The following is a 144179-nucleotide window of genomic DNA, read 5'->3' as shown; positions in this document are numbered from 1 at the left end:
TCACACTGCTTTGTGATACAATCTTGTGTAATGTGTGTAAATAACATGTAGGTGCTGTTATATGTGGTACATATTGTAAAAAGAAGTGCAAATCCATCGGGATGTCCATGTACAATTCTGACATTAAAGAAAATACAAGCGTTTATCTAAGTCGTCTTTGAGCTTTCTCACAGTTGTGTTTGATTTTTACGGACTCTTTTGCTTCGCCTGCTTGACGTGGTCTTCTTTCAGCGCCGGGTAATCTCGACTCTCAAACGTAATATTTCTATGAATTGCCTCGGGCGAGTTTCAAGAAAGGAAGGATAAAGGGTGCGATGAAGTGGAAAAACCTAAGACTTTCAGCTATATTATCAATTTCAGAGCTGGCTCAGTTAACATGCTATTAATCATCTGAAGCATGAAAGAGCTAGACGTTCAGTTACTCTGCCATCAATCACCACGGCTCAAACCATAAAGGAAAGACTGTAGTTGCTGTATTTCTAAGTTTGTTATTCTCCTGTGTAGCAGAGTTCAGTGAGAGAAGGATGTCAACAAACTTTGACACATTTTGAGACCAGTTCAGTTTGTCAACACATGGGGGCGACACAGACTACTTTGTTCTGCCTTCTCAGAAGAGAGCCTGTGATGCTAAACACATGTAGGCGACCTGCACTGGCACGTTAATTAATGGATGAAAAATATTGAGCATTCAAAACAGATTTCGATCTTTCCAACAGTGAGCTGTAAACTTTTCCTCGCTAGAGTTACACTTCCAAAGAGATCATTCAAAGAATTACTTCCTCATGAGGAGGTTCGTTTAAGTGCAGAGTTAGGAAACAAACATCAGAGGGGTTAAAGAGAACCACTTACAAAAAGTAAGGAATACTAAGACACACCAGCCATTATGACAAAATTATTCAAATTGTAGCATTTTAGATGCCATTTGAGATGACTCATTGCATTAGTGAGCAGTTGTTGTCACACTGATGAGTAATTAGAGGTGGTTATGTACTTCACCTAGGCAGTGACACCTTTTAAAGCTAAAAATCAATTCATATAATAAGGACAGACCTGCCGTGGCAAGGATATCAGACGGTTTTAAGGGCTCGTGACCTCTGCCAGGAAGGTTGCGTTTAAGTTGAAAGGATATGTCAACAACAATCAGACTTCAATATAATTTGCTGGAAATCAAGATCATGAGCCCAGGAGGGGATTTTTTGCATAAGTGTAGCACCAAAACCATCGAACCACAAGACCTTGAAGCAAAATTATTTTGCTTTTTCCACACCTCTCTGTCCAAATAGGCCACAACCATTTCCACCTACACAGATATTCTCACACTTCTTTTTACTAACTCCTACGAATTTCATCCAATCTTTACCAAATTTGGTCCAGAAAGCCTACAGGATCGCTCTGTAGAAGGTGATTAATTTTGTTTTTGACATCCCATACAGTTCTCTCTCAGATCTTGGTTTCTCTGTCGGATGTGTCCAAATTTAGATGATGTAGGCACATCCCACCTTTGATGACACTCCTCGTTAATGGTGCACAACAGCAACGTGATCATTTTCACTCTCCTTTATTTAGCAGTCATGAGTCTGACTTGACACAAACTTTGCAAAATTCATCCTTTGAGTTGAGGAAGTGCACAAAAAAATCGAGCAGCTTGTCTGTCTGATCCCAATCTGTTTTCTTTTCTTCGTAAAATAACAAATTCATAACACTGTGCAGTCTGTGTAAATGTATGAGACATCTTGGTGCTTTCTGGTTTTATGGTCTTTGATGAAAAGCAAATGTATGATTTATTAAGGGACTGTATCAAAATGACTTGGATGGGGAGGGAGGGCTTAACGAGACTCTCCTCGGTATCTCAAAGTAATGTGACAACTATATATTACAAAAAGAGGCAAAATACAAAGAATTTAAAATGTTACACCAAACTTTAGACCTCACTGACTTAATGGAGCAATAATTCAGCCACCGTTGTGTACAGCAGACGTGAAAACTGAGAAGTGGGCTGAAAAATGAACTGAGCGGTGGTGCATAGAAATGAAATATAAATCCTGGATGAGAAAAAAATTAAGACCCTATCCTGCTCTTTGCAAAAAAAAAAAAATTATGACAACCTTCCCTTCAGCTAAAAGAAAAATGATAACACCCGTTCCCTTTTCTGACCCCTCCTCGGCCCCAATTAACTTTCATCAGGTCCCTGAAATAAGCGGAAAAACGGTGTTTCCCCTTGTACGGCAGAAGTCTTTGGCTCCACGTCTCTCTCTAATCTGACAGCCAGTTTGACCTCGGTGCCAGCACACACACGCACACACACCAGCTCCTGGAAGCTAAGCACTGCTGTCTACCTCCACTAAATCACCGCAGAAGATCCACCGCACATAAAGACGGTCCTGCGGTGCAGGAAGGTGCCGCCGCAGCCTTTGATGTGCTCGTGGAAAGCTTCCGGGTCAACAGTACTTTTGGCTGAACTTTTTTCACCACAGAGGAAGATAAAGAACTGTACTGTCACATCCAGCGAGAATATCTGGGTTTTTTTTTTCTTCCTTCCCTCAGCTAACACTGCACGGTTGTTTTTGTTTCATCATGTATCTGAAGGCTCTAAAGGCTGCGATTTGATGGAGCCATAGAAGAGGAGCAGAGCTGACCGCAAGCTGTTTCACACTTCAAAAGAAGCACTGTGCGTGTGTGCATGTGTGTGTGTGTGTGTGTGTGAGAGAGAGAGACATGACGAGAAGCAACAAGTGTCTGAATGTTCCAGAAAACCCCTCGAAGATGGCCATCTGGGCTGCGCTGGTATCAGCTCGACGCACACACACTCATAAACACACACATAAAGGTGTCTCCTCGGATGCCGTCTGGTCTGAAAGAGAGAGTTGGTGGTGTGTTTTGTGAACCATTACAGACACACACACACACACACACGCCAAACGTCCGCTCCGTCATAGCAATTGTGTGCCTGTGTGGGCTTGACCATTAGGGAGACTTCAATGGCAGACAGCTGGCGATCAATGATGCACTAGTTGTCCCTCGTGTGCACGTGCGGACGCGCGCCGACATACACGGCGTAAACAACAATGGGTAGTGTTAATTGCCGCGCCAGGTTGCGTTAATTGATAGAGGACAGCATGCTCATGCGCTCACGTACGCACGAGCACATTAACACATTAGCACATGCACATAAACAGAAGCCAATCAGGCAGACTGAGAACGTGTCCCCAGAGAGATAGAGCAGCCGGAGAGCAGGGAGATGGAGAGGTGGTGGTGGTGGTGGAGGAGACAGGGAAGGAGGAGAGGAGGGGGAAGAGAGGTTAAACACTCCTCAGGGACGGCTGCTAGTCAGGGCTCTTAGTTTTGTGCACATAGGCTACGGTAGGTGAGCGGCGCGTGGCGTGCATGAAAACACCAGGTCTGAGAGATTGTCTCCTATTTTTGGGTCTGCTGTGTTTTTGTGAATGTTCCTCTTCTTCAAAAGGAGCCCCCCCATCCCCTCAATCCCCTCATCCCCTCCTCTCCTCCTCCCTTCTTTCCTCACAAACATAAACATGCTTACACACACACACACACACACACACACACACACATAAACACACACACACACACACACACCAGATCTTCAGAGCTCCCTGTGCACCAGCATGTCCCTGTCTTCCACAAATGCCATGAAAAAAACCCACGAGCTGATCACCATAGCAACACGTTATATATCTTCCAGCAATATTTATCCAACCCAGAGAGGAGGGGTTGTGGTGGTGGTGGTGGTGGTGGAGGGTGGATGGAGAGGGGAGGTAGAGGTGGTGGTGGTGGTGGTGGTGATGGTGATGGTGTGCATGTGAGGGGGGGTCGTGATGCAACTCCTCCAGAAATCAAACGGTCATTATAGGAGAGGGGGTTGCGGTTCAGGCGTGCGGCCACAGGGCGGCAGCAGCGTCCAGCGCAGCAGGGCAGCATCACCAAGGCATCGTCACTTCAAGACCAGTGGCTTTCAGTCATGTGCCTCGCACAGCTTACAGTCGTCAGGTTTTCATCCCAACCAAATACTACACCAGCTTATTTCACTTTTTATTAGAGGGGGTGCCGATGAGTGAAATTGGCTTTCGTGGTTCGAGCGTCGGTCTGCGAGCATCCTCGTAGGCACCATGAGTGACAACCACTCGACTAGGCAAGAAAAGGTCCACAAAGATGAAGCGGTCCCATCCTCACGAGCAACACCTACCAGTTGGATGCGGGGCACGCGTTAAAGGATGGAGAAAATGATTGAGGAAGAGAAAAGAAAATGAATGGTGGGGGACAGAAAGAGAGCAGGAATGATCGCAAGGTCCCCCTCCTCCCCAAGCATAAGGATTAGATGTTGTGCTGCTGGCTGCAGATGGGTTTGGGCTTGATTCTGTATGCGTGTGCACAGTGTGTAATGTGTCAGTGTGTGTGTGTGTGTGTGTGTGTTTGCTTGCTTGTGTGGGTTTATTTTTTGGGCTCAGGAAGCAGGTTAAGCAAGGAGGGGGGAGAGAGAGAGAAGAGAGAAGAAAAGGAGGGAGAGGGGAGTGAGGAGGAGGAGGAGGAGGATGAGAGGAGGGAACAGGATGAAAGGATGTAGGTGAGTCTAGGAGGAGAGGAGGCCTAAATCCTCAGTGAGCTCCTGGGAGAGAGCAAGGAGAGACATGGAGAGACTAATGATGTGAGAAAAGGGGAAATGTAGAAAGACAGAAGAAAACAGGAAGAGACTGACAGAGAGTGTGTGTGTGAGCGAGAGACATATAGACAGGAAGGGGAGGTTAACAAAAAAAGTGTAAGTGCAGCACAAGTCTCCTTGCTCACCGGTTTATATAGGAAAAACCCAACAGGACCTGACAAGAGTCTGATAGGATCAGCTCCTCTACGTGTTCACTCACTCATACACACCTACGCTCTTGCCCTCACGCACACACTCACAGTCCCACTTGCCCTCTCTTCAGCACAGCTCCATTTTTACAATATTCTGTGCTTGAAGTGATATTTCGTTTTGGTACATTTTAAATTTTTCAGCAGGCTTTACCTGGTGTGACTTTGTGAGCCATTAGCCTTCGACAGCGCCCGACCTGTACAGTACCTCTGTGGGTCGATCGCTCGAATCCAGGCCCTCACCGGACTCGCTTCACTATTAACTTGGAAAAAAGTGAGCCTGCAAAACAGAAAATGTTGTTTTCAGCCCAGTAGTTTTAACCGTCACCTTGTTGTGCTTTTTTCCCTGGAAGTCAAGGACATGGAGATGTGCAGATGATTGGTGAGTGCTCATGGAAAATGGACAATATTTGGCTAATGGATTAATCATGGAAGTAACATAACACAAACACTTTTTTGTACAAACTTCTTTATGGGCTTTTAGCTGCACGGTAAGCCTGGTGTCTTTTGTTTGCTTTGTTGTGACTTTGTAAAGTCTTCTGTGGTTTTAAATCAGAATAAAACTTGCTTAATTTTTGGCTTGTCATGTGTGAGGACTTGCTACTCCTCTTAGTTTTATATCATTGTCTTCTTTAACCATTGTTGGCATGTTTCGCCCATGCTGGATAGCCAACAGTCGACGGATGACAGGAAATGTGGGAGGAGAGAGATGGGAAACTGAAGGCGTTGTGCCTAATGGTCAGCGCCTGAGCCCCGAGACCGCCAGGACCTGTCGTTTTATATCACTGTAGATTTATTATCTTTGGGGGTTTTGACTGTTGGTCAAACAAGACATGCCATTTCAAGACGTTCCTTTGAGCCATGGTAACCAGTAATGGACAGTTTTCTGTTTTACATCTTATTGATAAAATGATTTAAAAACAGTCAGGTAATCGATAAACGTAAAGCTGCTACATGCAATGTGAGAGGTGTTGCTTGTAGCAGTGACACTAAGAAAACATTACCACCCAACCCCTAAGCTCTACAGCCTACAGCCTTTTAGACTCTTTCAGCTTATTGTTTTGTTTTTATTCGCTCTCACTAACTCTCATCAACCTCATTTCCTGCAGCTATAAAAGCCCATTTCACACCACTTCACACAGCAAACAAACAAAATCGGGGACTAATTGGTGAAGACACAGGGGCGTTTGGCTGGTGAAGACTCAAAAATTGTTCTCAGGAGTTGGTGGACACCAAATCAGAGCTAGAGAGAAATACTGGATGTAATATTTGATTTAATTTTTGCTTTAAGTAATCATTCTGAAGTAAATACTGGTTGCACAGTGTAATGGCTGAAGAAAATTACACTATTCGCGTGTAGATTGTTTTCTTATAGGCATGTCACTGGGCTGGAGTTTCCCCCAAAAAATGAAGGTCGAATAACGACACAAAAGAAGCACGTCTGCCATTGCACAACCAAAACAGGAAGAGGCGTTGTTTTCCCCAGGTAACGGTGAAACAACTGTAATAACTGTGGAAACAAGAGTGAACGTAGGGCATTCACTTGATGGAGAGCGCTGGTGTTGCGTCAAAGTCTGTTCCCCCAGCTGATATGTGTTTCCCCTTACCACTGGGACTTGAGACACTTCAAAACCAAAAGCATTTCTTTCTACTAGATCAGTAAATAACAAAACTGCCTACTTAGGCCTTTTCATAGCACTTAGATCAAGGTGGCCATGTTGCAAAGGCTGTCAACAGAAAGTTTAAAAGTTGTCTATTTCTGCTTTAACATTCATCAGGTCACCAGAAACATGACTCGAAGCTAAAGATGTCAGAATGCATTAAAGTAATATAGCACTTAAATGTAAAATGTAGGAAATTCCTGCTTTCATGGAGAAGGGAGAGACACAGCAGCCGTTTACATGCGGGCATAAGCCCAAACATTTTTGGACAATCTTTCCTCAGACATATTTACACAAACTCGCCCAATCACTGTGTGAAGTTGGTTAGATTGTCCAACGAGCTCTTCGGCTGAACCACACTGACAGTTTTCTGTTCCCTCTTTTGCAACAACTTTATACCTTGTTGATATTTCAGTGTTGTGTTTTTGCAGGTGATCCTCATATAGGATGACTGTGAAAGAAGCTTATTATGACCCATATGTACTTTTGTGATTAGGCGGCAACCTCTAGTGGTTGCAGTAATTATTACGACAGCAAAGGAGGAAGTGAAGGGAAGTAGTATAAAGAACTACAAGGAGGTCTGGGTGGATGGAAGTACGGGACTTTCATACTGTTCGAAGTGTGAAACCAAGAGTCAACGGTGAGTTCTTTCAAGTTAAACCTAACCAGTGCAAGCGTACAACCACGGATATATGTTGTTTTGGGAGTCACTGCCAATCGACCTATCCAGTTGTTTAGGTATACGGATGTGTTTTTGGCTTTTTCTGCTGTCATTAAGTGGCCGGGAAAAAAATCACACATGTTGAGTGAGGCTGTCCAGCTGAGAAAGGAAGACCCTAAGCCTATTTGAGATGAAGAGACTTCAACAGAAAGGTTCGAGCTAAAAAAAAAGGTCCAGTGCAGGAGGAGCTTATACCGCAGAGAAGTACAAAAAAAAATCCCAGAAATCCTTTTGGTGACTCGGGATGAGGAGGCAGATCAGCGACCTGCCGGTGCCCAGCAGGTAGAGGGACCCAGCGCGAGATTACTGTCGGAGGGTGGGAGGATAATTTTCAGGAAGTACTAAACCTGCTAGACATATAATTTGGGAGGTAGAACTTGAATATTCAAGAGAGTCTGAGTCCATTTCCTTAGTGGAGGTCAGTAAGAAAGCTTGTTAGTGGAAAGGGCATAATTTTCATTTCAGCTTCGGAGGAGATTTCTACTGGGAAATGCTCAAGCCACTACAATTATATTCTTCAGCGATGAGAGCACTGTGCTCTTAATGGGATACTATTCATGTGCGTAATATACTGCTTATACTCTGTGTCTGGCACTTAACATGACATACTGACCTGAATGGTGAACTCGGACTGAGGGGGAATGTTAATTGAAATCCTGACTAACACGGCAACAGTGGACATGTGGGAATACGTGCCACACTGAACGAAGAAAAATAAATCTTCTTAATTAATCAGGAGATAAGACAAAAGCATTTGTTCTCTGATGACCCAGGGAATAGTTAAAACGATTGCGACCATTTTTCCGTTGCGTATGGGTTTAAAACAGCAAGATACAGTACAGAACATTGTGCTTTGGACAGAACCAGGCTGACTGTTTAAAGCTTGGCTAACCTTGTCATCACTCCAGCTCCATGCTTACATTGATCTTTTCATCCAACCCTTGTAAAGAGAGCAAACGTATACATCCTGCACTGTTTAAGTATTCCTTAAGAAAACCGCTTTCCGTCACTTGTAGAGAAGAATTGTTAAAGCAGCTATAATCAATACTTTTTCTAATAACAGTGCATCACCGTCAGCGCAAAAAGGGTTTCTCGTATTGATAAGCCTTTTCAGCTCGTTGCTAATCTGTCGACTTTACTGTGTCAGTTCGCTCTGAGTGTTGTTTTTTCCTGCAGCAGAAGGCTAAAAAGCCACAGTACACTACCTGTACCAGCAACAAAGAGAAACTGTTAGCGACTAGCTGGTAAACATACCCGAGCATTTAGCAGCTACGGAGCCAGATATTTTTCTCAGGAAAATAGAGTTAAAAGAGGCCAAGTGAAGAAAAATACAAAAAAATAAATAAATGACGATGTTGCTGCTGGATTAATTTGACCGGATTTCGGGAATGAAAACCAGTGACATTAGCTGTCAGTATATAACTGATATTTCTTGCCTCATGTTTGTATTTTATAAAACATGGCTTGGGATAATGAATTCACAGGCTCTGTAATCACATCGTTACCTTTCCTCCTCTGTCTCCTTCATCCTCGACCTCTCCAGTCTCCCTCCTCCCTTTCCTTTACAGTCTTTTGACAAGACATTCGTGCAGATGCTGTGGATTCACTCCCTTGCTAGCTAATGGCCGAGTTTTCGCCAGCAAATTCTCTCAAACTAGCTCAAGTCAGTAGTAAGAAGTCACCAGCAGCTCCGTCTGCACAACAGGTTTGACATGATGATAGGCTCTGCTGGTTGCTCTTGAGTAGCCGAGTAAAATGTTTTACGTTTTACAGATGTAATATGTAAGAATTCTGCATTGTGATGTCTAAAAACAACTAGACCTTTGTTTTATATGTTGTTGACGCGTGTACTTATATTATCCCAAATGTTTCCAACAAGTTTACTCAAGGTTACGGTGCGTTCCATTGAGTTAGCATTCTCTACATCCGAGATAGGGAAGTCGGAGCCAAGGAGACTAAACCTAATATGAATAAAACTTTAACACGTTAAGTCGTCCGTCAACATGTATACCTGAGTCATGTCAAATAGATTTTCATCAGCAATGGTGGCTGTTAAATGTGTTCTTCATCACCAGCAAGTCGCTCCAATGAAATTGGGAAAAGTCCAGAAGAGCTGCAAGATTAAAGATGTATTTCCATTCAAGTTAGCCAGATGCTAAACCGGAAGCTGGCTGTGTGGGTGAGGATCTCAATCTGATCACTTTATAACAGCATCCATATGACTATAAACAGTCAGTGGATACATGTTTAGATTAACAGGTGGAAACCAGGCGAAACATGTTCGGAATCCACACAGATGTCAACGTTATGATGTGTACTGCCATGCCTCTTTTGGTTCTGTAACGCCGGCATGCTGTATGAAATGACACATTAGAGCGGCTTTAAGCCGGCGCTGCTTGGTTCACTGTGAACGAACAAAGGGGGCGTAAAGGTGAGCCTTCTTTGCGGCGACAGTGCAGAGTCTCTGTTTGAAAAGGGCTATAGAAATGCACAGCAATCCACCTCCAGCGCTGTGTCCAAATTTTGATATAACGTCCTTGGTATCCACCGTTAACTATCAGCCGCTGCAGGAATCCAGTTTAATCTATCTGCAGTGATCACTGAATGGTAAAGTGAAACTCTCTGTAATGTACATACCTGTCTGCTGTGTGAACGACCATAATGTGTGAACCGGTGGCTGCAGACTCTCTGTCCGTCTGTCTGTTTCTCTCTCTCTCATACGTTTGAGGAGAGGTGAGATTGTCATGGACACTCTATAGAGTTAATTGAGTGGGATAAATGATTTATATGAAATATTAGGCATGACAAGTCTCCTTGCCTCCTTATAAAATTACACCTGTGGGAAGTGGAAGGTGCGGGGGAGGATGAGATTTATCTTGACATGCTGTTGTGCTTAAAGGATAAGTTATGAATTTTTCAAACCTATACCGACTCATATGCCTTTATGTAGAGATACTGGTCACTGTAATCATTCATCCTCTTCCTGGCTGTTAAGAGATTGTTAAGACAGCACAACTGGGAGCCTGTTCATATTCTGCATGAAAACAGTTAAAGCTGCTGTAAGTTGTATATTTTTGTTGACATAAGTGTTAAATAGAGAGGAGTGAGGGGATTGCTGACTACAAAATGGACAGGAAGTTCGCTAAAACTTTGACGCTTACAGCAGCTTTAAGGTCATAATTTAAGATAATTATTTAAATAACTTGGATTACTGGTGCGTTCAAATAATCTGAATTGAACGGAGCAAAACTTCAAGTTGGAGCTCCACCTTTAAGAGAGAGAACAACAGCCGTGCTTGCAAATCATGTTGCTGGAAAAAGGGGTCACGTGAAATGCAGAATCCATACGCTAACCAGACTACTTAGCATCACAAAAAGGTTCAATTATAGTACGTTATGACACTTTTGGTATAATAGATCGTACAGAGGGCGCAATTGTTGTACAAATTCAATAATTATAGGACAGCTGGCATCGCTCTTTTCAATGTTGAGCAGATTTCAGGAGTATATTCTTCGCTCAGACATGGATGGTGGTCCCCATTTTAATAAAGGAGCCTGAAGTCAAACTGTATTGAGGTTTTACACTGCTGAAGGCTGATACAGTAGTCATCCACCACATGAGAAAAGCTGCTCAGCTTCTTTTAGATCAGCAGGCTTTTCTTGCTGAATCTCTCTTCAGAGTTGATTGAAAAGGCAGTTATTCAGTTTCTCCACACTACAGATTTATATGTCTAATAGTGTGAACTGTGATTGAAGTGTGGAGAAATTAGTTTGTGAAGCACTTTGAGCGCTGCCTATTTTTATACCTGTGCACACCTGGATAATCACTGCAGAAAGCAGCCGTGGCTGTCAAGAATGCGGTGGTAGTTTTGGAAAGTTTAAAAATAAGGTGATGCGGGAAACCTCCTGTCCAAACACCTGAAGAGCTTTTCATGTCTTTCAAAAAGAAGACTACACTCAACTGTTGACTCAGGAGGCACCATGTTGAATCTGTTCTGACCACAGAGCCGTGGACCAACAGCTTTTCCTCACACAGATAACAGGGGAGTTCAGGGAATTTGATAATCCCGTGTAAATGTGTTTTGTGGATTTAATAACGGCTTATCCCTGTTTTCCCTGAGGTGTTCTGTCAGAGGTGCTGCAGGAGTGCGAGGTGCCAGGGTCACAGCTATGAGCCTTCAGTCCTTTAACCCTCGGGGAGAGAAAGCAGCACTCGCTCTCCTGGCATCAAGTCAATCCTAAACCCAGGAATCCCACAGGAGCTTCTGCAAGAGTTTTTCAGGGGAAGTTGCTCGGAGGAAGTCATGCAGGCAGCTCTGACCAGGATAAATGTCTAGAAAGTGGATGGGTGGATGCATGGAAAATTAACCTTACAGCTACATAATGAGGATGAACTAATGGCTGGACTTGAATACAAACTAAACTAACGAGGGGATGAGGTGCAGGTGGAGAGAGGCGGAGAAACACAGGTGAGGGGAATGAGTTAGGGGAAACAAGAGAGCAGGGAAGGAGCTGATAAACTGGGAAAACCACAGGGAACAGGGCTGATGAGGCTGATGTGAGACAGGTGTGGATGGAAGATCAGGTGGAGGAGGAACAGGAGAACAGGAAGTGGAAAGGAAAACACGACAAGTGAGGGTGAATCTACAAAATAAAACAGGAAATGAATCAAAACAAAACCCCAAACCATGACACACCTGATATGCACAGATATTAAAAATTTTCTAGAGATTATAATGCAGAAACAAACTGCTTGAGATCATTTATAATAATTAATGTCCTATTAAGTTTATTCCACGATGATTATTTTAGACAATGAAGTTTATTGTTAAACTTCAAAACATCCTTCCTCTGTAGTGATATATTGTCACAAGAGTTTGTTAAACACATTTTAAGGGATCATTGCAAAAAAAATCAGCCGATTTATCAATATCAGAATTTTTTGCTTCATATTTCAAGTTAAATTCAAGTTTAAATTTTGGAAATTTGTGTACTACTACAAAATGCTGTTCCTTCCAGCCCCTGGCAGGGCGACACCAGAAGGCACCAAAAAAAAACAAAAAAAAACATGAAACTTAAAAACAGAGCAAATAGCAGCATAATATGTTTAAGTGCATAAAAAACTAAATAGTAATATTGGTATTTGTAAAATACTTGCATGGGTACAGTAATTTCTAGGCTGAAAGCTTTCAGATTAGCTCTAAAACAATGCCTGAACCCGTGCTCCATGTGGTGTTGGTGGGAGCCCACCTTTAATTACTCAGCGGGGTTCATCTCTAATGGTTAAACAAAGGCTTTTGTGCTGCGCCGCAGCCTGAATTATGAATTCAGAATACATAAGTGAGTCTCACAATGCGGCATTATAGTGATGATCTCCTTATTTATAGCTAATGTTTCTGACCTCAAAGCCCGTCAACCTTTCAAAGACAGACTTCAGTGAAGAAGGACAGCTGCTCTGTGATTTTCACGCTCTAATGAAAGTGTGCCATAAAGTGATGTTCCACTTTAATATAAGTGTACGTGACTTATCTGTAATTCATGCATTATTAGGTGCAAGACTCAGCATGAATTAATGTATGAATAAATGCATGACATATGAACTCATGAGAGGTCCATGCTAATTAAAGGGTGAAATCGTATTTGGCACAAATCTCTAACTTAGGATTATTAACTAAAACATGTGTAACTGATGCATCAATTAACCTGTTGGGTCAAACGAGCCCTCGGCATTACTCCACGGTGACTTGTGAGGTCATAAGTCACATATTTGGTTGAATTTTAAGTCCTCATATTTGTTATTCAAGTCTGACTTAACCATGCAGTGATTGATTCGGACATGTACATCAATTACAGCAGCCTGAATCTCCTCTGAGACCACAGCACTTCTTTTCAGTCATCTCACACACACTCCTGCACGACTCCTCCTCCGTCTTCATCTGTCAAACTACTCTCTGGATTTCTAGTTACTTTATAAAAACTGTGAGAGGATCAAAATGTATTCAGAAACTGTGTCTTCAAAAGATCCGCCAGGACATCCGCAAGGTTGTGATGTCACAACTACGCAGTAACCGCCCTCAGCCCCGCCTCCAGCACGGTCGTGGCTGCATAATCATCGGCAAAGCTGGTTTGGTTACATGGTGGCTGGTGCCTTTTCAGGCCTGTGAGAGCTGAACCTGAAAATGAGCCTTTGATTTAAAAAAAACATACTATTAAAAACACATCGGTGATAAACATCAATGCGTGGGTGACTGGGTTCCTTCATTACGATGAACACGGACATGGTCGTTCAATACATTCACCATACATACATACATCAAGGGGTTAAATTTGGCCGGGGCTGTCTGTGGATCTGCCCCGGCACATAGGCCTACGCTCTTCTCTGTCATCAGGGGACGCTTAACTTCGCAAAAATAGTAGAGGGGGATGAAATATTCAGCAGTTCAGCAGTCTCAACGTCTTACCCTCTTTCCTTGCCAGCGCGGTGTCCGTTTAGACCAAGTTCCCTCATCCTCCTCCTCCAGCCGAATCGCAGCTACCAATACTGTACAGACATACGTTGATCCCCTCCAAAATGTCATATATGGTTTATCGCAGTAAATAAATGTATTATTCTCTCCTTTAGTGGTAACAGCACCATTCTATATTTGATACAAATAAGCAGATGAGTTTATTATCGTCAGCTGTAGTTTTGGGCATTGCCGCCGTTTTACTGTCAGAGCAGTTGGTTGTCTCACTATATTTTATTTACGGTTTGTCAAATGATATCAATCAGATTTTGTAGTCTGTGGGCACACGTGCACTCATGGCAACCTTGAAACCACACAGCCCCTCCCCCCACATAACACATCCCATATTTACCACTGCATACGTCATCCTGCTGTTGCATAGACCACACCACAAATGTGTCTTAATCCACAGAAGAAAATTGATCCTGACAAATGTACAGATTACTCCTGTTTGAGTAACTTTTGCTGGAAACTACAGTGCCAATCTGTTTTCGGAAATAACTGAGCTTTTTCTTATAATGAGCTGTTTTTAAACATTTACAACTTCAGTAGGAACCAATTTGCTGTGGGGTGGGGGCTGAAAGCCACAGAGAGGGCAAGAAGTCAGAAAGTATAGAGAAATAGACTTAAACATCAAAAGATTTTTTGTGAATTAAAAAAAGGGAAAGAGCCTTTTCATTTAAAGAGTATTAACATGCAACCAGGAAACCAAGAGATGAGACAGTGTGAAGTGAACCTCTCTAATGAAGGAAGTGGCTGAACATCATTCTGAAAATCCAGAACACTAAATCTGATTAAAGAAAATGAAAAAGTGGATTTTTACAAATCCCATCACAATGACACTACTCACATAACTATATCAAGAATTACAAGATAAAGAAACCTTAAGTTGTATATAAGGATGCTCCGATCGATCAGCCACCGATCATTATTGGCCAGTATTTGTTTTAAATAGTTTGATTGGTGGTCTCTTTAAAGAGGAGCCAATGTGCTTGGGGCGAACACACTATTGCTTAGCAAATAACAAACTGAACTGACTACACTGACTGTAACGCAGCTCGTCTTCTCATGCTGTTACTGTAGTTATTTCTCTCTCAGCACTGGTATGCAAGGCTGAGAAAAATGTTAAGCTTCTGAAATATTCCCACTGAACCGTTCATCTATCCCCTCAGTCACAAACAAACTGTCAGGAACTTGCAGATATTTAGCAATGATTAAACCAAGGGCACTGAAAATCTGTATTTGATATCAGCATGAGGAGAGCCAGTGAACTTAGCTTAGCAGCTGGTGAGTCCTGTGGTGTGTTTGGAGCAAAGCTAGAAGAGCTAAACACAAAGCAGGACTGAGAGTCTTACCACAAAGTTTACAGCAAATACATTTACTGAAGTACTTCATCTGAGCACAGTTCAGAGGTCAGAGTACTTTCAAGCAAAGGGGTTGAAGAATCTTGGGATCTATATTTGTACCCGTACCTTTGGTCACAAGCTTCAGGTTGTGACCGATTGGGCTGGATCTTACACACAAATGGACGCATGCACGGACAGCTGCAGACATGCAGTAGTTCTGTTTTTACTACTTTCTGGAGTTCACTTGGAGGAAAGTGTTCCACATGTGCGTCGACAACTGTTGTTGCAACAGTTGCCGCAGTCACAACAAATTGGGGGTTCACGTTTGTCCACACAGAGCCTACGCCTACACACTGTGAAAAAATTTACATCACATAGGCCCTAGAAGACTCTTGTATGCTCATGGAGAGTATAATTTTGGCTTTAGAGATAACGTGAGGAGCTTAGGCGTCCGGAGGGAGCTCAGAGTAGGGCCGCTGCTTCTTCTCATTAAAAGGAGCCAGCCTAGATGGTTCAGGCATCTGATCAGGATGCCTCGTGGGTGCCTTCCTTTTGAGGTTTTCCGGGCACGTCCAACTGGAATGAGACCCCGGGGGTAGATCCAGAGCTCACCAGAGGAATTACATATCTCTTCCGGCCTGGGAACGCCTCCGGATCCCCCAGGAGGAAACGTAGGGTAGAGGGAGGTCAGGAATACCCTGCTCAGCCTCCTGTCACTGAGATCCGACCCCAGATAAGCAGAAGAAAATGGATGGAAGGATGATAATAATGATCACTGCAGCCACATTTGGTGAGTTTTGAGGGTGAGAAAAGGGTTCATGAATTTTAAAAGATCTGGTCAGCGAACACTTTGTGTGTCGAAGCAAAAATGATTCACAGTTTAGGCCACATAGACTGTTGTGGTGCTTAACTGTGTGAAGAGTGAACAAAAAAGCTGTAATTCATGCTGAGTCATGAATTTATTAATTCATTAATTACTGATGATAAGTTATGTACACTTTTAATAAGTGCTACCAAAAAAAAGTTACACCTGCGCTACAGTGTTTCATCTTCATATTTTCTCTCCTTCCTCATCTTCCAAAAATCTGCTTTCGTGACAAAATGCTAAAAATGTGTGTGTGTGTGTGTGTTTTCACAGTGATATCACCTGATGTTACTTTTAGAGTGTGACAAGTGCGCGGTCCAACTGTCAGCTTAAGTTAAAGCCTGAACCTCAGGCCAGTCTGCACGATGTGAGCGCGTGTGTGTGTGTGAAGGCTAGGATGCTGACGCTGAGTCCACTGGGGTACACACTATTAGGCTTTTTATAAGAGCTGTCATATGCACGCAAACAACACGCACACACACACACACTCTGCAGGTACCGAACACTCTAAAACAGTGTCGCCCTCTCTGTGTCCCTGCTGTGGATCGCTAAAATGGCGGTCATCACTGTCACTGACGTCAGCGGAGTGCCAGTCGGCTGATGACAGTGTTTCTGCTGGCGTTACAGGTATGTGACAAACTTCTCTGTGATGAAATACAACCTGACAGATTCGGGAAAAGGAGTCGGACAGCTGGAGGGCAGAGGGGGCACTAATATCTTGTAGAAGTCAAGTCTTTGTCCGTGCCATCACCCCTCTTACAATTCTAATTTGACGGCTGCCACCGTTCACTATCCCTCTGATTTCCTACCTTGTCTTCATTCCCTCTCTTGTTCAGCAGCTTCTCTGTCTCTTTCTTCTGCACTCTATATCTTTCTTTCTCTCTCCTCCTCCTACGCGCGCCCCCTCACCTCTTTTCTCTCACCGTTTGATCAGCGGAGCAGCATCGCAGCAGGAGTATTTAAGGAAAGAGAAGGCTCCCCTGCTTTATTCGCTCTTTCTTACCCCTTCTGTCTTGCATCTCTCTGTGCTCTCATTTGCTCGTCTTCCCTATTTTCTTCTCACTTTAATATTCCTTCTTCACTTCTCTTTCACACACACTTTTGCTTCCAAAAAAGTCATCACAATGTCGGATTTAAAACAGTAACCACGATGCATGTAAGCGTGTCCCTGTGTGTGTGTGTGTGTGTTTTCTGTGTGTGTGTCTTTTAAGTGTGTGAACTAAGAGGGTAGGCTACAGTAGCAGTGTTCAATTACACAGCAGGAGAGTTGCCTCTGAGTCACTCAAACTAATGTGGCCTGAAGGTGCAGCTCCAGAGACCTGCAGTGTGTGTGTGTGTGTGTGTGTGTGTGTGTGTGTGTGTGTGTGTGTGTGACTTGTGCAGTGTGTCTATTTTTGTAGACCTCAAATATATGTAATTAAATATGCATTAGATTATTGTTATTATTACTATTATTATCTTATTATTTAATATGGTGTTCAATGAATCAAATGAAACAGGAAGTGATGCTTGCACAATTGGAACAGCAGCGTATTATCTAAAGGATGAGGCTGGCATATTCCTCCTATTATTGTCAACAAATCCCCATAAAAAGACCCCAACCAACAAAGACTTTTTGTTCACCTCACATGTACTGCCTGTGTAGCAAAATCCTGCTTAAAGCCTGTTTCTTCTACAGCACAACGTCGTCCAAAATGAGCCAAAACGTTGCTCTGGATGACACATGATATTTGCTTGATCACCATGAACATCAGCTCTGTCGCTTCTTTTAAATCCAAGAGCGACAATTGTGTATTCACTCGCCAGTGAAATTAGTATCAAACAAACACAATGTTTACTCCTGCTTGGGTAACTTTAGCTAAAAGCTACAGAGCCCAGATGTGTTAGGAAGTTGGAGTAGAAGGGTAAGTAGGGTAATTGGGTAGGTTTTGACCGATCATATGTCCCGCCTGCCTCAGTTACTGTCGGACAACCTTGACCACAACAAACATGGCGACGCCGGCCCCATGTGATGTGTCCATAAAGACTGCGGCATCAATATAATGTGACTTTACATTGTTACATAGTAATGTTACCTTTGAAAAAACATAAGCGTCTTTGGTGATGGAGCTGACGTTCGGTTGATGGTGAGGTCTACCACACAGCCTTATCCACGTTCACACTCACTGAACAGCGTAACAGGCAGCTTTGCCGGGGTGTGAGAATAAACTGTGCTTTAACCTTTTTCCAGCTGAGGAACGTGTTGATACAGAGTCTTAGTACAGTCAGCCCATCCTCATCAGTAAAACGACCAGTAGCCGATAGAAGCTTATCATGATCTATATTGATGGTTCTTGTTAGACGGTGACCTCTGGTCGTCGCAGTAATTGTTACAGCAGTAAAAGAGGAAGGCAGGCGAAGTAATATAAAGACCAAGAAAGTCAACCTGGGAGGAGGTGTGGGAAGGATGGTCGGGTCTAACAAGCACAGGACTTACAGCCAGGTGTCCCGTGTGAAACCAAAAGTCGACTGAGTTATTTTAACTTACTGACATAGTAACTTCCATACCATACTACTACATACTACTTACTAACATAGGTGGTAAGTTAACATCTGAGAAACTCAATAAACATCATATCCTGGTTCACTTTAAATCTACCAACACGCTGAGGCAGAAACTTGTCCCTTAGGACAAAACACCCAGGAATAAACAGAGTAATGTAGTTTGTGCTGTTCAATGCAGACAGGACTGCACAGGAGGGCCAACTCCTCAGGTCAAGACTCTGCTGTCCACCTACATCTGAAGGAGAAAAATCATTTCTTTGAGGACAACAATGTAAACATCTTGGCCAGATGGTTTGAAAGAGGAGTAAAGGAATCCATCTATGTCAAACTGGAACGACCGTCTTTGAACAGAGGCAGTGGTCTACAACATTACTTATCACCCACCTACAATGCAGTACTGAGTTCCCTCCCCAGAGAGCTTAACAACCATTCACACCTGGTCTCACCTAGGCCTAGCAACCCACATGAAGGCCGCTTAAGTCAACGACCCACAAGTGGCCCTACCGACTCTGAAACTCAGAGCTCACGTGTGTCCTTAACGACTCTATAAGTGCACTCTCACACAGAGTTTAAAAGCCTGCAACTCCCCCCAGTTAGTGAGAACTGAAGAAGCCTCTTGAAGAAGAAACTCAAACAAGTCCAGTTGCCGACGATACAGCACTTAGAATTACCAGGACCTGGATGACTGAGAACCTTCATCAACGACCAACGTAGTGAAGTTACGTCACGCACACGATGTAACCGAAGCTGTGTACGTAACGCCAGAACATTTGTAACTGAAAATGCAGTGATATCGTGGTTTGGGTAAAATATTTATGTTTTCCTAAACCTAACCACGTGTGATGAAGGTCGCATACCTGTCGCTGGTATGCTGCAAAGATCATGTTGTTTTGGGAACGATGACGTGCTGTATGTAATTTTGGGAGTGACTCATTGACTCAGTCAGTTGTTTCAGTACATTATGATCCTGTCAGACAGAGGGGGGGGGGGGGGGGGGTAAGTAACATTAAAGCTATATGAGAAGAAACAGTGTCAAGGGGTTACGTTGTATTCTATGTGTTCATGTTTTAAACAGTATGGAGCATTTCGCGCTGCGGTGGGCTGTAATGTGTGTGTGTACAGTACGGTATAGAAGCAGGTTGTTGGGACTTTGTTGCTCAGAGCTGAATTCTGGCATTGAGGCTCAGGAGATGTTACACAAGACAAAATTGTTCATTGGATGCGACAACTACTCTCACCGAGCTGCAGAGCGGCGCCTGACAGCCTCATACACCTCATCAAGTATTTAATGCAAACTATGTTTCATGCATGGCTGTCTGCGTGTGCTGTACGTCGCTCTTTGTGAGTGTGTGTGTGTGTGTGTGTGTGTGTGTGTAAGAGAGGGAGAGTGCAGTTGAACAACTCTTGATAAGAGCCATACACCAGCAGAAGACGGCAGTGGATCCTCTCAGTCTCCCTGACGCACACGAACACACACACACACACACACACACACACACACACACACACACACACACACAGATGATGCCTCCAGAGTTCAGCTGGCTCTGCCCATTGCCGTGGGCACTGAGCCTTTGTGGAGCACTGCATTGTGGGTATTGTTACGCACCAAGGCCGTGAAGAGCGTTACAGAGAGTGAGAAGATAAGAGGCAAGGATTTGCGTGAGAGTGACAAAGAGCACAGATGTGAAGAGAAGAAAATGTGCATATTGTCAACAAAGTGTGGCATGACATCTTTTACTGTTTGTTTTATTCAGGGACGAGATGATGTTTAAAAACTGTGCTTTGAATTATTTCCTACCAAAGGTGTTTCTGATTGGCTGTCAGGTGTCCGTTAGGCCCGTTAGGCACGGTCTGGACATCTCACATTACGCAGCAAGTTTATGTCCTGATCTTGGCCGGAGTGACAGTTCTGCTTGGTTTATCGCTCGCACTGAAGGAACGGAGAGTGCAAGAGCGGCAAGGTGACAAAGCGCCGTAATGACCTGCTGATCAGTGACTCCTGAATCATCCAGCGGGCGCAGGTCCTTAAAACCATGTTTCAGGATGGTTGAAAAAGAAGTCATTGTTAGAGAATACATTGACTTGGCCTTGTACCTTATTACTGAGCACAGAAATATGTCAAGTCAAGGACTAAAGGGACTCCTAATGTGGGAAACTGGATTAGGGACATAAGAAGAGTTACAGCCCAGACATGCATGATACCTGTTAAATGAAGCCTACTGAATTTGGTGACTCTTGAGACTTTGGCTCCAATAAAAAAGAGCAAATTCCATTTAATTTTAACAAAGTGGGATGGGGCCCACAGAGGGATCACTTGAAATGTCTTTGTTAAATCTGTATTTCTTTCCCAGTGATAATAACACCAGTTTAAGGCATCTCTAAAACATGTAAAGCAGTTTTAAAACATTGTTTTCCAGCCGCCTCTTGAAAATGATAATGACAAAGACCCTGTTTATGTAAAGGCCTCCACTGGCTGCGGTCAATGGAAGTAAATGCCAAGCATTTAAATGACAGGTCAGATGTAGGATGTCAATAGCACTTTCACATTTGATGAAGTGGAAGAGTGGTCAGACATTTCGCAGCCTCTCTCGACTGCTCAAAGGTCCCTGATTTGCATCGGCCTCTCTGCTGCCCGGGGTTCCTCGTTTTCCTCACAGCTACAGGTGTCCCACTGAGCCAGGTGTCAACCCAAATGGCAAACATAATCAACTCCTCCATGTGGTCTTATAACTCACATGTCACCTGCTACTTTATGCTTTTAGCCAACCCCTGGGAATATGTATTCAACGATCGAAGAAATGTCTCTGTACTCTCGACCGCCGCGGTGCAGTTATTCAGATCGCTCCTTTGTTCCTTTTTGTTGGTGCAGCATGAAGTCCCATGGCACTCCTGCAAGCAATCATTGCATTTGTGTTCCTAGACAGCAGATGAGCAAACAAAACACTGCATTTCTTGGAAAGTATTTGAATCGCTGGGCCCTGAATGCTCGGTCACGTTGTATCTGACCCATGAAAGTCGGGCAGCAATCTGCGCTTTCTTTGAATCTCATGTGGTCTCTAACTCTTGAGTCAACTTACTTGTGAGTGAGGCATTAGTGGCTGGAAAGGAGAGGAGACTGAGTAGGAGACTCGATGACTTTTCTTTTAGTGCAACTATGAGGTAGCTACTGATGTTTTTTTTTAGTGAAATATCTCCACAACTATTGGATGGATTTCCAGGAAATTTGGTACACACAGTTATGGTGCCCACAGGATGAATCATGGATCATCCAGGGCAAAGTTGTATATTTCCAATACTTGGGCTTATGACCAAATACCTACAAAACTAGTGACATTCCCATCAGCCGGAGTGGAACATAACACAGCCTCTGAGATGACGGAGGCCAGTTTGGTGACAGGAAATACAGCACCAAGGTTGTTTTCTTGACAGGTTTGGCTCCTGGCATCGCAGGGCTGAGTCAGCGAATAGGACCTTACCTTACCTTACCGAGCTAACCAGGTAACGGCAGCTAATCTTACATTTAGCAGCAGTAAGTGCTTACTTCAGCAACAAAGCTACCGGTGTCTGTCAACAAGGAAACTCCATAAATCACCTCTGTACTCCAACTGGCCTCCGTCGTCGTTCCCGGTCTGGGGGTGTTGCTGGTTGTCAGTATGTTTGTTAGCAGTTACTTTAGCAGCAAGTAATGCTATCTGTCCAGAGCTGCCCAAGGCTGAATCGCCCAAGGGCAGCAGAGGGGAAACCCAGTAAATATTTTCCCCATGAAACATGACCCAGTTTCACCAAAAGTCCTGAGCACGTTTGGCTTTGGCGGCTTTCCTCTTTTAATACATCCATGGCAGCGTCATAAAATAAAGAAACAAGGTTCGTGTGGTCCTTGAGGGAGGAATGAAAAACAATTTACGCACCAGTGTCCTTAACTTCAACAGGCATTAAAGCATCGCGCCAGGGAGGGTGCAGAAATTAGGGTTGCCACTAAGTTTTCATGTTTTCATCACTGCCGTTTGGAGCTGGAGACGATAAACACCTGTGACTACTGCAGAGAGTTTTTGAATCTTGAATCTTGAGAGTCATTTGACCAGGGAATGGTGGGTTTTTGTCCAGTAGTCACAGGTATTTATCTGCTCCAGCTCCGATTGGCAGAGATGAAAACACAACACCCGAGTGGAAGCTACTTTTAGTGTAAAAAAACAACAACGTGTGTGCTCATTCTGTTGTATCTTGTTTCCTCCACCCATACATTGAGAGCAACTTGAATTTCAGTCTCAGTCAAAGTGTCTTTGACATGTGGACAGGAGGATCTTTGGGATTTAATCACCAACCCTCTGATTAACGGCCAAAACCTGCTCCATCGCCTGATGAACAGCCTCCCTGGCAAGGACCGAAGGACGGAGAGAGGATTGATAGGGGTCAGAAAGTTTTACAAACCTATTCATTCGTTGGCAAGAAGATAATCAACTAAGCCAGGCCGGCGCAAAACTTATACTAAAACGATGCTATGACAAAAGGAAGATGTCACAGGAACAGCACAGATCAGCGCACACGTAACAGGATCATGTTTCATCTACCGTCTAAGTCTCAGCAAGGAATAAAGCTCCCACAGTTTGTGTATCCCAGCAGACAGACACAAATAATGTCTCAGTGATGAAGTAAGAACCATCTGACACAGGCTGAGTACTTCCCACCGGCAGCAGACATTACAGTCAGCATGAAGCTCTTCAAACACCTTGGACAGCTCCCGCGCTGCTGACACGTCCACAATCAGCACCTCGGACAGAGACACATTACAACCTCTGTGCCGTCCCCTACACAGAGAAATGACCTCTAAAACATTAAACTGACTCTTGTATTTTTTATATGTGTATAACAAAGACTGGGTGAATATCAAAGGATGTATATTGTTTTCACAGTTGGACGAATTGAAGCGTAAACTCATATCCAGTGTATGGAGCCAGTAGGGAACATGCATCAGGCCCAGTGGTAAGCTTCCTTTTAAGAAATAAGAAATACTTTATGCTCTGTGCCTCCTGTTGAGTCTCCAGTTTGGCTTTTACTCCTGATGTGAACATAATTCAGTACAAGCGTGTACAAGGATTCTTCTTATAATGTGGACTTATGGGCTTTTTCTTGTTCATGTCATGCTCTGAAAAAGTAAGTCAAAGCAGCAGTGTTCACCTCAACTGCATAGTTGACTCAATTTTTAAACATCTGTGTGGTTACAACTGGATGATTTATGGCCTCAGGCAACGGTGCTAAGGGGTCGGTTTACTCAACCGAAAAACATGTTTGACACTGACGAGTACTTTAACAAATTGCTAACTCAATTTCATTATTTTAACTTCAAGGAAACACACAGCGCGGTGCAGTGTGGGTTTCACTACACGTCCATCGAAATTAGACAAGACGCACAACTTTTAGATACACTGCTCAATACTGAAAAGGTTTCTGATTTCTGTGTCCTGCCAACCCAATCGCCAGAATAAATGTCCTGATAGAATGAACATGTTGAAACTTTTTTATGATGGTTTTTATGATTTAGGCAGGAGTTAGGACAACATCATGTTTTGGCTTAAAATACCTGTTTTGTTGCCATATCCACCGCTGGAAACTGCTGAGAAATACCCAGCGGTGTCACGCTTATAAGTGTTGAAACACAATCTCAAACTGCTGTCACTGGCTCGGCAGCCGTCTCGCCTGTAACTCCACCACCAGATTTCTGTTTGTGACATTTACACAAATTAGATAATGCCTCGTTTGACTCAAAACGTGAGGACCCAACCGCAAGAAGCACAAAGGCAGGCAGGTTGAACACAAAAAGAGAGCTTAAATAATGAAGCCGCTGTCCAAAATCCAAAGTCCAAATTTTAAGCAACAAAACAGACAAAAACAGAAAAACAGACCGGGGTAGATCCCACAAGAACCAAAAAAAGAAATACAAAAAAACAAAAGAAGTACAAACCAGAGGCTCAGGAAACACAGGCAGGAGTCCAAAAACATGAGGAGCAACACAGAGACACCAGGAACAAAACAAACCAACTGACAAAGAGAAGGAGGAAAGGTGCAAACTTAAATACACAGGAGGCTGATGAGGGACAGGTGAAACTAATCAGGTCAGTCACAAGGGAGGGAAATCAAGAGAAAGACAGGAAGTAACACAACATGACATGAGGAGAAAGGTGATACAAGAAAGGTGATACAAGAATACATTATTTACTTTTAATGGATAAGTAAACACAAGTATCCAGGGTCAAAATAGTCACGGGAGACTTTGAAGCATAAGCTCATCATCTAAGCTATACTGTGTATTTTCTTTATTTTTGATTAGTTGGTAGTATGACGTCACTGGGTCATCAGGACTCCTGCATCTTCATCTTTACGTCGAGGGACGGCAAAGAAAATATATCTTGCGCTTGACTGACATTTTTGTTCTCGTCGGTAATTTAATGTCAAATAAACTGAACTAAATCTTCTCACCCTCGTCTTCTCTCATCGAGCAAACTTAGATGAGAAGTGACAGAGAGATTTACCTTCTCTGGGCTGCAAATTATTCTCACATCTTCTGATTTTACTCTGCCAGCAGATGACAAGAACACGAAACATTATTGTTGACGGTCACGCCGATCACTCACTGGGTCGGTAATGCTGAAAAACAGGAGTCTTTGAAGAGATTCAGGTGCCGGTAAATTAGAGGCAGAGCTCTGACAAATGACTGTTTCCAGGATGTAATGAGTAAAGCAACAAGATTTAAAATTAATGCCATCGTGTACACTGAGTAATGACTAATATATTACCTTTTAATGGGTGCCAAACTCTGTACTTTGAATAAAAAAGCCACACCAACAACAAAGACAGCAATGAAGCCTCTGGATCCTGCAACATGCTGTCACATATATCATTTATTTTAGCCACACATGTTCGCAGGCTGTCCTCGTTTATCCGTCATGGGGCGGTGCGGTTGTGGGGGAGGTGGGTGATGCAGAGGGGACAATGCCCAACGGCGAGCTCTTTTCCCCCGGGGAGGGCTGAGTGCCTTTCTCTCTCTCTCCCGCGCCTGGAGCTTCATCATTTATAGACGAGACAAAATAAAACAAACACAACAAAACGGCGTGAAGTCTGAGGGCTGCAGCTCTCACATTTACACACTTTCATACATGGAGCGGGAAGCTGGAGATGCACGCGGAGCAGAGTTTGTCCAAGTCCTTGTTCCTGCCTCCCAGCATCCCTCAGCAAGCAGCAGTCAGGTGGAAACCCTCTGTTAGAATAACAGCAACGCTACACACTGTGTATGTGTGCATCAGCCTGGATGTAACATTAATGGTGTGATTAGCCAGGTTATTAAAGCTAAATTTACTCTAAATGTTCGCCGTCTATTTCTGCACCTGGAAGTACCCTGATTAGCATACTGCTATTAGCATAAACATAGCCTGGCACAACTATTTATGTGTGTGTGTGTGTGTGTGAGGGAGAAAGAGAGAGAGACAGGAGGTGAGGATGGGACTCGTTGTCATCAGTCATGCATGACATCTCTCCACTGTGTACTTATTTGAGATTTATAGCTTTCTACCAGGGAAGCCATGTTGGCTTTGTTGCTCAAACTGAGCTGACTGACAGAGGCTGCGGTGTCAATCAAACGTCATCCGTCGATGTTTACTGAAGCCAGCAGAAAGTCCACCATCAGAGCCGTGCTAGGAGCCGTTTAGCCAGGATAAAAGGGTGACTCCAGTGAATTATGAGTTGAGCCCTCGCAAGGCAAAGATTAACAACGGGATGTTTAAATTTGAGAGAGAGGCAGAGACTGAGATAGTCTGACTTCAAGTACTTACTGTGAGAAGAGCGATGGTCCAGACTTGCTGTTTCCATCTACATCGTTCAAGCTCTGCACCCTGATTGTGTTTATTCAGCAGTCAAAATGACGGTACGTAAACACCCGACAATGGAGGTCACCTCTGCGGATCACTGCTGCAGTCAGGTTGATAAACAGGAGTGAAGATAAATCCACTTTTTAATCACTAAAGTTCAAAAGTGATCTGAGTTCTCCTCCTGTCAGTAAACAGCATCCAGTCAGAGCTGAATCCGATGCGACTGCGGATGTTTAGTCCTCCAGGGAAGGTCTGGCTCTGCACCTCCTCCAGAGCTGGTTTAACACAGGATTCGATGGTGGTGGAGCGACAGCTAGGTGAAAACTTCTGTTCGAGATCAACATTTGGAAGCACGAAACCACTGGATGTTATTATCAAGACTTTGGGATAGTTTCCCTTCAGTGTTAGTGGCAACAACATCGGGCATTTTTAACGAGAATGCTGGACAATTTGTATTTTTGACGAGATGTAGGGATTATTTCCAAACCCTTAACCTTTTGTTTTTGTGCCTAAACCTAACAATATAACAGCACTGTCACAACATTATGTCAAAATATAAATAGGATTTATTTCTGAGCTCTTTTACAAAGGTTGAGATTATTAAGAAGTCAAACACAAGAATAAAAAACAGCTTCTGACCATGTTTAAGGCCAGTAAACACCAATGTAAAGGCTTGTTTTAATCTGAGGAGAGTAGAATAAAGTGACTAATAAGTAACATTAGTCATTATGCAGTTTGTGTGGATGTGATTTTTTGGACAAAGCAAAAATGTGTATTAGTATCATCAGGTTCCTGAGCTTTATTATGCTAACTAATCTCTGACCTGCAGCTAAATCTGTGTAGGTGTTCATGCTGGTATGTATCTCTTAACCGGATTAAACAGGTGGCACCTTTAATAATCATAATCCTGAATTTGCAGACTGTGAGAGGAGGGTGGTAGAAAAAAATAATATGAAATAAATGATAATTAATTGGGGAGAGGGCGAGAGAGTCCAGCTCTAGTGATATGAAACAGACCAGGCAATCAGAGCAGCCGTAATCTTTCGTGGCTTTAGGGGAGAATTGAACTTTCGGTTTTACGAAAATACTAACTGATGCTTTATGTGGCTATATCAGGACAGAGTTAGTGGACCAGAGGAACTGAGAAATTGCTGTTTATGCGACTGTCTCATTGCAACTTTAGGGCAGAAAAAGGAGTTACCTGAATCTGACATCATCTGTGGAAGGGATACTTTGTTTTGAAGAGAGGAAAACAACTCGACGCTGGAAGGCAAAGCAGGACAGACCAGACGTACTTGGTAGAAAATAAGAAAATGCAGGCCGAACACCCGCCCCAGCCAACGTTTGGTTACGACTCCCTTTAGCTTTCATTATCCAATATTTATTTCAGCCAGAACAACTAAATTATCCCGCTTTTTCCATTTGTTAAACGAGCACAAGAAACACAAAGTAACTTATGGCACAATTAATATTTAACCGTCATTGTTTGCTAACATCTGCGTGCTTAGCTAGCTTACATTAGTTAGCGTCTTACCTTGGAGCAAATGGATTTGTTGGCTCTGTTGGTTTGGAGTTAGAAAGAAGTGATCTTACCAGACATTTAGCCTGCTAGCAGCTAAAGGCTACATTAACTGCTACAAGCATAACAAACACGAATCTGCAGCTGGTGCAGGTTGCATTGTGGGTAATGTAGGCACCAGAATATGACAAGAAATGAATGTTGAGCGGCAGGGATGACGTACTTTTGTGGGCTAACCCGAAAGTTAGCATCGCCCTAGTTTGCTCGTCATGAGGCCTGTGGGATTATTGGATTTTGGATTATTGAAGAAAATAAGATATTTATTTAGATAATCGTAACAAATAAACACCACTTTGATCATGTTTGAAACAAAATAGCAGTTGCTGGAAGTAAAAAGCTACAAACGAACTGCGTGATACTGCACACAATTCACACTGTACACTGTAAACTGATAAATCTACACATTGTAAAGTTAGATAGACAGACAGACAGACAGACAGACTGTGTATGAGGCTCTGCTGTCAATCAAACATCATCTGTCAGCATTTAATACAAAACCTGCACAAAGTCCACCAACGGAGCTGTGAAAGGAGCCACTTCGCCTCGATTCAGGCGCCCAGAACAAAACGTCTTCTTTGGCTTTATATCAGTCCTGAAAGCAAAATCAAAATCAAGCTGCACGTCCCTCCCACCCTTATTCCCCTGCTGGATGGATGACTTTGACGGTAAAACGCTGTCAATCCCCATCAAATCAGTACAACCAAGGATTTCACACGCACACACACACACACACACACTCACTCACTCACACATGCACGTAGAGGCTTGAATGTCAACATGTTGAGAAAAAATTGAAACAGTTTCTTCTGATTCCTCAAGCTCACAATATTCAGGGAAAATGGGAAAACATTTTCACGCTGTAACACACACGCACACACACACACACACACACACATTCTCACTCTCTTACACAAAGTGAGTGCTGACCGCTGGAGGCTGAGAATAGATGTTCCAAGTTGGATGCAGTTGATGTAACTATTATTTCTCTTCTCTCTCTCTCTGTGCTCCACTCTCTCCTGGTTCATGTTACACCTATCTCGTCTTCTCTCCCTCCTCCTCCTCTGCTGCTGCTGCTCTCTCATTTCTCTCTATTCATCTCCTCTCTCTTTCTCACTCTTCTTCCTCCCCTTTCCTCCCCTCTGACTAGGCTCAACTCACTCCAGTATTTTTAGTATTTGTGAGTAGGCGTCGCCAGGTCCTTATGAATTTTCATGGGTTTGTTTAGTGTGTAGGCTGACACGCTGCTCTCTCTCTCTCTCTCTCTCCCTCTCTCCTTCTATCTATCTAGCTCGCTCGCTCACACGTACAATCACAACAGTTTAAGAACACAAGTGTACATGCAAACACACACACGTGTTAAGTGTGTAGGCTGGCTGCTGGTTAATGAGGATGTTTGAAGTCTTGGGAAGAGCCGGCAGCCTACAGCAGGGCCTGTCAAAAGCAGCGCTATCACCCTCGTCGTCCTCCATCATCCTCCCCTTCTCCGACTTGTGTTTTCCCCCGGACTCCTCTCCAGCCGCGGGGTTGCTCAGATGGACACGCTCTTAATCCAGGAAATTAATTATCCTAATTTATCTGCTTAATCTCACACCCTTACAGTGTGCTTCTATGTGGGAGAACACCAAATGTTGATGAGCGTGTGTTGCAGCCTCGGGATCGTGTCTGTACGCACATGTATGTGTGAGTGTGTCGTATGTTACTTCAGGGGGTACAAGGAGCATGTTTTCTGCTCCTCCTGTGTGTTACAGTAATTGCGTTGTCTGACATGTGTGGCGGCTCAATTCTATTAATTAAATAAGAGGCAGAGGCTCGTGTCTGAGTGTGTGTTGTCGCTCCGTCCATTAGAAACGAGCATATGGATCACGTCAGGGAGAATTAGGACGGCGTGGTCCTCACACCCCGTCTCAGAGGAAGCGACACAGACGAGCACGCGAAGGCTACACATGCATATGATCACACACTCGTACAGGCCCGTGTAAACGCTCTCTCTGTGTGTTTTGTGATGTTTTCCACGCGAAGCCATTTCAAAGAAAGTCTGGACAGCTGCAGCGGGACTTCCTCGCCTCTTTGTTCTCCTCTCTCCTCCTTTTTCTCTCCTCCTCTAGCTGCAGCTGGTCTATGGCTTGTGACAGATCCTCCAGCCTCGGTGTGTACGCCGATTTGCGGCATGCATAAGTGTGTTTGTGTGTGTGTGTGTGTTCGTCTGTGTGCTCCTCTTTGCTCCCCTCTCCTGTCCCACTTCAGCCCAGATTAGAGCGTCCGTCTCCTGAGGGAGACAAAAATATAAAAATAAAGCTTTTTACCAGAACACTGATCTAAACACACACACACACACACGCACACATGTATATACACATATTGCACACACTCACACACTCATGCACAAGGGTGCATTATGAAAGCCTACAGAGAGTGGGGGAAAGAGAGAGAGAGGCCTTTTACAGCAGAGTCCCAAAAAGGCCTTTTTTCTGAGTAGTCTGCAAACAAGATAGATAGATAGATAGTTGTATTACATTTTAATATGCCCTAAAAGGCAGTTTGGGTTGCCAGGTTGTGAAAAATCCCTTTGGCTGTTGTTTATCCCCCTCCAGTATAACCTGCTTCATGTCTTTAGCTTGAGTAAAATCCCCCCCAACAGACAGTTGCACCACTTACCTTCTGAAAAAGTTGTTTAGCATATTAGCATGCTAATATTTCCAAATCAGCTCCACAGCTACAGAGGCTGCTGTGTTTCATTTGTCATTAGTTTTACATGTCTGTGTAAAGTTTCATGCTAATCTATAATTTATAGCACTTGTTGAGATGTTTCAGTCTGCGTCGAAGCGGTGGACGGACTGATAAACATCCCTCGAGCCGGGCCGCTAGCTTCGCTAAGAAGAACTACAGAGCATCTAGACCCAGACCTCATTCATTAACAAGTTATTAACTCACACAACTGCAGACGCGACGCCTTATCAGAGTGTGAGAAACACCACTTACAGACTTTCTAATGAGCCATTAAGTTTGCAGTTATGTAACTGGGTGATTAATTAAGGCAACCGGGAACGTATAACTGAAATTTCTGTCTTGACCTTGGAAATAGTCGTCTGACCAAATAATCTTGAGGCAGGGTCTGCAGACATGCTTTCATGGATGGACTGAGATGAGGTTGAAAGCTCTGAGCTCTGTAAGCAGACCTTGAGTCAAGACGATTTTGTTGTTATTCTGATTAATGGCTGATAAGCAGATGATCTTTTCTCTGCTGCCGCACACTTTTAAAGGCGCTCATACATTGTGATTAATGGCTGCATTACCGGTTTATAAAGAATTTATAAATACGTTAAAAATGAACAGTTTAGTGGAAACTTTGGTTTGCCAGATTGTGAGGCTCACTTCATTTCATTTTTACCAGTGAATCATCTTTAATTAATCAGTGAGAGTCTTGAAAGGTTAAAGGATGAGTTCACCCAAAAAATGAACATTCAGTCATGATGCACTCACCCTCATGCCGATGGAAAGTCGGGTGACGTTTCGTAGTCCAGTAAACATTTCTGGCGCTTCACAGCAAAACAGAGTTGCAGTGTTCTCCTAAAAAATACTTCCTCTTTTTCTTTCTTCCTTTTCCTGAACACTTTGAACTGGTTTTCAATGAGAAACGATGGGGTGGTTAAACTGTATTGATAAGACCTCATTGTGCGGTCTCTCAAACTGTGAGGTGTTTCTGAAACCCCACAAAACGATGTAACGAGGCTCACCTGTGAGAAAGAAGGCGGCTGAGGGAGTCAACGGAGACAGCTGAGTTAACACGTGCAGATGCCAGTTTGTGTTTAGAGTGCTACCGGACCCCACCAGCGACTCATGGACTTTTGTGGAAAACCGCTTTTGTTAATTTTTCGGGGATCTGACCACCAACAACCTAAACTGAACTACGAGACGACGACGGGGCACGCCGCTCACGGGCATAAAGACCAGTGCTGATGAGGCTTTTGATGATGTTAACATGCTAGCTGTCCGGCTAACGGCCTCGCAGGTACCAAATTGATTTGAAAAGACAATATTTACACCTTCAATGTACAGTTGAGCTCGTAAACCGATCTCAAACGGGGTGCGAGCTAACGATTTTAGCTTAGCAGCTACGGTGATTATTTAGACTTTAAAAAGGGTGTAAATAACGTCTTTTCAAATCAGCTCGGCATCTCAGGAATATGTTTGTTTGTTTTCCAGTTGTTTATTTTCCACTTTAAAACAAGTCCCCATCTACTTCAGGTGTTTCGAAGAATGCTGCAGCGCTGTTTTGCGGTGAAGCTCCAGAAATGTTTTGTGGACGACAAAACTTCACCAGACTCTGCAGCGGCATGAGGATGAGAAGATAATGACTGAATTAAAATTTTGGGGTGGACTTATCCTTTAACCACTTTTTAAATTTTTTGTCTAAAGATATCAAAATTAGCCTACCAGCACCTTTAAAGGTCACAAATGACCACGTTGCATCTCGTTTGTTTCATCAGTGAAGTGTAAAAACAACAATGTGTGGTTTGTATGCTTAGCTAAATTAAGCTAAACTCGCCTGGCAGACAGTAGCATGTATGCTATCGGTCTTCTTACGTAACTCTGAAAAAAAAGTTAAAGTGTTTTTAAAATAACAAACTATTCCTTTAAACAAGGTAGATAGATAGATAGATAGATAGTATTAATGAACAATACACAGACAAGTAGAAAAATGTAACCTTTACTTATTTACAGATTGTACAGAGGTACTGAGTGACAAGGTAGTATTTACAACACAACTAGTAGCTTAGAAACCCCTGAACTTATACACAAGTGAGATACACAGCAGGGAGACCCAGAGGACTACACACCAACGCACTCCTTCCACCCAGGACTGTATATAACAAGTGTACACCTGGGCCAAACTAAACTGTGCTGAGCCTCAGAACATTTTTCCTCATGTTCCTCGATGGCGGGCTGGCGTTGTGCAGGAGCCAGCTGGGCGCCATATCGGTGACATCACAGGGAGCGTTTAAGTATCCAGGGCTCGAGTCAGACGTGGCGCACTAACTTAACCACGGTGGAGGGGAACGTTGGTGCGCGTAGCCCAGTAGGTCAACTCAGGGAGAACTCAGGTGTTGCTGCAGCAAAAATAGTACCACCAGAAACACAAGCACGTCATGCAAGTTAAAAAATCATAAAATCAAACAAAAGGTTGGTGTAAAAATCTCTGTGATGGTGGACGTACAAAACTCATTCGACCATGCTCTCTTTACCACGACAGTACAGACGCAACATGTGTGTGTGTTCGCGTGTTTGTGTGTTTGTAGCTGTATTTGTGTTATATGAGTAAGAGCCAGGTCAAATGTTATGTGTGGGACGAAGGGAAGAGAGTACAGAAAAGTATACACACACACACACGCACACGCACCACAAACAACCTCTCGATACACATATCATCCTCTGTCTTACATAAATGCCTGCACGGTGTAAAACACACACACACACACACTCGCTCGCTCGCTCACACTCAGAGGTGAAACAGCACAGACTCGTAGTGGAAGAGAACTATGTGGGTGGGAGGGGGTTCGTATTAACCACACAGGCTGGACTATCATTATTCATTGAGTGTGATTCAGATGAGAGACCCAGCTACGTGTTGCTAGTTAACTGGTTTATCTGACCGACTGAGGGGTAGTTAACTGGTCCGTTTACCCAGCAGTGAGGACTGTACAGTGAGGTCCCAACCAACAACACACCAGAGGAGAAAAAAAAAAAAAAAAAAAATCACACAAGAATCTAAAAACATGCCAGTCTTTTTTTTTTTTTAAAGAAGCAGAATTAAAAGCCACGTTGTTATTGAAATGAATTCAACACTTAATACCATTCAAATCAAACAAATGAAATCAGTTTCTAACATTTAAAACAAAGATTTCTCTGTACAGAAGTATAATATTGCAACCTGATATTGTGCATATAACTCACACACCAAACCAAAAGAGGGGCAGTGCTCACCGTTCAAAGGTGCGTCTTTTTTCGTCAAACTGTCTTGCATTCTTTGCAGCCAATATATATAGATGTGTGTGTGTGTGTGTGTGTGTGTATGAGAGAGAAAGAATAAAGAATAGAGAGGAAGAGAATAGAGACAGACGCTCAGCTAATGGGATATCAAGTCCTTTTTCCATCAAAATCCTTGTGCTCAAAAAAAATCAATGCCCTTACTCAGTAGATTATGGATTTCTAGAACACTCATACACACATTGTCAGCTCGTTGAGTGTGTGTGTGTGTGTGTGTGTGTGTGTGTGTGTGTGTGTGTGAGTGTTGCCTCTGTAACGAGTCACTTTGCAAACTCTCTGCCGCGCCACGTGACTCGGTGCTGAAAAACACAGCGCCGTGTTTCTCGCCAACAGGAGAGCCACACAAGCACCAGCTCGTCCAGGAGTATTAATTTGATGAGTAAATCTGTGATGCACTCAGCCTCTAAATTCACTACGGAAACATTAAAAAACGGGCCTCGAGTTCTTTTATTCAACACAAAGTTATTAGAAAAAACGTACTGTATCCTAAGAGAGCCGGTGTTGAATCTGATGAGCTCTTACGACTACTGATATTAAGTGATTTCCAAGAATATGTTGAGATTTAAACACAACGACTGAACTTTATTCTGCTGATACTCAATCTACTCAATAGAAGGAAGCAGGGAAGGAGCAAAAAGACGGAAAGGATTTAATCAGGAGAGTAAACAGAAGCTGATGAAGAAAGAAGGAAAGGCTAGAAGGAGAGAAAGATTAAGAGTTGTTGTTTGTATACTGTATGATGCTGTACCCATTATCTAACACTGTAAAAACTTCTGACCTCACAATGGAAACTAACAGAACTGTGCCCTTAACGGTGCCCTAAAACCCAATGTCAAAGAGAAATAAGAGAAAAAGAAAACATCTATCCAGCGAATGATTCAGAATATTCATATTTTTCAGTATAAAAGTGTTTTTTGGTCAAACGTCTGTGTTGGGTGGCAGGGTATAAAATCTACAAAGTGCACAAAGAGAAGCTATCACATAGCTTCGACACACACACCCACCCTAAACTACTATCCTAGACTACTGCGTATGTGCGTGTGTGTGTGTTCGTATGTGCATATACGTGTGTGCGCGTGTGTGCATATATGACCCTGTATAGGAGTTTAACTGTAACACAGGGCAGTAGGAAGCATGCAGTATGACCTGAAGGCTAGCTAAGAGAGGAAGCAAGGATGCTATACTGTTATGTCTCTAGATCTAGAAACACTGGAACACACACGCTCTTCCTGATAGGCTTTGACTGGCGGCCATGTTTGGTCCACTTTTTGGAATGTTCAATTATCTGACATCAACGATTACAAACAGTCGGTAGTTTTTACTTCCTCCTTACAAAACAGACACAGTGCGTGCGTGCGTGCGTGTGTGTGTTCGAGTGTTTGTACATCTGCGGGCAGGCGCTGATACACTTTGTCCCGACCGGCCGCCCGCCGTCCCAGTCTAGTCTATTACAAATATAGTAATTTCCATTCAAGTCAAGGATTACTCTAGTGTAGTTTACTACTCTTTAAGCCATGCTGGCAGTGCAGTTTGGAGGCTCAGACAACATACGGGTTGACTGTAGAAATCATAGTGCAACAGGAGAGTCCTGGAGAGGGGCGGGTGTGTCTCGGTGAAATACGTGTGTGTGTGTGAGTGTGTGTGTAATCTCAGAGAGAAAGGGGTTTTTTTCCGCGTCCCCTTCGTCTCCAAGAGGCTGGTGAGAGGGCGGGACAAGTCGGCTCGTCTTCCAAACACACCGCTGTATCTTCCGATGCGATCCCACTGTCGGTGTCAGACTCCGTGTACAGTGTCCCTCTGTGTCCACCAGGAATTCGATCTGCCTTGTCAGACGTATTGTCAGTTTGTGCCTCGTTGCCCACAGCTTGAGGCTAGTACACACACTGACACTCACACACACTCTTCATCTTGTACTGTGCCTCCAGGTGTCCCTGTGGCCCCTACCCTGCCCTATAGAGGGTGTGATAAAGAAACAATGATTTATTTACTCGGCATCACCACTAACCTTTTAGTCCAGAGCAGAGCTTCCCATCTTTTGCCTGTGTGTGTGTCTGTGTGTGTGTTTCTGTGTATGTGCTTAGAATCAGAGCTGCCTGGTCCGGTCACACACACCTCTGTCTTGCATGCGTGTGTGTTAGTGTGTTTTCAGTGAGAGTAAGTGTGTCGCGTGTGACCCTCAGACGTCAGACTCGATGCTGGGCATGCGGCGGTAGAGCCGGGGCCTGTTGCCGCCGGCGCTAGAGGCTCGCGGCGCTGTCACATAGCTCATTGGCTGAGAGGCAGCAGGTGGGACCATGTAGGCCACCACGGGGGGCTCCTGCTGAGGGTAGAACACCTGTTGGTCGATATGGCCGCCATGCTGGTTGTTGTGATGGCTGCCGTGGTTACCGAGGGTAAGCGACAGCGGCATTCGCTGCTTATAGAGCTCGTGGGCGGAACTTCTCTGCGGCATGCGTGTGGCAGCCTGGGGGGCGGGATCTCGTTGTGTCGTGCCAGGAGCTGACTGGAGGAAAGGGTTGTGAGAGGGCCGATCGGGAAAGAGACTCTTTGAGCGCCGGGGGAGGGGCATAGGGGTGTCCAGACTATGGTGGTGGGAGGGCGACGGAGAGGGGGGGCTGCGGCTGCTGAACGGACGATCAGAGCGCATTGTGAGGACATTAGCATAGGCCCCCTCGTCCAGGGTCAGCTCCCTATCTCTGTCAGGCAGGCTCAGCCCCCTCAGGTGGGTGTGCTGCTGCGGCTGCCTCTCCGGAATGCCGTCCGGAAGCACGTTCTCGTAGGAGTGCTGACGACTCAGCTGAAGGTGCTGTGCCGACGAAGAGGTGGGGATTGGAGATGGTGAGGAAGGGGAGGGCTCGAAGGGGCTGACTAGCCCGTCCCCTTCGCCCACCAGGCCCAGCTCGCTCTGTGGAAGGTAGTGTGTAAACATGTCCCCGCTGTGTGGGTGAGTGTGCGTGTGGGCGTAGTGTGAGTGCAGGTGGTCCTCGCTGATGTCGTACAGGTTTCCAAGGTGGGCGCAGGCATCACAGCGGGCCTGCGGCGAGCGAACGGTGTAAAGGCCGGAGTAACCGCTCAGCTTGGTCAGGCAGGAGCGACAGTGGCCAGGCCTGACCCCTTGTGTCCCCTGTCCTGCACCTGGAGCATCGAATGACCCTCCAGTTTTGTCCTTCCCACTGGAGGGAGAGAGAACAACAATGATCATACACAATAACAACTATAACAGCGCTTGGAACATGGTCATTTCCTGCTGAACAAGGTACCTGCTGTGAGTGTAGGTGCCGTATTTCTTGTCCTTCAGGGAGTGCAGGTCGGCCTCAGCGCTGTGACTGTGGTGCAGCAGGCTGGCACTCAGCTGCAAAATGGGTGCATCTGCCTGGTGGGAGAGTGTGTGTGGGTATGTGCTGTCAGGTGGAAACAGGTCAGGAGGGTAACTGTGGTCATCGCCTCCCCCCTGACTGTCTCGCTGGTAGGGAGGAGCAGACTGGAGACTGGCCTGGTCAGAGTCAATTGAGTAGATCTTTGATCCTCCGCCTCCTCCTCCTCCTCCCCCACCCCTCTTCCTCAGCTGATTGATAGGTTTGAATCCGCCCCTCGCCCCCATGGAATCCGAATCTTTGTGTGATGGCGGTCTGCTGGAGCACTCTGAGATGTCAGAGTGCGGCGGCGGCTCCTCAGGCAGGTAGCGCTGGCTCTTCATTGTTGGAGGTCCGGGTCCAGATGCTGAGGTGGGGCTCTGCCCGGGGCCTGGAGACGTGACAGTGGGCTGGGTCTTCAATGTCTCCACACTTTTCTTCCACAAGGCTCGAGGTTTCGATGCAGAGATTGCCGGCCCGGGGAGGCGGGTCTTGCCGTTGTCGTTGGTGATTGACAGCTGGGGCTTGTTGGGGCTTGTCTGAAGGGTGGGGGCTTTTTGCTGCACGGGGAATGGTGCAGCGTTGTTGAGGAGGTTTTTGTGTCGCCCGGACAATGACAGGAAACCCTGCGGACCAGCGGCGTTGCTATAGAGACCAGGACCCTTTGGGGGCAGACTATGGAGTGAGTTACCTAGGAGACAAGGAGAGATGCACCTCAGACAGCAGATACAATAGATGGATGTTTGGATGGATGCTCAGCCAGTAAGCTGGTACATTATCTCCTGCCCTGGCACGCTGTGTGTGCTATCTAATGTGTTTCTAATCATGAGGCGAGCTTATATATATATATATATATATATAAATATATATATATACAGTCAATTTGATTACAATCCACAACAAGGTGAAGGGAGTCACCTTTAGATCTGCACACTGTATAGAAAAGGCAGGGTAACCTCTGTATGTGTGCACAATCCTCTCACAGGTGCCATGTTTGCCTGCTCTGTGGGAGTTTTATAAAATACACCACACAGAGTTATAGTACCTTTACCCGTCATCACGTCGAGGATGCTCGGCTGCAGGAGGACAGTGTTGCGTTTGGGAGAAGACAGAGCCATGGACTTGGCAGACTTGAGCAGATGCAGCATGTTTGCTTGAGGACTGAAGTCGAGCTCGGGATTCTTTTTCTTCATATCGATATGAACGCCATGGATGCAGCTCCATATACCCTGAGAGGAGAGAAAAGGGAGGAGAGAGATAATGGAAGTTAATTCCAAACGCAGTAACTTCACAAAAAAGAAAGGTCAAACACTCACAACACTAATTTCCTTTCACGGTAAATTAAGAGAGACCTCTGCATCCTTTCCTCTGGTGCGTTTCCTGCAGACCTTAACCTCATTTTGTTTTGTAATGTGGCTAGAAGAGATAATCTCCACTTTTTTAGATGAACTGCTTGCAGAGGCGCCTGGAAAATTAAATTTAGGGGATGATGTCACTGGAGGGGGGCCTCTGAGTGCAAGGAGATGTTCTTCCTGGAGCCACTTAACCTCCAGTATCGCTGCTTTAAAGGCATCCACACACAGGGAGACAGAGACAGACACACACAAACGCACACACTCACATACACACTCTTTTTTGTAAAACACTTAATGTGTGAAATGCTGCTCGTCTGGAATAAAAGCTCTGCCTTACACAGAGACATGACATATGAATAATGAAAGAATGGCCTGTCTGGGTGTGCCCATTTCTGTTTTGTGTGTGTCTATTTAGGTTTGCGTGTGTGTGTGTGCGCGCGCCTGTCTATCTCTCTTCCCCCTGTGTGTGTGTGGTCAAGTCCGTCCCTCACCTCACTGCACCTGCATATGAGTTGCCATTTTTAACTTCACCAGACCAGACTTGTGTATGTGTGTGTGTGGGTGAGAGAGAGATGGAGAGAGAGCCTTGTGTGAATGTAACGAGTGTGTTTCCACATCATCCTCTTAGCTGTTAGATTCCTCTATCTTGCCGTCTATATGCGCAGCGGTGAACTCATCTCTACCTCAGCTGGGCCCTGAAATCCGATATCCCCCTCTTTCCTCTTTTATCACACACATACAATCCCAGATTCTTTCTGTATCATGACAGCAACTCTTGCTAGCAACAGATTTGTATTATATTTGTATTATGTTAATAACTGTAACAATCATGAGTGCTTCAGGCCTCTTTTATATGACACCAGTTTTGCTGAAAAAGTTTTTGGTTTGCGTTTTAAAAAAGCTCAAAACGTTTTAAAACAGTAGCTACTCTTTTGGGGGTCTCCGTTACTTTTAATAACAGTACTTCATTAATAAAATTACATGAATACATTCATACTCACAGTAAGACTCAGGTCATTACACAAACCAATAAGACACACGACAACCAAAGCAAACTTAAAGCCTGTCTAATACATATGATTACTCTATATGATTATTTCATCTCTTAAATAAAAGATTAAAGAAAGCACTCAGAAACTCATTCACTAGATCACAAATAAAAGTGGGATGGAAAGCTCGCAACATCAATATAATATCGTAAGGACAGGAAAAACATTATAAAGGTTTTTCATACAAAAAATGTGTCGGGAAAACGATCCTCGTGCACACAGATCCGCAAAAACAATTGAAAACGCTGTAGTGTGAACGCATGCCAGGCCAGTAGGGGACGGTGGAACTTTGCAATTAAACACTACAGAATAAAAACATGTTTGTATTGAGAAAATCTAGGAGAGGCTCACCATTATATCATTTTATTCCCATTCAAGTTAGCTGGGGCGCTAAACAGGAAGTTAGCCGGCCCGGTTGGCAGAAGTCGCTAGTATGCTTTTTCATTGGAATTGGAACTGTATCCAGATTTTAATTGTTGGATGACTGGTGCACGGCTATTAGGCTGAAAACGTAATACACATGCGCAAAGCAGAGCTGTGTCGCCACAGTTTTCACAGGAAATTCTGTATTGCCAGTTTACATAACAACCGTAAAGGTGGCATTTTCAAAAGATTACACTCTGGAACCCTGTTTCAAAAATGTGCTTTTTCAGGCCCCCAAAACCCCATGAGAACGAACAGCAACCAAAGCTTACCGTTTTATGCAAAAGCCATTGTCACATTTCAGGCATTCAAACAACTAAAAGTCCCTTTTTGCACATCTGAAGAACCATGAAGATTAGGCAAATTAGAGGGATAAAGAACTAAAAATTGACTCTTGTGTTTGAGATGCAATACAAGACAGAAAGGAGTATTCGTTTTTGTATTTCACTGTGTTATGGTTGAACTGATGTTGAACACTTGACGGCTGTCTTCAAAGTCACAATAATGTGCAGAGTTGTTTTCTGCTTCAGTCTGTAACCCCACTGAAACAGTTTTCAAACACAGTTAAGTTTTGTTTCTCTTGCTGATTCTCTGTGTGTTTAGCCCACTCAGGCTCCATCTCCTTCAGCTTTACTGTCTAAACGTCAATAACATTACAAGAAATTCCCATCCCGGGTCCTGATATTGATATTGCACCAACCAGTGCATCCTGCCATTCTGAATCAATGAGTACATCAGTTATGGCACTCTAGAGGATCGCGTTTGATCAGTAAGAAGCGTTCAGCACTGCAGATATTAACAGCAGCAGCTGAAACAAGCAGAGAGGGCAAAAACTGCAACCCAGGAACCATAACTGGACAGTGCTCCTGCTGTCAAAATGCAGGTCAAATTCGTGGGGAAAGGTAACTGCAGTGGAGAAGGGCTATAAAATACATTTCCTTTTCCTCACCCTGCTGATAGTGAAGAGCAGACCTGGCCTCCCAGAGCAGACACCTGTGAAACAGTATCTCAGCCTCCAGTAGAAAAGGTGTTCAGAGATGAAGGTGAGGATGGAGAGGCCCATGGCTGTGGCCAGCATGTAGAAGACACCCGCCATGTTGTCCACGTCCAGCTGACTGGACATTACCTCGTTCTTCTCATTGTGGCAGATCCCAGTCAGCCACTGAGCCTCCAGCTCCTCCATCTCACCTGTAGGAAAGGTGGAGGATAAGGTTTAAGATGGCAGCATGTAGGTGTGAAGAAGGAAGGAAAAGAAATAGAAGGAGGGGAGGGGATAGGCGGTATAGGGAGTAAGAGATGTGTGCGGCGAAAAAGGGTGTATCATTACGAGGGAAGATGGAGAGGAAAAGGGAGGAGGGGAGAGAGGTGAAGTGGTAAATAGATCGTAATGGAAAGGAGACAGGAGGTGGAGTGAAAAAGGGGTTGTAGGAGGAGGGAGAAGAATTGATAGTGATGGAGTGATAAGGAAAGATGGGAGGAATTATTATCAGAGTGAGTGTGCTGGTGTGTCACATGGGCATGCGGGTGTTTGCCCTGAATAAAAAGGCCGGGTGTGAAGCGAAGCGCTTTAGTGGTTTCAGCAGTTTGATTTCTGTCTGGCTCGTTCTTTTTCTTCCATTCGCAACATCGCACAGCTTATTATACAGAACAATCTGGAGGAGTAAACATACCAGGACATGGTGGACACACACACACACACACACACACACACACACACACACACACACACACACACAGGGAGAGAGTAATGATGATGAAATGGTGTGTTAAGACTAGCCCCTGATAGCTTTCTGACAGAGGGAGGGAGGAGAGAGGGAGAATATTGGGGGAGGGGAAGCTGAGCAACGGCACAAGTGTAATAACACTAAAGGCCTGGAACAAGTTTCAACTTCAAGGCAGTGTGACGGAGATGCTGCAGAATGTGGATGCCTGCTTGCCGCTCACCGTCTCCTATGATTCCCAGTATGGCCAGATCAACCAGACGTTTCCAGTAGGATCCTTTCTGCAGGGCGATGCCGTAACCTGTTGTGGCGAAGATGTAACCGCTGCCGATGGTTACCAGCTTACAGCCGTCGTCTCTGCCCGCCATGTAGTTCAGCACCGCAGCGTCGTAAATGAAAGCATCCAGCTTCCTGTAAGAGAAACACAAGTCCTGGATTTATTACCTCGACCAGGGGTCACTCGCCTTTCCAACCTGTGGGGTGGGACGACTCTAGAGGTTACATGATAAATCTGGGTATATCTGATATCGGCATGTTGTTGTTGTTCCTAGAACATCGTAATTAATGTTGCTGCAGGATCAGAATCATTCTCATTACAAGAAAGCGACCAAAACACTTGTTAAGCAAGCAGATGTGGCATCATGGAGTGAGTACAGGGATCATACCAGCAGCTAAAGCCAGCAGACAGCTTAGTATGCAAACCACAATGTGTCTGTTTTACACTTTGGTTTTCAATAAAATGAAAACAAATTAAACATAACTGCTGGTTGAAGATTTAAGTGAAGTTGCTGCCGGCAGTAGTTTCTTATTTAGTATACAGAAATGAAAGTGGTATTAATCTTGTCATCTAGACAAGATAACGTTCTGCAAGAAAGTGAATAAGTAAATTTCCCGAATGTCAAAATATTCCTTTGAAGCAGTAGTTTCCAACCTGCTGGTCACAACGCCCTACGATAAATCCAAGGGGTCATAAGATGAAAGAAAAATAATAATTCTGTCAAACACAATATAATTCTATAGATTTTTTTGTTGCTTTTCAACTTGTTAAATACATTATACTTTCATTTTTATGTGAAATAATCTGAGGGGAAAGAAGAAAACAGCCTTAAACTTGAACAATTTATTTTTTGAACCAGGGGTCACAAGCAGACATTGCAGAGGTCAGCAGTTATTGAAAAGACATTTTTTTCCGTCTTACTTCTCTTTATGTCCTTTCTAAATGTAAATCTATTACAATTGAAAAAGCTGAACAAATCCATGTAATATTACCAACAGTAACAGTATTTGGGGTTTGTCTTGATTTCGTGGTAAAAGACTAGATAGGCTAAACTATGTAAAAATGTGATGCATCAGGCTACAGTATTAAAGTCCTCTTACTGAGCCTGACGTACATACAGTGTTGTGACAGTAACAAAGATCCATGAACAAACCAGCTGGTTTCCTCCAGACGCCCTGATTTCTTGGAGCTGTAACTCTCAGCTTGGACTCGGGCTGCGACTGAAAGTACTCTCCTGTGTCCCTGCTAGTACAGTAAATATTCACGCACTCTTTGTTCGCACCGAGCTATAATCTTTTACTCGCAGGTTTTGTCATTATTCTGACACGACAAGCTGAATTCAACATAAGGGGCCACAATTTGTATCTGACGCGACAATCCCCCTATGTGGGCCCAATACATCTGAGCTCAGCAGAAAAGAGAAGCGTGATGTATGAGTGTAAACCAAGCACAATGTAACAAGGAGCCAACATCACCAGCCTTATAGCAGTCGAACCCTGTTTTTAACTTCATTATGAGCAAAGATATGATCTTATATAACACAATGAAGACACCCGGGTGTTAATCAATTCCCCCCGGGGCCCCTCCATGTTAGATATGTATGCATTAATATGAAACACTTTGAATTAAACTGTTCACCAAAGGGCATATGTTAAATGCATTCATTGAGGGTCTGTTGTTTGAAAACTGCACAGTATTTCAGACTATTTATTCATTTAGGTGCACACATGGTGTTTAAAAACAATATACAGTAGATCTGCTGTAGACAACTCCTACTTTATTCTGCGTAAACAACCGGTTTTGTTGGAGAACTGAATTAAACACTGATGATTCTGCCGAACACATTAATTATACGGTTTTGATGTTGTATAAACAATGCCAAACGCATGAGATATGGGAGACAAACCTTTTCTATTTCATATTCAGTATCATTGAAGTAATTGCAGAGAGGAGAAAAGCAAAAAGTAAAATTATATTTGGTGAAAATACCCCTAAAGATCAAAGCACACAAAACTAATGAACAAATAAAAGCAGTGCAGCCATCCCTCCATTAGTGTGTGTTTAGGAGGGAGAATAAAGGTAGCAAACTCCAGAACAAATTACACTCTCCATGTTTTGGCAGCTCCCTCTTTCCAGCAGCGGCAAGACTCAATAATGAGCACTTGCAGTCAGCGTCTGCATTTTACCGTCAGTGACAGAAACACTGAGCACAGTTACTGCAGCATTTTAGCATGAGCCACTGCCGGGCCCCATGGGGCCGATTTTCCGTGTGAATCAATGTCTTTTTTTTGTGTTTGTTTTCACATGTTCTTAAGTATATGCCCTGTCTGCAAACAGAATTACCCTCTCAGGTATAATAAATCTCAAGCTGATGTGAGTTGGGTTGACAAGTTTACAGTACCCAGTCTTGAGGCTGACCAACGCATCCACAACACCAGTCTGATGGTATTTGGTCATGTACTGATGCATATCTGGATAGTTCTTCCTGATGTTGCGCTCGGTGCTGCCGTTAGGAACTGTCCCGAAGCGAAATGGAGGCGAATAGGAGTATGGACTCTGGAACTGCAGGGGGAGAAAGAAGGAGAGCAAAACAGAGACAGACTGTTTAAAGAGGGGACTGACAGGAGGCGACAGGAGCACCAAAAAGAAAAGAAATATAAAAACAAAGAGGCTAAAACACAAACGGCATGAATGAGAGGCCGCAGGAAGAGACAAGAGATAAAGGAGGGGAGGAAAGGGAGTCCAAGTATGAGAGGGAGCAAAAGTGTTGGAGTGAAGAAGAGACACACTCAGAGGAGGAGAGAGGAGGAAGAGTGACAAGAAGAGACAGAGGAGAGAGGAGGAGGAGGGAGAGACAGTGGAGTGGACTCATCAGTCATCATCATTGTGTGTCCAGTCTAGCGTAAGACTGGCTGGGGTTCTGCTGACACTGCCAGCCTCTGCAAACTACACACACACACACATACATCCAAACACAAACACACACACACGTCTTTGATCTGTGCAGCCTGTGTGTGTGTGAGTCTGTGTGCGCCCCTGGGTCTGCTGTGCTGGCAGTGTTAGTGTGGTGACAGCTACGGCCAGAGGGTTTGGGCTGTTGAAGCCCAAGGGCACTCCCTGGAGAGTCCTGTCTGGCCGCAGGGCTGGCATCCATTACAAGAGTAACCCTGACTGTGAATGCGTTTAGTTTTCTTCTGTGTGTGTGTGTGTGTGTGTGTGTGTGTGTGTGTGTGTGTGTGTGTGTGTGTGTGTGTCCATATGTGTGTAATCCCACCTTCTTGTCAGACAGTCCAGTGACTTGGTCCACAAACTCTTCCTGGATCATGAAGGCAGCCAGGTTGGCAGTGTAGGAGGCCAGGAAGATGACAGCGAAGAAGGCCCACACTGATACGATGAACTTACTGGTGGTGCCCTTTGGGTTCTGCACGGGCACAGAGTTGTTGAAAACCAGACCCCACAGCAGCCATATGGCCTTACCGATGGTGAAGGATGGACCATGTGGGTCTGAGAGAGAGAGGCAGGGGAGCAGAGGGAGGAGTCAAAAAGAGAAGGTGGGAAAAAAGAGGATGTGCTGAAGAACCAAGACAGGTAAACTACACATTTTCAGCGGACATTATCAGGCTGATTTTGGGGGCACAAAAACAGTCATAGCCATATAATAATGTAATAACATACCTAATGGCATAAATTATTGTTTACTTCTTTGAAAGTCTTCATAAATTCTTCCTGTCTAACTGTTGCCTACCAGCAGCTAAAAAAACAACCCAGTTTAAGGACATCATGCTTCCCTTAGAGAGGTGACATTGTAAATATAATGTGACAGTATTATTGACCTTAATTTGTTTTGATGCCTTCAGCTCAAGCATTTTGTTATTTGTTATCTTTGGGGACAACGGGCATGTGCTTGGGGTATGAGCATAATCAGCAAGTGAAGACCAAATCTTCTTTTAGCCAGCTAGATGAACCTTTACTTAACAAGTCAAAGCTATAAACTTATGTTGTAAATCACTACACTAGTATCTTCTTGAAAAAAGGAACAAAATTACATGATTAAACTATTTGTAGAAGTGTAATTGTTTGTGTTTAAGATAAAAACGGGTTGTTTAACTGGAAAAATCAAAGAAAAATCATAATTCACATGCAACACCTGGGTTGGCCTTTAGCTTTTTTTAAATGTTAAATTAATCTAAAATGTAGCTTTGTGTGCACACAACATTAATTCACAGACTCAGAGCCGGCAGGGCAGCTCGTGCTTCTGATTTTTGATGATGCCACAGATTACAGTGTTGGAGACCAGCCTTAGGAGAGAATCGTTAAAGAGGCTATATGATGATTTTGGGATTTTTCTTTTCGCTTTTGTTTGTTATAAAGCTTCTTGGTGCCTAAGACACCTTCTTTGTAGTCCAGCCTTTTCTTCTGTTACTTGACTGCATCAGTGTGTAACACAGCAACACATCCAGCTAGGTCCCGCCCTCCTCGCTGTCTGCTGAGGATGTCAAAACCCAATGGATTTATTTTATTTTTTGATGGAAATGACTGCTTTGTTAACAAGGGCCAATCTTAAAGATGGACTGATACCTGCTGTCCCTGAACAGACTTCAAACTTTTTATGTTTTCTGTTGTTTTACTGTTTATTTTGTAGCTCAGCATGTTCAGCTGTTAAATGTGGCTACTCCCACAGTCTGGGATGATGTTGGACTAATGTAATATTGAGGGACAGTCAAATAAAACATTGTGAATGTTGGCATGATGTGATATCACTGTGTTGCTCCAGGAACATCATTGCATCTGACCAATCACATAATAATATTATGTTCTATGCTAATACAAACCTAATCCACTCAGCCACATCAGCTCGCTCCAATTAAGGTTAACGTCATAATTTCATAAGTTGAAATGATGGTCCTGGAGCAATATCAATTATGATGTTCCACGAACAACACCAACACGACGCGGGAATTCATTTGCTTTGTAAGCTTTTGTAATTTTGTTTTGCAGCCAGCAGCTAGCTTGCTCATAACATGAAGCTCTAACATAAGTGGCCCGCTAGGCAGTGACGCCGCAGCTTATATGGATCAGATTCTTGCTAAAACGTGCGGTGGTGAAGTTTTGGGTTTAAAAAGTGTTTATTGTGGTGATTTTCACAGTAAAATTCCAGCTAGACTTAGTTATAGTAAATCCCTGGCTGTAAAAACACACATGGAGCAGTTGGCAATGCCTGCTCAGGCCTGTTGGAGCTGACCAATCAGAGAATAAGAGGGGGGCCTTAAAGAGACAGGTGCTAAAATGCAGTGTTTTTAGACAAAGGGTGAATACAGGTGCTGCAGAAATGTATAGTAAAGTAATGTAAAGCATGTAAACCTATTTTCCCCCACAATAAAAGTATGAAACTGAAGATGAGAATAATACGGCATCTTTAAAGCTCTGTAACATTACCTGAACAGCCTAATGTCAAAGTAATAATAGGTCACTTCTGTTGCTGCAGGGGAAGCTTGGATTTCTGTTTCTTGCTCTGGGGAAGAACGATTGGTGGATTCCCGATCGTGTCTGTGTAAGCCTACCTTTGCCTTGGGCCAAGTTGCGGTTGAAGCCCAGCGGACTAACAAACTCAAAGAGGAAGACAGCGATGGCTGTGACAATGAGCAGCATCACAAACATCATCACCCAAACTGATGCACTGAAGGGCTCTGAAGAGAAGGAGGGAGAGAGAGAGAGAGGGAGAGAGTTAAAGAGAAGAGAGACAGCGTGGAGGAGCACGAGGTGCATAAAAAGTGTGAGGGACGTAGAGAAAGAGGAGACAGACTCAATGAAAGAGAACAGGGACGGGGGGGAGATAAAGCGAGGAAACGATGACAGAGAAGACACAGAGAAGGGGAGAAAGGGAGACAGACGGAGTGAGAGAGGAGGGAGGGAGGGAGGGGGGGAGAGGGAGAGTTAGTCACAGAGAGTTTGACGGAGCACATTTCCATATTTCTCATTATTCCCTTGGATGAGAGCTGTGAGAGGGAGAGGCCCGGGGCGGGGGAGATGGTAGAGGAAGGGGGGAGAGAAAGGGAGAGGGAGAGGGAGAGGGAGAGAGAGACGGAGTGGGAGAGAGAAGAATCAAACTCCAAGTGATCTGATGTGCCCTGCTGTGGGCATGTGTGTGTGTGATCTACTTGTGTGTGATGTGTGTGTGTGTGAGAGAGAGTGTGAGTCTGCATGTGTTTGGTGTGTTGCAGGGCAGGAGTTCAGAGAGCGGGATGAGTGCCAGAGACGCTGAACCCAGACAAATTGTATGTACGTGTGTTTGAGCGTGTATGTGTGTGTGTATGTGCGTGTGTGTTACTATATGTGTAAGTATGTGACTGCCAGGGTTAGCCAACCCTGAGAGATTGTGCACTGAGGTGCCTCTAATATGAGTGCGAGAGATACTGAACCGTCACTGATACCCTGGCCCAGGCTCAACACACACTCTCTCGTGCACACACACATAAATACAATGCAGTTTCATATAAATACACACACAAAGCATTCACCCCTTAACATACATACGGCCAGAGCACATTCATTCTCCACACATCCTTGACTCAATACACAAACGTCCTAATATATTCCCGCTGTGTCACACACACTTTTTTTCCCCCCCCTCACACACACGCATACTGACACATGGCTTGATACACAGGGACCAACACACGCATGGTCCAATACATCCCCTCGCTCCCCGTCTCGCTCCAATGACAATACAAGACATTAGGCGAGCACGGAGGAGCGCTTCAGTTTCTAGTCATCTGAACAACTGGAGGAAGAGGAGGAGGAGGAGGAGAGGAAGAATCAAGAATGCTTTGTCTGAGCTGACTTTTCAAAAAACAGCTGGCACACTCCGCTTCCTCTGCTCTGCTAGAAATATTAATGTGCTTAGGGTGTTGAGGCCCAGATAAAGTCAGGGTACAAGTGGAATTTGGCCAGCATATACTGTCTGAATAAAATATTCCATTTTATGTGAGGGATTTTGCCAACATGTAAGCACCTCCCTTTTCTCTGCTTCCTCCATCACTTGGGGAGAGACGGAGAAAAGGAAGAAAAAGCAGGAAAATTTATGGCTGAGGAAGACAAAAAGAAAGATTTACCGAGGAAGGCAGAAGGAGAGACGGTCCCATTGCTGCGAGACACCATGACGCTGATGCCAGTCTCCACGAAGGGCACGGAGAAGTCAATGACCTCTGACCTCTCCTCATTGATGGTCAACGAACCAACTGCCATCACCGCCTTCTTATACACCACCTGGTAAACAGAGAGAACAATAGTTACAGCTACCGTGTGACTCACTACCTCCACAGACAGAAATGAACAGTAAGCTTTGTAAATATTTGGACAACATCAGACAATTCCTCTTTGATATGTGCCCTCTTTTTATTTTGGATGTGAAATATCACTGCGACCGAGGGTATGAGCGCAGAATGTCATCTGGAGTTGGAGGGCATTTTCAGCCATATCACATAAAAAGTAAGAATACAACTGTCTTTTTCATTGTGCCACCACTTCTGGTGTCCGGATGTATTGTGACAGTCGGAGATTCAGCTTATACAGATGTCATTTTAAGTATTTTGTAAAATGTATGTTTTTTTTCTTTTTTTCTTCAGATTTAATTGTCTAATGGCTTCTAGCGCTCTGCTCCCATAAACATTACCACTGTCTATGGATCATGTTGTCAGGTTTCATTATTAGACGTTTAGTGTCTCAACCTTTAAGGATTTTATAATGGCAGCTTTCATTTAATCTGACCTAATAAATTATTTCCTGAAAAGATAAACATTAGCGATCGAGGAAGCCTCGAGGCATCCTGCTCCTGTTGAAGAGGTTCATAATGTATCGTCTTAAATGGGGAATATTATTCACCATATAAGCTTCACGTATATAATTAAAGAATGTGACTTAATGATGACAAATTGGCTCAGCAATTTGAAAACAACAACCTGTTTTACCCCTGAAACAACATTAATAATGTAAACAAAGTCTTTACAGCAGCACGAAACATTAAATCTTGTAGTGTTGTTCTTCTAGTGTTCTCAAGTGTCACTTGGTATTAAAAGATCTATGAAACAATATATATATGAAAGTGATGGCAGCTTTCAGTCCTGTGTTATGAGCTTTTGTGGTGGAATGACACCTTTGTTTACAACTGGGTCACAGATTGCAGCTTTAAAGGATAAGTCTGGCTGAGGGCAGCGGTGTGGGCATGACCACTAAGATGAAAAATAAAAACAAACATTTTTTTTACGGTCTTCAACATTTGAGATTTGAGGCAATGAGGGTATCGTATGAGGTCAGAGTCGATGATTACAGTGTAAAAAATTGCATAATGATGCATCAAAATTCATTTCATCTCATTATGCCTTTTAAAAAGCTCAATTATGCTTTCAAAAGTGATGAGGACAAAACTGGTCATTTCAAAAAGGGGTGGGGACATGTCCCCAGCGTCCCCAGTGGAAACGACACCTGTGAGTCTGGCGATTTTTAAAACTATCAAATCCCCTGAAAAGACCGAAACCAAAAAGGAATTGATTCTAACACGTTTCTCCTTTTTCTCCTATTAAAAAAACATCAGTGAGATAAAAACGGCAGTGCCAGAGACAGGATTGGGGATTTTTTATGGTCTCTGTGGACAATAAAAAATATAAAATGATAACAGCCATTAATCATTCCATGTAATAATAACTCCATGAAGGGTGCAGCTGTAGGAAGGAACAGGCAAAAATAAAAACAGGTGGCATTATGCAAAAGAATGATTTATCTAATGTGCCTTTTTGAATTATTAATAATGTAAAGTAATAGTTTGACATTTTGACAGATATTGAATGCCTCAGGAGTGTAACGATTTGATGCATTCAAGTGCAAACTCCTAAACCTACATCGGTTTATATGGCAAAGGATTTGTGTGTAACTCAAAATTTGAATCGATCTGACCTTAGAATCGAAAGTCAAATTGAATCCTGGATTTGGAGAATCGTGACACCCCTAATCTGCTTATTGTCTTCCTAAACCCTATTCGCATGGGACTACTATTACTTGAAGACTTTTAGTAATTTGTAATAATTGCGAAGGTCGTCTGTGATCTTAATCCATGTCCGTAATTCCTCATATTACCATATTTTGCCAAACACAGAGGTCATGTGATAATATAACTCCTGTGCGAATTGGCATTAAGGTGATTTGGAGTTGCATTTTCCTTTTAAACATCTGTTTTCTGTTGTCTGACAACTGAACAAGTAAGAAATACGATCGCAGCTGATTATATGTGTAACAGCAGTCGACGGCTGTGCAGGGAGATCGGATACACTGACGTTTAATGTGATGACAGAGATGGTTAGGAGCAACAAAAAGGTGTCATGTTCAAGTACAGCCACAGAGCCGTTACTTGATCTAAATGAGCTACAAATGTGTTTTTATGCTGCTGAAGAACACATGCTTTGCTTCAGGAGGTTGATGTTAAATGGAGTCTTGACATCATATCAGGAGATAATGTCAGTGAATACGAGTAAAATATAGACTTCGCTTATCCCTTGCAAATGTGCTGGGGAGGAGGGGATAACTTCTAAATCACACGAGATCCCCTGGTGATACAAGTCCTGTGCGGATAGGGCTTTAGACTTGAGGTTAAAGGGGCGTTAGGCTTTAGATATGAGCATCAATACCACTCTCGCACATGTAACCATTAAATATGAAGCTACAGCAGGCACCTGGTTAATACAGAAAGCTACAGCTGGAAGACATAATATGTTATTCGTAAGCTTATGAGATGCTGGTGGTTGGATTTTTGTAGAGTCGTACAGAATCAGGCAAGCTGCCTCCCCCAGTCTCCAGTCTTTATGTTAAACTCAGCTAACTGGCTGCTGGCGGCAGTTTCATATTCATCCAAAACATGAGAGTGGTATCGATCTTTTCGTCTAACTTGGCGAGTAAGCAAATAAGTAAATTTCCCAATAATTACATAGCAAGTCAGAGGGACACACTCATATGGTTTTGTAGGAAAGTACCTCTCCGACCATGCCATTCCACACATTGTTGATCTTCTTGCCGTGTTTGCCGTTTGTGACCAGGTATAGGTCGTAAGTGAACTTGACGTTCCTCGCTATCTTCTTCAGAATGTCGATGCAGAAACCCTTGCAGCACTGCTTAATGTAGGCACCTCCTGATGTACTATTACTGCAACATACAGATGCACACACACAAGAGCAAAAACACAATTAGATCATATATTTTATATTAGAGGACATTTCTCAGTGATATACAGGCGAGTGTGTGAAGTGTGAGCTGTAACTGTATTCTTGCTGCCTGCTCGCTCCACATCTGGTGGTTCCATCAAACTGTAAAACTAGAATTATGACAGTGCAGAGTAACCATAAATACAGCTGAAGGGCAGAGAGAGCTTGTACGGTGCTGTACGGTGTGTGAGTGTATGTGTGTGTGCTTTTCCCTCAGTGCCTGAAAACACAGGAGTACTGAGCAGATGCTGCCGGGCTTTAAATAGAGCTGGGCTGTGCAGAACAACCAACCCACATGATTAAAATATCAGCTGTCCTTCCCCTCGTCTCTCTCCTCACTCCTTTACGTTGTCCTCTTCTCCCTCCCTCCCTCCTCTTTGTTTCTCTGACTCTGCCTGTGAGTAGGTACCTCTCCAAAACTCGCAGCGTACCTACACACATGCAGTACCGCAGCCGAACGGGCGGCGGGATGCACAGAATGGGAACGGATGTTTAAGTAAACTTTTCTGACAGCCGTCCCCTAAGACCTCGGAGCAGAGAACTAAACTGAATTGTCGGATCAAATGATTCTCATAATCTATTAAACCCTACCAGCATTTTCAAAAGTATTTCCATGAAAACTTTATTCCGTTCTCATGTCAGCCATCTCCGACGTAGCACATATGGATCGGAACAATAACTCTGTGACCTTTTCGCTGAGCATTTTGGCAATACTTACTCCAACACTAGGGAAAGTTCATAAAGAACTGAAGGGATTCATACACTGAGAACAAACCGTCAAAGAACTGAACCATCAAAGGATTAAAAGATCTTTCAGCGGCAGTCAACTGTATCTGCAGCACAGCGTCATGTGCGTGTGTGAAAGAGGGAGGGAGCGAGAGAGCATGGCATACATACATACGTGTGTGAGTCCATGTATGTACAGTATGTGCCCCAGGTGTTCTAATGCACACATCCTGTATACATTAGCTTTTCCCAGCTGAGCCCTCTCTGTGTCCTTATGTCACTATGTAAACACTAATAAACACACACACACACACACACACACACACACACACACACACACACACACATAAAGCGACAACAACAGACTCCCAGAGACACACACAAAGTACATCTGTTTGATTCATGTCATACTTTTATAACAACAAACACACACAAATAGAATAGAAGTGACTGAGTAAATGCAGCACTTATGGTTGGCTGGACGCATGTGCGCATGTATGTACACACGCATGGGTGGCTGGACACAGAAGCAGCAAATGTAACGTAAGCGAGAGGTTGAGAAGCGACACGTCATCACGGCATGTAACCGCTCAGACTTCCTCGCCGATCGCTTCGGACAAAGGTTGAGAAAATCAGGTCACGAGTTAAACTTTCCACACGCTGCGATTCAGTTGTCTAATTGTCCGTGCCCACAGTGCTGCGTTGTCATGACAACATGGATCAGAAACTCGACAGTTGTTGTGTTGCATCTTCTGTCTGTCTTCTCGAGTCCATCTGACACAAAAGCTTCTATTATGGTGGATTCTGTTTGTTAAAGGAAGTTAATAAATCATCAGAGAGAAATTACAGTTGAATTTTCCTATCCTATGTTTTCCTATTCTACCCTATTTTCTATTGTCTGACTGAATTTTGACATTCATTGAAATTATAACAATGATGCTGTCAGTCATGAACAGAATATAATGAATAAAGATAGATTTTAGTTGCGCATTTGGACTGTGATGTGTCCAAGTGATCAACCAGAAGCACAATACAGACAGAGTCCTGAGTCAGGGACAAATAAACCTGCAGCGATTGCGATTAATGTGTATGTACTGTGAAGTGGCTATAAACAGATGAGCTCAGACATGAGCTAAATCGTAGACATTAGCAGAGAGAAACAAAGCTGAGTTGTCTTGTCACGGTGCGGCTCTTATTGAGGTGTCCATATACAGCAGATAATTGGTGCAAAATCCAAGATGTCCAAGACTCCAAGGGACGTCTCTTTAGGAAAGTTTTACTTTTACTGGCTATTTGAGAAATTTCTCTGCATTGTTTACACACTCGAGAAGGCCTGCAACATATTTCCGCCACTATAACAAATGCCTTTTAAGTTATTTCAAAGGGAAAAGTCCATTGTACTGTCTGACGCGTGTCTGTTGAAAGAAGGCTCTAGAAAGCCTCTGCAGGGCTGATTTAAAAAGCGTACATCATATGTGCAGAAACACAACGAACTGGTCTGAAATACGATGTGGCAAAAAATGAAATTATAAATTAATTGCCTAATTTTATCTATAAATGTTTAATTTGTGGGGAAAAAATAAGGTTTTATAGATATGAACTTTAGTTTCATCGTGATATGAATTTAAATCAGTTCGAACCCATATGCTTAGTAAAAAAGGACGATTTAAGTCATTCAGCCCACTGCTATTGCTTCAGTGGAGAAAGTGATATATGCAGTGAGGTGGTGAGTGGGGAGGTGAAAAAAGAGTTTATATATACATGAGAAATAATCACATTTGAAGAAGTAGCACAACAAAGTCAGTTTGTGAAATATTTCCATTCCATTAGCTGATACTGTTATCGCAAGCGACCTGGTGCACTGATAACAGATAACAAAATGTTCCTGATAACCTAAAGTGATCATGTCAGATAAAGATGAGCTAAAAATAAGAATAGGAAACTCTAAGTAAACAAATACAAGGGGAAAAAAAGCAGGTGCAGAGAGGGGACAAGGGAAATGGGGATATTCAGGGGGAAGAGGCATTTTTCACAGTAGAAGATATGGGGTAATACTGCCGTCCCACCTGGAGGGGGAAGGACGTTTCACTATTGGGGGAGCAGTGAAAAAAAAAAAAGAGCCAAGGCCAGGCGAAGCGATTACGTAGCAGCCGGAGGGAGTGGAGAGCTAAGTGGCTGGTGGTAGCAGAGCACAGAGCACAGGCTGGTAGGCACGGATAGACCACAGCCTGAAGATATACCTGTGCGACTCCCTGAGGAGCCTTGAATGCCAGGACCAGAATTTAGAATTTAATGTGAGCAGCCACCAGCAGCCAGTGGGGAGGGAGGGGAGGCGACAAAGGGGAACTTGGGGAGGTTGAAGACAGGGCAGACTGCAGCGTTCTGGATGGTTTGTAGCTGCTGAGCAGAATACTTTACGAGCCCGGCGTGGTGGGAGTTGCAGTAGTCCAGATGGGAGATGACAAAAGGTTGGGCAGTGTCCCACATGAAACATCTTTTCATTTTCTGTCTCCAGGTACAGCTGAGACTGGGATTTATTTATTTGTTTATGGTTTTGTTTGGATTTATTTTACAAGGACATTTCACCGTTTATCATAGTTAACCAAAAGGCTGTTTTTTATCCCTCTTATGGAAGCCAAAAGTAAATATTTGAATCTTATAAGCAACTAGAGAACCAATTGTGAACTTTGATTACTACTGAATATTTAAGAAATAAAGTTATGGCACTGAAATATTTAACTTTGAGAACCATCTATCTAAATATATGTGGTTTCAATTCCCCTCTTTGAAATTTCCAATAGGTAATTTGGATTTGTGCAATTTGCAGCTGGAGAAAAAAATATTTTGATCATTGATTAAACTGCTAATTATTTTCTCAATTAACTGATCCATTGTTTGATCTACTGTGTAAAATAGAGCTCAACCGATACTCGATGTTTCGGGCTGCTGCCCATACCAATATTAGTCACAAAGATATGTGATGGAGACATCAGTGCACTGAAAAAGCAAACTTCAATGGGAATTTAATAATTATTAATTATCCCGAGCATCTTTTTCTGCATTATAATCTTTAAAAACAAAAAGGAGTTTTCATATCAGCACATGAGGTCTTTTTTTTTTACTTTACTACAATGAGCAGCATTACTAATAAGTAACTGTAATTTTGAAAACACTCAACACGATCTGTACGTCTAAAACAACACATGAATCACACTGAATAAATGGAACAATGAAACAAAGACCACAGTGGGAAACAGAAGCAATTACAGTGGTAGCAGAAACAAAAATCAAGTACATGGACAGATTGGCATTAGCGAGCTGACAGCAAGAGAGAGCAATTAATTATTAATGCTGACAGAACTGATTATCCATGAACCAGATGAGAAGTGCTTTGCGGTGTGTTAAACTCTCTGACAGAAGTTGGGTTAGAGTTTTACTTCTGTCAAACACTGACAAAGAACAGAAACTAGCAAGTAATGTGTGGGAAAACCACTGATGCACATCTTGGCTGTCTCAGCTGACAGTTATATATATATCTGAAATTAGCTTGGCTGAATTTGATTTTAATATAAACCTGTATAATAAAACAGAAAACAAATGAGCTGTTTGTCTTTAAAATGGACCACCAAGTTTGTCAGTTTAGTACTGACTTGTGTTTCAGTTCTGTTTTTCTGGGCAAAGTGTATATCACATTGTCAGCTACATACATTTGGATTTCAGTCTGGAGGACAAACAGATGATGAGTCATGATTATATAAAGTAAAAAACGAGTGGGCCAAGTGTAGATCCTTGTCGAACAAAAGTGGACATGCAAAGGGCAACTGATTGACAATTATGTTCTCAGACAAATGAAGGCTGTTATGAGAGGTGTGATTCTATTCATTGTCTCCTGAAACAAGTGACAGTTGATCTAATAGAGGGTGTCAAATGCCTTCCTAGAAACAAGAAACAACTTTGCTAACACCGCCATTTTTTTCCACTTGAGATTTAACTTAACCTCGGAACAAACGAGTGCCTGTGTCACCTCCTGTAACGCCTCCAGTTCAGAGATTGTCAGCGTCTTTCTCAGTGACTTTGAGCATGTAAATCTTTTAAATGGCTCTTAAGCAGCGTGTAAGTGTTTGTCTACTTACTCTTTGACATGCTTGCGGCAGGGCACAGAGTTCCTCATGCAGGTGCCGGTGAGGATGTCCACGTTGTCGACGATGACGAAAGGTTTCTCCTCCAGGGTGACGATGGAGAGGTGGTTTTCATCCGCATCCTCATCCCCGTAGGAGTTGTACCTCGGCCACACGGGGAACATCAACGACAGCGTCCCGTTCTCCCAACGCCCCATCTGTGTGTGCGCAGACACACACACACGCACAAACACAATCAGGGGTAGCTATCTTAATTAAAGTGTTTTGACTTTTTAATTTCCGTGCTCCGATGTAATACTGCTGTGTTCATTTGTTACCTTCTCCCACTTCCTTTCACTATTCAACACGATGACAACCAATTTGGGGTTGGCCTGGTAACCATCTGGCGTAAATGATAAGTCTCGCCCATCGTTCCATACGTGCATCATGTGTCTGAAAAACATGGGGGGGGGGAGTAAGAAGCTGTTATTTGTGTTTGTTTGTTTGTATCTGTTTGAGTGATTTTGAGTGTGTGTGCAAAGGAGCAGATACATTTGAAATAACAAGTTAAGCACTCTGTAATCACTGCAAGAGTATCCTCTTCAAATCAATGCTGTATTCACCCACTGTGTGTGCATGCATGCCTGAGTGTGTGTGTGTGTGTGTGTGTGTGTGTCTATTTGTGTGTAGGAGGGGGAAGAGTCAGAGGCCACATATCTCTCCCATCAACATTCTGCATTGATTTCTCTACAGATAAACGCCTGAAAGACAAGTCACTGGTGCAACAAGGCTGCCCTCACTCTCTTACTCACTACAGTTATATTGCATACGCAAACAGATCCTTTTAGCTGAAACATTTACACACTCGCTAAAGCGAAGCAGTAGAGGGGAGTAAATGAAGCAGTATCACACACAGTGATATGGGATTAAGAATACACTCACTCCAGTAAAACAATTTTCAGAAGGCGAGGATTTTCGGAGAGTTAAGACTGGGATAATAGCATGAATTCCCACCGGGGGGAAGGAGGGCTGTCTGAGGAAGTTTACTAAAAAGACCAAATCACAAGAGGGACAGCAGCTGCCCAAAACAGACAAACACTTTTTCTTCGATGCCTTGTGTTCTGTTTTATTAGAAAAATGGTGTGATTCATTTTGACACGGTGTCAAACAGAGTTGGCCGCGTGATGCTATACGACTGAAATATCATTTGACTAAAATAGAATATTACAAAAGCCAAAATTCCAGCTTTACATTTTTTAATTTGGCACAAGAGCCCACTTTCATACAGTCACAACAGAGAATTGTTATCTTGACAGGGAACTCTATAAATGCACATTCAATAAATGCCTTCAAAGATCCACAGCTTCATTTAGAGTTAAATTGGAGGCTAGAATGCACTTCTGTTTTTCTGTGTGAGCAGGACAGCGGACTGGGCTATGAAAGATTCATGCATAAACTCAAATATTGCGACAGGAAGTCAAGATGCATAAAGGGAATGGTTTGAGCGCTGCTTTGCATGCGCCCTGCAGGTGAAAACTATGATAATTACAATCTAATTCAAACAGGTGGGATTTTATGTTGTCTCATCTGCTGGAGACGTATTAGAGCCGACACACATAAAAGTTGTTGTTGGACAGTGGATTAGCCAGAGGTACATTAATCATCTGTTTTTACAAAGACTTGGAAACAGGCCTGTGCTCTTCCAAACGGGCTCCGCTCACACGGAGCGAAGGGTAAATAAAAGGTCCCCGTCTCCCTCGCATGCAGGCGCTGCAAAAATACCAAGCAGCACTGCTGTGGGTATAAACTCGCTCACGCTCAACGCTAATAATTACATATAAACCTATAAAGTTACACACAAGAGAGTCTTTTGTTCTATATGATCTAACCTTCCCGTGTCATTATAGATTACATTATAGATACGCTTTTGGCTATTAGTGACATGTCAAGACAAATATATATTTTACTGTTTGAAAAATCTTCATGGTGCAGCAGGTGATGCCCTTGTCACAGTGCATTGCCACAGCTGAATACATATAGCGGAAACACTGTTGCAGTCTATTCTGGGAAACTGCTGTCTCCTCCTATTTCAGGTTTGTTACCATTTTTGGTAAAGGATTTTGATCTAAACTGATGAGGCTGGTGTGTTTTTGAGGCATGCAAAACAGGCAGATTACACAACATATATTCAGATTTATATTCATATTCATACACACATGTATATTCATGTCATTTTTTGTTCCCCTCTGATGTTCACAAAACTAAATGTACAGCTGCATTAAAAAGGGCTTTAATGATTTCTTTATCACTGCATGCAAAATTATTTGCCTTTGCTTGATTTCTTCACTTCATTTTTCAGTGGTTGGTTTTAAAAGCAGCATCAGCTGCAGCACAGAAATAAAAAAAGTACCTACTATTGTAAGTGCATCTTTAAAATGTGGGTCCCCTCACTACCATGTGTGGATCACTTTTCTATTATTGAAGTACTCGACCATTGTGTGAGCACTTTCTTAAAGTAGGAATAAAGAAGGAAGGGAGGCTCTTTCCGAACTCTGTATTATGGCAGCGAGCATCTTTGCAGAAAAAAAAAGTGACAGCTTAGGGGTTTGCATGGTACGCTGCTTCTATCAAATAGAATAACCTTTTGAAATTTAGTACAAGGACAAGCCTCAATAAAAACTTGTACAATTGTGGAGACCAAATACGCCGAACCAGAGTATGAGACATTAATGCCTGTCAGGCAGGAATGACAGAGGATCCAAACGGGGTTGATAGGGTCTTTTAAGTGCCAGATTATGTTGTCCTATTCCTCTCCACCTCACGTTGTTTATATGCACACTGCGGCAAGATTGTATCTAGACTAATGTATGCAGAGTTCTGATCCCAGCCTCACCACTTCCAAATCAGGGTAGGGAAATCCAACCTGTCAGTTTATTATCACAAAAAAAACTGGCTGCAGTTGTTTTGACAAATATGCAAATTATATCTAATAACTTAGTGAAACAAATGAGGCACCTCTGACAGAAAGAAAAAAGACTGTTCCGCTAAAGGTTTGAGCTCGAATCGAGTTCTGAGTTATATTGGATCAACCTGTCAACAACGGCAGTATTGTATATGCTTTGATATATACTGTAATGATCTAATAAGGGAGAAAAATGGGATAATAAAGCCATAATGGTGAAAACCGCACTGTGGCTCTCATTCTAATGAGGCAAGTCATACGTCACCAGAGATGTGCATAGCCTAGCAACGTGGCCTTCATGTTTTCACTCGGTTTTGTATAGATTTCTGAATTAATAATCATATATAAGCCGCTGCATGTCTCATATTCAAGACGCAGTCAAAAAATCACACCAAAAAAACAAACAGGAAGCAAAAACAATTAACACATTCTGTTTCTGTGCTTTTTCAATGGAGGCTGCTCGGTATGAATGTGTCTGTGTGCCCATTTGTCCCCCGCTTCTTGTTTGAAAGGATTTAACTGTGTCCTCATCACAGAGACTTCAGAGAGGAGTACATAGACATGTACCGGTATGCATATGTGCATGCGCACACACACACACACACACACACCTACTGACACATACATGCCACCCACAGAGCCACGAAAAAGGGAGAACAAAGCTAGTAAAAGCTGCTTTAATCCTGACTTAATGACAGTGAATTCAGTCATGTGAGGCAAGGTGCACACATACACAGAAATACACACACACATACTAGGATCCAGTTAACACAGGGCAGCAGCAACAACATGGAGGTCTGTCTGAAGTTCAGCTCATTGTCTCTTGAATGAGGCAGCAGGATGAGCTCATGCACAGAGCAGCCATGTACACAAGAGCTAATAGTGTTAAATGTCATTAGACATCACAGTGTTTAACACTGCTGTCATCTCTGCTTCCTTTCTCGCTTCTACCCCTCTCATTAGTACATTAAAAAGAGTTATGTAAGACTGCTCAACCCTCAGCTACAAAGACAAACAGAGTTATGCAAGTCCCTAGACCTTGATCTCCTCACACTCTCACACAAGCACACACAGACACAGACATACACACCTGCGCAGAGCACTAGGTGGGAGCTTCCCCGGGCTCCTGTCTGACGGTGTGCTGTAGCAGCTGCTCTGGGCCTCTGGCAGCTCTCCTTTCTCCCGCAGCATGGCGGTCGCTGCAGAGGATATGATGCCCACCCCGTCCCGCACCCGCGTGTCCAGCGGGTACTCCCAGTCATCGTAGGACACGGAGATCATACCCAGGGGGAACATCTGAGAGGAAAGGAGAGGAGATCTGAGAAGTGGTACATCTGGTGTGAAAGATTCAATTTGACCTTTTTTTTTTTACCCCAATTTTAAACATCCATATGCATCTCTCAAAGCTGTCAAGTGGATGATTTATTGGTTCCTGAAATAATTCATATCTGGCTATTAAAGTAGTATGAGCAGACCATATGTCAACAAAATGAATTCATTCACTCATTCAGGTATCGCCTACGCCTTCAAAGTGTCAAAAAAAAAACGAATTTAGAAACTAAATAGCTCATGTTTATCTCTCTAAAGCAGACTGAACAAACAAAATGCCAGCACACTTGTCCGTCAGTCTCCACCACAATGCTTTGTTTTTACATTTTAATTTGGCAACTTCTAACTGTGGAATCATATCTTTGTCTAACAAAGAAAACAGAGGCGTAAAAACCAACACAAATAGGAAATTCGAGTCGTGGAGAATGATGGACACGGAAAGAAAATAAACATTTGGGAGGCTTTTGAAGAAAGGTAAGCAAACCCTGGATGTGTTTTCATTCTTAATGCGAGGGGAACAACTGAGCTGATTATACTTTGAATTATTTGTATACATATTTATATGCTATTTGAATAAAAGCTACCTTGCTGACCTACATTTTGAGAGTGAATGTGTATATAAGCTGTCAAACATCCTGTTTAGGGGATGAGCTAATATTTTTAGGAAGAGAGAGAAGAATATAGACAAAGCAGTAAGCTAAAAATAGTTCATAAAAATAAAAATATGAATTAAAGCAGGGGTTCCCAAACTGTTTCTTTTGTGTACCCCTACAGCCCAGTCAGATGAACTCATGTTCTAAATGTGTTCATTTAAATTGATTTTAAACTGGATCTTACAATTTATTCAGTAACTGTGAATGTTAAGGTCACTAAAGACAAATTCACATCGCACACGGTCGCATGGTGTGGCAGAAACAGGACATTTCAGCCATTTATCTATTACGTTTAACTACTTGAAGAATTAATCCACCACTTTTAGCTTTGTCACTATTTAATACTCTCAGCTTACTATTTTCAATTACTTATCTATTATGTTAGGCTAACAACTACAATCTTTTATCAGTTATTACTTTTAGCTAACTTCTTAACCATTTAAGCATTGCTACTAGAGGTTATACGGATAAATAGTAGAGATACAGTAAGCAGATTTTTAGCTTTTCATCTCAAGGCTAACTTTTTCAACCGTTTTCCTGTATCTTATTATATGTAGAGTTCTTTGCTTGCTTGCAGTCTGACTCAGTGGATTCATGTACACAAATTAGTTGGGTTTCTCTTCAGTCTTTGCAAGTATCTGTTGGTGACTGCAGAAGTACACCCTGGGGTACAAGTAGGCCTAACCCTGGTTAGGAGAGCCTAGAGGTAAACAAACCAGGAGACAAAATGGATAGAGGTCTTCAGGAATTACTTTCGATACGGCAAGTTGTAATTGTTCTTGTGTGTCAGCTAGCATCGACCATGTTGCATGCTGTCCGGAGACGATGAAGAAATGCAATGATTGTAATGCACGTGGACATGTTTTTGCAGACAGCGGAAACAGCTGATCAGTCATGTGAGTTGAACGCTCGCTACGTCAGAGTTTATTCGGCAAATCTGTTTCCATCAAACATTTTGCGCGTTAACTCTGATTCGCAGAAGACAAAGATCACCTCAAGCGAGCGTACAAACTTTTTTGCATATAAGAGGAAGTGGTTGTTTTTTCTCTCAAATTTTGCTGTTTCCATAAAATTTCTAATGTCATATTCTTCAAAATACACATAAAAATGCTTCATGGAAACACAGCTACTGTGATTTGTCTCTACAGCGACTAAGAATGACGAGATGAGATTGACACCAATCTCATGTAGCTTAGCTTAGCTGGCTCCATTTGTCTCCATTTGTTAACTGGCAACTGCGCTCCACCAAGAAACAGCTCTGCACACAACCCTCTGATTTTACACTGAAGAATTTACACACATTAAGATATGATGTGTTAATTAATGAGCTTTAAAGATGCCGGTAAGCAGATTTTGTTTGTTTTAGACAGGGTCAGGCTAGCTGCTTGCTTCTGTTTCTTTATGATAAGAAAACTGTAACTGACAGTGCCACTAAGTGCCAGTTGTAGCTTCACACTTGGACTGGTATGAGAGTGGTGTTAATCTTCATATCTAACTAATGCCAAAAGAAAGCTAATAAGCGTAAAGGAGACAGCAACAGCCTGGAATCAAAAACGCCGTCTTAAACCACTCAAAAGTGGCCACCTGTTACTACATGTGGGGCCTCACTACCTCAGGAGTGAAGTCTGGGTTGCCAGTGGTGAGACTGGACACAATCCAGATGTAACCGGCTCCTATCAGGCCCAAGGACCGAGCTTCTTCTAGTATATACCTGTCGAGGAGCAGAGTCACAAAGTTAATAAAGATTCACTGCAGAAATCTGGCAGTGTATGACAGAGAGACAGCGACACTCACACAGCCTCATCCTTGGAGCAGTACAGCAGTATAACAGGACTCTGGATCCTCTTGAGGGCAATATGTGATTTAGAGTTTGGGTCGCCATCTACAGCATCTAGAGTCACCACACTCTGCATGTCCCAGCGCACAAAGCTGTAACAAAGCACCATGAAATAATACAAGTACTGCCATAAAGACAGGTTAAGGATGAAAAGTGTGTGTGTTTGTACATGTAAGGGGAGTATGATCATTACCTGTGATCCACAGTTACCCTCAGTGTGCTGATGAAATCCTGGTACCCAGGGAACTTGGAAGTGACGATAGAAAAAACATGCCAGTCATACTCCTCCATGATGGCAAGCATGAGCAGAGCCTCCTGCTGCAGAGCCGCGCCGAACTGGAAGAACGTGGACTTCTCATCCTGCAACAACAGACACCAGAGACAGTCAGCAGATTTGTCTGAGGAACTGAATTAATTGCAGACGAGGAAAAAAGAAAAAAAAAAAAAAGAGAAGAGCTGGAGTGAATGAGTTCAAATCAGACTCAAAAACCCGATAGAATTAAAACCATTTTCAATTTTGCAATCAGTGAGTCAGAGCCGGAGAGTGCCGGAGATAAGAGAGTGTGTAAGTGTTAGAGGAACGAAGGAGGAGAGAGGGGAAATGGGAAAGAGAGGAAGAGGGAGAGATGCTGAGAGAGTGAGATTCAGTCGACAACACTGCAAGAGAGTGACTGCTGGCAACAGGGGGGCCTAATGGTCGGAGATAACTGCCTCATAACTCACAGGTTTGATTCACTTCAGCCCTCAGTAGCTAATATAACAACAGCAGTGTGTTGTCTCAAAAGCTAATTGAGCCAAACACTGACGCTCATTTTGTATGGTGCTGTATTACTGAACTGGCTCAAATGTAACTCAGGAAATCAGACTCATTAATGCCGAACATAATTTTTCTGTGGTACTCTGACTGCAAAAGATACGGTGTCATTTCACAGCAGTCTCATTTGAAGTCGGAGGACATCCTCTATAAACTGTGCCTCCGTATTTTACAGCATTAATTCAAAATGCCGTGTACAGTTAAATCATTTCGTCTCAGTATTGGAAGGAAACAGCGGGTCAGTGTGAGAGTGAGAGGCAGCAGGAAGCATTACCAAAACCAAAGCAGCTATTAAACAGAATGAAACCCAAAGTGAGTGTGAAATAAGTTGCTAATGATTGCAGAATGTATGTTTGCATAAAGTGTAAGCTGAGTTTCTCCCTGGGGACACAGCAAATAGACAGCAACACAAGCCTATGCATCAGAGAGGAGAGAGGGGAGAGGGAGGAGAGAGGGGAGAGGGAGGGAGGGAGGGAGGGAGGAGGAGTAGACGAGGAGAAAAAGAAAAGGCTGAAGGGGGTAGAAGAAGAAGAAGAAGAAGAAGAAGAAGAAGACGAAGGAGACAAATGCTCCCGTCGTGTGAGTCAGATTGAGATACCTGCTGCAGAAAGAGGGGAAAAGGAGTGAGAGTCTTGGGAGAAAAACTAAGAGCGACACAACCCTCAAACCTCCTCACAAGGTTCCTTTTTTTCCAGGCACACACACACACACACACACACACGCACAGGCCATGTGCACACACACACACATGCTCTGACACCCCTTCCACAGAGGGCATCAAAGAACGTGACACATTAAACATCAAAGCCCTCATAAACACACATGGAGAATCAGCTGTCAGCTCCTGCCTCTCAGCCCCCACCACCACCACCTTCATGTGTGCGAAGGTGTGTGTGTGTGTGTGTATAAATGGGTGTAAACCTATATTGTGGCTCTGGTTTTGTCACTCATTCTAACAAAAAGCTCCCAGCTTTGGCCATCACAAACATAACGCAGGACCCGCAGAGATTTAACTCCCCTCCCTCCTCTGCTACAAGAAAGGGAGAATAGTGGGAAGGAGCGAGGATGAAATTGTACTTCAAAAAGATCTATCTCACTGTTTCCATCTGTGTGTGTGTGTGTGTGGCCGTGGGTGTGTGTGCTTTATACCTTACTCAGGTTTAGAAAAGAAAAATCTCCCTCTGTGTGGCAACAGGCACATCCTCCGTTTTGCCCAGATAACACCGACACACAAGCACAAACACCCACTCACGCCCTCGCACGTACAGTACGAGTGTACAGCTGACAAACACACACAAATCAGTGCTGCAAACAAACGCTCGATTTACCAATTTGTCGGTCGTCAAACCAATCTGTTCATTGATTAAAGGATAATTCCATTTTATCACGATGATATGGGTAATTCTTAGTTTTTTTTGCAGTTTTGCCCATTAGTGGTAATCATCACAGTGTGCTCTTCAAAGTAACTGTTTGGATCTGGTACATCAGCACATTACAACAGAGTCCAACGAGATCATGAGCAGGTAGGGCTGCATCTTTAAGAGATTTTTACAATACGATGACCATCTCATCAATTATTAGGGTTTTACGCTACTACACAATTATTATTATTATTAATATTATTATTATTATTAATTGAATGACCCTTAAAGGTCTAATTCATACAAACAAACGGGACAGCATATCACCAGTGTAGCTGCTAACTGCTGCTATCTGTGGCTGCTAACTGTAGCTGCTGTAAGCTAGTTAGCTCAGTTAGCAGTGCAAGTAACACCAATATGGTACACTTTAATAGTGCATATAAGCAAATGTTCATTGTATGACAAATATCAATTTTCATACCCTTCATATAGCTTTTTCCACAGCAGCCATTTTGACATGAAATCGTAGGTAAACACAGGTGTTACTAATCAGGTAAATTAAGCCTCTGAACCTAAACAGAACAGAACCTTCATTAAGGTGATTAGAAACACCTGTTTACCCACTATTTCATGTCAAAGTGGCTGCTGTGAGAAAGGACTTCCTACGCACAAGTGTCATTCTGCCCACCATGCTCATATAATTAGGGATCCTACATGTTTAAAGAGCCTTTTCACCTCACAAGTAATAAAACAGCATAAATGTCAATTTACAGAGTGATTTAAAAAACAAACGAACATCTCGCAGGCCAAATTGAACCTGCGGGCCCCACTTTAGGAAGCCCTGATCTAAACAACAGCGAGTGAGTGAGTGAGTGAGTGAGTGAGTGGACACAGATACAGTAATGGTGGCTGGACAGCTGACCAGGCTGTGGCTGTTGCAGAGTGTCTGTTCTTTGCTGTTCTTGCTCAGGTGACAACAAAATGAATGAACTAAAAAATGTGCCACTTTGGCTTTAATGCAGCTGCCTCTCATCTCATCATCTGTAGTCACCTCTCTGCGGTCCTGCACACGAACCGCTCACAAAACTGTCTGATTGGTCACAAGTCACGAGTAATAGCCTTTCATCAGAGTAATCAGAATCTGCAAAGTAACTAGTAACTACAGTTAAAGTCAAATGAATACAGTTGAGTAAAAGTACCATATTGTGTGCAGTGAAATATACACTAGCAGAGAATAGAAATACACAAAAACCTCAAAATTGTAGGCTATTTAAACAGTACTTCAGTAGATTTAATTTAGTTACAAACATATCGGTTGATTGCTAATACGTTTAGTCAGGGCTGAAGAATGGTGTTGTCGGAGGGAAGTTAATTCACGACAGCACAGCCTGATACCCACTACAGGGCCTGGTGCCTAATTGCATAGTAAAAACTGTGCGCACATCTCGGGCAAAGCTGAACCGAGAAATTCAGAAGAAATCAGTTGGGCTAACCAGAGGGTCTGTTTAAAATCTATATGCTTATGCTGCTATAATATAATATAATGAGCCAGATTCATCCTCTGGGTTATTTATGAAGCACGATGCCAGACATTTGCAAATTCCGACAAATATGATGATTTGTTGCTCTGTGTTTGCTCCCGTAGCCGTGGGTTTGTTAGTTGGACATAACAAGTTTTTTGGGGAAATGTCACCATGAGCTCTGGGGGACTTATTGGGGGCATTATTTTCATATTTATGCATTAAATTAACACAAAAATTGATTCATCAATCAGTAATGAACATAATAATTAGTTACAGTTCTTACACAAACACACACATTGTGTTACCTTCGCCTAACAGTGTCCACTGAGTAGAGCAGCAAGGGGCGTTCAAAAGTCTGAATGCCAGAATTTAAATACATCATAAACAAGCTGCTCGATAAAAATACAAACAAATGCTTGCTGATGGTAAACCCTTCTCATCATTTCAAGTCTGAAAGGCATAATACTTAATTCAATAATTCATAAATAATTAATCACATGAGCACACACGTACACAGTGGCCCCTCATATGGTGACAGGACGAAGATACTATGGAGGTGATGCTTCATGTCATACATGTTCGTAACATGCTTTTAACATGTTTAATATTTACACCTGTCATCCTGGTCTAACCATCACACTTCCTTTTTCAATACCTTCACAATCCAGAGAGGGGGTGGAGAGTAAGTGGAAGATTCAGAATGAATGAGCTGAAAGTCTTTTTAGAAGACTGAGGGGTGAAAGGGGAGGATGATGATAGTCGCTGGTGGTTGCTGAATTATAAAGGATAAAAAGAGACGTTGACACAGACCTGCATCTTCTCATCAAATCACACAAGTCCACCAAGAAGCTTACATATGAATAATGCACACACACACACACACATGCCACGAATGAATTTCCACATTATAACCACATACCTAGAGATTTACTGATGACATCGTGCATCAATTATACAAATACAGTGAACTTCATGTGCAGCTTCACGTCCACCCACGTGCATGCACACAGCACATACACATGTGTACACGCACAAAGGCCCCTCAAAATATGGCTTTACTCATGAGCCAGCATAGCGATAAATAATACACCACCAAAACCAAGACAGAATCTTACTTTTCCCCTCCCCCCCCCCCTCACACACAAAGACACACAGACACATGCTACTCCGTGTCGAATTTCGTTTTTGTTTACAGCAATCAGATGAAGAAAATATGAAAGTGTGGAGGGAGCTGTACAGATCCAGGCTAATGAGGGACGAACTGACACATTTCTAGAAATCACCGAGAGAAGAAGGAGTCACGTGGGCTTCAGGAGGAGGAGCTGAGTCCTGCGAGCAGGGAAGGTGGATGAACAGATAAAACAAAAGCTAAGAGCAATAACTTGAAGCACATGACACGGGCTAGCACAAAAGAAGAGGGAGAAGGTAGTATGCAAAATAATGAGAAATAGATGGCAGTGAGGAGGATGACGATGATGATGAGGCCAGCAATGTGCTTTATTAATATTTAATCCAGTAGGTCAGTTAGGATGTCGCAGCTACATTAAGTTGGCCTGACAAAGTACGGCCCCAGATGCTGCTAAGTACCGGCCCACTTCTGTCTGCACACAAAAGTGCACACAAACTAGAAAGGCAAAATAAGTCCTGTGTCAACAAAGTGAAGCTTGCTGTGGATTCAAGGGTCACAAAATAAGTCAATCGCCAAAAAATTACAGTCACAGTGGCATTACTGCAGGAGAAGTTTTTCACAGCGATCTTAAGCCGAAAGTTGAGTTAAAGATTAAAGGATTAAAATACATCCCCGCATTATTCTGGCAAATTGAACATTTAGATTCACTGGCAGCACGGTGCAGAAAAACTGTTTTCAGAGTCCCTGAGGTTTCAGATACAGGTAACAGACAAAACACCAAAAACTAATTTGGAATACAAATTACATCAGAAAATATTGCCAGTGAATGAGAAACCTTTGAGAGCAAGGTTACCAGCACAGTAATTAACAGACACAGTGAGTCTCGTCCAGTTGAAACGGATGGTGAGCATAAAATAGTAAAAACCCTACTTGAACTTTAGCTCATGGCTGCAAGTCTCATTCATCATGCAGGAATCCAAATGAATACTTTCATGGGCCATTTTGGGATGATATTTCAGAAAGCCAAATAATTAGACAGAGAATTTAGAGCTCGCAGCTGTGAAGGCGGCTTGAAATGTTCTATTAGGATAGGAGGTTAAGAATCTATTTTATGTCTTAAAAACAGCCAGAGATTGATTTTATACTCCTAAATATGACAGGAGACTAAATGTGACTGAGAATGTAGAAGGAAAAATCGAGTTCAACAAAAACTCAATTCAAAAATATTTTACCCACATGTTTGTTGGTGAATATGTCATTAATGATTTCCCTTTATTTTTGTTCGTACGTGACATAGATGTATATTTAACAGGACTTGCACTTGTAATCAAAGCTGTCTTATTTTCGGATCAGTAGGCCTTTTAGATGGTAGACATTTTGACATTTCATCACAGGGAAACCACAGGTGTACCTGATAACACTGATAGCTTTCAGGTTATCCATCTTCAAGAGCCTTTACATTGTTGATTACACTTGTGAGAATGTGGAAAAAAGGCATGTGTGCTGCACAAAACATCCATACAATCAAAGCGAAGGCGGTCACCTCAGGCATTGCAGTAAATATACTTAGAAGATAAATTCTCCCTGGCAATCTCGGACCTTATCAGTGTAATTAGGATTTATTTAACACCGCTGGTTACTTTGTTAGAAGAAAAAAGGTTGGGACGCTTAACAAGAGCCGATAAAACATTAAGACTGCACTCAAAAGCCACACTGGTAGACAGGACACGTTATGTGTTGCAGTGTAATTCTGTGTAAATGCTCAGCAGATGTTCTACAAACCCTAGTGCTAACAAACATCGCTCTAAATCCATCGGCTAACAAAGAATTAGCTCAGGAAAAGCCACTTACAAACAAACACCTCGGGTAGACTAGGAGAGGAAGCTGTTGTCACTTGACTAGCGTCAGAAGTAACAGGATATCCATAGAATATCCATTCAGAGGGGGCTGTTTATGTTACAAGAGCTTTTGAGGTATCGACACGACATGAGTATAACGGCATTATCTTTTCAAACAGAAATGTACACATACATATTGATTCCCTTTGTGTTTGAAGTACAGAAACAGCGTTATGAGTGCGGTAATGTTACATCAAACACCATTCTATGAGCACTGCTGAAAGCTGTGAACAGGCCAGCACCCTCTGTGGCACAGACATAGCATTAAAAATTCTCTTGACACTAACAGAATGTAAAGGCAGGTCTCTCATAGCTAACAAGCAGCGGTCCCTTAAGCACTGAAAGCTCTTCAGTTTTTAGAACACAGAGACAACTCCCAAAGCCCACATCCACTAACCGAACATAGACTTTCTACACTCCCAGGATTGACGGAGAACTATAGCATTTAGCTGGCAGACACCAGCTCCCAATGCTAACAAAGACTACTTTAGTATTTAACAAGAGGTAAGTCCCAATGCTTGAGTCTACTGTAGTATTTAACAGCCTCACACTCCCCAGGCAAACACAGAATAGCATTTACCAGAGCGCAGAGCCCCCGAGCTAGCATAGCCTAGCTCAGGCGAGTGAAGCATTAGGTCTCACCACTAACTCAGACAAGCATGTAATGGACAGCAGAGCGACTGACAAAGCGGGCGCGCAGCATTACGGCAGAACCTCAGAATGCAATATGGGGCTGGAATACAGCATGTCTCCTGACACTTGAAAACACATTTTTCTCCTCCGGCATACCACTTAACTTTTTTTTTCCCCACACAAAAGTTAAAATAGTTGCATGTTAATTTCACCACTGAGTTTTCCAGCACTTTCAGTCAAAGTGGACCCACTGTAGAGGTCTGTATTTGTTTAAGTGTAACAGCAAAGGCCGTATTAATTTGAATTTTTATAAGCTGAGATAATTAAGGTAAACCTGCAGTGAAACAGACTGTATTCATTAAATGTGGCAACTACAGTTGGGGGGGTCAGAATTTTCAGGGCCACTTATGGAAATGAGAAAAAGGTTGAAGCCTACACTTCAATGTTTTGCTCATAAAAAGCTAATTCAGCACATCTCAGACACAAATTAAGTGTCTATATATAAATACCTGTCTATGGAAGCAAAAAAAAAGGCCTTAAGACGTGTGACTGACAGAGTATAACCTATAGGACAGATGTCTAAACAAACCCATGTCATTGCTTGTTCTTGGTAGCCCATACAAGTGGTCCTCAACTGAAAAATGGGCGTTAAGGTCATCTGTGCAAGCACCTCGTCATGACCTATAATTACTGTACATTTATTGTCCAGCAGTGGCCTCTAGTGGCTGTAGTAATTATGACGGGGGCAAAGGAGGAGGTCAGGTGACATAGTATAAATACATAGGGGGTGGATGGATGGATGAAAGTCAGCGTTGACTCGTTAAATCACCTAACATACTGAAGTTACATCAGCTACGTAACATAACTTAAGTTTATTATACTTATTTGAGCCCAAACATGATCTTTCCTAAACCTGACAAAACTGCGACTGTTTCACCATGTGGCGGTGAAAGTCCATTACGCCTGTAGCTGGTACTCTCGAACACTCGTTTAAGTAGTTTTGGGGTTCATTGGCAATCTACCAATTCAGTTGTTAAGGTATGAGGGGTTGGTTGAAAATAATTTAATCTGAGAACAAATAAATCTCAGCAACGTAAATATAGTTTTTAAATATTGGACACCTTTTTGTTTGAACTTGAAGACACAATTCTTAAAAATAAGAAGTCAAAAATATTGGGATTCAAACCACGTAAATCAGATATTAAGAAAAATATTTCAATGCTAGAAATTCATTGATTTAAAAATTTAATTTAGTATTCAATAGTCACTAAATTAGATGTGTTCTTTTTTTTTTTGACAGGCACTTAACTTGTCATCGAGACACTTAGTTTGTGTCTGGATGTGTCGCTTTGAGCATTTTTTTGCGTAAAACAGTCCAATAGCAGTCTAATTTTAGTTTCTCCCTATTGTCATTAAAGGCCTCAGACATTCTGACACCGCCAACCAGTCAGAAACTAATACACTCTGTTTTACTGCAGGTTTACCTTAATTATCTCAGGGAAGTCATAAACTCACATTTGTTTTTCAAAAACCCATTAAGAACAGCTCGCAGACATATTGCAGCCTTGAAGAATGTACAGCACCGTCATCCATCAAACCCATGCAATATATTCCTTTGCTGTCAACGTGTCAGTCGAGATCTTTTTTTTTTTTTTTTTTTACAGTTTTGTTGGGATTTTAAGTGTGGCAAAAAACAAATTATCTGTTATTAATACATGATGAGATTAGCAGGAGATTAGTGATTTATTAATCCACTGTCACACTCCTTGTGATGTGCCAGAGATGATGCTACAGTAAGAGATCTCTTACCGATACAACCATCAACAGTGGCTTTTATTTACCTTGTCTGTGAGTTTGTTACATGCAGTAAAGCATACAGTGTACTGTGGCTGGTAATATTTTCAGGTTTTCATCAATAACATATGTACAATCTGACACCTGCGACATTATGCTTTGGTAACGCTTTACATTAAGGTTATATGCCCTTATGAGATGCTTATTAATATGATCATGCCGTAGTGTCGTCTCTTCTTCTGTGCTATTTAATAATAAAAAACGCAAAATAATAATAAAGGTAAGTGTGTACTGATCTTACTAAAGCAACAACAAAAGCCTAATAAAGGTTTAACACTGGCACAATAATTAAGTTAGTTTAACTCAATAAATGTCATTAAATAAACCTGTGTGATTCTCACTAGTTAATCAAACTGGTCTCTTGTAGTTGAAACTGAATATAAAACAGATATTTGTTTATTTCGTGTGCAAAGTCTGTTTGAGGTGTTTGAGGAAAAGCGGAAAATGGTGAATAAACACTGCGGACTAAAAAGAGAGCTGTTGTCAGACACTGGCAAATAAGACGTAAAAATATGCAAGTGAAACCGCCTAATTTTCAGGCTGAGACTGTGAAGCACAAACAGACTCTTACAACACTTTGATTTAATTTGCAAAACTTTAATGCAGAGCTTCTAAGTAGGAGTATTGTTCCTAATTGGCAATGCAAAGCAAGCTGAGTAAGTTGTTTCCTTTATGCTGCAGATTAATCACAGCGTAAACCTGCTCAGGTTAATATGTCAGTTTGATATTTTAATTTGTTGATAAATACCCTGTAAACATGGAGATATGCTTTTTCGGGGAGGACTGGGGGCTCCACCCTCAGACTATATCACTGTAAAGACAGATTTTTAAATAATATAATAATATCCACTGAAAACACACAACACACTAAATATAGACACAAACTGATGTGTTTATTAGATGAAGATTTAGATTTAAGATTGGGTCCCCCCTTCATATGCCTCACAGTGGTTTGGTCCACTGCCTACCAACCTGCACCTCCACACATAGGTGGAGTGTGTTGGTGGTGGTGGCTGACATCTAGTAAGTAGCTACCTTTCAAAAGTGAACTTTAAACAAAAGACGTGTCTGACATTTTTATTTAATTCTACGACACTAATAGAGAGGTGAAGTCACAGCCCTAAAGTATGTATGGGAGTGAAAAATGTGTATGGTAGTGAATGGAAAGGGACGAATATGGCCAGATTTATTGTGATTTTAACCTTTTTTAATACCTTTTCTGTGCTGAGGTGCCGGCCGTGTTGGTGTTGTTGACTTGAGAGAGACGATGTAGTTCACTGAGCATTTTACAAAAAACTAGAACGGTATGGTTACTGGCATTTTACTATCTTTACAACAAACTGCGATTTTCTTGACTCTTAAAATTATCTTTTAAATTGACAAACAGCACATGTGTAATTCATGGCACAATTCAAACAGGATCAAACATTTATTTGTCTGCCCCCAACGACTACTGTACAATTTTTTTCAGAAATAAGGTCAGACGTGACTGGAAAGGGCAGGACTTTGCCTCTCTATAGAACAAAACACATTTATCGTCATCGCCAAGACCGCATTTTGTTCGGCCCATTACCTCACAGTTGAATCTTGTGCAGCAGCGTGTGGCCACAACATTATTTACATGGCAGCCGTGTCCTTTAACATGCTGTTACAACCCTTGTGTTATTTACCTTTAATTATCTAGTATAGTTTAATAATAGTCATCAGCATTTCTTCTATATACATAATTACTCTTTAGAATTTTTTCTTTTTATTGTTCCCCCAACAGTAAAATTAAATATCCACCTTTGGATCCAACAACTGTCCCTGACAAATCAAGAGCCTCACTGTGACTGTATCACATATGGTGCTGCATCAGCATGCAAGGCATCATCTAGACCATTGTAAAGAATTGACATAATTGTTTGGCAGAGGAAAGAAAAAATAAATTCAAGTAGAACTTCGACAAAGTGCATTGTACTGGATGGCAGAGGTGCGCTTGCCAAGCAGCGGCGGTTAAATCTGTCTCCTGAGTGGTAGCCGATGGTTGTGTGCATGGTTGGCCCTGCCTATCCAAGTGTCAGAATGCTGCTCACGGCAGAGGCTAATCACAACACCTGTTTAGGAGAGATTACAGCAGGATCCGCCAGAGTGCTGAAAGACCTCTGCTTTATTAAAACTGAAGTGTCTGTCCAGGCTGTGACATCCACGTACACAATCACACATACGCAAGCATCTGTGTGGCGGAGAGAGAATAGGATGTGAGTCTATATATGGTGTGTGTGTGTGTGTGTGTGTGCTGCTGCTGCAGTTGAGTAATAATAACTGTTTGACTCATAGAGCTTCAGAGAGAAAGAGATGTTAATGTTATTTCATCCCCCTACATGGAAAATTAATGACACAGCTCACCCTATTCCTCCCTCAGTTTCTCTCTTCCCCTATCGGTGAATGAATTTAAAACAGCTCAAGAACTGTGCAAGACCCTGCATCCTCCTCCCTCCTCTGGCAGCCTTCATTGGCAAATCAAAGAATTGCCAGTTTGATATTTATAGCTGAAGCGCCGTTGGGTGAAAAAAAATCCCACTCTCTCTCTTTCTCTGTTACTGTCTCTCTGTCTCTCTCAACCCACTGATGGTGACTCTGTTGGACTTTAGAAACCTTAGGCCTGGTGTAAAAATGGCAGCAAGCGGTGAGTCAGCCCATCCCGGGTGACTACCTCAGCGTTGATTGCTGGACCATGCTAAGCAGGCCAAGTGCCGCAGGTATCAGAACGGGACAGCCAGTCGGGGTTGGGGTCAGGGCGCTTGTCCAGCGCCGATGCAAAACAAAAGGATCTGGCTGGTGTGGGAATGCCACAAGCCAGAAGATTAATTAGTCAATTCACAGTGTGTTAGTCTTTCTGCTTTTAGAGAAGAGCTGCGGGCCCTGCTGAATAGTAAAACATTGGTTTATACCCGATTTGGTTAAAATTACACTAACCCAGAGTTCCTTAAGTGAGTTGTTGACAGCGGAGGCATTGTGTTTGCTGAATGCCACAGAATGAGTTTATACAATGACACAGGATTCCACGGGGCATGTCGCCGGGGCGGATTCTGGGAGCAAAGCTGGAAAGTGGCGAAGGGGTTTTTGCAGAGATTGTTTGCGGGGAAAGGAGGGGGTTAGACAAATCACTAATTCTGCAGAGGAAAGAAAAACGGTAGCTGAAGGGGGATTCATTCATTATATATAAGCCTTACTCAGGTCTGTGTAAGCCTTTTTATACCAAAAACACTCCCACAACACTATTGTGCACACGCTCTCGCTTTCTGGAATACACACATAAAATTCTTGTTGCAACATTTAGTTAAATCAGCAACAGGCTAACGTGCTTTAATCCCCTCTCTTTTCCAGCCTCTGCTGAGTTTGTCCCCATGTGAGTCCATTTCCTCCAGTTTCATTCCACCACTGGTCCTCCTCAATTCCCCGTCTCCCCCGTCTCCTCTCTCCTTCCCTCTCCAATCCAGCCACTTGCTCTCCTCGCTTTTGTTCACACGACAGTCACCATCCACTGTTACCATGGCAAATCAATGGTCAGTCTACAGATGGGAGCAGATTCATTTCTCCCGAGCACTCACACACACACACACACAAACACACACATACACACACGCCTGAACACACAATGTGTTCCCGCTCTGGCATTCCACCACACTGGTAATGGATAGGTGTCGATGGGCTACGTGGTTGAGCAGGCACATGTTTGTGTGCGTGTGTGTTCGAGTGGTGTGTGCGGCCAATGTGTCAAAGATCAGATAAGTAAATCTATTTCCTTTACTAATTAAAGGAAGGCAGTGCACCCCAAGGAAAAGAGAGCAGACCGAATGTCAGGGCAGCTAGAAGTGATAACCACACATACACGCGAACACACACACGGTACTTCTGCACGCTCCCACACGTGCACAGACACACTCACATATGCACAAATTACTTTTGGCTGTGTGTATATTATCTCTGCTGTGCATCTGTGGGGGTGGGTTGTACATGTGTATGTGTGTGTGTGTGCCTATCAGTGTATGCGCTAAGTTGCTAAGTGTCCATTGGGGGAGTTAGAGCAGCTACATGGCAGATGCTTAAAGCCAGTGGCTATTAGACAGCAGAGCAGAGATAATAGGCTACGTCTGCCATTACCTACTACGCCCTATTAGCCAGTACCCAACCTGGAGACAAACAGACAGACACACAAATGGGGCAAATTTGTACTTGCGCGCATGTATTTTTATGCATGTTATCTGTGGGTGTGCATGAGTGCGCTCTATTGGGCAGCGTACGCTCGGAGAGATAGATGAGAGAAGAAGGGAGGAGACAGGAGCGATAGAGAGGAAGGATAGAAGGGCTAATTTACCAGGCCTCCTATTAGTGAGACAGATCTTTTCCAGATGGGGAGGGGAGGGGAGGAGAGGTGAGGCAAGACTCGGAGAACGGGGAAGGAAGTAGAGGAAGTGCTAACACATTCAGAAAAACAAAAGTGCATTACAGTCCATGTAAGCAAGAAGATGAGCTGAGAGTTGACAGGGAGAGCGAGTGGAGGCGATGAGGGGAGGCAGGAGAGAGTGACTGAGAGGGAGAGAGAGAGAGAGAGAGAGAGAGAGATAGGCGAGAAAACCCCTCCGTGTGACATTCAGTATAAAAGAAACAAGAGAAAAAGCTCGGCTCCAATATCTGACTGACGTTTCCTTGTGTGCATGCATGTGCTGAGGAGAGTGCGAGTATGACACACATCACATGCCGGCTCAGTATATCCATCTGTCTATCCATCCAGCCCTCCTTCCATCCTTCTGTCACCAGCTGGTTTGATGCTGCAGCTCTCCATGCAGACTTTGCCAGCGTGGTTGCTCCTGCTCTGGTGCTGGTGACTACAGGGGGGTTGGGGGGGTTACTCTACAGGAGCAGCGTATTGGCAGTGAGGTGGGGGGGCTAGTGATGACGACGAGGATGATGATGAGATGATCATGATCGGGCACTGTTCTCTGTTCACTTGCACATCCTCCTCTTCCCTCCCTCTCTCCTCGTTCTGCCTCTCTCTTTCTCTCTTCCTGCTCAACACACTTTACAGAAGTTTGAGCCACTGGGAGATCATTAGCACAGGATCAAACCCCGACACTCACTGTCCACACACGCGCAGTAACACACACGGCCTGGCAAAAACACACAAGGCACACACACACACACACTTGGAGAAAGAGTACACAGACCACACACCCACACGCACTCGCCCACACACACAAAAACAAGAAATGGGGGCACACAGAAGAGCACTGCAGCTTAAAATCCAAAACGCAGAGTGAGGGAGACAGTGTGTTACTGCGCAAGTGAGTGTGTGTGCGTGAGTGTGAGTGTGTGTTTGGGGGAGGGACGTGGACGAGCAGTCTGGTGAGATTGGGGGAAGAAAGAGGATTGAATGAGCACTATTTCTTTTTTTTGAAGGGGAACACAAACTGGCTGAACCACCTGATCTGAAACACAGAAAACACGCATTTACTTCAACAGACTTGACAGACGTGTGTGTGTGCACACTTTGCCACATGCACATAAACTGAGCAGCCACCCACACACACACACGCACACATCACAAGCCCATTCAATGACTCCCAGCAGCCTCTATCTCTCTCCTACACTCTTTCTAGCACACAGATAAAGAGAAAGTTGCATTCACACACATGCACACAAAACTTATATCCTTCTGTCTCGCTCTCGAGACAAATGCATTCACGCAGCCACGTACATGCACGCGCACACATGCACCGCAGCACCCAGACATGCAGAGACACACACATACAGTCACAGTCAGTCTCTCCATCAGGAGTGTGTTGAATTATTCAATCTAAGGGAAGTACACAAGACTGTTAGGAGTGTATTCAGCACTGGCCTGAGGGCCGGCCTCTGCTCTAAAAGCATGATGTCACCGCCAGCCTTCTCCTCCTGTCCCTTTTTCTTGCTCTTTTCATCTGTTCGCTTCCCCCCCTCTTCCCCTCTCTATCATTCCACTGGTTACATTTAGCTTTGATGGTACATTTGATGCTTAATTGAGTCCAAAAATCATGATGTCTGTGCCCAGTCAAGCATGTGTGCACAAAAATTAAAGTAAAACAAGAAGCTTAAAAGAGTATTGGGAGTTGTCATGCTTTTAAAAAGTTTATTTCAACAGTCTTTTCAAAGTTGGACGGGCCGTGTTTCTCGTTCTACTACATCCGTCCCGTCTCTCCTAATTTATCCCTCATTCGTTCCATCTCATCCTTTTTTTCAGTCCTCGCTTCCTCCCCTTCCCTTCGCAGGTTTGCCAGCTGTTCTGCTGATCCACCGAAGCCTCTCTCCGATGTAGGTCACTCTCTCAATTAAGGCAATTAGCAGCAGCCGGGCGCGACTGAGAACGAGCCACTCTCATTACAGCAACAGGAGCCATAGGCCTGCATCACATGGCTAGCACTTAACACTCCACTTGGCACCTGCATTAGCCTCACCTCGTGCCAATCTGCCCAGTATTGCTGCTCGGCAATACTGGCTAGTACAAGTATTTACTTACTAGCGCTGAATTGGCCCCAGCAGAAAGAACTGAGCCGTGCTGCTGATTCCTGGATAAACTGGATTAGTTTTACTCTGTGCGTTATTTCACAGATCATTCAGACAGGATGAAGGATCTCTGCTGTTGTAAAATATCCTGATCATTTCAGAGAAATTAAACCCTGCGCCAGAGGGGGGGACACTTACACCTAACAGAGGCGGTGCTCGTCGTTGAGCTCAAAAATCTTACCGCCTACAGTACATGTGTAACGACAATCTGCCGGCTGCCACACAGGAAACCCATTAAAGAGATTATAGTGGTGTCACTTTGATCTGGATTGCTATTATCAGATGACATTTGGTTGCTCCATTTTTTTTTTATCATTTTCGATGACAGCAGAACCATGCAATGTGGTTCAATGATCCAACAAAAGCCTGTAAATCGACCTTTTTATGTTGATTATTTTGTTAAATACACTGTTCCCAAAGGCCAAGAATGAACCTCTGAGCAGACAAGACAGTAAATGCTGAAACAATGGAATATTTTAATAATGAAAATATGATTACAATTACAATCTCTTGCAGTAAAACTAATCAACGTGAACATAATCTATATAAAGCTAGTCATGTGATGCAAGCATCTGCAGTGTGCTGATCTGTAATGCAATCTTTTAGGAATGTGTCAGGCTTGTAGCACCGCTGGCCATCATTAACCGGGTGTAGCGATGTAGGCCTCTCTGATTACTACGATCCGAATCCTCTGCTAGCTACACTCGTACCAATAACGGCTGATTAGTACTGGTCTGCAGAACAATGTTCTAGGATGCATCACCATCAGCTAGCCTAGCAACACCTCTGGCCATCATTAAACTGCTGCAGCGAGGTAGGCCACTTTGTTCCATATTGCTCATTTCCTCTGTATACACACACATACACACACACGCACACACACATACACACACACACACACACACACGCACGCACACACACACACACACACACACATACACCACTGGGGCGCAATTAATAATGGTTTAATTTTTGCTAACGACTTCACATGTTCATACATTTATGATTAATCCCTTCCTGCAAACAAGTTTATATAAACAAATGTACTTTTTGTAATTCACTCACTGATTCTATTACAAATTAAACATTTTATATTAAACGCACGCAAGTAATTACAACCTAAACCTCTACTGTGTGTACTGAATAAGTTAACATTTATCCAATATGAGTGTGAAAGGTCACCCATCTTTGTATTTTGATTTATCACATTCAGCAGACCCATTTTCCAAGAAATTAGATGCATGGAGAATAATTATAATGGAGGATATACAGCACATGAGGCTGATTGCGCATTTGCACGTTTGCACGATAAGAACTTGGAATTAGGTGACAGGTGTTGGTAGGCAGAAGGGCAAACAGATTTTGGAACAACTGGAATAACTGTGGAAAGAAAAGAAACCCAGTAAGGATGAGGCGAAGAAAGCGAAAAGGGAGAGTGATAGAAACCGAGGTAGAACAGCAGTGAACGGTCGGGCATTCACTCAATGGAGAGCTGTGTTTGGCCTCACCACTGGAACTTGAGATGGTTCAAAACCGGCGTTCTTTCTACTTGATCAATAAGTAACAAAACCTGCCTACAGCCAGATGTTTAACTCTGCCTTTTCTTTGCACAGAGATCTGAGTTTCTAGGTCAAATTAAGATTGTTACAATTGTTTTTTTGCTTTGGGCAGTAGCCAGGCTGCTAGCGGTAGCCATGTTGCCAATGCTGTCTTTTGCAACAGCGGCACCAACAGTAATAGAAGAGGGAAACACCACACAAGCATGTGAGTGGTATCACTCTTCTAATGTAACCTGCATACAGAAAGTGAAAAAATGTATTTCCAAAAAATGCTAAATTATTGATAAGTATTGTTAAGTAAGTATAATCTTTTTTACAGAACATAATGCAGAAAGGGACGCTTGAGGTAGTTGAGAATTATTGAATTCCCAGTGATGTTGAATGTTTCAGTGCACCGATGTTGTGTTGGACAATAAAGTTGTACTGTAAAATATCTTCCTTTACATTTGAATCTTTGTCCCAAGTGTTCGTAACCACATTAAATCAGAATTTCTTATCAGCATCGGCTTATCGGTGGGGCTCTAGAAATATCCCGGGTTGATAACGTCCATTAAGAATATTTGTTGTATCATGAGTGTTCTGAACTGTTATGTTTAGATATACATATGAGGCATTATCTAATTCACTATGCTTTAATTTGCATACATTTCCAATTAAGATATCTGAAATTTGGAGGGAAGCCAGGTTCAAAACTCTTGTTTCATTGTGTTGAGGTGTTAGTATTTTAGGAATACATTGTTGTGCAAATGATAAATGAACAAACTTCAGAACAAAGGCAGAAATAAAACTGGGAAGTTCGGTGCATGTAAGTGATACTGAAGCGGAGAGGGAGGGCGTCTCGCTGTGAATGTATATGTTCAATATGTTGAGGTTGCTGCGAGAATAATCTGTTCTGCAGGTAAACAAAATGATCTGAGATCTGCTGTTTGGCAGGGACGAGCTGCTGCAGTATCTTTACACTATTAATCATCTTCTCTATGACTAACGCTGATGGTGTCATACAAATACTGCCTGAGACAAGCCATCTCATGACACCACACACACACACACACACACTCACACACACACACACACACACACACACACACACACACACGCACAGCCTCTCTCTTCCTCTCTGAAGGGTTCATACTGTACATCTTCACATCCATTTCTCTCTCACACTTGTTCTTTCTCTCTCTCATCCTCTCAAATCGCCTCATACTTAACTGTTACCATATATGGTTCAATTATTCTACAAGCCCTCTCAATCTCCTCTTTCTCTCTCTCTCTCTCTCTCCCCACAGTTCTTTTCTCTTCGCTCTCGCTTCCTCTTGAACATCTAATATCGCTCTGATCAACTGTGTCTCTCCATCCTTCTCTTTCTCTCTCTAACTCCCGCTTCGCTTCCCCCATGCGTCCCCCGCTCCTCCCCTGTCTCCCTCACACCATCTCTTTCTCTGCTGTTATTGCCTCCCTCATCTTCTCCCTTTCTCTTTCTCTTTCTCTCTCTGATCTGCTCTGAGAGTGTTATTTATACAGCAACAACCCACGCAGAGTAGAGCAGAGCAGAGCAGAGCAGTGAAGGGAGTTTGACTTGCCAAAGTGGGCATCACCTCAGAAACACAACAAAACTCTTCTCTCCTTTACTCCATCTATCCTTACAACACACTCTCTGTCTCTTCATGTCATCACAACTTTGCTGTTCACACTGTGCACAAAATATTTAATAGTTCAAGGACAGCAGCTCAAATGGAGAAAGGAGCATTAGTCTCATATCCACAGCAGAGGGGTTGAATATTGAACACATAAAACATCAAGCTTGACAAGGAATGATGAGCTTCCTGAGCGTATACGGGAAGTAATATGGATCATAAGTATCATACGTTTTTTTTAACTATATTATTTTCATTATCCTAAAGGATATACAGTAAGGTTGCTACTGAAAGCATCTGTCAGGTTACATAAAAAATGCTTCTGTAGATCCGATGGCGTCAGTTTCAGTGGCACATTTCCCTTATTTGGATGTATAATAAAATATGATGTGAAGTGAGTCAGAGCTCGGTATGGAGGTCAGAGAAGTGGGACTATGACTCAAAGGTTGCTGGTGTGAATTATTGACTGGCTGGGAAAATCTAATGAAAAATAACATGCACACTCACTCAACTTTACCTGGACCAAAATAGAAAAATAAATCCCAATGGCTTCCCTGGCTGTCATGTCATCCCCACTCTTACGCTCTCATCTGTAGGCTAAGTTGAACTCATATGCTTATTTTCTGGCCTTTTCTTCCTTTTCATATTTTCATTTTCTCCGAGCCAATTCACAGTACATGCTACAGATAATATTGAGATAGACGCTGATGAGCCTCTAAGTGGGATGATGTGTGATTTTAATCAACTTTAATAACTTGCAATTGAGGCAGACATCATTTACCAGATTTGTAATTATTGCATCAATTATTTTCCTTATTAATTTCCCCCAAGTAATCTTACAAACGTCAGAAAATGGTAAATAAGGTTTCCTAGAGCCCAATGTGACATCTTCAGCTGTCAGACAAAGACACGCATCGAATCAAGAAACGAGCATTTTTGGAGATTTTGCCTGATAATTGACTTCATTAGAACATAGGGATGTACAATATGATTACAATTCACCGATAATTACCTTGCATAACTGATAATTTAACATTTTTAATTTTAAAAAGATGTTCATCACCTCTAGTTTATTCACACCTGAGGGTAAGAAAAGATGTAGTGAGCAAAGATGGATGATTTAATATTCCATAGCTCTAATAAACTGGTTGACTTTTCCAACTCTATTCCCTCTTTGAACCCTTGCAGAACATGTAATTGTGTCGTCATCCTCTGAAACTGTAAAAAAAACGTCACACCAGCAGCGATATGTTTGGCTCTCTAGTCTGCACTGTGTGGCTCTTTGCAGCTGCAGCAGTTTGACGCCATGAGCGTGACAACAGCATGCTGCGCCTGTTCGTCCTTTTTCCTCACTGTATTTATTAGCAGATAAAACCAACTTTAAAGATGAGCTGTACTCGAGTGTCAAGCTGTACGTCAAGCTGATATATACTGTGCATCCCTATAAGAAAGTCAATTATCAACAGATTATTGGTTTCAAATTCTTCTTTAAAAAGATAGCAGTATTTTACAACAGTTTCAGTTTATCCTGGTGGCTTTTTGCAGATTAGTGTTCAGGAAGTTCAAATAAAATTTACCGTAAATATAGATTCCAGAGTTTAACAAAACATCACCCCTCAGTGATTCAACAGTAAACAGAAAATGAGTTAGATTTTCTCAAATCTGTCCCCTCCTCTGAGGGAAATCAATAAAAGATCTCTGCCAATATCAGTTCAGTTCAGTTCAGCTCCACAAATAAACCCTCATAGATTATATCTTACATTGTTCTCGTGTAACTACAAAACTGATAACATCTGATAACATCGATTTATTTTCTATCGCTGCTGGTCCTATTAAGGGTTAAATTCTAGCAAATATGACAGACAAGAAAGACTTTAACCGAGTAACTTCCACCAGTTATTCCTAAAAGATCTGCAGAAGTGTGTTTTTCAGGCCAGTTGGAAAAAATATAATCACCTACAGCAGCTTTCTTTTGTCTTACACAGTCTCTTCTGTGACCTCTCTAATGAGAGGCACCATGGACTGAACATGTGAACCATGTTGGCTGATATCGCAAAGTGCAAGGCCAGCAAACCTCCATGGAAACTGCATTTCTTCCTTTGGACACTCTAGCTCACGAACACAATAGAGGACTGAGGCATACACCTGTAAATTGTAGCCCTCACGTAATGATTAGCTCCTTCTTTACCACCACACACTGGTATAGCTCCAACAATACAGCTGAAAACACAACATGCCAATCTCCCCGAGGGATTCTGTTTCCCCGACCTGATACAGCTGCTCCCCTCTCTACTGAACACCGCGAGCCACCTTGTTTTGTGAAAGAACCATGACCTCACATTTGAAGGTGCTAACCCCTTTCTCAGCCGCTTCACACTCAGCAGTAAAAAAAGCTCAAGTGCACATCGGAGGTCACAAGCTGATGAAGCCAGAAGGACAGCAGCACCATCTGCGATTTTGCAGGGAAGACGCACTAATGTCCCTGAGCTGGAGGATTTTTCACACCGCAGCTGCAATTCACTTCCCTTCCCATAAAAGTCAAGAGGAGACAAGAGAGGACAAAGCGACTACTTGATCCGTCTTGAACAGTTTAGACTTAATGCCAGGCAACAAAACACAGCTTTCACTACGAGGACTAAAAGATTATAGGCTATACTCCTGTATCACCACACAGGAGATACCCGGTGTTGCCCATTGCACCTGTGCCCATTCCGCCTCTGTCCAATATCCCAGGTGGTGAGGCCACAAGACAGCAGCTTCCTGTTGCTTCTTCAGGCTGTGCTCAGACAGGCTATGGGGGTTATCTGAACAACAGGCGCCAGCTTGGCTATAAGCTCCACTCCCCAACCTGTCTCCAAGAGTGGGCGCCAGTCTCTTCATTAATGCACACAAACTGCCACAATTACTGAATATAAAATTCCACCAACACGATACAGAAAAGACTAATAAATAAAACTGAAGAGGCAGTGTCTCAAACTGTTGCGGCAGTCCCACTCACACATCCTCGTGTGTCATCTAATTATTAGTGATGTCCAATTATTTGCATGAAAAGAAGATCCGCTGATTGAAAAGGGGGGTAGAAGATCTAAAGCAGACCAAGCAGATACAGGTTTTTCTTCCACCTAACGAATACATCAAGTGATTTCACTAATTAACTGCACCCCCTCAGCTTGAAGGTAGCTATTCATTGATATCAGCGGCTATAAAAATCTCCTCAACAAGTACAGTGATACTTCCCTGCATCTGGAGATGGGCTCCACGCTTGGCATCGTACACGATCAATGACTTGCCATTTCAACTCTCTCTGCACTGTAAGCACAGACTAAATAAAATGTCAAAGGGGACACGAGAGCAAATATTGAGAAAGAGCGCTGTTGTTTGGTCGAATGGAAATGCTGCACATACAGAACTCGTCTCTCCATGGCAAATAATTGGACATCACTGCTAACTGAAATGTTACAATATGTTTGCAAACCTATCACTCCGCGCCTTCATTTCTATCTTATCTTGTACCTGCACTTGCCTCTATTATTTCTTTTACTCTTCTCTCTCTCTGCCTCTTTCTCTCTGAGGGCCAGCTGGTGTTTTTTTTTTTTTTCCCCCTCTGAGGGAGAGAGAAACTTCTTAACATGGAGGAAGAGGAGTGGAACTGACACCAACAAGGTATGCCGTCTGACACAAGCTTCACTCAAATCTCCATTTTCTCCACCTTTTCTTTGTCTTCGCCCCTCTCCCACCTTCTTCCCCTTTCTTCCTATCTCCCAGTAGTACACGTGAAGCACATGGGTAGTGGATGCCTCGAGGCATGTGCCTATGCTCTTAGCGCATATGGCTGCCTGTCTGTACAGTAAGATGGGGGTGAGAAACACCACTTTGCATGTATGCATGTGTAATCACTTACTGTATCTGTCTATTATGTGGAGTGGCACGGCCGCTTATCTGTGCCACTACTTGTGTCAATATTATGTATGACTGTGTAACACATGTCACCGAGTCGATTCAGAAACGTACTCGTTCTAAATATGCTGCTACAGCAATTTGATTAGTAGTTTTTTGAGGATTAGTTAAAAGTGAGCGGCTCAGGTAAAGTGATCTGTACAATTCACTGTTAAAATTAATGCTTTTTACATGTCTTTTGATTTGACCTTTATTTATACACGAAAGGGAAGAAATAAATTCAGGACCACCGATACAAGCCATGATAGCAGACAGTAAATTGATAGATAAACCTTGCAGATGAAAAACAACCCTTGGATAAACGTTACTCTAAAAACATGGCAGAAAGTAGTTAAAAAAGTGCCACCCGAGCATTAAGATGGTGTGCATATGATGTAGAGATTATCCCAAACAGAACAGACACCAGATTTAAAGCACGGTTGAGTAAAAGGCTGGCAGCATACTGTTGCTTTACACAGACAGAATACTAAAGAGGTTTGAAATTTTAAAAAGAGATTATTGATTGGCGAATCAAGACTTTTACCTAGATGTTTGCAACATTGGGTAAATTAAATTATGACTGAGGGGTTGGAAAAAGCAGCCAATGGCTTACTAAATGTTTCTGTGACAACTTACAAATCAGGGAGTGGATGTAGAATAATATCCAGATCATACAAAAGCTTTCAAGACTCTTTAAAGGTGAACAATGTAGTTCTGGGAAAGACATTTTAATCAGAAGAGAAAATCTTCATTGATTTTTTTATGCCTGAAAAAACTGAAATCAACAAACTGTCTTTGTTTTCATGGCTGAATAAACTGAATAAACAAACTGACTGTCAAAAGGACAACACAATTTCATTCTGTTTTACTTTGTTTATATTTGGCGGACCCTGCCACCTTTCTTGCTACAAACAGTGTTCTGGGCACCTCATTTTCCTCTGAGAACAGCTTCTTTATTCAGTTCTGGAGAAAAAAATATTTCTGAGTTTGGTTTATTACCTCGTTAATACTGTAAATATTAAAATTCTGACTTTGAATTTCTTCTCCGAGACTACATAGAGCCCCTTTAGAGACAAATGCCCAACATGTTAAAAAATAAATGGGAAAGAGAAAGAGGAATGGTAATATCTGACGTTGAATGGGAAAATATTTGTAAATCACAGTGGGTAACTACATCCTCGCACAGTTGGAGGAAATTTGGGTGGAAAAATGTCAAGAGATTCTTCATCTTCTCTGCTCAGAAGAGATATCAAGTTGTTTGAATGAACTGTTGGAGGCTATGTGATCAGATGTAGCCGATCGTCATCATTTATTTTGGGACTGCCCAAAACTTACATCCTTCTGGCGTGAAATTCATGAACGCTTGGAAACTGTACTTCAAACCACTATTACGTTTGATGCTCTGACAATATACTATATATGGATACTACAGCGCTGAATATATTCAGTCTACAGCAGACAAACACTTAATGAGAATATTATTGGAGGGGGAAGAGAAGCCCTGACCAGGATATGTTTGCATCCAACATTTGAAGACTGGTCCATGAAATGTACATAATGGAGAGACTAGCATTTTCTATAAAAATGCAATCAAAGAAATTTAAGGGAATGTGGTCAAAATGGATGAGGTACATGATCTCCTGGAGACCAGACCTGCTTTAACTGAAATCTCCATCTCCATTGGACTACTGAGGAGACTGTGTTAAGAGCAGATTTATCGTTTTAATCATTTCTTCAAATGTTCATAGACGAGAGAGAGGTTTTGTCGAGGCAAGACTGGGTGCAGTTATTTGAGTTATGCTCATGTTATCATTACGTTTGTATGTGGAATTGATGAATGTGCTCAATTGTCTTTTAAAGCCAGGACTGTGTTTGACATCCCCAATAAAAAAATAATAATAACAAGGAATTACAGAATCAGAGCAGAGTAATAGAGAGGAAAACGTGTAGCGGCTCATTCAGTGCAGACACAGGCACATGAAGGATGATTATTGAGAACTGTCAGAATAATTGATGAAATCTATTATTTCATCTGCAGCCACAGTTTAGACAAAAGCATCTGGGAAATCCCACTCTTCCTGAGCATTTTGCACTTGTTTGCACTTGAGAGATGATTGATGTGAGACAGTGAAGCGGCGATAGCTGCTGGTCCCTCAAGTCCTGCAACTTTGTCAAACACTTCCCTAACTATGATTGATTGGGTTGTATGCCTGTTGCAGTAATTGGCTTATTAGACAATTGGACAGTTAGGAGGTAGTGGTGCTCCTATAGGGAGTATCTCCTCTGGAGAATGCACCCCTTTGTTCACGTACCAATTATACTGAGTGAGTGTACCACCAGGAGCTGTGCAGAAGTATTAGGAGGAGCTTTTAAGAGGAACTTTTAGCCACCTGTGTTTGCTCGAGGTAGTTTACATGATGGTCAGGTAGTCAATAGATCTTGCTGCAGGCGGTGTCTGTCGAAGGGATGTACAAGCACTTGTTTATTACTTTCTGTGGTTGTATTAAGTTTTACTCACATTTTCAGGGAATAATAAAGTACATCTTGACTTTTAGTTTCGATTATTGTTAGCTCCATTGAGTCTTTGCGTGCAGTAGTAATTCTTGATTGGCCTGTTTGCCAAGATGAATAAATCTAACAATTTACATTGGAATTACTACTATTGGGTTAAAAGTGCTGCAACATTTGTGAAATACACTTTCACTTTTCACTGTTGCTAATTATGCCTCTTTACCGCGATTTAGATAATTTACTATTTTCACAGCCGACATTTTGACGTGGAACAAGTAACACATAGGTGTTAATAATGACATTAATGAAGGTTTTGTTCTATTCTTGTCCATGTCAAGATGACTACTGTCAAAAATGTGCAAATTTCCAATGAAATACTTGTAGCTTTAAAGTACAGCAATTTATTTATTTAAAAAAAAAACATTGTAACTTTTTAAAAAAAACTTTTTAAGCCAATTTTTTTATTTGATTTCATTTCATGCTATTTGTTTTGCTATGCCCAGACTTAATGATGATGGTGGTACAGAGGGCCTTGCAGACCCAGATCAGGAACCGGTACCCAGCCCAAGCTCTCTAAGAAGACGAGGAACAACTCCCCATGAACCTCACAACAACCTTGAAAGGACATGGGAAGAAACCTCGGGAAAGGCAATTCAGAGAAGGATCCCCTCTCCTCGGACAACTGGGTGCATTTCTTCTTCAATTAAGGTTGGTTAACCGGAGCACCCGGGGAAAGCCACTTGTAGCTCAAGGAGAACAAATGCGTGCGTTTGAGTCGGTCTCAGTTCCTGAGCGTGGATCTGGGCACTAGAAGAACTTCTTGTACCATTTCTTCTTTTTCTTCTTCTTGCTCATGAGATCTTCCACCTGATGACTCTCCAGCTATTGCTCAACATTCCTTAGAGCAGCCGCGAGGGTTTTGTTCTCGCGTTTCTGCTCATCCAGCTGAGCCTCATAGAGAGCTCTAGATTTCTCCGTCTCCTCCAGCAGGGAGGTTTTCACCTGCTGCCAGCAGATCCTCTGCCTTTTTCAGGGCAGATATATCTTCCTGGTTTCCTCTCTGTGTTCCTCAAGCTGGGCTTGATGGGAAGTTCAAGTGCTTCAAAATTGTATTCACAGTACTTGAGTAAATGTACTTAATTACATTCCATCACTGCCTGACAGTTGTGAAGGTACAACCAGGGATTTCCTGCTCCACAACATGAAACAAATCCAGCACAGGCAGCATCATCAATTTAAAACACTGTGTCTTGTCAGTGAGAAGACACCATAAACACAATTTTTTTTTTCATAGTTAAAACAGTTTTCGTTTTAACTATGAAAAGTTATGTGTTGAAATGTGTCGAGTGTATTTCCTTCCTCATACAACATTCGCAAAACCAATTTATAAAAAAAATGTAAATTGTTCGTTGTCAACAATCATGTCTGCTTCCTTGCAGTCTTCTTCTTCCTCGCCTTTGCTAGCGCATTGCTACATTTATGGCACATTACCTCCATCACCTGCTAATTAGTGGAACAGTCCAAAACCAATAGCGGGAATGTGTGTCACACTGCCTGTGTGCTCGTGTGCATGATAGAGGACAATGAAGCAATTCTAAAATGAGCATCCATGTGCATCTGGATGCATCGAAGTTTTCAAACATCTATTGGAATTTATTTTTTCCCACTGTGTGACTACTTTCTACTTTTGAGAAATACAATATAGCACATTTGTAATGATCCATGATTAAAATAGCTGAATTTACCTCCATTAATCTTTGCTCATGCTTAAAAGTTCAACACAATACACATGTTTTACATCCGTTATCCGATTAGTTCGGCCGCGAGGAATGTGTGGCCTGATCATAATGTTGAGAACTGGGTTTGCAGGTTTTTTTAAAAGTGGGTAAATCCACTAAAAAATAGGCGATCAGGTCGATTCCTTTCCTATTTGCCAGGAGATGAGTTTGCCTTCCTGTTTTTTAATCTGGTGTGTCACTTGTCTGATGGTGGTTACTTTATCATATCCTCACTTTAGTCTCTCTTTCACACTGAAAGCTGACTGAACGATGTTGCACTGCTTGAAAGGAGGGAAAACTATTTACAGATCTTTCTAGATCTTCAATGTGCGTCATATCATTGAGCTGGGAAAGGGGTGAAAATGAGCCTGTCCACCTGCGTGTCATGCTTCCATCACCTCCTGTTGGAGCTGAAGCCAATAAACAACTATGACTAATAAAGCTCTATAACTCAAGTTCCGACAGGAAGACTACTCTTTCGCATGCTCAGTCCTCTTTCTCATACGCTCCTTTCATTCAGTCCTCTCACTCATGCTCACTCATAATTGCCTGTCCTTATCTGAGGCTGTCGATTGATATCAGCTGCTCCGGTCACTAGCACAGCCTGACACCTTCACTGTTAGCCTATCACCTTGCTGCTGTCTTTTTAAATATGATTGTCTCCTGCCTGTAGTTCAATCTTTCTGCTGTTCTGCGCACAACCTCCATCTCCCCATCACTGCCCATGCTTTGCAGATTCACCCGGCTTCATCAGCTTTAACGTTTCATCAGCCCATCTGTCTCAGAAGAGTCATCAACCGCCAACACCAACAGTGTCTGAACTCAATGGGGGGATTCTTCTTGCTGCTGCTCAGGGCAGACACCCTTCAATCACAAAATCTCCCTGTACAGTCTAAGCGCCAAAGACTCATTATCACATATCATCTGCTGTAATAAACATTTTCTTTACTTCATGCACTAGTCTCTCCTGATTGAACTGCAGAGTCATTTGACCTGGCAGTGAATGCCGACTGTACCCTTCCACACTGAAGATAAAAGCCAGATGTAAGTGGGTGTTAGCTGTTTGTTTTTTCTAGTGTGTGAGAGGCTTATGACAGTAAGTGTCTGTGTTACCTCTACAGTGATGTTGCTGGAAGCATACAAGACTGACAAAAGGTATTAAGAACTGGTATTCACTATGACTTCCTCTAGTTTATTAGGTATTTGGTTCATCTTGATTTGTAATCCCAGATCACTGTCTAACAATCTACTTGGGAAATGTATTTTCCGAACAGTGATGCTTCAGGGTAATGTTGTTTTTATCTGCGATACAGAGCACATGTAAACACAAGAACGAATCTGTTAAAAAATATATTCAAAAACTAACACTGGAGTTAAATGAAATTCAACATGATTAGTAACATTTTGCATGTATATCAGACCATGCAGACAAACACCGCACTGAACAGCTTTGTTATTCACGGGAGAGCAACTTTAATTATACAACAGCTGTTTACATTATTAATGAAGATGTTATTTTTCTGTACCTATGTTTACTGTTCATTAGTATGTTTCCATATAATATAAATATTGCATTAAGACATAAAAAAAAATCATCCTTAAAATCTAATTACAGAAAAAACTACCTCCATGCTGCTGAGATCGACTATCACGTCCTGTTTCCCCACATCAGGGATGACAAAAAGGGCTCTCTGGTCTTCATCACTGTCAACGTTATCATCGTCACTGTCATCATAGGCATTATCATCTTAGACATCACTATCATTATCATCACAATCAACAACTGAGACTTAAAAATAAGAGATAATCCATATGTCAAAGAGATTGTGACATGAAAGGCTATTACGCTCTTTGTTCCATGTCAGTGTCAGTGGTGTGTAATCGGCTATGCCGGTTTTCTGCTGGTGCCGAGAAGATGCACTTACTAGATTCACACACACAAGCACGCATATGTTCATACATCAGCGAATTAAAGCCCATTTCTAAAGAACAGAAATTTCTTAAAAACAGAAATGGGCTTTAAATCAGGTTTGATATTCAGATAAAAGGGTACGTCCTAATTTAACAAAATATTTCAATAATCTTCGCACAGCAACAAAAGTGCTTCCTCCTTGGGTTTGGAGAATCAAAGGGCCCCATGTGACATGAACTAAGAGCTCTAAATGTGGAGGAACCGAAGTCTCAAAGGAGGGAAAATCCATTCAGAAACTCAAGGACAAACAATGCCAGACCGTACACAACACATCTGTGCAGTGGCAATGCTGGAGATGAAGCCAACAGGGAAATGTGGTGGATGCATTTGTAAGCCTGGCAGCGATGTACTGTTCTAGCAGCATGGAGGACATGGAAGACAGACCAGTCCATATGTGCACAGTGTTACTGTAATCCAGTGGAGGATAAGAGATTAAATGCAGTAGCCTGAGAACTGGAGATGTGGCTGTAGATGTTGTGCTGCAGGAGCCCTCTGCTCCTAACAACATTTCATGGGTTAAATGGTGCTGACGTATTTCATCAAGAGGATCAATAAATTGTAAATTGAGTCCCCCCTTTACTCTTAAATGTGTTTTACTTATTGTCACCTAACTGTGACGTTTGACCTTCACCGGGCAGAATGATGTATGAGCAGAGTTTGTTTTCACATTCATCTGCTCATCTTAAACCTGAGGTCAAGACTCCGTGTTCGTACGAGCTTGGTTTTGTGACATCAGTTTGGAAGCCAATCATGGTCCAGATATGCATCTAACAGAAATATGATGTGAAAACTTGAAATCTCCAGGGAACATATATTTGAGAGCGGACTTTTGAGTAGCACAAGTGGGAGACATCTTGCGCCAGATGTGTAAACGACGGTGAACATGCAAAAACCAAAAAGTATAAAATGTTAAAATGGGTCGGCAAATATACTTAGAGGGGGCGTTAATGCACCTGGGCCGACTGCCCAAGAATCATCTGTGGGAAAACGCTGGAATAATAATACGCCTATCATGAGCTTGATGGCCTACTGGCAGATGAAGACATATCATTCTTTTCAAAATGTACACATTCACTGAGCAAAATAAGAAAATTACAAAGTCAGCAGTTAGTGCCGCTTGTGCATAATTAAACGTCATCTTATTGGCCTGTCATATCCGCCGGGGTCCTAATTATGGGCCAATATTTAATATTAAAGCCTTTATTAGCTGATGTTGCACCGACATTATCAGCCATCCCTAGTATGTCATAACACGTGTCCGGAGGGGATCTTTTAATACATTAATGTGCTTGTATAAATCTAAGAATCAGGTCTGAGCTAAAGCAACAACTTTAAATACTCAACTATTTATAAACAAAAAGATGTTATCCTTCAACATACTGTTATCACGTTTAGTCTGTATGTATGTACAAAAGACAGCACGGTGGATCGGTTGTTAGCAGTGTCACCTCACAGGGTTTGAACTTATTTCTGTTTGGAGTTAAGTGCTGCAAAGGGGCTTCCCACTACTCCTGAATAGTCAGGATCGGTCAAATGCAGAGGACGAATTTCCCCACTAGGATTTCTAAAATTTGACTTTAATTAACTTATTAGCTGTGAATAACTCTGCTGTTCAATTGAGTGTGGAGAGCTGGTGTATTTCCCAGGTTTCACAATGGCTGATTAAATAAAAGCCTTCCACAGAACCGTCCATAACAATTCAACTGTCTTTCTAGTTCAAACATTGTTTCACTTCTCTCTTGATATGTGAAAAGTTACAGATTTCAGCTGGCTGCATGGCCAAGTTATTTTTAGACGAAGAACTGAGGTAGACACAGGGGGTTCAGAAACCTTGAGCTTCGCTCTTAATCTCCTGGAAAAAAACATTTACATACTGTCATAAAGACTGTTTTTTAATTGCACAGATCAATGGGCTTTAGGAGGACAAACCGCTGGGTAACAGTGAAAGGAAATGTAAGTCTCAATAATATAACTCAGTGATGCAGCAAACTAATGCAGACGAGAAATTTATTTGGAATTGAACCCTGAGGGATCCTGTGAGAGAAAGCCCAGACAAGGCAGATGAAAAACTGCATAAATGGTTGTGTTTCTTAGCTGTGACATATTCTGAGCCTGAGCAGCGCTGTTTACACTGGCCTGATGCTTTAGACAGTCAATTATAATGGCATGATTTACCATACTGAAGGCAGCCCTGAAATCTGTGAGGAAAAGAACAGCACAGTCAGAACTAACAGTCAGGAAGATTGTCTCAAATGAGCTGAACTCCTGAAAACAGACCACTTTCCATATACAAGTATGTTGTTACCATTCAAACAGTTGAGACACGCAGTGCTGCGAGCAACAACAGCGTTATGGAAATGGGCCCAAAACTGCTGAAAATTGTATCATTTTTAGAGGGAGGCCTATTGCCTGTATGAAACAGGATGCAACAGCCCCGGTGGCCATGGAGCTATTTACAGTGGAGATGACACTTGGGCCGACAATATCAAGAAACCCCTTGAGGAGGCTTGTAGGGGTAATGTCAAGAGGCAGGTTGGAGATTTCATGTAGGAAACAGTCTCTATTAAGAAAGAAAGAAAGAGCTCAAAGCAGCTCAGGACAGCAGAATTTCCCAGTGAAATAAAAGTGTAGGGGACGCTTGTCAGGCACACACTGGTGCCAGTGTGAGGAAGGAGGGCGCGACACATTTATTAGTGTGGAACAGGACCCACGAGACTGTCCAGTCCAGAAAACAACAGCACTGGTCATTTGTTTAAACAGCTAACACCAGCCTGTGTTTGTGTTCAGCTCAAAAGTGCTAGAAAACAAGTACATTTACTCCAGTATTATAAAAGAGGAAGCTGGTCGTCTGCCACAGAGTCCACCGTGTTTCTACAGTAGCCCAGAATGGACAAACCAAACACCGGCTCTCAAGAGGGCCTTTTGCGTTTCTCACTTTTTTAGCTGCCAGCATTTATTACGCTGTATATATGGATATATTCTACTAGAATGTACATTTCTTGTATTTTTGTTCTGTTTTTGTTGTTCTTGCTTATATATAGTTTTTATTTTTCTGCATATTTCTGGGAGCAGCTGTAACGCAAGCAATTTCCCCTCGGGGATCAATAAAGTATTTCTGATTCTGATTCAGATTCTGATAGGGGAGGGTGAGGCAAGGGGTATTTCGTTGGTTGCAATCTTCAACCTCACCACTAGATGACACTAAAGCCTATACACTGGACATTAAAAGATTTTTTTAAACAGGAACACAAATGGTATGGATTGTTTCTATCCCCTGTTCCTTCTGTTCATATGTCGTAATGTCTTTGAGCAAAATATCGAACCCGAAATGGCAAAGTGAATCCGGTCAATTTTCAAAATAAAACACCCTGTGCAGACCCGGGATCTACAGCACAACAACAGTCAAAAATATTAACAATAAACAAACTTTAAACAGACAAAAGAAGAAACCATTTATCTATGTAGCCTACTCACTCATGGTAGAAGCACAAAATGGGACGTGGCCTCTGAAACACTCCTAGAGGGGTATGAAGCTGCGTGGAGGATCGAGCCAAACTGCGTCACACACATCACATCAGTTTTCTTTAACCATTGCTATACTACCTGCCCGCCAAACCTCAGAGAGATGAAGCACCTGGAGTGATGAACATAGCTGAAGCTCTAGCAAGCTAAAGAGCCAGATGTTTCCCTCTGGAGTTGATAGGAAAGATCAAAACAGAGCTAAGAGAAGAGTAAATATTGGACTTACATTTGCCGGGTTGTCACAAACATGAATCCAAATGAATGCTAATGTTGTTTTGCGCCTGCCGGGTGTGTAAATAGGTGACTGTTTGCTTACACATTTGCTCTAACAACTTTATCAGGTGACAATATGTCAGTGTTGTTTTTACAGCTTATTCTGCTGCCAACAAATTGACTCAATTATTGCTGCTTTAGGAATAATTCATTTGCCATCATCCCCAATATTAACTAAGCAGTTAAGAGAGAAGCAGCAGATCATTTAACAATCTATTTTGAGGCCAGAGGGCTGGTTGGAGCCCATGAGCTTTTAGTGGTCTTGGAGTGGAGGTCAGAGAAGTATATTCCTATCGTGACCTTGAATGTCTCCTGACGTTTCTCGGCAGTCCATTAAATAGGTGAAAAATTTTCCTTTTTCACACCTTTCCCTCCGAGGAGTCCAGGTGGAGGCACTGAGCCAGGGCTGGCTTCTCTGTTCATGCTTTTCAAGTTTAATAGGTGCAATCGACTCAGAAATGGGAGACCAAGTGATACCGAATAGACAGAATAGCTCCTCTGCGCCAGAAAGAGATTAACATATGATGAAAGACAAGAGATCAGACAGTTCAGGACGGGAGATATTATATTGCAGTGGCAATAATGAGCATGCAATATACTGGGTTTACTGCCAGGCTTATTGTCTGTTTATTGTCTGGAGATCCTGCCTGTTTTATTAACATGACATCAGCTATGCTTCGAAGGATTCAACTTGACTTTTTCCATGAGATTCTAATACTGTTGCCTCCCGGCAGAAAGGCAAATTTGCAGGTCGGACGTGGGAATCACCTCTGAAGAAAACTAAATAAATAAAGTTCAAACAAGTGCAGTCAGATTTTTGTTTTTTCACAAAAGGCTTTAAAATCACGTCTCGGTGACTCATAATAATGTTGACATGAACCACATAACTGCTGAGAGTTATCAGCTGGTCTGACAGAAAAATAAACACGCGCGTGCAAACATACCTAAACACTCTCTCCCTCACACACTCGCTCTTTCTTCCCAAAGACACACACATGCTCGGTACACAGTACATGGACAAGCTTTCCCCTTGAAGCTTCTTTGAAAAGGTTTATAGAATCTTAAAATAGCAGTGTGGTCTGTGAGCACAGGGATTAAAAAAGAGAGAGCTACTATAGAGCCGCTGTAGTGTGACATCACACAGACAAACACAAGCACGCACACACACATGCCACAGCCCTGCCATTGCCATCTCATTGTACTCCCCAACTGGGGCGTGAGAGAAGGAGGAGAGCAGGGGGGGATGACGAGAGAAAAGGAAAGGGGATGAGGTTGGGAAGAGGTGACGAGAAGAAAGGGGGCAAGCAAAAGACACGGAGGATGACTGAGAAGTAAAAGGATATAAGAGAGTGATGCAGTGGAAAAAGCTGGAAACTGTCAAAGCAGGAGGGAAAAAATGAAGACTTCATAATATAGAGGCCTGGTTTGTGTGGGACCACTGCTGTACCGTGTGTGTGTGTGTGCACGCTTGAGGTTGAGTAGAGATGACTGCTGACAGATCTGACACTCACGCACACACACTTTCTCATAACCTTGCACACAAACACAGGTGCAAAGACAGCAGGTCCAGCTAAGGTAACTCTGCGGTCGTGTGTGAGACAGAGGGACCTGTTGGCTGAGAGCGACATCCTGCTGTTCCATCACACAGCACAGACAGACAACGCGACACACCAACACAGGCCGTGATGTATGCTAAACAGCTGCAGAGGCTCTGCTGAGGAGAGATTGACATCTCCAGCAGCCGTTTCCAACAAGCAAACAACAATAAGTGAGAGTCACTGCCAACACAGACAGATAAACAGAACGCAGAGACACATAAACAGACAGATACACGAGTGCTGTTACACTGTCAAGAAATGTTTCCCGGAGAAATTCGAGCCAGAAATATGATGCTTTACCTCGCAATCGATATGTTTGGACAAAACACGCTTAAATAATGAGTGATAAAATTAAGTCAGACGTGGTTTCAAGTGATATTAACTGTCTTGATGTGTGAACCGAAGTTAACTTCAGTGAAGTTTAATTTGATGTTTGATACATCAAGGCAGCTCAGATCAATCTGCAAGTTAATCAGGGCGTTTCATCATGAATCTGATTATCTCCTCTGTCTCATACTGAATGTGGACATCTCTCACTTTTGCTTCCCAGTCAAGTCTTCTAATTGTCAGGAAAGTGTCAGGATGGGTATGTTTCAGAAGATTCAATAATCCTCGGGTTCCTCCTGGGCACTCAGTGTCATTGCATTGATAATCAAAAGGCAGTGTTCAGTATCAACTCCTTCTACTTTGCGCTTTAAGTTCAGTCAGTTTCTGCTCAGCCACAACATTCAGAGGACTACTAGGTGAAGTGATAACGAGCACTGTGGGACCCACGGAGGCCTCACCTTGGACCTGACCTGGCACTGATCCGTCTCGGCATTAACACGGACCTCTGGTGTCTGGAACCACGGTGATGGCAGTAGATCCTTTGAGTCATGTGGGATGGGAGGTGGGCCTCCATGGATCTGGTGAATTTGGAGGCCTGGGTTGATGATCTTTAGCTCTTTCCTCTCCTTGGGTCATTGCACAGTAGTTTTAGTGGTGTGGCAGGGCACAAAGTATGCTGGGGTGTCCGCTGCCACTGGGGATGTACTTGTAAGGGATGGGTATATATGTTTTGGCATATATTATTATCACACTATTGCAGCTTCTCCTTTGCTGAGCTCCTCCACAGTGCCGTGATTGTTTTACACAAGCACAGCACTTTAATTCAGTTTATAGCAAACTGTTACAAACAAGCTACTAGTACACTGAAGTGAAATCATTCTGTATGAAGCAAATATATTTCGAATAATAAAGGTATTGATAAAGAACTGAACCGATAAGGACTATCAATGAAATCCTAACCACACCCTTCCTTTACACTTGGTCTGCAACAGTGTTTCATACTTTCTCAGCAGCAGAACGTTGCCTTGTAACAAGATTATCAATGTTTTCCACTTCACCTGTCCGTCCTTTTACTGTTGTGGCTGATCAGTGTATGTTAACAGTCCATGTTTCTATTAATACGTAAAGAAAAGTCACAGCACTTGGCGAGGAAACTGTGGCACTCTGATAATAATGAAAAAAATCTTTTATTTATTTAATCATGGACAAACCTACGTGTTTCGACTCCGAAGACTCTTCACCCTGATGAAAACTCTTTGGTGTTAAAATACTTCCACATCACTTAAGTTTGTCCCTCACCCAGTACAGCACTCGTTATACAGCACTCGTCATATTTTTTCTTTAGCATTTAAAAGTGTTTGGCTCTACAGTGACAGTAAATATAACAAGAATGGGTTACCTACGCTCACAGTAACATTTTGCTGATTTGAAGCTGTAAGTCAAAGAGGTGACGCATCTTTTTTTCCTGTTATCTGTGACTCCAGATGTAGTTCAAATCCAGTGGCACATTCAGACTTCAGTGGATGGTTGAAAGAACTGGACTGGAGTTTTTTTGAGATAACATTCGTCTCCCTCCCTCCATCTCCGATGAACTAAGGGCACTAGAGTTGACATCGGCATTTCGGACAGCCAAAATGTCTTCCCACTATAGGCACGCAGATGACTTTATGGATTATTTCACATTTAATAACATGTTGTCAGCAGTGTTGCACAGGCAGTTTTAGGGGCATGGGCAAAAAAAAAGAATAACTCTAACTTAACCGAGCTGGAGAAGGTCATGGCCCATGAAAGGGCCAGGGCAAGGCCTGAAAAGTTTTGATTGCTGGTTGAAAAGGGCAATTTGCACCCAGGAGGAAAAAGGGCAACCTATTCCTGCCCCCACGAACGCCACTGGTTGTCAGTGTCAAAGCTGACTTGCACGAGCCAGCGTGACTGCAGGAGTAAAGCAGAGTCTTAGGCTGTTGTGGCCGGGCAGCTGCACCGCTAGCCAGAGCCATAAAGACTGAGCTGTCGGATATCAGCTGTGACTGACAGTAGCTTTGCGCCAGTTGCCTGGACAAAACCATCTCACGACACTGAGTTATACTATAGGCAGTTTTTGTTTGTGGATTATGAATCCAACACATAGAATGAGTTTTTATGTGTCGCAATGGGAGGCTTCAAACAACAAACAATTCCACCTCAGTGAAGCAGTTTATACTCCAACAGAGAAGGTTAGATAAAAAAAGATGGTGCAACACAGCTAATTAGCCACAATAGCTTCCGTTTGACAGCAGAAGGCTGCTGACTAATTCATCAGTAGAAAGTGTAATTTCTCTCAGTGCTCATCGAAAATCTAATTTTAAAGTTCATCCAAAAATGAAAATTCTTTCATTATCTACTCACCCTCATGCTGATGTAAAGTTGAGTGAAGCTGCACTGAGATCCCAAATGGATTTAAAAAGACATTATTTACACCTTCACGGCTAAGCTTTTGCAGCCACTTCAGACAAGGTACGTGCCGCCACTTTTACCTTAAGCAGACATAGACAACTTTTCAAATCCCCCCGCAACATGGCTACTAATAACAGCCTGACTACTGTCCAATGCAACAACCGTAAGAATCCCAAATTGACCCAGAAATGTCGATTTCAGTGCTTTGAAAAGAAAGAATAAAACAAACTGTTGTATAAATAAGTAGGCACATTTAGTTACATACGGATCTAGTAGAAAGAATGCCCGTTTTGAACCGTCTGGGGGAACAGACTTTGACACGACACCGGTGCTCTCCATCGATTGAATGCCCGTCTGACCTCCCACTCACTCTCCCTCTTTGCTTTCTTTGCCTCCTCCATCAGCGGGTTTCTTTTTCTTTTACATTGTTGAGCTTTCACAGCTATCCCAGTTCTTCCACTGTTACCTGGGGACAGCAAACAGGGAAGACAAAGCCTCTTCCTGTTTTGGTTGTACAACGGCCAACGCGCTTCCTTTGTGCCGTAATTTGTCGTTCAGTTTTACGGGCTCAGTGGCAGACAGAATAGCATACTGAAAGTGAGGTTTATAGGGAGCCAATCTATACATGGATGGTGTCATTTTTCCCCAGCCATTACACTGTGCAATCAGTATTTACTTCAGAATGATAGGTTAAAGCAGAAACATTGTCTCTTGCCAGTTTAGCACCTACAGAGAATGTTTCGGCTTTAAAAAGGGCTTCTGGAGACTTTTACACTGGACGAACTCCAGAAATATTTTGTGGACTACGAAACTTCACCAGACTTTCCATCAGCATGAGGGTGAGTAGATAATGACTGAATTTTCATGTTTGGGTGAACTTATCCTTTAAGAAGCAGGCCTACGAGCATAATTCATGACATCACAACTAGTTTGGAAGTCAATCCTGGTCCAATTTGCAACTTATACAAGTGTGATGTAGAAACTTGAAGCCTCCAGCGCTGTGAGAATGGAGTTTACAGTGAAGTAGAAGACATCTTGTGTCCGGCAGGGACAAAATTTACATATTCATAGATTCTGGAATTTGAATGAGGTAGAAGGAGTAGCAGGAGGAGATTTTTATGTGGAAATTATACTTTTTTTCCCCCAGACAACAATTGTTGTTCCAGGCGGACTATCTGTATGTGTGACTTATGTCTGGAGGGGATCTCGTGTGTGTCCCGGCCTTAAAGTTCTTGATTCTGTGCATGTTTTAATAACCTAACATCGCTTGTGTTTCGTCAGCAATGTAATTGGTATTCTGATGTTATTGTAATTGCTAGAAAATCACAATGGGGGATGCTACTTGTGTGAACTGACCCTTTCCCAACACGCAATTGTTTGGTTAATGCATAAAGGTTGCTAAACATGCATTACCAGTCGTGGCCGCATATTTGCCAGGTAAGCAGGAATGCACACTCTCCAAAGGTGGACATGATTACCAGCTTACACTGACAGCCAGGTAAATACACCCATTGTCCAAATTGGCCTGGTCTGATAGTTTCTCACACAAGTAATCATGCTACACAGGCACTGATGGACAGGCTCTTTGTGAAGGTAAAATATTTCTCTTGTTCATAAAAGGCAACACAGCGGTAACAACGTTAATGGATTGCGTTGACCTACAGACTGGATGTCCACATTATTAGATGCAAATTTCTTTCCCCTAAAAGCGATAATGTGCTTCAGGGCATGTGCAGAGAAGGAGGAGAGTGGTGTGATTTTGTCTGGAGCCTGGAGCAGCTTTTTTTTTTTAAGTCGAAGCATTGCTGTTCTCTCATCCGCCAAGACAGTGATCCATTCTGCAGCATTCAGATATAATGCAAAGCAATTTTTGCACTCCGTCGACATCTATGATTTTCTTATAAACGACAAATCTCCCACTGCTGGCCGAGTTGGCGTGTGCAGATACATGTGACTACTTTTGGGAAAGATTTTTTCCTTTATCACCAACATTGCAGTAATCGCTACAGCACTACAACAATGAAAACCACTTCAGCGATAACAGCAAAGACGGCTGCAGCAAATTAAAAGATGTAAGTAAAGTGCACTTTACCGGGGCTCTGCATTCAGAGCCATAAAACCACAATGAAAACCTAGATGCCAGAAATACAATAGCTATTATTTCCCACTGGGTTTTTCTTATCTTGCTGATGTCCCCTGGTTGCCTTTCTGCTTCAATTTGTATTTCCATGACATTTTGTCGCTCACAGGAGGTCCAGTCCAGTGAAATATGATTCAGTCAGACAATCATATACTTAAAATGCTGGATACTATTTATGTTTTCAGAGCAGTTATCTTGTCAAAGGAGAGACACAAACATGTTTTGTACTTCAACGTGAATCAAAAATCTCACAATTGAACTTCTGGGAGGTCTTGTCAATCATCTGACAAGTGGTTCAAAGCTTATATAACTGCTGAACAATACCCCTGACCAAAGCAAGCTAAATATCTTCTTCTATCAAGGGCATGAGTATAGTTCAGTGTCAGAAAAGTCAGGCTTTAATACAGTAAAACAGCTGTGTAGGTTGAAATGAGTAACGTTCGTGACCATGGCTAATGAGAAAGATATAGAACCTATAGAAATGCAAACTTCATCTACAGAAAATTCAAGAAAAAGGAAAGCAGTAAAGTGTGCTGAAAAGAAAAGCGACTGTCTCCAAACCAAAGGTACAGTGAACATCGCCGTCCTGAGATGAAAAGCACTCAGAGTTAAAAAGGGACGATGAGAAGTGACTGTCTCAAAGCCAAAACTACAGCGAATATTTCAATTGCCCTCCAAAGATGAAAACAAACTCCAGGAAAGACATGATGAGGAGTGATGCTACAGATTGTTTTTCCTTCCAGATGGTAACCTCCACACTGTGCAGTGTCACAGTCAAGTCGTAACCAAAAGTACAACTTTTCTCAACACAAGAAAAGCTTAGATTAGCTTCTGTTCTGTTCATGTTTTCTTTAGTTTCTGAATGTTCCCATTTTACAAATCTGACTGGCACTGCAAATTAAAACTTGTTTGTATGATATCACATTGTTTTGCTCACATGTGGAAGAGACTGAATATATATTCTGAACATGAGAATGGGACAAAATATAAGATAAGATATTTTAAGCTTAAGACAAACAAGACCAACAACAATAGAAAACAAGACATAAACAATAGAAAACAAGATAAAAACCAGTAAAAAAAAAAAAGGTAAAAACAAAACAATAAGCCAAAGAAACAAACAAGATAAATATCAGGGGGTAGCATCCTCTATCTATCTATATATAATAAATAAAGGCACATGGATGAGGCAGGTAAGAGTGGCAGTGCAAACTGTGCAATAAAAAATGTACAATGCTACATAACTAGTTACAAACAATGCAGGAATGTTAACATAGCTTCTGCATTGTAGATATTCAGTACGGTTGATGCTTGAAACAGTTAAATGCTAGAGATTATTGGCACTGTCTACGTATGAATTACATTATTTATATAAATTACATTTTATTCTATTTTTTCTAAGGGACGGTGTATAATTTGGCTCTCTGTGTGACCTTGCCTGCGTTTTTATTAAATTTCAGTAGGCTTGGATTTTTAAAAACTCCTCCCCAGAGTCTACAGTTAAAAACTGTGTGTTTTAGAATAGACGGGGACAGCAGAGCTTTAATAAAACAATGTTTCCCTAGTCATGGGCTGTGTGGCAGTTATGGACAGATATGACAGTGCTATCTCATCTAATTCATCCACCACAAAACCAATAAGCTTTTCACCCAAATACTGAACTATTAATTTAAATCGTATTAATGTTGATTATGCAAGATGACTCCACAATCATAAAGGATTTCCATGATATCTGATATTTGATTTGGTTCACATTTCAGCACACGTGCTGCTGCAGCAGCTCATTAGTGCCTGGTTAACTGACCGGCAATCAATTGCTACCACTATTTTGTGCACGATCAACTGTCGGACAACAGAAGCAGAAAATATTCAGTTGCAAAGAACACATAAACAGCATTTCAACATTAGCCATCTTAGTGTGTTGTAGTTGGGAGTTGCTAGTGCAGTGACAAGGACTTGATCCCTCACTGGCTTTCACATCGACAGCCAGTTGTGTTCAGCATGGTGCCCGGCCAATTTTGAAAAAAACTGGGCAGCAATACCTATTGTGTAAACACAGCCAGAGAACATTAGGAGCAGGCTGATCAGAACTAAATGCTGTAGTCTGGTTTAGTCACCATAGTAACCGTATCAACCCAGCTCCCCTCCGTCTTTTGTCTTTCTTTCTCTCTCAAACAGACACACAAACCCGTCATCCAATCTTACTTCACAGGGGTTCAAGGCTCGGAAGATTTCCCAAAGCCTTCCAACACAGCTGGCTGTTCCTCTCACAACCCGAGCCACCTGAGAATAACAACTGTGGTGCAAGAGCGGGAAAACACACAAAGACTGACAGGCAAAAAGGAAATGACAGGATAGTATAATGTTACTGCTGCCTGGAACTCAAATCATCGGTATGTAAATGTAAAATTTAGAGCATAACTAACACTGAGACTTAGACTTCAAATGGGACCGCTACCTGACCCAGGTTGTTCACTCTGCCCCCACAGAATCATAGGCTCTTTTAGGCATGTTAGATGGGAAATAGAAAAGGTTCCCTTGCCTGCATTACCTCCCCATTGGGTAAGAATAGGGGTGTAGGGGTACCTGGGTTAGACATTCAAAATGTAATCAGCACCCTGTTGTATTGTCTGTAATTTGTTCAACCCATGTATCTGGCAAACCGTGTAATAGACCCGCCAGCCACCGTGTCGATGTTGCATTTGGCCTTGTCTATCCGTGAAAAACAACACGGTCTAATTCCTTGGACAAATTATCAATAACAAACACGCAACATACAGTTAGACTTTCAAAATAAAGGCACCAAAACTACCTGGTTAGGTTTAGGAAAAGATCATGATTTGGCCTAAAATAATACTTCCTTAAACTGTGCCTGATCCCTTCTTAAGTAGCTTAAGCTACGGAAAAAAATATTGATTCTACTTGAAAACATTACATATAAAGTACATTTGCCCTGTTTATTTAACAAAATTGTTTAATCCATACAAAAATATATGAGTAGAATCTCTGGACAAAGCTAGGCTTGTTGTTTCCTTGTTTCCAGCTCTTTTCAATTCCCATTGAGGAGCGAGTGTGTGCAGTGAGCGCACCGCCTCGCCAGCTGCTTCAAGTGCTTCAGGTTTAAAATCTCTCAACTTTTCAAAAAAGGTGCTTGCGACGTCACCGTCGCTCTTTTTCTTTTTCTGGGGCTCGGTGATAATGTTCACCATATTTTTGTCTGCTACAGATCATGTCATGCACCCACATCCTCCTTGCTCTGATGTGCTAATGTCAAATTAATAAACAGCAAAGGGGCAGTGTCGATCATACAGCGGTGGTTGTCAAGATATTGTTGTCATAGAGAAAAAATGCACAATTGTACAAGCGCTTCTTCCCAGCGCACCTGAGCACACCACCAGCACTTTTCTGCCCGAAAAAAAAAAAGCTATGTGGCCTTGGGTTAGACATTCAAAATCTAATCAGCAACCTGTTGTAGTGTCTGTGATTTGTTCAACTAATGTATCACTGCAAACTGTGTAACAGAGCCACCAGCCACCTTTTAAGTGTTGCATTTGTCCTGGTCTATCTGTGAAAACAACATGGTCACATTCTTTGGACAAAAATGCGACATACAGATAGAGTTTCAGAATAAAGGCACCAAAACTACATGGTTAGGTTTAGAAAAAGATCATGATTTGGCCTGAAATAATACTTCCTTAAACTCTTAAAGCCTGGTCCCTTTTTAAGCAGTTTAAGTTATGAGAAACAATTTATTCTACCTGAAAACATTACATATAATAATATTGGTGTTGCAATAAAAAATAAGTGATAAAAGGAAAAGTATGATGGGTTGGCAGTGAAAATGATGGAACGAGGAGAAGGAGACCAGACAGAGGCACATAGCAGGAGGAGACTGGGAGACATGTAGGAAGTAAAAGCTAGAGTGCAGGAGAAAAGATTCGAGGTGAAAGTGGGGGAGGACTCAGTGAGTGAAAGACACAGCAGTGTATCTTCAGCAAGTGACAGCAGGTGTGGGGAGCAGGTGTTAAATATTAAAGTGACTGCAGAGAACCTGGGCAAATGGCCCCTACTGATATGGGACATCCCAGGCTGGGAAACACACACACGCACACACGTACACACACATGCACGCATGCAAATACGCAGACGCCACAGAAGGGTAGCATCCCACCACAGTGGTACGGCACAGCAGAAAGAACATGCATGTTTAATTCACAACCTTCCATTTCAGCATGTTCGTGTTCTTATGCTTACGCACCGTGACCCCCAACCCCCACCCTCTATCCCCCACACACCGAGTGGGAAGTCAAAAGAAGAGACGAACAAGGTTGGCGGAGAATGAGTGAGCACATATGGGGGTGAGGTAAAGCCAACAGCATTTCTTATTTCCCACAGCGGTCCCTCCGTAATGGAAGTACAACATTCCAAACTAATCCTGTTCCTCTCCCGGGCTTTCACATGCCCTTTCTCCCCATCAATTTCGTGTTCCCTAAACGTGTCTCCCTTTTCACAGCACATCATCCAACTTCCCGTCGATTATGCCTGACTGTTCAGCGCTGACATGCATTGTAGAGGGATGATGAGGAGGCAGGGAGGGAGAGGGAGAGAGGGAGAATGGTTGGACCTGTTCTGACATTGATCTGTTTGTTTTCATTTAGGAAAAGAAATGGGTTTGGCAAACAAAAATGGATGATTGTTCCATTTGTTAGGGCTGATCCAATTGGGGTGGAACCTATTTTGAACATTGCCGGTTCTGGCAGAGGCACAGGGAGAAGTACAGTGTAGGCAAAAACAAACACTGGAATGCAAAAACAATATTACTGTCAGCAAGGTTTCCAGGGTTCGTCTCTGGTCAGCAGATCAATGTTTCATTTTAAAGCGCAAACAATCAACAAAGCTCAGTTTTGCACGTACGCCTTTATTTATATACTTATTTATTTTATTCGTACATTGATTTATTATCATATTCCTCACACAATTACTATATGTGAATGTGTGTGTGAGTATTTGTACATTTGCACACATAGTTCAAAGAAGGTCGTTTTTCCCCAAGACTGGTCATGCTAAACATCTGTGAAAGCTGTTTATGTGGGGGTCAACTGCAGTTTGGTCCACAGCGGGCAACGGCTGAGTGGGACTTAATTTCAGCCCAGGAGATAAATGATGGTGTGCACAAATCATGTAAAGTGGTGATACGGAGGGTTTGTATTGTGAGGCAACTGCTAAAAGATCTCCTGGGCATGACGCTTTTTCTTAGGTGTATATTAATTGCAAATATATACCGTCATTATACTTTCTTTTTGTTAATATTACAAGACCACAGATATTGGTGGTGTCAATGAAGTGGAGAAATGATTAGAAAGTGGACCCCGAAGCAAAATATTGACTAGGGCAACAGTGAGGCCGAGTCCTGTCCTGGTAATTGGAACCAAACAAGCAAAACTGCGTTTGACTTGAAGTGAACAAATTTATCCCCAACTGAAAAGCAGCAAAAAATATTCTAGTTTCTGGGAAAAGCAAAGAGTAGCTGAGCTCAGAAGTCACAGTGTGTGTAAACTCCAGGAAATCCTGAAAAATAAAAACTGTCCTTTTGAAAACACGAGCGGTCGTTGCAGCAAGTTACTAGTCTGCACAATCTTGTTTATCACAGTTTTCAGGGATGCCTGCAATGCCGGCTCCTGTTTATGTGATAGAGTGTGATGGGCTAGGCGGCCAGCTACTGATAAAAATGACAACTGGAGAAAGCCTTTATTTGAAATGTGACATAATCATGACAGTTAAGTTAGCATTTTGGCAGCTTAACACTGCTTTAACACCAACTATTTCACACTTTCACTGCCCACCTCCACGTATATCCATTATTTTAAGGCACTTGCCTGCCTGCTGAAGTTTTTTTCTATATTTTCTTGGCACCGTCTCCTTCCTTCTGTTTTTCGCTCTCCATCTAAAACATGATGTGTAGACTATGACTGCACTGAGCCTGGATAACTGAGGTAACGGGGGGATGAGCCGCTCATTTTTCACTCCTGTACTATAGACTTGATTGCACCGTTAACTGAACATGTGTGTGTGTGTGGAGACGGAGTGCAGGGCTCTGTCTGCTCAGGCTGCAGAAAGCGCAATATTGTTTGTTAGCCCACAGTAATCAGGCTGAATTGTTACCAGCCCACCGGGATTTCTTTCAATCCTCCAGATTACCACTACACCACTGACAGCAGGTATGAAAGCAACAGACGCACAGCCAAGACATATTACATGCAGCCAGATTGTTTTTTTTTTTATTGCAAAAATATGTTTGCAGGGGTTGGTCTTTTTTTTCGAACTGTTCAAAGCGTTACCATTTATATGTGTACCATATTCTGAAACCATGAGAGGAGCTCATATAGCTGAGGACACAGTCAGAAGAGGGTTAGTGTGATGAGATCACCCCACACAGTGTGCAAAACATGTGTCAACCTCGCTGAGAGTCCTCATCACCTCTGGAATAGACTTGTCACCAGGCAAGATGGGACCATGCCACAGCCCATCATTACAAATGATACTGAAACGATGTATTGATTAATGGCTTTGTCAGTCAATAGAGAAATAATTGCCTTTCTTGTTTTATTAATGAGGCTGGGTGACCAAGTTTTCTTGTGGACTGCTTATTCATGAAAAACATAGAGCCCATGCTTATTCAGTTCTGGACCACAACAGCTAAATACTTTGTTACTCCACTGGAGTATTATTTTTCTTTTTACTTTTATTTCCTACATTTTAACACAAACATCTGTAATTTCTACTCCTCTACATTTTTCAAAAGAGGCTCATTACTTTGGTTTTAATGCATTTGTGCAGAGTTAGCCATTAATTTTATTTTTTGTCATTCCAAGTCGCCTTCCCAACATCACAAGACTGATTTCAACCTAAACCAAATGTAGCAAGACGAAACCACATAAATGACAAGACAGACTGAGAGGGAGACTAGAATGGGGAGAAAAGGCGTGTTAGTGTATCTTATGTGCAGACACCCCGCAGCCATCTGCCTGGATTTTCTTATTTTCTTAATTTTTTGCTGCTCGGGACACTTATTTACTTACGTCAACTCAAAATGTTGGTATTTGACGTCCTGGGAATGAACTATCTTTCTGTAGCCTTTAAGAGCAGCTCAGATAAAACCTACTAATTCTATCTTCGAGTTTAATAGTCTTTGTATTATATTAATATGACTAGGCAGAGTTTAAGCCCACTGTGCCTCTCAGTAACAGTGTATAATGATGAATGTGCAGTATCTTAATAGATTCAGTTGACTTGCACAGAAATGGTCGGTAGAAACGTCCTTCAGAGGTAAACTTTTTACTTTTACTTGAGCAAAGAAGTTGAATCAGTGCCTCTGACTCTTGTTCTTACACAAGTATCTGATTAGAGAATGTGTGTACTCTTGCCAGTTAACAAAGCAAACACACACTCACATACCCCACAAATTGCCATTGTATGAGTATTAGTTAAACAGAAGGAAGTCCAGCCCAGAGGGGTCCACTGGGTGTAAGCCACATCTTGATAAATCCCTTAATAATGTCATGTACTGTAGGGTGCATTATCATTGTATTCATTCATAATTTTAGCCTATTTTTGCGCTGTATGCTAAACAATGCAATTAATCATGTTAGTTTGTTTTTGCAGTCCACCGTAGCTGATAATACACAGTGATAACTCCAAATCATCTCCAATCAAGGTGAGAACTTTGTGAGAATGTTTGTGTCCCTTGGACATTTCCAAAACATGTGTGGATACGAAACAGTTTCTTTATTTAATTATTAGACTGGGCAGAGTTTAAGCCCACTGTGCCTCTCACTAACAGTGTATAATGCAGCCTGTGCAGTTTTAGGCAGTTTTAAATTGTGTCTCACTGTTGCTGCTAAGAAAAATAAATGTGTTCCCTGCTGCTCATTCCCATATATTATCTGCTCTGAGCAGTTTTGTGGACAAAAAAAAAAAGAAGAAGTTGATTAATCCCAAAATAATCAACAGGTAATGAAAACAATCCTTAGTTGCAGTCCTAATCCTGACAGCAAGAAAAATCAATTATTCAAATACAATGTCCTCCCACACCTTTCCCCCACATATTTTAACTACGTCCTTCTGGCAGGTGCAGATAAATGAGGACTACCACGACCACACACAACTTCCAAGAAAAACACCAATCTACCTACAATGTTTTTTCAGCAATTTGAAGACTCTCTGAGCTTCTGTACCCGCTTGTCGGTGGGCTGCCGTTCACCTTAATATAAAGCGGCTGGGAGGACTTTTTAATTTACAGAAAAGGCCTGCAGGAGCAGTTGTGGGGGGCTGGTTAGTTACAGGCTAACACACACTCATGTTCACACCTGGTTGCTGCCACTCTTGTACTTTTGACCACTGAGCAGATCAATTAGAGCGGTCGGGGGTTAAGTACCCCGTTTAATGGCACATCAGCGGCAGCGATTGAGGGTGGGAAAAATACAATTTATGTATTTCCCCGGTCATTATACACTCAGTGGGAGGTACAAGCCAGTGACCTTCATGATGCAACCTCTCTCCCCTCACCTTCAAGACAACTCTCACTCTCTCCCTTACCTTACCTTTCTTGTCTTTCATCACACAAACACACACACACATATATACCACATCCCCCATCAACTAGTACTTCAAAAGGCAGTATGTGCTGCAGTTATTGGTTCCTGTGTTTTGGCTGCTGTGCCCTGAGAGATTTAAAAGCTAAAGAACCTGTTGTGTTTTTATCAAAGCTTCTTCAGTCTGTCTGTCAGCCGGCGAGGTCTACAGAGTCAGTACCAGAGAGAGAATTCAGCTAAGAAAGAGATGTACATCCCAAACTTTGCACGGAGCATCACACCAAAATAAAACAAAAATCCAATCTTAAAGGATATTTTCTCCTTTTTCTTTGAGGGCCTGGAAATCAATTTTTTCTGGCATCCTACTGAGCAGAAGACGTGATACATACAGCCTGGCAGTTCTTCTCCTTTTTCTCTCTTTGCATAGCCCAGTTTTAGTCCGAAAAATACGTTATTACATATTTAAACAATGCTTGATCATCTAAAATAAAAAACATGTACCAGAGAATGCTGCATGCTCTATGCAAAGACTTTTACTGACCTTATGAATACTGCACTTTTAAATGTGAACTTATGCAACCTTTAAAAAAGGGGTAATTAACATAAAATAGCTTCGGGAGATACTAGCCATCAATCCAGAGTGTTGGCAGTGTTTCTACTCTATATTTAAAGAAAACATAAGCTGACAGAGCAGCCGTGATACCACAAAGAAGCTTCGAAAACCTCATGTTGTGTCATTTTCTAATCCACAACATGCTGACTACAACATCCCCTCACAGTTTATATATGACGTAAGTGTACCATGTAACATTCTCAACACAAACAACCTGGAAACATACATTAGAAATCCATTTTAAAAGAGCTTAAAGGAAGCAAAATGTAACATTCATCAAAAGCTGTGGTTTAACTTTATTTTATATTCACACCATCTGAGGACAAAGTACCTCTAAAAATGGGAACTCAAAAAATATATTTATTTTTTTGTGGTTTATGGAGTCATTTTTTATGCTGTAGCCTCGTGGTTCGTAGCCTCTTTCAGGTGGAATTACTCTCTAAATCCCAAGTCTGTCAATGAAAGTCTGACCTAAATAACGCTAACGTGCCAGGACATCAAGTGTAGTTTACATTCTCCTAACATTTAAAGGGGACTGAGAGACGGGATTACAGCTGCCTAATCTTTAAAACACAAACAGTGGGTATCCAAAGAAGCAGGAGCATGTTTTGTGTGCGTCTGTGACTGTGCTTGTGTGTCACTCACCTTGTCAGCCATAATCATAGAGGAGCCTCCATGGACTCCCAGGACTGGAAGTTGCGTCTGAACGGAGAGGAAGTCAAGGATCTGGGCAATGGCCTCCTGATCGGTACCATCGGCAAACACGATGCCGTGGAGACGAGTGCGTGACAGGAGCTCACACACCTTGGGACACAGTGAAACAAACTCAGGTGTCAAACAAGATTCTGTGTGTGCATGATAGATAGTGTGTGTGTAATATCGGTGACATGCTCAGCATTTCTCACCTGTGTAATCACAGACTTTGGGTCAGTCTGGTTCATTCTCAATATTACCACAGAGACGTCAAGGGCATCATCGGGGCGCCGAGGTGGACGGAGCTGCTGATCGGAAAGATGGCGCGTCTGGCCCATGACCACACCCACACTGAGCCCTGGAGGCTTCTGGGACGCCACAGGCACCATCATCTGGGAGAGTAGGAGCAACATCCAGCCCACTACACCCATCATACCCTGAAAACACACACAAAACAAACAATAATGAACTAAAAGAAGAGAAGTAGCCCTTTAACTACGATACAATATACCTAAATACCTAAATATAAAAACAACTTTCCATATATTATAATGTATAGATGTATACTGTCCATATATATATATATATTGTCACATATTATTATAGTCTATGAACATAACACAAAGAGATTAATTAAGCAATTTCCCTTTACTTGTGTTGTACATTTCTGTTTAATATACACATCCTGTATGTACCGCTGATAGTCTTGCACTTGCCAAGGACAAGATAATCTCTAAAGGCCCTCCCACCAGATTTGAGAACTCAGACACAAGCAATGTTCATATTTCTCATCTAATAAAAAAAGATTTTATGGTTGCAGATCTTAAAGATATTTCTGTCCCTTCCAGGGTGTGTGGTGTAGGTGCAGTGCAGTATTTTCAAGGCAGAGGACGCGTTTGAAGGGGATTTCGTGGGTGAAATCAACCAAACTATGAGATTTGTCCAACAGGGGCACTTCAGCTGCCAATCAGATTACAGCTAGGGGCCAATATCCTCCGGATCCCTGACCCCAAAGGACCGTCTTGTGAAGAAACTGTGACAGTTTGTCTCATGAAACAAAGCAATCTCAATCCTGAATTTATGTTACAAGATTTTGTTCCCTTTAAAACTTTTGGGCTGCCGTCAGCAGCCCGTCACAGGTGCAGGTGAGACATACTGCATATTAGTTGGCTGTGGCTCAAGAGGTAGAGCAAGTCGAACAGTAATAACAGGATTGGTGGTACGGTGGGGACCGAACATTTCCTCTCATGTCCACGTGTCAAAGTGTTCTTGAGCAAGACGCTGAACCTCAAATTGCTCCTAAAGGTCAGAACAGGAAGAAGCTTGCTGCCATCTGTGTGTGAATGGGTGAAGGTTAAGCACATTGTAAAGCTCTTTGGATAAAAGGGCTTAATAAATGCAGCCATTCACCTCTTACCATGTACTCAGGGGAGTCAGGTGGTTATAAACAAGGTACAAAAAACACTGATACATTCTTCATATAAAGCTTAAATCTTATCAAAAGAAAAATCCTGGAAAAAAACAGCTTCAGGGTGTTTAAAAGGAGCTCTCCTGTCTCAGAACTTTCTAATCCCACCACATGTGTTTACCCAGCAGGCATAAGGAGGGTTGAGAACAACTAATGTGGTTCATGTCCTGAATACTACAAGTAAATGCATAATGGATAGGAAGAGAGTATTGTATTAGGTATGAGGAAAGGTAACAAGATGAAACTTAATTTGTTGCAAAAACTTTCATTTATCTAAAATACCTTCACTACTATGATGATAACATGTTCATATATTCCTTATGTCCTACAGCACCAGCAAGAATTTCAACTTCTTGCGGTCTTTATTTGTGTCGTGGATACTGATACTGGATACGGACACTAAGAGTCTTATGTATGCTGAACATGTCTTTAAAAATGCTGCGAGTGCTGTAAAACGACCCAGTGGGTTTCTCAAAAGCTGGTTTGTGTTTGTCTTTGATAAAAAAAAAAGTGGGACTCAGATATGTGACTCGAATCTAATTATTAGTGCGAGTCTCGAGTGCAAAAGCAGAGATTATGATATGATCACGATAGGCACAAACTGAGGCTGAGAGTTTACTGCCCTCTTTCTGTCCTCCACTATTCAAAAATCACTTAATTTCAGTTTCAGAGTGGGCGACCATTAGGAGACCAGGGGTAAACCTAACTTTATTTTTGCTAAACCGCTAATCGGGCTTCATGAGATGCCCCAAATTTCTCTTCCACTGTCTGCCTTTATTTGAACATTATCTATGCCTGTAGGCAATGTTCAAAGTAAAGTGCCAGCTATTAATGGATAAAATAACCCTGAAATAAATGTAATCTGATTTTACCCCAGTCATGGGGATATGAGGGAAAACATTCCAAATCGCTGAAGGCAAACAAATGTCTGAATCAATCAATAACATTCACTGAGATGAGAAATAACATTTATTTCAACTCTATATCCCAACCAGGTTCTAGTCTAATATAGAGGAATTTAGGCTCCTGTTCCTGGTTCAGCTTAGTCTGTGTTACCTTTTTCCTGTAATGTGAGCAGATCTAAGAGAAGCAGATGAGTAGAGGAAATGCAGTGTGAAACGCCTCGGGCTGAATGAGAGCTAATGAAACCATGATGGGAATGCTACGTTGCATCTCGGCCAATTTTTTACACCACCACAGTCCAGCAGAGCTGAAAAACACCCCAGGAGGAAACATCACGTCCACAAAATTAACCTACTGTCTCCACATCTCTTCATCTTCCAATCTCCTGGTTTTTCTAACTAAGCATCCACGTCTGTTAATCATCTTTATCCACTCATTTTTTCTTAATGTGATTCAAATTTTTTACTCTCTTCCTCTAATTCTGCCAATCTGTCTTTCCGGCTGGGTTAGTGTGTGTATCTGATCCATGTCATCTCACACCCGGTCTAATCAGGCCAGTTAGTCAAGTCAGTACTTTCCCAGCTTGCTCTCTCTGCCCTGGTGCCCACAGACTAGCCTGCAGCTCCAGCAGCACTTAGCATACGCCGCTAAATCACACACCACTACACTCCTGTCCCAGGGAATTAGCGTCAGCTCCAACCAATGGGACAAGATTACACTAACTTTCCCTGGAGTTAGCATCACAGCTAACATAACTAGGATCCGGAGTGTGCTGTGCCACAGCTTCCAAAATGGTCAATGTAGCTGGAAAACTTTGGGTCACTGAGTGTTCTCGCTGTCTTTCAGGATTTGCATTTGTGCTTAAAATCACATCCGCTGACTCCAGTGATTAGCTTCCAAAGGAGATGTCATGGGGGAGTAGCTGTTTCCCACTGTGTTAGCATTTATGCTAATATTTCCAAGAAACTGAAAAATGCAAGATTTTAATAATGTAACAGTATTCAGCAGCACGATTCTCTAGTATCCTCCCAACACTGGAGAAGCTGTAAAAATGTCTTTTAAAAAGGTAAGAGACTATTCAGTAGCTGATTTACTAGAATACAGTGGGCTGACAGGAGCTTTTGTTTGTGCCCATTGAAACATCTGTCCTCAAGTGTACAAATTTGCCTCTCAGCGGCAAATTAGTCTTGTCCAGAAATGTTTTTATTTTCTTAGATTTGTGAAAATGATGTCTCTGTCAAAGCTCGCAACAACACACCCGGTGTTCGAATGAGAGCAGGCGTTCAGAGGCCCTCAAGCTGCTTCAGTGACAGTGAATCAGAGGACGTCTTTGTGCACACTGTAACGCAACCCAGAGTCATTCTCCTCGGATATAAGCACATTTTTTGGTTCAACAATGTTAGCCCTAACTCCTATTAAATGAAGCTCATGTGGGTGTAATTGCTCAAATCTATCAGGCCACAATTTCATTCTTTCATTCATCGCCAATGAAGCAGCTCTACATAATGTCTCTAGATGACAACACAAATTAGCCTCCAGGTTACGTGGGCCTTGTTTCCCCAAAAGATCTTAAAGTGATACTCCGTCCAAAAACGTGTCTTTTAAATAGCTCAACGTTTGTGGGCTTGAGATGTGTCGCTGTGAACAAAACAAATATTCAGTGAGTTTTTTAATGGATTTCAACGGTGAACACAATAAAGTATCAAAACGTCCACTGAAAACTCTCAAACTTCCGCAGCACAACCTAATTTTCCACTAATCATGTTCCTGTCACTCATTTTTGCCAAGATGTGGCGAAATCCACAAATCTATTTGGATGGAGTATCACTTCAAGGCTACAATCGAAACATCTATCATACAAAGCCCCTTATGTTTGTTTCCAAAAAGTCTATTAATATCCGACCGCCACCTCTGACTAATTTGATACTGCTGTGTCCAATACTGTTGTTTTGCATGACATTTTATCTCATTTGTATTCCTATTTTATTTCATTTTCCACACTAATCATCCGCTATTTTCCCACTAATGATCTCTGTATAAAATTGAGGGGTGCAATGTGAGAGCTGAACATTAAATCATACTTTAAGATGTTTGATGTTGGTGGCACCATGACAAAACAAAGCTACAATCAACAAATTGCACTCCGTAGAGCACACACCTCGGCCAAGTCCCTTTTAATCCACTCAAGCCTAATAATTGATAGCAGACACTTAAATACGCCTGATTTTTTTTATCAAGATCCATGCATTATTCCCTGAGAAACTAACAAAAATGTTGAAAAACATCCTATCTTGCAATATTAAAGAAAGTAAGGAAAAATTCCACGATCTGTCCCTTTATCTGGATCTGCACACAAAGTTAATCGGGTCTATTCTGGGCCGAGACCCATCCTCCATCCAAGTTTCATGGAAATCTGTTCAGTAGTTTTTGTGTGATGCTGCTGACAAACCAACCAACAAACAAACAAACGGACTTCAAACATAACCTCCGTGTCGAGGTAACAAAACAATGGTCAGCAATAAACGCAACTGGAGTGCCGAGCTCATATCAGCTGAAATTAAATCGTATTTTTATACAAACTATTCAATTTATCAAAACGTGTTGTAGAAGATGCTTAGTGAAGACAAAACAAGGCATCGCTCCTAAATCTATTTCATAATAAACAAAAGAAAAAGTCAAACTTCACATTAACATTTAACCTACAAACTTATGTCCGTGGCATTACGTGAGATAACAGCTGTCTGTGCAGCAGCTGCCACCATAAAATAGTTTCATTGCACCCCTTTTTCTATCACAGTTCTACTCTCAGTTTCAATTTGGTTTGTTAATCTCCATAATACCCAGTTCCAAACTCTGATCGTCAGGGCCAGATTTATGTACATATTCGCGCGCACAATCTGCATGTTATTAGCTTCTGATTTACTAAAGCAGGAGCTAATTATCAGTAACTGGGACTGCGTTTTAGGTGCACTCTGCATATAAACAAGATCTCCAAAGATGCAGCTCAGTGGTGATATGGGGGTTCGATGGGGTGATAAATCATGAAAGAAATCAAGCCCAGAAAAAGAAATCAAATGTAGTCATGTAGAAATTATGATTCCCAATAAATGAAACTTTACATTTCCAAACCATGTGCTAAGTCCCAGATTAAACTCTAACTGAGAAAATAATTTAGGCATCTATTACTATAAAATCATCTTAATGCCAACGCAGAAGGAGTCATTAAAAGTTAAAAAACACATGTCATCGCAGCTATGTGTCAAGCGTGCAATCGGCAAAATGCATTAGCTCAGAGGATTTTGAGTTCAACTTCAGGTTAAATAACCACGAAGCCACAACTCTCCATCCCATCTTTGTTTAATGTAAAAAACGGCGGAATATTGTGCTTCTTTATTAATACTGCACTACTTTTCTTTCTAAGAAGCTGTCAGTCTAATTTCTCAATAATTCACTGCAGCTCTCCTACACATGTTTCTGCTGTCATGGTGATTTTTGCAGAATGCAGGGTTATTATTTTTCGTCTCTCCCACCACATCTTTCCCATAATACACCATTTCAAATCTGCACTTGCATCGCAGAAGCAAATCATTTTCCCCGTAAACTTACCCTTAAATATTGGGGGAGCCTTAATGTATGTACCGGGATGTGCAGTCAACCACTTTCATCAAATCTCCCCCCGTTATGTGTGTACTCCTCCTTTAAAGGCTAAATGCATTTGCATGAAGAAGAGAGGCACACTTGACTGATCGCACGCTAAGTCTCAGATGACAAGCAACTACGCTTCCAGGCCGGTGCACCTGTTTGATAAATAACATGCAAAACGCACCACAATGCACATCGAGTGAATTTCATCTTGGCTAGTGCTGTCAGTTTTGAGTTTGCTAAACAACGTCAGTTGACAGTGTTGGCAAAGTTAGCAGTGTTGTCCTAAGTAGCTAACAGCCAAGGCATAATGCCTGTTTGATGCTCAAATAAATGCATGAACTGCATGGAAATTGCTTTATATGCATCAGAGGGAAATGTAGGTTTTTCTCTCTTCATGAAATTTTACGATTGTTTGAATCGTTATCAGAAAAACTGGACCTAGTTTTGTTTTGCAGATGCATTCAGAGAATAGCCTGAGCCAGAATTCAGAGTGGAGAGTGCAATAAAAAAAGGCATAAAAGAAAGTTGATGAGGGAAAGTACACTTTCCCCTCTTGTAGTGTGGACATCATGTCTTGTTTTAGAGGGAGGCAGTTCAGTGTTATGTTTGTTGGCCACCCACCTTTATTGTTTCTTAGTTTTATTTGGCCGCATTAGTGCTGTGAGAAGTTCGCCAAGCTTGTCACATTACCCGGGCATTCTGTGCTACGTTATGTCTCAGTCGGGTAAAAAAAATTAAAACACAGTGCAGATGGTGTTGTGACGTCTTGGAGGGCATATTGGAAAATGTTTTAAAAGGTGTGGAATCTGTGGAAGAAACATTTTGCCTGCTTTCAGTGTTGTTTGTATTTTTGAAATTGGCAGCAGTTGGAGAGGCATCCTTCAGAAAATGTCTCGAAATCATTTCAACAAAGTTTACTAACATCTTGTCTGCTAATAGAAGTGCACTGTCACCATTAGGACATAATATCAGCACATAGTATGGAGTGAAACTTGTAGCAGCAAACGCACCGTGGTGAGACTGAAATACTAATGTGTGACTGATAGGAGCAGAACTAGACAGAGTCGGTAATGTCTTGGGCATGCAGGGTAAGCACATCAGGTACAGTCTGGAGCTGGTAAACAAGTAAACCATGATATCAAGCTTCATCAAGGTAAGAAGACCTACATTCAACCTCACACAATGAGGATGATACATTTAGGACTTTTAATACATTTCTAAAGAGATTGAAGCAGTTTCATTTGACACAGTCAGAAATCGAAAGTTTCAAGAAAATACATGACTGCAAGAGAGCGAAAGAAAAATGAATTTTGTTAACAGTATGTGCATGTTTACGATTTGTGACTGACTCCGAAGAGACAATGCTGAAAATGTATGGAGGTTTAGAAAGAGGTGTTGGAGAGAGGGCTGACAAGTCTAGCAGACAAGTATTGAGGGAAGGCACAGACACACATACACACTGCACATTATTGTACATGGTTATGGTTAAATTTTTAAATAATGTCTGATAACATTCATCCAATTGTCAGTCCCTTTTTAATCACTTTTAACTGATAAGGAATTATATTAAAAAAGTGACTAGAAATATTGCACTTGCAGCTGATTATTCATTTTCTATTATACTGAGCAGTTATTGCTCTGATGTTTGAATTGTTAGCCTCAGTTATAATTAACTTGTAACAACATGTATAGAGTCATTAGTCAATTTTCCTATTTTATGCCAATGGTTTTTCCTCTATTCTGCTATATCAATACACTGAGGTTAAAGGGAAACTTTAACCTCAGTGTGTTCACTTTTTGTTTATTTCAAGCAGACATTTTGCAAGACTGCAGCTGTAGTTGCTTATTTTATGTAATGTGTTGCTTTTCTAGCAGGTATCTACACAACAGCACCATCTTAGAATAGCTGCTAGTTTGGGGTAAACTCCAGCTGTCTTTTTCTTTAGCCTGTGGCCCGACGGTCTCCAACCTAACATTAGTGAAGGTGTATTTAAAGGTGCAAGATGTAAGAATTGGCCCCATGTCCAAATCATACTCAAAACAAACAAGGGGCAGCATATCACCTGATCAACTTCTAACTGCGTCTAACTTTAGCTGCTGTTCGCAAGTTAGCTCAGTTAGCCATGCAGCTAGCGGCCCGCACTGGGAGCCCATAGACCAGAGGACTGTTGATGTTTACAACAAAACTGTCATTTCTTCACATTCTGTTGATCATTTTAGTTATTTTTTTTAATGGTTAACACATTGCACCTTTAATGAAATATTGAAGCACCACACATGCATTATAGAATGCATTGAAATAACACAATGAAAAGGACAAATAAAAAGTATGTAGGCTAGTGCGTAATGCAGTTACTGTCAACAAACACTGTGATTTACTAAATGTATGCGTCTTACAGCTTCGCTTAGCAATATATTCTTTCTAGGATAAAGGCACAGTTGTGTCACTTGATGACACAACTGTGAGGTAGATGGCTTCTTATCTGTCAAGGAGGAACCAGCAGTCCCACCCTGATCCTCTGCACGTCATCCATGGAGTGCCACAAGGCAGGGTATTGGCCCCCCTATACTATTTTTTGCTTTATACTGTATTATTTACATGAATCTGCAGTTAATGTTAATAGAATAACAATCTGAATGTTGGGCAATAAGACCAAATATCTTAACTGAGACTTGGATGTCAAGATAGGTAGAGAGAGTTAATTGCAATTACTTTATTCTCAACAATAGAGTCTAGTTTGTGCTCAAGGATGGCTGTTTCCGCCAGCTGGAGACATAAGAGCTTTGTAGGCAGGATGATGAATAGGGATGTCATCTTCCTACATAGCTAGCTACCAAGCTGCATTCATTAAACTAACAACAGAAAATGGTAACAAGGGCGGTTGGGATTGATGTAGCTAAACAAGTTGTTATGAGTCAACTCTTTAATAGACGTATATGTTTGCAGACTAAAGATGACGTCGGTGGGACATCACTGCCAGTGTTGGATCTTTAATCAATTACTCATTGAACATTTTTCACAGAGAAAGTTAAAGACTTTATTACTCAGCAGTTAAAGTAATCCATTACATTACTTGTTACTTACAGTGCAGTTAAAGGTGCCTTCAAACAACTAGAAATCCACCACACCCACACAGCACATCTTTTGTATTTAACTCGAACAGAAATAGAAAACAAGACATTGTGGTTTAACAAGAAGTCAGGCCTACGAGTTGGAGAGATTTATTGATCCAGTGATTTTTTTTTTTTTTTCTTTTTCGACTATGCTGTTAAAATCTTAAAACACCTGCACAAAGCAGCACAAAACAAACTGGTTGGAGTCCCCCTCAGGCTGGAAGCTTGGAGTCATGCTGCCAGGTGTCAGTTCTTACAGCCTCACAGGCTTCCAGTGGACGACCAAGCATGTCATATTCGATTAAATTTATTTGCATGGAAGGGGTCTCAGCTGCGTCTAGAATTTTAAGACTTATGTGAAGACTCAATAGTATGCCCTCACAGAATCTGAATATCATGTTTCCTTTGCCCTACTTCTACACTCATTGATATTTGAATCATAAACTACGACACACTACTGTTTTTATGTGACTCCTTTTATCGGTGTCAATGTTCACACATCTACTTCCTGAAGCCAGATATTGATTGATTTTTTCAGACATTAGATGTCTGTCTTTATCTTAACTAAGGTTAGTGAGCTGTGTAAGCTAAAGGAACAACATAAGTCCAGGGCTTCATCCTGCTATTCCTGGAGTCTGATATGTTGTATTTTATAAATGTATAAGAAACCCTGTCAATCAACAAACCAAACAAAACATCTGATATTAAGTAAAATGACTACCTGCACTTTAGCAAACATATTTTGCAATATCATACACGAACAAGGTCGAATTTCCTATGTTTAATATTGGGGAACAACAACAGTACACTTCTCTTCGTAACTGAGAACAAAACAAAGACACACACAGCCCATAATTTTCACAACCCTTTTACATTTTCTACAACTACTAAAGGAAATGCTTTCAATTAAATGCAATCTCAAAGCTTCCCCCCTGAATAATCTTAATACAGGTGCACTTTCACATCATATACTTAAGTGTACTTTTTCTGACCTGGGAGTAGCAGGGTTTATGTTTTCCACAGATTGCACTGCATTTACTAAAGCACTGTGTGTATCATTATCCACCCACCCAGACATTGAATTGCAAAACACAAATGTTTGTTGTCTTGATTTGACAGCAGAATATGGTGGAAAGGTCTCACTTGAAATATCACATTTTTATTTGTTTAACATTGATGTGAATTCGGAGTGCCTTCCCGCTCGTCCTCGATAAAACCGCCTGTCTGCTAGACACAGTCTTTTAACAGCCCAACAGCCTTTTTCCACATCAAAATTTCAGCAATGCAGAGAAATGTGTGTACGTACATGTGTTCGGGGGACACACATTTGGCCAGTTCTATCTTTTTTCTTTTTTTTTTGAATGCTTGGGGTACGTGTGGAACCAGGGGAACAGAAAAATGTCCGCGAGACTTCTGTCATTCATATTTTATTGGTAATAAATATGAATAAACAAGGACAATGCCAAACACCAGAAAGGACATACTCCTTTATCCATTGGGGGACTGCATTGTGTGTTTTCTTAGCTGTGTGTGTGTGTATGTCTATGTCTGAGTGTCTGTGTTTGACTTTGAGTGTATTTGTGTTTTTGTGCTGCAGGATGTGAAGCAAGAGAAAGACACAACCCCTGCGGAGGAGACTAAAAGGCAAAAGGTGCGGGTGGGGCAAGAAAAGGGTAAGAAAGGGCATGAAAATAAAGTTATTATGAAGCTGTGCCAAGATGGAGAAGTGTACAGTCTTTCAGGCAGTAAAGTTCTGACCTTGGAGAGACAGAGAGTGAGGACATATTGTGAAATAACTTGATAATTTCATTAGATTTTACATTACAGCTGCACTTTGCTATTTAGGATGTGAAGGACAAAGAATTATGATGGTGTGAATGTTTCATCTAAAATAATTGCATAACCAAACAAATATGGTGGAAGCAACGAACTAAATGAAGGTAATAACTACATAACCATTTAGAGAATTCTTTGCATAAGTCTAGAGGATTTGTTCGTTTAGATGAGAAACCTTTACAGTAAACTTAAGTAAGTCAAAACTGTATGTTCAAACCAGCAACAAGAACATGGCACAGTATGATAAGCTGGGACTGGGCCATCTTTATGAATATACGATGTGATTTTTCTTGCTTTCAATTATTGAAAAGACCTGAAACATTAAAATGACACAGGACAGTTGTAGACAATCATTGGCAAGCCTTGTTAAACAATCTGATGTAATGATGGAATAAATTCTCCTTTGAATTTTTAACCAAAAATACATGACATGTGCACTGCTCTCTTAAACAATCTATTATTTATAAAAGTGAAGACATCTATTAATCTACCAAACGTCGTCTATTGCTGTTAATAGCTGTTAATAATAAAATATACTGATATGATATGACACTTTTCAAGCCGGACACATGTAGGATGACAAACAGCTAATAGCTGCAGATGAATTAAATCATGGACATTTGAGTTGGTCCTAATCTAATCTGACATCATGTATTGGAGATGGCTTGTGCGCACACAGTAGCTGTGTTTAAAATAATATGGATATATGTTGTTATATAGTAACATTTTGTAGAATTGATTGAAAACCTTACGGATAAACTCAGAGATTAATCTAGTTAATTAAATATCTGACATTTACATCACATTGATGTAAAAATCATGTAAAAATCTTTATTGCCATAAAGCAGTTCATTGATTTCCATTATTGCCCACATTAGCCTGACACAACAAGACATATTAAAGGAATAAATATCACAGGATAAACATTACGGCGACAGAAGAGTTGTCTATCAGTAGACAGTAGACATACTCATATTATCTAGAGGTATATCTACCGGTATTCACACCGCCCACTTCTACCACGCGGAGAGAGGTGAGAGTAAAACAAACTCCACAATCGGACCAGCTATCTCCCTCCCTAAATGTCTTTTCCCTTTTTATTTGGGGTTTTATCATTAGCCAGAGGATTTACAAAAATACTTCAAGCCTTTTTTTTCATGATTATATATGACCAATTTATAAACAAAATCCAGCACATGGAGGAAAAAAAACAAACAAGCACAAAAAACAAAAGAAATCATCCAGATTCAAATCCGTATCTGTAAGATTAATCGTCAAGCCATCCGAGGGAATCTTTAACTTTTTTCTTTACAGTCTCAAAGTCACACTTGGACCGGCTGAATCGCAAATTAAAGCCGCCGTAACAATATTTCCTTATCAAAGCAAGTGTTAAATAGCTCTGTATTCCAACAGTAATCACTGTTATAGAGTGTGTGGTCAGTAACCCATTATCTCCTCCCCCTGCTCATGCAGTAAAAGGGAACAGACACTTTCTGGTATCCCTGCGCACTTTAGGACAGGACAGAGAACTCGGTGAACACACAGAGAGCAGGATCCTCCTGGTCTGGTACTTACGCCGGCAATGGTGGAACAGGGAAAGCTACAAATACCAGCACTCCTAGCTGGTGACAGCTTATATAATCAAGCAGGCCATGTGATGAAAAACACTTGAAGAAGAGAAAGAGGCAAAAAAGAAAGGAGTCGTGAAAGTGTGGTGACGTAAAGAGGAGGGAGGGGATTGCTAACTGTAAAACAGACAGAAAGTTAGCTAAAATGACAACAACGCTTACAGAAGCTTTAAGAGAAAAATAAATGAATGAAATGATTTCTTCCCCATTGACCATATTCCTCAGGCAGCAATTGCTTGTACCAAACAGAGCTATGTACAGCACAAGACAACTGGGAGGAATGGTAATAGTCCAGCTATGCACAGGTGCCTAATGTAAAGTGCCTGGGGTCTGATAAAGTCCATCCTTGACTACATTTAAATTGGTAAATTTATCTCGGTGTACTCTAAAGGGGATATCTCAAATTTCTCCATCCATATAATTGATGAAGTATGTCTATCCAATCCCCAATCAAGGGAGTTTGGGGCTTTAATGAGTTACAAGTTATGGCTTCTTCTGTTTTGTAACATGCAGCCAGCAGAATTGTCATGAGGGCTCTATGAGGGAGTTTATTGGTAGACTTCCCTACAGTCTGATGGATATTCTTCCAATAAGCGTCCAGGTCAGGGCAGGACTAAATATATCAAAATGACTTGCATTGTTGGCCTGGCACTGCCTCTAACAATCGCAATCATTTGTTATAGTATTTATAGTGTGTTACTTCTGCTGAGGCGTAATGAAGTATCAACAAAAACTCATCCTACAAATCCCCTCCAAATAAGGGAATTTGTACTTTTCCACTGTATTTTGTCGACCATATGCCATCCCTCCCCAGAGGGAACTCTATCACTTTCCCTGTCCAATTTCTCCTCAATATACAGCGCTTCTGATTTTCTATTTAAAAAGACTGTTGGAAATATTTTTAGGATTGTATTCAGTTATAGGCATATATATAAATGTTCATTATTCTCTTCCTCTAGGAAGTCTTGCAGTTCAAGATTATAGTCTTGCCTCTGAAAACTCCTACTTAAGTGCCTCCTTATTTATCACAGTGGAGGAAGCTGTAACACATTTCCTTACACATGTACTAAATCTTTTGTCGCTCAAATTGGCGTGAAATATCCCGAACGAGGCACACCACCTTTATAGTTTTGATATTCTCTTTATATTACACAATTTTTCCTTCCAAATCTTCAGGGACGGGTAACTAAATGGATTTGTTCTGTCCAAGAGATGTTTGACTTGTATTTCATCAGAAACAGTTGCTTAAAGGTGTGATCAGTCATTGCCAGCTCTAGCTTTTTCCACCTAGCAGTATAGCCGAGGTTGCATCAGCATATGAGGGGCTTCTAACCTGACGCAGACAGATGGTTTGCTACACAGAACTCAAATGGTTTGTTACACAGAACCATCTGGAAAGCACCACCATAAACTGCTTGGAAAAAAGGCAAGCACTTTCGAAAAATACTTGGGGATTGGACGAACCATCTGTCTATCACAGACTAACTCCAAACGATTAGATTAACCACTTGGTGCCACTTGGTAAAACAAACTCTTACCCGAGCCTTCTTTTATGAAATATACTCTCAAGTTCTAATATAACTGCTGCTATAACCTCACGAGGCCGCCATTGGTGTTTTCAAACAAACAGTTGCTTCTCTCGCTGGTCGTCACATCTAAATCTCAGTCCTAGCTGCCAGTTGTTCCTCCAAGGATGCGGATTGTGTTCGACCACAGGCTGGAGGCCTGGCAAGATGGATGGACGTTTCCAGCTGCAAGATACAGATGCCTCAGCTGGACTGCAAACTCTAACAACCACAGACGCCCCAATCTCTTCTTTTCTTTTACTCGAGTTATACGTTTTTAGATTTGATTCCTAATTCTCTGCAATTCCCCGAATATGAGTTTGTCCCATGACACTGTTCGGTTGTAACTTTCTTTATATTGAGGGATGGAATAAAATGCTATCTTCTTACATACCATGCCTTTAATTTGGATGAAGTCCAACACTGATGTTGGGTAAACTTGCAATTTTTCACTGATATCCCTAGTGGGTTCATAATTAAATCTGAGGACTTGTTTCTTTGAATTTATAACCTGCCAAATACCTCCAGGCAACACATCAGTTTGGATCAGGACTGGGTGGGTTGTTCTAAATATATCAAAAAACGTCATCCGCAAATAATGCCAGCTGCAGTTTCCCACGATGGTTGAAATCCTTTTCGTTGCGATGCTTGATGAATATGGCAAACAGGAAAAAAGAGACAGCACATCCCTCTCTGCATCCCTGTTGTCGAGTAAACGGGGCAGTAAGGTCCCCATTTACTTTAATTCTGGCTGTTGGTTTGTCAAATAACGTTTGAATCAATTTAAAGAAATCCGCATGAAATCCAAATTTATACAAACTTCATATAAAAATGACTGCATTGAATGCCTTTGGGCAGCGAGGCTGATCTCATTCTCTGTGACAGGTTGTATTATATGCTATGTTATCGGATGTTTGTCTCTGCTTAATAAAACCAGTTTGGTATGTGGATAATATCTGGCAGGCATTTTTCAAGCCCCGTTGCTGTAATAGATGTGAACACTCGATTATCTACATTCAGTAAACTTGTAGGTCTCAACTTATCACATTATTGTCTATTTTTGCCCTCCGTAGGAATAAGGGAAATGATTGCCTCTCTCCATGAGGGAAGATTTCTAGTTTTTGAAGTACCCAATTATAGACCCTCATTAACGAAGGTAACTTATCCCTCAGCACCTTGCACCATTCAGAGGTGAAGCCGTCCGTGCCAGGGGAGCTACCTGCCTTCAGTCTTGTAATAACCGGATTAATTTCTTCAAGTGTCACCTCAGCTTTAAGGATATTATTTTTGGTGTCTGTAAGATGGAGTGAGTGTAAAAAAAAGAAAAAAGTGTCTGAGTCATTGTCTTCCTGTTTTTGAGAATACATTTTTGATAGAATGACACCAGACACTGTTGAATCTTCTCAAGTTTATGTTCAATCTCCTTTGTCTCAGGGTGTTTTTATATTGTAGAGAACGCTGTCTGCTTGTTTTTTCTTGAATTTATAAGCTAATATAAAGGCTTTGTCACTGACTTCACAATTTTTCTGCTTGAGAAAAACTGCTTATTTTGTATTTACTGTGTGTGTATTAAATCAATGTAATTTTTTAACTCATTTAATTGCATGTTCAATATTTAGGTTCCACTCCCATAGCATTGGCGTCTCCACCTCTCCCATATAATTTAAATCCAAACAGGCTTAATTTCCTCCTCTAGTGCTTCTTTGATTTTTCGGCCTATTAAGTATACTTGAATTAAGCTTCTATAATGTATGTCTGGTTTTTCAGTTAAAATCAATATTAAGACAGAGGGGGCTATGATCTAAATATCAATATTTGCTATATCACAACAAACAAACATGTCTCTCTATATTACACATTAGAAAATAGTCGATTCATGTGTATAAAGAGTGGGGATGAGAAAAACGGCTCTAATCATGGCCTGCAGGATAGAAGTCCCTTCATACGTCAGTAATTACCATCTCCTACATAACAGTATTAATATTCCTTAATAGTTGCTTAGTTTGTCTGGTATTGGCCTTGATGAGTCCAGTTATCTTTCAGTACCACAGATTAAAATTCCTGAATTTCAAATATCAACCTTGTCACTATTTGGTGGGGCATGCACAAGGTAATCAGATTGCCTTCCAACTTTCCTTTCATCAGCATATACCTCCCTTCTCTCTTTCTTTTTCAAGTGTAAATGCATAAGTGATTAGACTGCTTTTTTTGCCACATTTATGTGACGATGAGTAGACATTTTTATACATCGATATTGCTCCTTTTGTGTGTTCGGTTTTATTCCAAAGGTTTTTTTTTTAATTGGATAATATTTCACCCCTTTTTAGTGGATTGTGCACCTCATCCTCATTAAATTAAGTCATTTTTATCCCTTCCACATTTAGTATTTTTCCCTTTTCAGTCCTGTTTTCTTATTTTTATGCACTGAAAACTTTCGCCATTCCTCCATTTTTAAGTTCTCATGAAATGGCTCAGAAGAGCTATTTGCTTCAGCATCAGTCCATCAATGATTTCTGCATAAGCAGGCAGCTAGGGAGGGACTTTTTGCAGTTATTGACTGACTCTTGAGGGCGTCATTAGTGCTAAATGTGCGTTATCCCACCCGACTATGGAGCTAGGGTTCAACTGACTCTGCCCAGACTGGCAGCTCCCAGTGACTGGGGAGAAATTACACAACCTTTGAAAGGATGGAGGCCAGTTTGACGACGGGGGATACAGTACCAAGGTGGTTTTGTTGGCAGGTTCAGCTCTTGGCACCCTGGAGCTGAATCAGCAAGTAGGACCACTTATTAGCCAACCGTGGCTCCATCTAGCAGCAGTTAGCGGTCACTTTAGCAACAAATCTACCGGTAAAAGTCCATCAGGAAACTCCATAAATCACCTTGGTACTGTAACTGGCCTCCATTGTTCTCGGGGGGGCTGCATACAGACCCCACTCAAAAGGTGTTCATCAGGGGCGTTAGCAGTAGCGTTAGTTAGCAGTTGCTTTAGCATGATCCAGTTTTACCCAAATCACTGAATAAAGTTCTAAAGCTGTGTTTTTGTTGAAGTTATTAAGTCGTGTTCGGTTTAGTATAAGCCCCCAACTTCAGGATGAGTCACCAACACTTTTCTATCATTTTCCAGTTACAGTTACAAACTTGAAAATACCAACAAAGCTACTTTTTTTCTGTTGCCATTGTTGGGCCTGAAACTGGTCTGTAGGTGAAATAAAAAGGCAACAAATATGTGATAAAAACACTTAAACATAAATTTTGCCTTCACAGGAACTTTAACAAAGGACTGTGATAAACATAGAAAGGAACAATCAACAAAGATGGTTTAAATTGCTGCCAAACCCCAGATCCCAACTATGACCTATAAAGCTGATTAAGTGTAGCTCTGAGGGAAAGCCTTTCTCGAAAAGGCAAAGTGCCCTTGCCGATGTTGTTGACACTTATGGAGTGAAGTCCTCTGTATGTTTCAACCTCCCTTGTTTGACACTCTCCACAAGTGTACTTGACACAAGTATGGATTGGCGACAATATACATATCTGTTACAAAGATTAACTGAAATGACCATAACCAGTTAGATGGAGTCACCACAGATAATTCAGGGATGCCACAGGTAAGTCTCACTCACCCCCTCTCAATCAGCAGCTCTTGCATCTTATAGAGCCTCCACGTCTTGACACAGCAAGTCATCATCCCTCCTCATTCTGTGACGACTATCTGCCAATCTATTCAATTTAGTCCCTATCAAGACTCTCGCCTTCAAAGACAGATGTTTTCAATTCCCAGTGGCAGTAAGACATCTGCTGCTTCGCATGCAGAATTGTATATTTTAAATACCCTCCCTTAGGTGGACCTTCAGTTTAGCTGGATACAGAGTTTGGGATCGGATATCTCCCTCGGTTGTTTCTTGGTCTTGGTATACTTACATTTTTTCTTTTACAGGACCGGTGAGTAGTCTGAATCCATGGAGATCCTTTTTCTCCCTGCGCTGTAGATTTTACAACACCTTTTGCCTATGGTGAGGGTTGACTAATCTCACAACGAGCGACCACGTGGGAGCATCCTCATCAGCCGGTCTCTGCTGGAGGGACCTGTGGGCTCGTTCCAGCTGAAGGAGGAAATCTGACGGTATAGCCAACAGCTCCCTCAAAAATGTGTCAGTCCACTGCACCATGTCCCCTGACTCTGAGCTTTCAGTGACAATGGAAATTCAGAAACTGTTCCTCCTTGTGCAATTCTCTTACTCTTAACATCTTTTCTGAAGTTGCAGCAGCCAGCAGGCAAGTAGAGCAGTGCATCCCACCTCCACCTGGTTAATCCGGCTCCCTGCATTGATCAGCCTTCCCCCATTTTCTCGATGGATTGGCCAGGGAGGTCATTGCCGTTTCATTGCCGCTAGCTTGCTCGTTGCTCTCCAGTCTCAAATTTCTGCTGCTACACTGTCCTCCTTTTTCAATCAGGGCTCGGCTAGTGTTAGCATTCACCCCTCTGAGTTTGCACTGTTGGAAGACATGCAAACTTTGTGTCTTTGTTTTTCCCGCTGTGGGACTTCGTTTTTGTTGCAATGACCCAATCTCACGCCACTCTTGGATCAATGATTTTAAAGAGGATAGAGCAATCGGGTTCGCTGCTTCACTGACAAACAGTAACCATATCAGTTGCCTGAACTGGAATGAGAGATTGACATTTCAAGTTACCTGCTTCAATTCATAAATACATCCTGGTGCTAAGCTCGACTTGCACTCTCACAGAAACTATGTCCCTCTCCCAGTAGTATTTATTTGTTGTGGAACAAAGCAATGTTTATTTTCCTAAATTTGTAACTTAATAGCCAGCAGAGTTTTGCGTCGAATAAACTGTGAGACTGATGTGAAAACATATTAGGGGATTTACAACTGAGGAGTGGGGGCGAGCGCCCCTCATGCTCGTGATGGCTATTAATTAAGACTTCAACTGTTTTAAAATCCAGCACTGATGAAGCCTGTGAGAGAGCTGAAAACACTCAATCATGATTTCCATTTTATCACTGTTGAATAGCAGTGGCACCGCGTTGTTTCGGTTGTGTCATATTTAAATAAAGAAATTACTGAACATTCAAGTAAAAGTATGTAGAATTGCAAAAAGCCATCACTTTAACCGGCAGCAAATTTGCAGATTCACCGTCTGAAACATTACACTATAAAATAATTTAGGTTGGTGGTCACGGCATACATTTGGTGGCAGCTGTTCAAAGGCCTCAAACATGGGATCTGTCCTTGATCCTACATTTCTGGGCAACGGTGGCTGGTCAGCATATGTTTTTTGATGTGTTGCTCATTGCTGTTAAAAACTGCACTTGGCAGGAGGAGACAGAGGCTTCAAGTGTTCCCACATCACCAGATGCCCTGTCTGGCTGAGACAGCACCTGTCGCCAGCGTGGAGGGGAGCATTTTACCTGGAGTAATACATTTTGGATGATTTGCGGATGTTTTGGGAATATTTTTGGCCACTGCATCTCGCTGCCTGGCAGAGTTCTCAACAAGATCATGGTGAAAAAAATGAATGTAAACTGACTACACGCTGACACGCTAAATCATGGAGTGATCGAGGTCCTATTCATGTGGAAATCAGCTATCATTTTATTTGATGATGCCTTAAAAACTTGACGACATTCATGGCAAGATGCATCTGAGCAGCTTTGCTTTCAGTCTGTTTTTAATATAGCACATTATCAGAAGCACAGAACCAGTTTTTTTTTTATGTTGGTCATACTTCGCAATAATCTATTAATATGTTATACGTTATGGGCATTTATTGGTATGCAAATGTGTTTTAAATTGGGAAACCAAGTACACATATTGCAGGCTTCTGGTTTTGTTTACATATTAATCAAATCAGTGTGTGTGTCTCCAAGGTAAGCGGCATACCCTCGAAAAATTGGTGCACTGGGGTGTGAGTATAAAAATCTACTTAAGTACCACTGTGCACCACTTAAATCAAGGCCTGGGCTTTATAAAAAATGCAGTTACTATCTAACAGATGTACTGGTTGATCTACAATTATATAATTAAAGCAATAATCATTTTTATATAGCCTATTTCAGTACACTGTGCTTCACAAAAAGATAAATAACACATAAAAAAATCAACAGCAGAATCAATAAAAGCAGAGTCTTTGCTCCAAGAAGTCTCCTAGGTGCTGTGTTTGTACAAATTGGAGACGAGAGACAGACCTTTGACTGAGGCGAAAACACCGTTACACCACAGTTACAGCTGTCTAAATGAGAAGAGATAAAAGCATGGATGACTTAAACCAAATCAATAATGGATAAAATAGCTTAACTTTGATAATATTACATTCTTTGAAGACGCAATCTTTAACAACACTTCAAAAAGATAGGGATTTACATCTAATCATTTTCTCATATCTTTGCATCTACCTGCAGATGTGCCCTTGAGTATTTATCTATGGGGGTGAAAAACTTATTTGCATGTACCCCATCAAAACACTTTATTTTATATCATATTTGCATTAAGCAGTAGCATTGCCGTCTTATCAGTGGCATGACAGTGATCGTGAGTGACAGGCTGACAGTAGGCAATGACAGACAGAAAAGAGCCACAAATGAATGGCAGCAAACCTTAGCGTGCTGGCCACAGTGTCTACAAGCATCTGTCTACAGGTCTCACGTACACCTGATACTGACATGTGTATGTAAATGCACATAGACCATATAGTTAAAATGCTATTGAATCGGCTATACCACATCTGGATGTGGTCACGCTGGCATTGTGATAGGATCTAAGCCAGGTATAAATGCGACCTGCAGAGTTAATCCACATTCTTAAGAGAGAAATCATCCCAACAATTTAAAAGGTTACCTACAGTGAGTCCACCCCTTCGTGCTATCTCAAGCAAACCCAGCATGAAAAGCTACAGATGACCTCTGATAAGCAAAAGCCACTCAGCTGCTTTGCTTCCCTGGAACACAGTGTTTGTTGACAACCAGAGTAATGCCCCTCCAGAGGAGGACCGAATTTATTTGTTTTGTGTCCTAAGTGAAATTAAGAATGAGGTTCATTGTTTTGCTGTCGAGTCGAGGGATGCACTTTATGCTGATTTCTTTTGGTTGGATGATTATGAAAAACTTGAGATGTGCTTCAGGAAGGGAACCTTTTACGTTGCAGATTTTCTTTGTCAAGCTTGGGAGAGAAGGCAGAATATCTTGTTGAAGACAGAGCTGCAAAATAACAGTTGACAGTTGATTTTTGAGTCTCATGCCCAATTCAGCAAACGCTTTGGGATGTAGGTCGGGTCGGCCGCCATCTGAAAGCCTCAGTAAGTACAAACATAAAAGAAAGTGATCCATCAATACAGTGCTGCAGGGACGACGTATATTTGTAGGCTAACCCCGAAGTTAGCATCACCCTGGTCCCCTCCACAAAAGGTCTATTTTGGATTATCGCAGAAAAAAAGCTTTGCAGCAAACAAAAGTTTATGATATAACATTTTCTTCAGCAGGATAATCACACAGAAGAACACCACTTTCATGATTTTTGAAGTGTAAATGTTATCACCAGAAGAAAAAAATCTAACAAATGTACTACACAGCGGTAACATGTCTTCACTGTCACCACCACCGAGCTTCCGACTACGCTACGCAGTACATACTTTAATATAATTTGATAAATCTACAAGTTGGAAAGTCAGCGTAAGAATAGTTTGTGTAACATTTTCATACGTGATGAAGTTTAATGTCCCCAACAACCTCTGTAGTCTCATTTAGCCACTTGTTAGCAACCACATTTTTAAAGACCTTTAAAAGCTTCAAAATCCACAAGTGGGGTATTAATATATAATTTTTCTGTCACAGAACAAAATGTGAAAATCTCTTAAGCTTGTGTTAACCACAGACCTAATTTTAGTTACTACAGTGAATATATATTTTTGAGCGTGACAAACACTCAGAACTGTGTCTTTGTATGAGTAGTTTTTGATCCATTGGGTACAATAACATTTGGAAAGTCTCTAACATGTATGCCCTATGAGCCCAAAACACATAGATGCATGAGGAAGTCTGCAGAGAGTTTTTCGGCATGTGCAGCCAGTAAGCAACAGTTTTTCTGGCTTCACAAGAATACATTTGACCAGGCCTACTTTACCTTGTGTCTCTGTCTTGAGATTTAATTCAAAAAGGAAATGGGTATTCTTTGATACATAATGATAATTGAAAATCACTTTAATCACTTGTGTTCAAGCAGTCAGCATGTTTTATGATGTCTAATTAAGCCCAGCGCTTCATGAGAAACTGTTTTTGAAAACACACTCACTCACACCCACACACAGTAGGGGTTTCTTTTCAACTAAAGTTACTTCACTGAACTGTCTGCCAACATTAAACATGCTCTCACTTATGAAACAAGTGTTACAAGCTTCTCCCCCTACATATAACCGTTTCAAAAGCAAACCTTCATTTGCTTGTGTCACTGTCTATATCATCACTCTTTAAAAAAGTTAAACAAGATTATTTAAAAAAAATGTAATTAAATGTGAATTTGAGGAAAAATAATATGGGGGAGATAATAAGGCCATTTTACTTCTGCTGAAGCTGACTGATTAAATTCCTTATGGACTTAACATCATTGGCACAGTTAGTGCTGACTTTCTTTTTCGTAATGTAGCTGCTAGCTTATCAAGAGAATTAAATATTCTTTTTATACCCTCTTTTGGAAACAGAATGATGGTGCTATAGTAGAATATAATCGTGAAGCACCACGGTGCCATTGTTTAAAAAAACGCCTGACTGTGCCTTATCTCCTCCGGTGATAGTGTCTGATTCATTGTAAAAATGTATTAATCACCATTGTGCCTTGACATATGTAATACGTGAAATTGAGTGCGATTTAGTGAGACCTCACTGACAATGATCCCCGTTGGAGACAAATAAAGGGGTGAAATATTACGGATACATTTATTCGAAAGATCTGTTCCTCGTAGCCCCGGAAAACTGAATCAAATTGGATTTAAAATGCTAAAGAATGTCTTAACTAGGACAGTGTTATATCAGTCTGAACCAAAATCTGGTGTCTGTAAAAGCATAAAATTGGAATATGGGTTTTGGGTGTTAAGTTGGCCAAAATGACAGGACCAGGCTGGCCGCACTTAGCCACCTCCTAAGCCTCTTTTTGAGCCTGGAAAAACCCCGAGACTGACAAAGTGAAAAAGGCATCATTTAAGGTAACTACTAAGCCTCCTAGGAAGCTGGAAATGATCTCACTCTCAAAGCCACATGTTGTGCTTAATACTAATCAAGCTAATTCAAAAGCCCACTATTCAAATAGACACAGTGGGGGGTTACAATCCAAAATGAAACATCCACCATCTTGAAAGCCTTAAGCTTTCAACTGAAAGATGAATGCTGACATCAAAGGGGAGCACATCTGTCTGCATCTTTTTTTCTAACAATGACCACTGACTGCCAATATTGAGGCTGCGTTATTGACTTCTGAAAAGGGAACAAAGAGGTTTTAATGGAGCATTATTTGATAATAATAATAAGGGTTCAAATCACTACTGTACTATGTAATGTTTTAACACCCAACTGTGCAGGTTCCTCTCAGCACTGTGGCATGTTTTAGCGTCTGTTTTGGTTCACTCTCTCCACTCTCATCATCATTGTTTCCAGCCCCGATGGGCAGCTTTTTTAATTGAGAAATATTGGGACTTTTATTCAGAAGGAAGCTAGAGGCACATCTCAAAATAAATGCTACTGTTGCTCCATGTCTGCTGGATGTGTAAATATGCTATTGTTTGCAACAACAACTTTATAAGGTGTTAATATGTCAATGTTGTGTTCACAGCTTGTTATGCTGTGAATTGGCCAAAAATCCAATTAATGTAGCTGTAAGAATACTTCATTTCCCACGATCCTTAACCTTAACTGAGCAATTTTAGTTGTTATTAGCGAACTTAATCAACTTCAGCTTTAAGCCTCACAAGTCAATATGCTTTGCTTCTCAAGTCAATAAAGGAAATGACCCATTGTTTTACCTCTTCACAGATATTTCTGGTCGATCTTTCCCCAAATTAGATACCTTTCACTTTGTACTGTCAGAATATCTATTGATGTTAAAATGTTGGCCACTCTTAAGATCTTACTACCTGCCAATACAGCTCAATAACAGTCAAAAATAACTTGACACCCCTTTAACCTTTATCTCACCAGCTATTAAACAAGTAATGTTATCAATAATAGCACTCTGCTAACAAAATGAAAAACAGTATAGGAGACTGTTTCTGTTAAAGGGACATGACTGCTATTCTGCAATGTATTACAAAAAAAAAATATAACAACATTAATTCCAACACCCTTGTACAGAATAAAGGTTTCATCAAACATCCAGCCTGTCTATCCACCTGTAACAGAGGCATTTGGGATGTGCAACTGTTTTGACTGATTAAAATAGAAAAATGAAAAGCTCTTTTTAATTCATACTCAAGATGTATAGGTGGCAATTTCTTGGTTACAGCTCTGTTATGCTTGTCATGCCTCTAAATCCACCCTGAAACCTCCTCTGAACTAGGATCAAGATTATCCTGATTTTCAGCATCAAAACAATCTGCCTTTGAGTCATGGAAAAACACAGATACAAGTTTTTAAGATTGATAAAAAAAAAAAGTAGGATTTTGTTTACCAAAACCAAATCCCAGCCAGAGCAACTACAGCTGCTATTTTTTAGGTTTGAAAGACCCCAATTTTCAGATTTATTCCAATCCGATTACTTAAATCCTATCAGTAAAGTCTTGAAAAACTGGGCTGGAACTGGATAAGGCTTATCTGGAATCTTGAGCAGACGGAAACATTTGAAAACCATTAAAGACACACTGATGCAGGTGTGTGTTAGCTACAGACATTTAGTCAGAAGCCCCTAGATTGTCAAACTGCTAACCGAGGCAGTGTTAGCTGAAATGTGATAGCTGCATGACTATGAGGCGGCAACCACCATTTTTAAAATCTGTATTAAACCAGCATCTTATGATTTCTTTTCTTCAATTAAATAGAGGGGAAGTTCACTGGTGATCAAAGAACAACTATGAATTCTTCTAGACATTTTTTAGCTGTACATGAAGAACACAAGATTTTCCATTAATCAAATTATGTAAAACACTGAATGCTTGTGTTTTACGGCATAAAATTGTCAATTTCCCTGATGTAGAGCATCATCAGACAACATAAACAACTACCATCTTTCTAAAAATATCAGTTCAAAAACCTGTATTAGTCAAACCCTACTTAATATCACTATGGCTCACTAACTCATTAAATGAGACCACCAACTGTGTTTTGATTAAATGATTAAACAGTGTACGTTCTTAAGAGGCTTTTGGGTTATTAACTTATGTCTGAGACTGCACTATCACACATCAATATAGAGAAGATCAGCGGGGGTCAAATGACTCATTATCATATGTCACTCAGTCCTTTTCACTGGTAATTGCTAGGAACAGAAAAATGAAAACACTCATTTTCATCCTCTCGTGCCTCATGTGCGCGGCATTTGACCTGTGATTGTATGTACAAAACCCGCATCTATGAAGGCAGGGCATCAGGTTTTACGTTCTCCAAACAGCGGGCAAGAAAAATGTTAGATTTATTAGCCACTAAGAGTCAAAATAATCAAATTTTGGTGGTGGATGTTGTCAGGACCAGATTATGTGATGCATTGTAGTGCAGGTTCAGTCGCAGGTTAAACTGACATAAAAGAAAGCAATCACTCAGAAGATGACAGCTAAAGTTATGCCAACCTTGGTGGCTGCACATGGCTTGGCTGTTAACGTTCTCAGGAGAACAACACCTCCATGAACCTTGTTTTCAAACATGCAGTTTGTCAACTTCAGTGGATTGTGAGCCCCAACCCAAAAATACTGTGCGGATAAGGGGATTATTTGCTGTAGCTCTTATCTCAGGATATGTCAATACCTCCTTCAGGACAAATAATGCTACAATGCAGGGCAGTAAGGTGCATATTCCACCCACAGGTTCTTTGGTTTTTCTCTTTTTTTAAGCGCCCTTATAATTATTCCTCATAAGCTCTCGGATGCAATTTTGTGTGTGTACTCCTACTTAAAATCTTCCAGATGTTAATGAAGAAAGGAATAGAGAACAAGGGGAGGGTATCAGGATTCTTTGCGGTTCTTCTACAATGTTTTATTCTTGTACTTCTAGTGCCATAAAATCACCTAAATGATACCAGAGCAATATTCCTATGGCTCAGTAATAATGTGTTATGATCAAACAGCCAGTTTAAACATAAAGCTATTTTGCTGATGAGCCTTTGTCGCAGCTAATGCACGATAATAAAGGCAATATTTTCAGTAAAAGTACTGGTTCAACAGAGGTAAAAACTCTATGTATCTTTCATGAAAATGAAAGAGTCTTCTGCATGAATGCTCTCTGAACCTTTCCCCACTTGCAGGCATATGTAGATTTTGGGCTAATTTTGGGCTCCAGCTCTAAAAATGTCTTGTACACTACCAAAAACCAAAACACTGAGGACAGGATGACACATACGAGTCTGATTACTCACTTTTTACAGCCTTATACCTTCAAATAACCTCTACTGAATACCCTCTTTTAAAACCTATTTTACAAGAAAATTGTATACAGGAGAACGATTTGAGACAAAGACATCTTTTTGGATCTTTGTTACCCGCAGCGGTTACAGGAACTCAATGTTTGTGTGAATATCACCAGTTCCACTTAGGTGCCATCAAAATAATCTCAAGAGGGCCATCCTGTTCAAAGCAGCACGATAACATGTTGAGAGCAGCACATTTAATGTGAGGGATTAAATAGATTTAACTGCAGAGAAACAGAACGACACAGTCTTACTTTGGGCTACACTGACAAGCTGCTCGAGACAATGAATTCTGAACTACAGTACCTGCTTTGCCAACAAAAGAGATGGTTCAGTGAACAGCTCAGTCAGATGCATCTCGACACATAATTTCAACACTATGTCATGCTGGAACCGAAATGGGACTCCGAATATGGTATGCATCGCATCACTGAGAATTTTTCATTTTTACGATTTGGCTGTTTGGCTTTGATTCAGTAGTTGCTTAATAGCAAACTGCGAGAGATGAAAATACAATGCCCAGCTGAGCAGGAAACAATCTCTGGAGTGACAACAACAAAAAGAAAGTGAATATAAAAGTAGGCCTACTTTAAAATACCGTTAAGGTTTTAGAGGTGTTATGACATCACACCCAGAATTCATTGCAGCTTTGCACAAGATATTTATATTAATGAAGATAGCAACAGCTCTCGACATTCACTGCTCCGCACTCTATTGCGTTTGTGCCCTACAGAGTTGATCTCCTTTTGTGTCATCTCACTATTCAAGAAAATAGGCTACTGCTGAGCACATCCTCAGTCTCTCTCCCCAGCTCTCTACAACACCACCACCAGCCTGGTATGGAGTGAATGATAATTTGCCCTAAATGATCATGATAAATCTGCACACATGGACCCACACATGAAATCAGGGGCAGCGCTCTGCCACCAGGAATGATTAGCGTGAGGGAGAATTATGGGAATTAGGGTCTTATATTCTATCATGTCACACTGCTATACTCAGATATGTCAGACTCTTATGGTTAACCCCCCATGTAACATCTGTGTGTGTTTGTGTGTGTGTGCGCGTGCGTGCGTGCGTGTGTGTGTGTGTGGCTTCCATGTCCCTGAGAGGAGGAGAAGGCACTTCGTGTGTCAGACTTGGCACGGGAAGCGGGAGGAAAAACGGAAGAAAATGTGTTTCTACAACGTGACTGCATTCAAAGCCTGAAAACTGTAATTTGAGATATGAATTCATTACACGGCCTCTCATCAGCAGCCGTGGATAATGTGATGCAACAGCGCCGCTTAGCGTCGCACGGCGCCCGGCCTGAGCCGCTCTGACGGAGGGTCTCTCCGCCTGCTCGCCGTCCCCCCACCACCCCCACCCCCACCCCCACCCCCGGCAGCGTCCGCTTACCTTCGGTGTCACAACGCGTGGCTGCTGCGGGTTTGCGGTCGCGGAGGTTTTGCGCCTTCTTCTTCGGAGTCCGTGCGATGAATGTTGAGTTTTGCTGCCGTGGTGCGAGGGCCCGTGCAGGCAGCCACCATGACCTGTCCGCTTACTGGCATTTTGGTTCCTTCTCACAGCGTCAGTGAAACCAGAGGAAAAGTGTTCAAACTTGATCTGGAAAACAAGGAAATACAAAAAAAAACAAACGCTGCTGCTTATTGCGTTGCAGACTTGTTGAATTGGACTGTGCTCTGTATCAGGACGCTGCTGCCTGTGTTCACGAGCCGTGAACATGGTCACACCGTGTCGTTATAGTCATGACTCATGAAGCGTTTAACAGTTTGAATATCAGCTCACACCGAGTGTGTGTTTGTGCGTTTCTGCGCAGTTGCGCGTGCGTTATGTTAGTCTATATGTGTGTTTGTGCACGCGTCCGCGCGCGTGTGCCTCTTTTGGGGATGCTGAGACGCGGGGCTTATTGGATGAAAAGCTTGCGTGACGAAAACACAAGTTCAATTCAAAAAGGTGAAATGGTGCACGGTGAGAAAGGCAAAATAGTACTCTCTCTCTCTCTCTCTCTGTGTGTGTGTGTGTGTGTGTGTGTGTGTGTCAGAAAGAGAGAGAGAGAGCGTTAAAAACAGCCTGTGGCTCCTCAGCCAATATTCCCCTCACGCTCCTCTCTCCGGTGCCGGGCTCGTCTATGTAGGGCATGCAGCAGGTTGTGTGTCGGAGGACTCGGGCTCGGACGAACGGAGGAGCGGAGAGAGGAGCTCAAAGCAGCCACCACCACCACCACCCTGCCTCTGCTCCACTTTGAGAAGGAGAGAGGAGTGAGTGTGCGGCAAGATATTAAAACCCCGACAATTGCTGCTCGATTTTTCCAGAGAGGAGAGAGTTACTTCAAAAAACCCATACTAATTAAGCCACCGTAACGTACCCCATTCCCGTGACACATCTCTCCAGGCGGCCAGGTGGAGATGACATTGCAGCCTGTTACTCCATTCGGGTGCCCTCGGCAGGAGTGGGAATCACATACGACTCTCCCTTCTGATTAATCCATCAATTTCTCCTCCATCCAGTCCCCCCCCCCCAAAAAAAACCCACCACACGGATAAATCCACCTCTCCTCCCCGCTGGTTGGTAGGTAGTATTCCTTTCGGTTAAGATGTCAAAGCGTCCTTTCAGCGGCGGAGACTGGGGGGAAAAAGCGGGTAAGAATTAAAAAAAAAAAAAAAAAAAAGCCGTTGATGTGCGGGGATCAGTTAGACTAGAATCCAGAATCAGCGTTGGTTTGGGATCTCCAGCGGCAGCCCCGCGCGTTCCGCAGTGAGGGCTCGTGGACAGGTCCGCGCGCCTCCTCCTCCTCCTCTCCTGTCCTCCTCCTCCTCCTCCTCGCACCGCTCGCGGATTCTTGGAGACTGAAGGGGGGATTCCGTCACAAATAACATCAAACACACACACATATCCCACACACACACACGCGCGCACACACACTCTCTCTCTCTCTCTCCCTCTCTCTCTCTTCCTCTCTCTCTCTTTTCTCACTCACCCTGCCCCTCACGCGCTCTCCCGCAAAAACAAACACCCGAAACAATCAGGAACAAGTTTTCTTTTCTTTTTTTTAAGAAAAAAACGGGTCGAGTTATTTTTGGTCGCTTCTCACGCCGCACGACAAGAGGTGATGCTCCGGCAGCCGGCAGAGGAATAAGGAAATGTTCTCCGGCAGTCTCTTTACCCCGCAGCTCGGCCGCCCACGCTTCGCTGGCTGAAGGTACTTACACATCAGCCTAGTTAATTAAACATATGGGCAACGGGCCTGAATGAGCGAGGGGAGAGGTGGTGGTGGTGGTGGTGGGGAGGTGGGGAGGACTTGGGTGACTTCATCTCCCCATTATAAAATATCAAGAAGGTGTGTGGTGAGTTAAGAGGACGCGCGCTCGGGAGATTTCGCCATGTCTGCCCCCCCTCCTTCCCTCCTTCCTTCCTTCCTTCAAAAAAAAAAAAAAAAAAGAGCGACTCCAACTTCGCAGCTCGTTAAAACTGAGCTGTCTCTCTCGGGGTTTTCAGTCTCTCCTCGCGTGTCCTCTCCAAAAAATGAAGACGCAAGAGAGGTATGGCGCACACCACCATCACCACCATCACCATCACCATCACTCGTCGCTTATGCCATCACCTGGTGCCACCTCACCAAACGAAACCGCGCGCGTTCGTTCGTGCAAGCGTCTCTGTCTCCTTCTCGCTCCGTGTGTGTGTGTGTGTGTGTATGTGTGTGTGCGTGTGTGTGTGCTGTGACGACTGTCTCGGCGTCAAACAAGTCGCCGCGCCGCTCCTGAGCGCGCCCTCTGCGCACAGATAAAAACATTTCAATATCCGCTCAACTGTTGTAACCTGATCTAGCCGGTCCCCGCGCAGACAGCCCCTCTTTTCCCCGAAATTAAAATACGGATCTCTTCGAATTAACCCGGCGCAACGTTTATTGCTGATATGTGTCGTGTGCTCCCTCGTCAGCGGAGCCGGAGTTTGTTTAAAAAGCTTTGCGTGAGATAAGGGGGGGAAA

The 144179-nt window shown here is 42.2% G+C and overlaps 2 protein-coding genes across 2 annotated transcripts in view; one reads left to right on the top strand and one right to left on the bottom strand.

The window, feature by feature from the left end:
- Window positions 1-143, top strand: part of hapstr1b (HUWE1 associated protein modifying stress responses b) — a 4375-nt gene extending 4232 nt beyond the window's left edge. The window contains exon 4 of the mRNA XM_073467031.1: window positions 1-143. This exon is cut by the window's left edge and continues 1615 nt beyond it. The gene's annotated coding sequence lies outside the window, so the exon portion shown is untranslated.
- Window positions 144-36170: 36027 nt separating this feature from the next.
- Window positions 36171-142577, bottom strand: grin2ab (glutamate receptor, ionotropic, N-methyl D-aspartate 2A, b). The gene is made up of 20 exons (XM_073470264.1): window positions 142560-142577; window positions 141590-141796; window positions 113634-113858; window positions 113374-113532; window positions 64238-64404; window positions 64002-64136; window positions 63819-63918; window positions 61316-61521; window positions 57602-57716; window positions 57279-57481; window positions 52192-52360; window positions 49285-49438; window positions 47734-47859; window positions 45447-45676; window positions 44574-44734; window positions 42119-42306; window positions 41124-41362; window positions 38393-38576; window positions 37255-38038; window positions 36171-37167 (listed from the first exon to the last, which is right to left on the bottom strand). The coding sequence occupies exons 1-20, from the start codon at window positions 142575-142577 to the stop codon at window positions 36171-36173; spliced, it is 4767 nt and encodes a 1588-aa protein (XP_073326365.1).
- Between the last annotated feature and the right edge of the window lie 1602 nt (window positions 142578-144179).

The sequence above is a fragment of the Pagrus major genome, chromosome 1 (assembly GCF_040436345.1).
Source record: "Pagrus major chromosome 1, Pma_NU_1.0".
In the NCBI taxonomy this organism is placed as follows: domain Eukaryota; kingdom Metazoa; phylum Chordata; class Actinopteri; order Spariformes; family Sparidae; genus Pagrus; species Pagrus major.
Note: the sequence above shows the minus strand (reverse complement) of the source record. Positions and strands in the feature narration are given on the sequence as shown.

Bases quoted from the DNA above. Each gene is read 5' to 3' on its own strand.
- grin2ab (XM_073470264.1), bottom strand. The intron at 113,859-141,589 runs GTAAGCGGACGC...GTGTGTTTTCAG, and splicing joins CACGCGTTGTGACACCGAAG to GGTATGATGGGTGTAGTGGG. The intron at 49,439-52,191 runs GTACTTTCCTAC...TCTGTTTACCAG, and splicing joins GGAATGGCATGGTCGGAGAG to GTGGTGTATAAGAAGGCGGT.